Here is a 120,814-nt window from a genome sequence, read left to right as displayed (position 1 = left end):
TGTACTGTATATTCTGCTTTGTTTTGTCCACAAAATTTATGTCCATGATAATCAAGATTACTTTTGGACAGAAAGAAAATCCTGGTTACAAATATATATTATACACTGTTGTGCAATTATTTGAATTTCACCATTACCAACTATTATTAGTGCACTTCAACACCCCTAAACAACATATAAAACCAAAACAAGCTATTATTGGTTTGCTATATAGACAGTCATTTCTCATTTTCTACTCAAGTGAGAGGTTCTTGTTCAGAATAAGTGGACCAGACCTTATGCAGGGAGTCAAAAACAGCTATATGATGGCAGTCAACTGACCACTCAGACACTGGCTGGGGGAAAATATGCAAGGAATGGTTAAAAAAAATAAATAAATAAAAAACACCACACACACAGCATATTTTGAACATTGTGCATGAAGCCGGCCTCTCTGTGCGCTGCATTTCTGTGTTTCTCAGGAGACTATAATAACAGGCTTCAGCAGAAGACGACATACCAATCTCCTGAGAAGATGCCAAGAGCATTGCAGATCTCTGACATTAATAACATTATCCCTCCACTGGCAGTCATACTTCTTTTTAGCGGGTTTTGAATGCTTTTACAGTAGTTAAGCACAACGTTCGTCATATAAATAAAAGGGTTACCTCAAAAAAAAGACAAAGGCATCAACTTCAGGTGAACCACAATTGCAAGCCGAAAGACAAGATGATTGTCTGAGTGACGGACTGAAAGGTTGGAGATAAAGTGAGGGAAGGACCGATTACAGGAAAAGCGAAAAAGGGGGAAAAGAGATCTCGCCCTTGCATGCTCAGCTTCAGCGGCAGCTCGGATCGATAGTAATCCAGAGAGCAGGAGCTGTTTATTTTGGAAAGTCTGAGGGGCCTGAAAGGGTGGCTGCTTTCTCACACAGCCATTAATCAGATGGAGGGGAGGAACCAGTGTGTCAATGCCCACATGCCTGTCCACATACCACACAACAGACACACATCACTGACTTAACTGTAGTCGTAGCTCACACACCCGCTGGCCAGCCCAGCTCCTCCTCTCCACCGCGTGCTGTCGAGCGCCTGTGCACTCAGCTTAAACCATCTGAAAACACACAGGACACAGAAGTAATCAGGTTATCTAGCAGAGAGTGACCGGTCCTTATGGGAAACTGACACTGGGTACTTTGATATTTTTCTAAAGTGTATCTCTAGGATTATAAGTGCTGTATAGAGAGAAATCTATAGTACAATTACTCATATAATAGCTCAATCAGCACGGTTGTGTCAGGAAAAAGGCAAAGGAGACAGTTGGTGCAAACCAACAAAAAAGGCAGAAGGACAATGGGAGACACAACATAGAATAACTGTGACTGGACAACAAAAGACTGAACAGGGGAGACTAAGGCATAACAAAAGCTTTACACAGCCAGGGTGACATATACATTTGTCCTTTAAAATCTCTCAGATTATTACAGAGGTTTGCATTATTAGTTGATCCTTAACACACACATTGGAGAAGTACTATGTCATATAGCCACACATAGCAATGCAATGAACTGCGGGTTTGATTTAAAGACCCATGAAATGGTTTCATGAACTGTGGGACATATCAAGGTCTTAAAAAAACCCAAGAGCCTTAAAGGGATAGTTCAGACAGAAATGCCAATTCTGTAATCTTTACTCACCCTCATGTCATTCTGAAGCCATTAGGTTTTCGATAAAACACAAGAACAAACCTCATTATTTCTTGCAGAACTCAAACATGCTTCCGTGACAGGCAAGAACAAACCTCACTGGTTCTCAAACATCAAGCAAGCACTTTTGAGCTTCCGTTTGCCATATTTGCTGTGCTCTATGCATGTGCACTGATCAATGTTTATAAAAGAATAAAAGCCTAAATTAATGCTGGCTTCCCCCTCAATAACTATTGATATTATTGATACTGAATCGAAATTCTGAATCTTGAATCACAAAATGAACTGTGGTTACTTATTTTTGATATACTATGTAATCGACAAGCAGTGTATCATAATTACAGCAGAAATACCAAAGGAAATATCTTTCATATGTTGGACAAAGTCAAAAAGATTGAAAACCACTACCATTAAATCCTCTGGTAGTTCCTGAACCTCAGTTTGAAAATGTATGATCTGAGAAACAGATTATGAAAGAAAATGCACCAGCGCTGCACTGTCCTGGAAATTTGTGCACAGCTTTCTGTTTGTAAAGCTCTGGTGTAAAAATAGCTGAGAAACCTAATGAACATTTACTACTCATTGTAATTGAGTCAAGCCGAGGCATCTTAGTGGAACCATTCCTAACCTCAACCAGAAACATTAACTACCTCTAAAATCTTAGGGTAAAAACAAAAATGCAGTTCAAGTCCGTAATCCCAGTCCTAACCCTACACTAATTGCAAAAGCTTGTTAGTAGGAATGTTGTTCCAGGACCATGCATGCTGAATTGCTACGGCATTTTCAGGAGCTATAACACTCTTCCAGTTTCATCAATCGCAGTATCTTCGAAAGCAAGTGAGAATATTCAAAGAGAAGTGTCCTGGATAGCACATGCACCCTGTGTTATTTATTACTTACAGGGCTGAGTCACTGGTTTGCATGGACCCAAGCTCCCGGGGCAAGAATGTCCATTTTAAAAACTCAGACCTTCAAACCGGATCACACACAGAATATGACTTTATTCATCGTGGCATACAGACACGCTCGGCTCGTGCCAAGATTTCCATCCGATTCATGAAGCACTGAGGTGCACTCTCTCTGTATTCAGATCCCCTCACAATCTTCTATTATTAATCATAGACATTAGATTGTTTTCCAGAAACGCTTTCTAATGCACATACAACAGGAGAATGGAGGCATGGGGTTTTGCCTTGCAGGAAGAGATGCACAAAAGCTCTTTTGTCTTTCAGGAGACCATAGGAAATGATGACCCACTTAATAGAACAGTTTGGAACGCTCCTGTATTGTGCATTAAAAAAGGCCTCCCAATGCCGAGAGACAAACAATAAACAAAATCAATGAGGTATGACTTCCATCTGCTGAGATGGGCATTGCAGGAGGAGTAATGAACAAAACAATCTGGTCACCGACATGTAATCGAGGAGCTTGATGTCATCTGCTGTTTGTTTGTTTGTTTGTTTGTTTCCTCCATTTTATTTGCCAAACTCTCAGCTGGTGTTAATTGCAAACAAATTACTATCAAAAGTTGGAAGAACATTAACTGGGAACAATATGCTAGGTTTTTCTAACTTTAATTAAGGTAAACTTATTATTTACGAACCGAGTGTATGCACAAATTTGTGTGAAATCTGTGCATGATTGTTAGTGTTATTTTAGTATAATTGAGATTCTGCGTATTCGAAATTTGTTTTTAGGGGTTCAAGCGTGTAGCACTGAAACCGTGTTGTAATTGTTAAGGTTTTCAAAGATCACCATTCTGACACAAAAGTTTTCAGGCAGACCAAACCGTAAGGCATAGCGACTTGAAACATTGAGGCATGGTAGTACGCACCCCCATCGACAACGTCACCAATGCTCATCCCAATCGGCCTGACGTGAGTGCCACAGTATTCAAAAGTACAAAAACACTCATAACTCCTAAACCATTTGTTGCCTTACATCATGAGAATCCTTGGGTCAAGATGAACAAAACGCAAGTGATGGATTCGATTGTTGAAATTTTCAGCTCTTTTAGACTTAAAAGAAAAACATACTTTTACAAACTAGTCCTAGGTTTTTCACCTGATCAGAACCAAACCAGTGCAGAAAAATGCACAGATATCACAGAGTTTGGCCACTGTGTGGTGCTATAATAGGACAAAAAAGTAAAAATTGGCTATAACGACGCGTACAATAGTCCAGTTCACATGCAGTGTCTGTGACCAAGGCTGTCTATGAGAACGTTCATGTATCTTGAAAAACAAGTCCCCTATTGGCCAGTGAAGTTTGAGCACCTATTAGACAGGGTTAACGAAGGCTGATCGGAACGAAACTTGGTTCTTTACTTTTTATTCATCAAATAATCCTGAGAAAAGTATCATGTGTTCCAAAAAAATATTAAGTAGCACAACTGTTTCCAACACTGATAATAACTGAGTATCAAATCAGCATATTAGAATGATTTCTGAAGGATCATGTGACACTAAAGACTGAAGTAATAGTTCAGCTTTGCATGACAGGAATAAATTAAAATTTAAAGTATTTAAAAATAGAAACTGGCTATTTTAAATTGTAATAATGTTTTGAAATAATACTGTTTTTTTCTGTATTTTTGATCAAATAAATGCAGCCTTGATGATCATAAGAGACTTCTTTAAAAAAAAAAAAAAAAAAAAATCTTAATTATTACTTATATATTATGTTTAAATATATAATATATTTTATATTTCAATTTTTTGCATTGGCTGATATGGCATCCATCCTGAAACTATACTGACACCTAGTGGTGTGGATGTAGCACCATGCAAAATAAAATATATATTTTTAGCTACTAATCCCATTGTAGAAATTTGCAATTAGCAGACAAGTATTACATATGTAAACCACATACAATAATGTCCGATAACAGGTTAATCACAAACATAAAATTTGATTTGGATGGTCATGCGATCTCAATATGGAGACCCCATTGAGCTTCATGTAAAATAAATTATTTTTTATTTTTGAGTCTTCATCTTTTTGTAAGTATTCTTTTGTTAACAGTAAAGCGAGTAATATTTAATGAACATTAATTGTGCATGCTCACATGCATATTAATTAGACTATTCAAACAGAATGGTTCACACAGACATTAAACAAACATGCACAGTTTTCTGAAACAAGACAGACCAAATATTGTAGTTCTCACTGATCCCAATTGGTTTGTTTATTCTCATATATATTTCAGTCATGATAAGAAAAAGTACTGCTCTTATCGTCATTGTCACATAACCATAAACTCCTCATTAAATGTTATGCTTTTACTGTATAGATAAAAGATGCTTCCCTCTGCCTCTTCTTCATCTCCCTGTGTGGGAATGACATCATCCTCTGGCAGAAGCATCGCTGCTGTTTACGCCACTAATTAAATATCGTTCAGCTCTATGAGATCCTTCATCAGAACAGTTTCAACAAGAGCCGTAATTAAATGCAGTTTATTACAGCTGTTCCTGCTCTAAATTATACTAGGACTTTAAGATATGTGTGTGTGTGTGTGTGTGTGTGTGTGTGTGTGTGTGTGTGTGTGTGTGTATTATATCTATCTATCTATCTATCTATCTATCTATCTATCTATCTATCTATCTATCTATCTATCTATCTATCTATCTATCTATCTATCTATCTATCTATCTATCTATCTATCTATCTATATTATTGTGTGTAATATATATATATATATAAATGCACACACACACACACTCACATAAACAGATATTTATTTGATCAAAAATACAGCGAAACAGTAATAACGTGAAATATTATTACAATTTAAAATAATTCATGCTTTAAAACATGTAATTAATTCCTGCCATTACTCCAGTCTTCAGTGTCACATGTTTTAATGAAACATACATTAAAATGTTGTAATGCCTAAATTCTCTTGAAATTTTTATTTTTTTATTTTTTTATTTAGTCAATACTGTAGAATTTTAATACTGGGCATTTATCTGTTAAAGGCAATAATTAATTATAATAATTATCAGCTTATCTGTATTAGCCAGAATTTTAGTAATCACTGCATCTGTAAAATAAACACACATTTTTTAAAAACTGTCCTTAGCAGTGTAGTTATTGTTAACTAAATCTTAAACTATTAAAATAACAGAAATGCTTAAAATAATAGAAAATGCTATAAAAAATAAAATACAAATATTCACTGAAAAACATAAAAAGTTATACAAAAACTTTAATTATAAATTGGCAACTAAAATAAGTTTATGTTGAATTATTAAAATGAATAAAACTAAAACTAAAATAAATAAAAAGCTAAATAGAAATATAAAAAATGGGGGGGGGAGGATCACAAATAAATACTTTGCTAAATTACTAAAAGAAACTTTAAAATGAAAATATAAACAAAAATCTAAATATGTATAAAACATTGTTAAATAAAAAAAAATCTTAAACATTTCTTATTATCAATGTAAAAAAAAAAAATTTTTTAATTATTATTATTTTTTTTTTTGTGTGTGGATTTCTGGATGAATAGAAAGTTCAAGTAAAATTATTCTGACCCCATACATTTAAACTGTATGGAGAAAGTTCAGTGATTATTTACTCACCCTCACGTTGTTTCTTCTGAAGATGACAATGGCATGTTTTAACAGTTTTTTCCATATAATGAAAGACAAACGACCCCATTTGACTTTCATTATATGGACCAAAACAACACTAGATCTCATTCACTTTCAATGTTAATACAAAACAAAACAAAAAAAAGTCAACATCAACAAAAGTCATGTGACTATTTCCTCTTGGCCCACATACTTCCTGTAAGTACAGTACACACTAACTTTCAGGAAAACAGTTTGAAGGAAATCAATAGCAGCACAGAAATAACCCACATCAACTAGAAGTATTTGTCTGGGGTTTGAATTCGATGGCTCTACTGTATATTGATGCATTCTACTGTAACTTCATCACCTGCTGACTGCACGTATTGCACAAGTGCTCCGAGAGTCTAATGTCCGGCTAAGGTATTACTCATGTCTAACCTAACTTGTATTACAACATGTCACATCACTCATGCAACTAAACCCTGAAGACAGACCAAGTCTAGAGAGACCAAGTCTAGCAGGCTGCAATACGGTCAGCTCAGCTTTAATGGATGTGTCTGACAGCTTCTCATTCAACCCGAGCAGTTCTCTACACGATGATTTATCCATGTAGCCTGAGTTGAATGACACTTTTGTTAATTTGTTGATTTGAATTTCGACTCAGACAGCCAAATGTGCCAATTTAACAGTGGTTACTGTGTTATTTTCACATCACTGATTCTGCTTTAGAGTTTAAGGTCTCTCCAGTTTGTGAACATTTTGATTGTCGTTCAGACCAAGTGATGATGTGAAAGTGATTTCAGCACTTCTGCACACACATAAGTGTTACTGAAGGTAAGAATGAGCATTTGAATAAATGCTATAACTATAAAATATTACAAATATATAAGGAAAATGAAGTGGGTTTACACAGTAACCACAACAAATGTAAATGCTGTGGTTATGTACATACTGCATAAACTAAATCACTTGGCAAAAATAGTGTATTAGAAAATTAGAGAAGCTCGTAAGGTTTTATATAAAAAAAAAAATGAAGTCTGATAAATTTATGAGCATAATGGACTAATGTACTTATTTGATAATTACATATTTGAGCACATTCTGATATGTCAGATACCACACGAGACTGAATAACATTTCAGTCTCATTACACAGAAGATATTAAAGCTTTTATGACTAATAAATAAAGGAAGCACAATAACAGTACCACATTGGTTATCAGCTGATATTGTAGATTTTTTTATTTACCAATAATCAGTCTATATATATATATATATATATATACCATATATATATATTATATTTATATAATAATATATATATATATTATATATATATATATATATATATATATATAGATGGATAGATAGATAGATAGATAGATAGATAGATAGATAGATAGATAGATAGATAGACAGATAGATAGATACTTTATATTTAATTGTGCTGCTCATTTACCATATTTTTTACATTTAGAATACCTTAGCTGTCATCTAATGCTCACAGTTATTCTTTAAAAACACTGTTTAATATTAAATTTTTAGCAAATATCAGGACGAATATCCATTTTTTTTCATTTTGTACATTATGATGTTAAACGTTTTTTTTTTTTTTTTTTTAGACAAAATATTATAGAACTCTAATATTGTTAATGGCTATTAATGGCCTTAATTAATTAAATATAATAATTATCAGCTTATCTGCATCAGCCGCAATTTTAATAAGCACTGCATTTGTAAAATAAACACAATTTAAAAAACAACAACAACAACAAAACAGTTCTTCACAGTTGTTATTGTTAACTAAGTCTAAAACTATTAAAATAAATGAAATGCTAAAATAACTGAAATTGCTTAAAAAAAATTAATACAAAAATCCATAGAAAAATGTAAAAAGTTAAAAGAAAACTATATTTATAATAATTATAAACCTTTTTTTGGCAACTGAAATAATTTAAAATAAAAAAATAAATAAAGCTAAATGGAAATATTAAAACAAAATCACAAAAATACAAAAAACTTAATTTAATACAAATAAAAATTTAAATTCAATTATACAAAAAATAATTCAAATTATTAATAAAGACTACAGTATTATATACATACATAAAAAATTAATAAAACAACACTGGTCCATATCCTGACTATTCAAACACAACATGGATTTTAGTTTGATGGTTTATTGATGAAAAAAAATAAAATAAAATAAAAATAAATAAATAATAAAATATCAGTGCCTGAAAGGGTTAAAGCAGAACACCATTCAAGATTTTTCTGTACTACGTGAATGATGTGCCATCAGCACAGCATGCCAACACAAACCCCAGTCCTACACACCTTAAAGAGACACCCGCAAAGGGGCCTTTAACACGAACGTCATCTTTATATTCATGCAAACAAATTATATTTCATGCTAAAGCCTTTGCTTTCATGGGTAACGGCACACTGCACTGTCACCATATGGGGAGAAGCGAGCCAAAAGCTCAATCCCAGATCACCCATGCACTGCTCCAGCCCAGCCACAGCAGCGGGATATAATTAGATTGGAAATTACAGAAAGTTACAGGGAGCTAAATCCCCCGTGGATTGCGTGGCTATAAATGTCTTGCAAAAGCCAGTGGATGTATCACCATAGCAACAACCCTCTTCTGCATTCTATTTTGAGGAAAGGAGGAGAATGGTGAAGTGGAGGGGGAAAAACGCAAACATAGCTATTTCAGCATTGAAAATTATACATTATTCAAATGCCCCCCCGAAAAAAAAAGAAATAATAAAAAAGAAATTCACAGAAGAACCCCTGCGAAATTCATTTGCACAGTTAGACTTGGCTTCACAAGGACAACATAAGGTCAAAACAATGGGGTAGATGGTCTCATTTCATATATGATTCATACACCATATATTGGTAAGAGATTGCACACACAAAGAAACATTCATGTCAATATTAAAGCAATCACCAACAGAATCATTTTGAGCAGGGGTCAATGTAAAAACAGATAACGGATACCAGTCATGTCTGAAATGAATGTAAAGAGGCGGGACAAAAAATTGGATATGGTCAAAAGATCCGATATGTGGATTAAGACTTGTAGTGTAAACGCAGCCTGGATTTTTTTTTTAAAAAGTCTTCCAGCTGAAAAACTCCTAACTGTTTAGTTTTCAGCTGAAAACTGAAAACTTTTTATGTGTTTTGGCCATTCATTTACACAACAATGATGTGAAAAAGCAAACTTTTAAAAATGGGTTTTCCATACATAAGGTCTATAAAATGTATCAAATAATTTTTCATTTTGTCGTGCATTGTTGTCATGTAAACATAGCCTGAAAAATAAGCAACAGCAGTAGTCATGCTAACCTCAGATCCTCAGATTATCACAAAGAGGATCCACCGCCTTAACAGTCACCTAAAAACAACAAAAAGGACCATGTGCATGACTGAGATCATCAGATAACCCTGCCAAGATCAAACTGAGCAAAGGACAGTCACAGAGCACACGGTCTGGTCATCTGAGGACCTGCACATGCTGACTGAGAGAGCGATCTGTCCCTGACTCACACTGGATTGGATAGCGACAGAACATTTGTTACACATTTAATGCTCCTTTTGTAATATTCCAATAAAACGCAGGGTGCTGAAGCTCCCATAATCCTAATAGCATTAAAATGGTCAATTTACTATAACTGATGCAAAAATTCATTACAGGATATTTGAAAGGAGACAGATCTGGAGCAGGCTTAGCTAAAAAACTCCAACAGAAAGAAGAGGTAAGCATTACTAACTCAAAATTTATATCCAAATTGTATATAATATGCATGTATTATGTTGTAAATGCTACATTTAGGAGTGATTATATTTTAATTTTATGAATATAAATGATACAATTATGTACAATTATTATTGCACATATTACTCTCCATATAAACTCACTGCACTGATATGGTGTACTGGATGGTTGCCAGATGCATCGAAATGTGTGCTGATAATGTACAAATAACGCACATATTAGAAACATTTTAGAAAATAGAAAAAAATATATAATACATATAAAATTTGAATGATTTTTTTTCAAAGGTAGTTTAATAAAATATATTGAATATATATGAAAATTATTTAATATGAATCAATATCACTTTTATCAGAGTAATGTTCATGTATAAATGGTAATAGATTTTATAACATGTGCATGTATATAATTTAAAAAGAATTTTTTTTCTCTGTTCTTGATAATGCCACAGATAAATAAAAATAATATATTTTTAATACATTTTTAAAAAAGTTTGGAATAAATGATTTAAATGAAAAAAAAAAAAGCTGAGCTCATGTTCTCTCTCCTTCAAATTTCCTGTCTCTTCACATAAATGCATTGTGTGCCTTTTTGTACAAATAACGATTCATTTCAGGACATCAGTCACAAGACTCCATTAAAGTAGAATGAAAGTCTTTCCATAAATCTGACAAACAGAAAAGAGCAGAGGTTCCAGTAAATGCTGGAAATGAATCATGCAGGGAAATGAATCTGCACAAAACGAGAAAGAGAGGAAGGAGATGTCAGATAGAATACAGAGGAAGAGCTTTGACTGGTTGGTTAATTAGCTCTTTTCAGCTCTTTTCTATCTACTGCAGCGTCCCGTGAGGCTTATCACTGTCCTTCTTAATGCTCTACAGAAGAGCCCAAGTAAGCTCTCCATTCACTCAGTGCCATGGAGACAGGGCAGTTCACTTGCGGTTGTAATTCCATAATTATGGCAATTAAACTGCTGGAGTACATGGGAGACACAGTCGGCCTCAGTTTGCTACAAATTATCATCTCTCAGAAAGCAGACGATTGGGGTTCAATTGGTTCAGTGAAAACAGTAATTGGTGAAATGGGCCATTGAGAGGCACCGCTGTGGGTACTGCTCTGTGGAGGAGAGAGAATGGAAGGGGCAGTCGCTCACTCGCGGTACAGAGCTGGCCTGAGTTGATGCCATAACAGTACAGTGAATGGGAAGGTGATTGGAGGCTTTTCTCCTTCATTCCCGAGAGAGCTGACAAAAAAATGTATCAGTCAGATGGGCCTATGGTGATGACATCATCACTCACTTGGGACGTTGATGGATCGGCCACCATAACCAACTCCTCAAGGTCTCTGGGAGAAACTATGCCGCTTTAAATGGATAGATGGATGTCCAGGGCTGCATTGTTATGGACAGCGATGGGTGCTCTGGATGTCTAAATGCATGGAGACACAGAGCATGAAGGACATAGATGGTCAGAATCCTTATTTTCTTTAATATAAAACACTTTTTTAAATAAGTAAACCCACATTAAAGGTGCTGTGAGGGATTTATGCGGCCACACATAAAAAAGAAATAACAACTGCTATCAGAAAGTCAGCCAATCAGAAATGACCTCTGCCTATTAATCATTCCACACATTTAGGCTCGCTCACATTTGAATGGTGGACATGTCTTTGAAGGGCGGGATTTTGTAGAAGGCGGTATGTGGTTCGGGGAGTTAAGGCAAAACATAAACAGATAACTGTAAGAATAAATGGAGCAATTTTGAAATAAATCTGCAACTGTCACAATTGTGAGAAATGTAGTTACTATTATAAGAAACAAAGTAACAATTTTGAAAACGCCATAATTACAAGAAGTAGTCTCAATTATAAGAAATAAATTAGCAATTGTGAGACAAAGTGGCAATTTCGAGAAATGTTATAATTGTAGAATAAATAATTCAGAAGTAGAAATTGTGTGATAATGCTCAATTTTGAAAAAAGTTGAAAATGAGAAATAGAAAACCACAAATACAAGGAAAAAAAAACCTAAACACTAGGAAATAGTTGCAAATGTCAAGAAATAAAGTCATAATTATGAGATGGAATTAGGAAATAGGAAATATATTTTAGGTTAAATTGTGAGAAATAAAGTAACAATTTTGAGAAATTAAATCAAAATTGCAAGAAATATTCACAATTATAAGAAATAAATCTGCAATTGTTAGAAATGAAGTTGCAATTAAGAAAAAAATTATATCTCAGTTGAGAGATCAGAATGTTGCAAAAAAATTAATTGACAAATGTAAAGTTTTAATCACAAGAAAAAATGCAACTTTAAGAAATAGTTACAACTGTGAGTAAAACATCACAGTTACAGGAGGTTGCAATGGGGAAATATAAAGTCACAGGAAAAAGTAAGCAACAGTTTTGAAATATAATTACAAGAAACACACAATTATAAGAAATAAATTAGCAATTGTTAGAAAGAAAGTTGCAAATACAATGTCACAAAAGAGAGATCTGAAATTGCAATTGTTTTTGCTATTTGCAATTGCAAATTAAATATAAGATAAATATAAACTCATAATCACGGGGGAAATAATGTTGCAATAATGGTAAATGAAGCAGGTTTCATATGAAAAACTTCTATTGAAATGAATGGTAAGGCTAATGGAGAGCTCTCTCCAGTTAGCAAAATGGTATATTTGCAAAAAAAAAAAAGAAATTACTTAAGCAGCGTAGTTACTGTATGTACGCTTATGTCTCTGCAATTCAATTAGCTTTAAAGTTATACTGGTTTAACAATACAGATCTCAAAGCTTCCTTGTAAATGATATTAAGACTGGCTGACAGAGGCCGGCGTGTAGACTGTCTTCTGCTGGTGTTCATGTGGACATCATTCAAGAAGTTTGAAGTCTGCGCAGAGATTGTTCATTCACCAACAAAATCGCTTTTGTAAGATCCACTGGCAAAGTTAACACTCCGTGCGGCTGTAGATGAAAGTGTTCATGTGTGTATACAAGCGTGTGATGAACACATACCTTGCACCCATCTGCCCTGTCAAAAGCATCACACTTGGCTGCCATGGCAACTGGAGAAGGTCACAAGTGAGACAAGAGTTTGATATTCATCTAGCCATTAGAGCCGTCAGTCATGTGAGCCTTCTGCTTCAGTTATCTGATGGATTGTTAACACAGTCTGCATGAGTAATAGTACAAGAATAATACAAACAGACATTTTTGATTTAGATTCTGTTCAGTTAATGCATTAAAGGAACTCAAAAATGAAAATTCTTTACTCACTAAATGTTTTTTTATACACAAAGCAAACTGTGAAATTTGAGTAATCACCTTTACAGGATTCCCTATAGACTTGCTTTCCGCTCACTGATCTCTCTCTATAGAGACTATAGATATATTATATTATATTGTCTATAACATAGATCAGTGTTTCCACCATGTTTAAAATCATCACAACTTGAATCTAGAATTCCGAGTTTCCCACGTGTACAACTTCAACTTCAATATGATGTGACACATTTTGATGGTATTTGAATTTATGCAGCGTGAATGAGATTTTAAAGCTGAGGCAGTGAAGTAGATGTGTAATTAATGACGAAATTAATATTTGGTGCTTGGAATATGGTGTATGAATTGTTTGGACTACTTTCATGATCATTTTAACTCTAAGTAAAGCCTGACATATGAAATAATACTGAGAAATATTTTTTTTTTGTGGTTGGTTTGATTGTTTTTTTGAAAATGAACTGTTTATTGAAACTTTATACAGAATTTCTTTTTTCTTTTTTCTTTTTTTTATGTATGCATATGTATTTTTTGGTTAAGTATCGTATTTGATACATCAGGCTTTTATGGACCATATAGTTGGCTATATCTAATAATGTCTTAGAAAGATGAGAGAATGACTAGTTTTAAAATCAAAGCTCTCTATTTAACATTTTAACATGATTTTACATGAAAAAAAAAATGATGTTAATGCAAGTGTTCATCTTAAATATTATTAACAATATAAAAGTTGCTCTTAGATTTTCTTTATAAATTCAGTAAAGATTTCACAGCAAAAGACACGACCTGAAGGAAGACGTTTTCACAATTATACTGAAAGGTATTTTACTTGTTAAAAAAGCGTATCAATCAGATGACAGAAGGCATGTAGTGGAAAGTGTACAACAGGTTTTGCATATCAAATATGACACAGTATAGGCTTCATACAGTTTAGATGCTTTCTGTCAGTTTTGACAGCTTCTGGTCACCATTCACTTTCACAGTTCTGAAAAGAGCAGCATCAACATTCTGCTGCACTTCTCCTTTTGTGATCTATAGAAAAGAAGGAAGTTTGAAAGTCCATCCATCTGGCTCCATTCTGGGTATGTAACACCCACTTTTCCACAATCTTATATCAAATGCAAATTAAAATAATTTGAATGAAAATTAAGAGATGTTTTTTTTCCTCCATTAAAGGTCCATTCCACCAAAACTATGAAGTTCATAAAGAAACACAACTCTATAGCTGATTGTAAAACAAATCAGTATCCATAAAAGAAGATCCAAATATTTCTTCTTTTGTGTTGAAGATGAACAAAAGTTTTAACTTACTGGTTTGGAGCAGCATGAGGGTGCGCAACTGATGAGTGAATTTTCATTTTTGGGTGAACTCTCCCTTTAAGAGGAAACTATGTTTCCCATCGCCCCAGGCTTACAGATGGAGACTTTGCTCCTGAGATTCCCTCATTAAGTTATTAACTGGGTCGGGCTGTATTCCTTTCTCAAGGTATAATGCCAGAAGTAACAAAGCAGCACGGAAGTGATCAAAGTGGATCTTAAAATCGAAGAGACAAGATATTTTTGATTCATGATCATAACGTTAAACCGTCAGAAAACGATCCTGTGTCTCGACCTGTTCAGTGAACACTGGGGTCACGCTGGACTTGAGTGATTGAGCTTTGAACTAAAACAGACGCAGCACACATGGAAAATGCACATCATTAGCACTGGAGGGCATGTAATTGCTGCGTTCATCAAAAGCTTGTGATCTTACGCATCCAGCATTCTCTTCCACGTCACTGAACTGCTGAGATCCGGAGGCAAATTAGCCGAAGTTATTGATTTCTCTCAGACCAATTAACCCAGACTCCCCAGAACTGCCACAGATCCGCACGGATGGAGAGGATTCATTCACCGCCATCTCTCTTTGGTTATTCACACACAGTCTCCAACATGGTATTGATTCGACGCTAATCAAGAACTTCTATAGCTTTCAGGAGAACGACACCAGAGCAATGAATTCTTCATAAAGAGACATTGATTTTATGACAAAGCAATCTTATTTTTCCTCCTGCTTTGAAAGCATTAGCGGTATTAACGTTATCCTCCAAAGGAACCCAAGTAATTAGCTTGAGAGTCTGTGAGAACCTTCTCTCTTGACTCTAACCTGCCCAAACAAAGAGATGCTGTTCAAAAGTGTTTGTTTTTATAATGAATTCAATTCACCAAGAATGCATTCAATTGATTCAAAGTGAAAGTAAGTAAATGCTGTTCTTTTGGATTTAGATATTTTATCAGATTGAGCTTATTTATCAGATAATCCTGAAAAAAAAAATGATCATAATGATAAAAATAAGGAATTTTTCTTGAGCAGAAAATCATGTGACACTAAAGAGGAGTAAAGGAGTAATGATGCTGAAAACTCAGCTTTGACATTGAATGAAAAAATTACATTTTAAAATATATTAAAACTGTTACTTTAAACTGTAATAATATTTCAAAATATGATTGATTTTAGCGTTTTTTTTTTTTGGACCGAATAATGCCTTACTGAGCATAAGAGACTTCTTTCAAAAACATAAAAAAAATCTTGCCGACCACAAACTTTTCAGTGGTACTATAAAATATGAAAACATCATAGCTCTTCTAATGACCACGTGAAGACAGTTTAAACATATCTCAGTCTCTTTACTAAAATAACTCAAAATGTCAAGCTCAACCACACATACTGTAATTACAGATGGAAACAACTTCTCAGATGTATCTTTTTTATTTATACTGAGTAATTTCATGTTTTTTTTCTTCTAATTTGCTTTTCAGATGTGTTTCAGTGGGCTTCCCTCAGGCAAGATAAAGCTTAATAACATTTAAGATAAATGATAAAATTACTGCCTAAAGAGTGGCTAAACTTGGCATGATGTTCATTTTTCTTGTGTGTGGGTTAAGCAACTAATGATAAATGAATCAATATATAACATGACACTATTTTTGTTATATATTTTCAAAGTATATAAATATTTCACTGTTATTTACAAAAATCAACCAGCTTACAGAAGCCATGTGTGAAAAGCCAGCTCATGGTCCAACATTAGCAACAACAACAAAATGAAATTACTCAGTGTGTTCAGTTTCTTATTGTTTTGACAAACTTTTGGCCTAGATGTAGGGTGGGATTTAAATGTATCCATTGGGAACTGATTGGATTGTGAAACACAAGCTTTCCATAGTAGCAAAGAGCCAGTGTTGATAAAGTCAACCAAATTGTTTAAAGGGATAGTTAGAAACCCAAAAATGTTATGATTTACTCATCCTCATTTCGCCATTTTTTTATGTTTTCTATTTATTTTTACAAACTGAAGGACACATTTAAATAATGATTTCGTTTTGTTTTTATAATCTTAATTTCGTTATTTTTTTATGTTTTGTATTTATTTAGATTTTTAAAAAAATATTTTTTAAAGAAGTCTCTTAGGCTTACTATTTAATTGATGGAAAATAGTAAAAACTATTTAAAGAAATTTAAAACAAGTATTTTCTATTTGAACATATCTTAAAATGTATGTATTTAAAAAATATTTTTATTATCAACATTGAAAACAGTTGTGCTGTTTAATTAATTAATACATTTTTTTTTGGGGGGGGGGGGGGGGGCAGAAGGTTTCAAAAGAACAGCATTTATTTGAAAACAGAAATATTTTGTAACATTACAAATGTCTTTACTGTCACTTTTGATCAATTTAATGCTTCCTTGATAAATAAAACTAATAATTTCTTACTTAACCCAAACTTTTCAATGTCTTCAACATTGTCTTCAACATTGATAATAACAAGAAATGTTTCTTGAGCACTAAATTAGTATATTAGAATGATTTCTGATTTTTTTTTTTAAGGACACATTTAAATAAATAAAAGCAGCCTTTATTGAGCAAAAGAGACTTATTTAAAAAAAAAAAAAACTAAAAAATCTTAAATTAAAAATTTGGAATTAAATATTATTCTAAGCTTTTGACTGGTAACGTACATCAGGATCAAAATGATCTGGATGATTCTCTGAAGGGCAAAGCAATATGCCACTAGATCACTGTAAAGTATGATCTAATTTTTTGTTGCTGTTTTAATATCTGGCCTGTCATTTGTCTTCATGAAGGATGTCCTCTGTCTTTTGAAGTATTCATTAAAGTTCTTATCTGTCAACTGAGATATACTGAATTACCACATGTCTATAGTTTTATTGATTCTTGTGTTTTTAAGAGTGAAAGTAACCAGTTCATGATCAGAAATGAAATACAGGATATATTTGATGCAACAGTTACTTGATAGAAAGAAATCAATAAGTGTGATTGATGTATAGCAGAAAACATTCTCCTGCAGCGGTTCTTCAACTCTTTACCTACTATTTATTTTTTATTTTTTAAAAAGTCAATAGTCGCTACAAATTATCAACAAATTACAATAAAGATGATCAGTTATCTACAAAAGACTTGCCACATCTGCACTTGTCCTCAAATATTAGACATAATTTTATTAAATAGATATTATTAATTAATGTATTATAAATATTACCTTGCCCCTCTTTTTCAGCTCTAGTAAAACAGCAAAATGATCTGTTAGTCTGACCAATGGCAGACAGGCAATGAATTCCAGAAACCTGTTTGAAAACAATAATTATTTTTAAAATAATGCTAGAAGTCACACATTAGTTTTGACCTTTTTTGGCATTTGGTAGTTTATTTAAACAAAGTAGTATTTATTTAAGAAGTACAGGTAATTTCACACACACACACACACACACACACACACACACACACACACACACACACACACACACACACACACACATATATATAATATTTATTTTTAAATATTACATTTTAATATATAAATTATAATTATTTTATATACATTACCGGTCAAAAGTTTAAAATAATTTATTTCATTTTAATTAATTTATTTGATTATAATTACAGTAAATTATTTAAATAATAATTTAAAAACTATTTTCAATCTGAATATTTTCTCAAATGTTATTTATTCCTGTAATGCAGAGCTGAGTCATTATTCCAGTCTTCAGTGTCACATGATCCTTCAGAAAGTTCTGTTAGCGGTCATTACATGAAAATCATTTTTATCTTATAGGTATCAGTTTTTTTTTTTTTTTTTTTTTTTAAATATCAGTTTCCTTGAACAAGATCTCATCTCTGCTATAATTGGTCAAATATTACATCTAAAATCTAAAAGTCCAGTCTAAGAAAAGAGTAATACAGAAGTTAAAGCAGCACGGTTTCATCTGTTATAAACCAGGTGAACTCGTTCTCAATAATCGATGACTCTGTCTCTGCCCTCAGGGTTAATCCATCACTCTCAGGGAGGTTAATGAAAGATGGCACATCATGGGAGATGGCCGTCATCATGTGGATGGCTGATCAGGGTAGCAAGGACACTGCAGGCTGGGATATTTTTGAAGGCAGGCCACATCCTCGCTGACTCATCATTTTCCCAGTGAATCCTAAGACATAGGGACCTTTTATGCTGTGAGGCCATCTGCTTGGCCATGTAGCCGAAAAAAAGAGTGGGTGCAGACACCCACCAGAGTGACCTTACGGAGCAACATGGCCAGATGGATCTCAAGGGAGGCACACCGACACCGGTGCACCTAAGATTAGTCGGCATCAGATTGCCGTGGATGTTCATATGACAGTTTGTGTGGTAATATTTGCAGAGGCATGTCATTGCCTGCTCTCAGATTTGACCTTCGTGTCTTTCACTCCTAAGATCAAAACAAATCACTTTCTTTAGTTTCAGCTGTGATGCCACCAGCTTTTGTCCCATTGATGGTTAAACAACTTGTTTTTAACCTCTTGATCTCCTCAGGGCTCAGAACATCTCTCTCCGTATATTTTATAAGCTGGTTATTATGGTTAAAAATTATTTTAAAACATATTTAAGAATATTTGCACACATAGACCTTGGGTGTTCAAGAGCATTTGTTTTTCCACATAAGATTTTAAATGACCAGGGTTCAGCATGAATAAATGAATGAATAAAATTACTATAAATAAATAAATAAATAACACATATATACTGTAAAAACAAGAAATCTGTCCTTATTTTTATCTGTTTTAACACTGGAAAGATATGCAGAATGCATGCAGGATTTCATAAATAAGCATAGTCATAAACAGACAAACAAAGTAGCATACATTAGCATACATAAAGTACACACTGCCAAACAAGTATAAAGACATTCAAAAACAAAAGGCCATGTTATCATTATACTTAAACACATCAGATGAGGCACTGCAAGCATTTTCATCAGGGTCCTCAAGTAAACTGCTGTATCAGATGGTAACAACATGGTAAAAGATCAAAAGTGTCCAAAATTGAAAACATGATGCCATTTTTGTGTTCTGTTTTTGTTTCGATGCTCTTTTGGTTGTTAACTGCAGTACAGAGTAGTTCACAAGCGTGCAAGTGTCGAGTTTAAGATACTTTCTTTATCGCTGGCAAACGATAAAACTTATGTTGATTCAGTTGAAGCACATATTCAGTTCAGCACTCGTTTTGTTCCCTGCGTTCTTGAAGCATAGTAAATGTTTCTAATGATTCAGAATCGTGAACTGATCGTCGACTCAGACAAGTGATTCATTCACAAATGTAAACTGTCCACAGAAAATAGTCTACATTGATTACTGAAATACTGTGAGGAGAGACTGATTATCAGGTTGATACTCTCCTTTATTTGTAAGAATTTTAAATCACTTTGGCATAGTAAATAAATCCCCATCCTTCCTACACTTTTCTAATGCCCTCATAAGTGATTCAATTGCTGCAGTGTACTTGAAAGACACAAAAACACCACTTGAAATTCGCGTAATGGCCTCTGAAGAGGTTAAGATGGATCTGTTGAAATACTCTACAACAGATGGATCCATTATCCTCCAGATTCTGGAGCTCAGGATCTTTCTTACTGCTCTATCACTTATCTTCTGCTTAAAGATGTTTGTTCACCAGCTGTTTTAAATTTTTAAAGGCATTATCTGAATTTCAGCCAAACACATTAAATGTTGGAGTCATGCATTATGATTCATGTATACAATCGGCAATGCAGTAAAAAAAATTTTGTTACTGGCACCTGAATCATTCATAATTAGACTTTAAAGTGGGAGCATGTACCACAGTATTTAAGTTTACAGATTTGCTTTTCTGTTCCTCTTTTTCAATAGTCAGTGGAAATCATTGACTGAGTAGCTTCTCACCAACAGTTCTTGTTTTATTAGCATATTTCTTTCAGGGCCTGTCAGCATCCAGGCCCCTTGCTGTCTGTTTGTGTCTCTCTTGGCCAGGCAGCTTATGGTGTCTCCATCTACAAGCGGTTGATTAATCATGGTGGTTTAGCATTTCAATATCTCCTGCTGAGAAAGCAGAAAAGTTGTGAGGAAAAGAGGAGACGACAGTGTTTCCATGCTGGATTGCTTAGCATGCTTCATTGCAGCTCTGCAGAGGCATGTCAGATTTCAAACAGGTTTGGAAAAGTCAGATTTCCAGACTTCAGTTCCCTCCTCTGTACCAATGCATCCATATAAAAGTTTCAGTATAAAAGTCATCTCCATCGTTATATGATCTGTTCCTGTGAGCAAGCAAGACATTGACAAGATTGGAACTTGATGAGATTTAAAGTTTTAATTTAAGAGAATATTTACATTAACAAGAAGTAAGAGTTTACAACTAGATTTGCATTTCCTTGAGGAAAGGAAGGATATTTCATGACACTCATTATGTTTCTCTGTTGCTGTGTATGAGAATCAAATAACACAGCATCATTTTCACACTGTCAGCATATGTTAAAAAGATACACTACCAGCCAAATGTTTGGAATAATTAAGATTTTTCTCTTATGCTGACAGATGCTGCATTTACAGTAATTGATAAAACATTACAACAGTAATATTATGAAATATTATTACAGTTTAAATAAAACTATCTTCTATTTTAATATATTTTAAAATGAAATTTATTCCTGATGTACAGTTGAATTTCCAGCAATTAGTCCAGTCTTCAGTGTCACATGATCCTTCAGAAATCATTCAGAAAAACTTAAATCATAGATTCAGAAATCATAAAACTCTTAATTATTCCAAACTATTGATGGTAGTGTACTGTATATAATAATAATAATAAAATAACAATAATATGCAATTATTATAATGACATTTGAACTTTCTAGAGTGTAAGTGAGTGGTAGACTTTCAGAGTTTAATATAATCAATTTAAAGTTTATTAAAACCAAATTAAGCGATGTATAGTTTCATTCTTGAACTTTAACGGCTGGTATTTAGTCCAACATCACTCTGCTTGTCTGTGCACGCTCCAGAAAGGGTTACATGTTATGCCAGTAGATGGGTGAGTCAATGAATCATTTACTAAGCTGATTTGTTCAAACACACTGATTCATTCGGGAGCGAAACTCCACTTTCTGTAGCGCAGTGACTGGCTATCGAGTCTGTATGGAAGCCCGTTTCCGCTACCAAATAAAAAAATAAAACAAGGGAATTGCGACTTTTTATCTCACAATTCTGTCTTTTTTCTCAGAATTGTGAGTTCATATCTCAATTGCGAGTTATAAAGTCAGAATTGCACGATATAAACTCTCAACTGCGAGTTATAAAGTCAGAATTGTGAGATAAAAAGTCGCAATTACCTTGTTTTATTTTTTTTTTCAGTGGTGGAAACGGACTTCCATAAGTCAGCTGTAGCTCAAATTGTATTTTTTTTTTTTATGGAGCAAAAACACAAAGAAACTAGCTGCTGATATTTTCAGTAACAGACTTCTACAAAATACATTTTGAGTAGATCATGAACATTAAGCAGCTCGAGAAGAAAACGATGAAGTAGTTTTGAGGAATAATCTATACAGTGCTGTGCTTAAATATGTGACTGGTCAAGATTCTTTGCAATAATTATAAAAAAAACAAATGTAATGTAAAGGTCTTAAGAGTCTGTACTTTCTAAGACAGGGGGACTTTGTCTGACTCATTTGGAAATACAGCCCATCAGGCATCACCCTCTTTTTGTTAGACTCATATCCATTAACATAGTGTGTCCAATTTCTCCAAATATTAATACAGCAGAAGATTTTTTTCCATAATGGAATTTTACATTCACACTGAATTTTCAGCTTAGGCTAAACAAACAGCAGAAGCCTCGCAGCAGCATAAGATACTTCACTGAAAGATACACCACCAGAGACCCAAACAGGATTTTCCACATGGGACCTAAGAGAGATTATTTTATCATCTAGCTTATTCAGCACTCTCCAAATCGTTGTTAACCCTTAACTGTGTGGAGGCAATCAATATGATATAGACCCATATATATATCAAATATGTATCTGACTGATGACTTATATGATTCATATGTGTATAAAGCCCATGTGCAGGTTTAAAGCTAGCGTGATGTGCAATATATTGGTATTAGGTATTGGCCACTATACATAAATATGTGTATAACTCTCATCTTTAATTCCTCATGTTCAAGGTCAGATCTTTATTAATTGTGCAAGACTAAACATGCTTTTTGCTAAAGAGAAGCCACATAGAACATGCAAAATACAATTTAAGAAAGAAGATGATATAGCTAGAATTCTTTGCATTGTTATTTGTGAATAAGAGTCAGGTTCATACAAAAAAATGACACGGTTTCAGGATCTCAGTAAAGCAGTGTCTTTCAGGCTGTCAACAGCAAAGCTGAACAAGACAGCTAAGTGACCCAAAAGGCTGGAGGGAAGCACTCAAATAAAACCCAGCCAAGTTTGTGCAGTAATTTGAGGAGCTGAATGCCAGGATGGCAGTTCAGGAACGGGTAGAGCTGACAGATATATAAAGTTAGCCAGCTTTTTGGACTGAGCAATCAAAGAGGCACAAAAGTAAAGCTCAGAAGTAAAAAAAAGAAAGGACCTTAGGGATGAAGTAAGCAGAGGCATGTTGCAAAAACTCAGAACTTAAAGCTGAGCAATGAGCCTTTGAAAAGTGGAGGACAAAGATCAATAAAGAAAGAAATCACAAAGTCAGAGACACACTGAATAAATCCAAAAAGGAAGTTAATGGATGAAAAGAAATGGTAGGTTGACAAACTATAAAAGAGCATGTTAGACCTTAAGAAAATATATTGGGACTTTTCAAGGAGAGCAAGTCTGAAGGTCTACACCTGCATGATAAAGAACTTGGAAGTTTTAGAGGAAAAAAGATTGTCAGAAACACAGCTTTGATAAAATACTGCCAGTTTAGTGCCCCCACACCTGTTCTGAGAAAACCTTGTACTGCTTCAGTCGTTGCTTTGGTGTCTTGCTCCATCTTCTGGTTCAAATGGTGCATTTGAGCCTTCCAAATGGTGACTATGAATTGAACCACAAAGTCTAGAGAACACTTGAGCCGTTAATTTGTTGTCTTTTATTTGAACCACAAAGTCTGTGTCCATGCTTGTGTAACAAATATATTAGGATATGATAAAATACATTCTAAAATTAATTATAAATCTTGTATTTCAAGAGAAAAGAATCACAGATGTTGGTGGAACATTGCATTAAAGTAAAAATGAGACTCACTACACCATAGAATAATGACATAGGCCTAATCATCAGTCAACACATCAGTCATCGCTTAAAAAAGTAGTTTTGCCTCACAGTTGTACAGAAACTACATTGTTTTCCCCCCAAACGAAACGGTTTGAAATGGATTTAGATTTTTACAAAATTGATGGTGCAAAATTTTAGCATTACAGGCCCTACACACCCTGCTGGAGAACAAACAGTTTTTTCATTATATATATATATATGTATATATATCACACACACACACACATACACACACATATACAACACCCATATATGATAAATGAATAAAACAAAATTATAATTTGTAACAGGCAAATATGTAACAAATAAAATATCTGATTCTATACGTATTCTTTTTAATTATCTATTTGTCTATAACTAACATAACTATGTGGTTGTGTCATGTGGTACAACGCCTGCCAGATGCCCATGTGATTCATTTTAACGAATAGGTTCGTTTCAGTGAGTGAACCAGTTAAAAATGATTCACCAGTTAATTTGAGTCATCATGTTCATCACGGTAACAAATATGTTAAAAAAAACCATCCATAGTGACTGCAGTAGTATAGTATTTATTGTAAACCAGTGTGATGTTGATGTTTGATTATGTATGATGTAGATTGATGTTTAATGTTAACTGATGAATGAAGAATCAGAAATGAGGTTTGTGGTTTATGGATTTTGGAGTTTATGGGGATGTCAAGGGTAACATGTTAAAGTCAATAACTGTATATAAGCTCAATCATTTTAATACATTCACAACATAAAACATTGCTTTTTTATTCTGCTTTTAAAAAAGCAGTCGGAGATCTCCACTTTCAGTTATTATGAATTAGCATTTTATGAAAGCATTAAAACACCAAGTAAATATTTTGGTAACATAATAATTGCATACAGATTAAACACAGAACATACGTACGTATACATTGTGATTAAAAAAAAAACGCTCACTTATCACAGCACAGTGATTCAAAAACGCTTCGCGAATCAGTTCGACTGAATCAAAGGATCCGGTTCATATACATGATTCGCGAATCAGACAACACTAGCTGACACTTCCTGTAGCACCGCCTCAAACAAAACAAGCAACTATCCACACAACCTGGAGAGAAGGTCCCCGTGAAGACAGACTACTTCAGCGGACATATAAAATACATTTATATTATTTACCCGTCTATAATCGAGAGATTGTGTGTTTTAATACAAGGAACAGAGGCTGTGAGCTGGTGTTTACAGCTATGATGGCGTCCAGCTACAGCGCGAAAGAGGAAGACGGTCATCACTCGGGATCCGCGGGGCTCGGCGGAACCGCCATCCGGACTAGAAAGCCCGACAACACCGCCTTCAAACAGCAGCGGCTACCGGCCTGGCAGCCCATCCTGACCGCGGGGACCGTGCTGCCCGCCTTCTTCATCATCGGCCTCATCTTCATCCCGATAGGAATCGGCCTCTTCGTGACGTCCAATAACATCAAGGAGTTCGAGGTTTGAGTCTGTTGCGCTGTGTGTGCTTAGTGTCATTTTACTAACAAATACAGAGTGAACACACGTCTACTGTATAACCAGTTTTCAGACCAGTTTCAGTTTTCAGACCAGTTCCCTTCTTCCATTCATTGCAAAAACACTTAAACGAGCTGTTCAACCAAGTCTCTGCCTTGCTCACACAGAACAACCTCCTTGACCAACCAGTCTGGCTTCAGAAGTGGACATTCGACTGAGACTGCCTTGCTCTCAGTTGTTGAAGCCCTAAGACTGGCAAGAGCGGAATCCAAATCTTCAACACTTATCTTGCTTGATCTGTCCGTTGCTTTTGACACGGTTAACCACCAGATCCTCCTGTCAGCCCTACTGACAAAGGGCATCTCAGAAACCGCACTCCAGTGGTTTGAGTCTTACCACTCAGATAGGTCCTTCAAAGTATCTTGGAGAGGTGAGGTGTCCAAGTCGCAACATCTAACTACTGGGGTGCCTCAGGGCTCTGTTCTTGGACCACTTCTCTTCTCTGTCTACATGGCATCATTAGGTTCTGTCATTCAGAAACATGGCTTTTCATACCATTGCTATGCTGATGGATGACACTCAACTCTACCTCTCTTTCCATCCTGATGATCCGACGGTAGCTTCTCGCATCTCAGCTTGTCTAACAGACATTTCTTGCTGGATGAAGGACCATCACCTTCAACTAAACCTTGCCAAGACAGAACTGCTTGTGGTTCCAGCAAACCCATTGTTTCATCACAATTTCACCATCCAGTTAGGAACATCAACCATAACTCCTTCAAAAACAGCCAGAAACCTTGGAGTTATGATTGATGATCATCTGACTTTCTCAGACCACATTGCTAAAACCGTCTGGTCCTGTAGATTTGCTTTATTCAACATCAAGAAGATCAGGCCCTTTCTTTCGGAACATGCTGCACAATTCCTTGTTCAAGCTCTTGTTCTGTCCGGCTGGACTATTGCAACGCTGTCTTGGCAGGTCTTCCAGCCAGTTCTATTAAACCTTTACAATTAATCCAGAACGCAGCAGCAAGGTTATTTTTAATGAGCCGAAAAGAATACACGTCACACCTCTGTTTATCAATTTGCACTGGCTACCAATAGCTGCTCGCATAAAATTCAAGGCATTGATGTTTGCATACAAAACCACCACTGGCTCTGCACCCCTTTACCTAAATTCATTACTTCAGACTTATGTGTCCTCTAGAAGCTTGTGTTCTGCAAGTGAACGTCGCTTGATTGTGCCATCCCAAAGAAGCACAAGTCACTTTTACAGACTTTTAAATTAAATGTTCAATCCTGGTGGAATGACCTGCCCAACTCCTGAGCCTTATCTTCAAGAATTGGCTTAAAACACATCTCTTCCATCTTTATTTGACCCTCTAACTTTAGCACTCACTATTCTAATTCTATAAAAAAAAAAATAAAAAAAAATCTAACTAGCTTTCTAATCTTTTTGTATTCTTTCTGTTTTCTTTTCATTTTATACAATACAATTAGCAAAAAAAGACCTCTAACACTAGCTTGCTCTGTTCTTTTTCTATTCTATCTGTTTTATTTTTTATTTATTATATTATTTAAAAGCCCTTGCTACGTGTACTGCGTTTAAGCTAACTGAGACTTGTTAAAGCACTTGCATACCATTGCTCTTTTGTTGATTTTGATTGCTTCCATTGTCCTCATTTGTAAGTCGCTTTAGATAAAAGCGTCTGCTAAATGACTAAATGTAAATGTACTGTTCGCTCGGACTTTCCTTGCATGTTAACCTGGGTTTAAGTGTTATGTAACCGCGTTAAGCATATATGTGTGTTTGTCTGGTTTACAGATTGATTATACCGGGACTGACATGTCCAGCCCATGTTTTAACTGCTCTCAAAGCTTCAGCTGGAACAGCACGACTCCATGCAGATGTGTCCTGTTCTTCTCTCTAGACCAGCCTTTCGAAGTGAGTGTTTATGATCCGACCAGTGTGTTGCATTCCTGTTAAAGGATAGTTTAGCCCAATTAAATATTCTGTCATTTACTCTCACTCATGATGCTCCAAACTCACGTGGCTTAAAGGGACAGTTCACCCAAAAATGTAAATTAGATGTTTATCTGCTTCAGAGGGCTCTACATGATCCCAGCCAAGGAATAAGGGTCTTATCTAGCCAAACCATTGGTCAATACTTTTTTTTTTTTACTTTTTACCACAACTGCTTGACTTCACACATGATGTAATCATGTTGGAAAGGTCACATGCGGTCAGCTCTTCATCTGTGTACTCCGGTTCAAAATTGTTGGGTAGGGTGAAAAACTCCATCTCATTTTCTCCTCCAACTTCACTGACTTCTTGACCTTACCATCATGATTACGTAGTGCGTGAAATCGAGCTAGTGCAAGACTACTTCTTTGTTTTTAGAAAGGATATTTGATCATAACATTGCCAGCTCATGACTCTAACTTTATGTCTTCAGAGTAATGTCTTCATGTACTATGGCCTCTCAAATTTCTACCAAAACCATCGGCGGTATGTGAAGTCCAGAGATGACAGCCAGCTCAATGGAGACGAGCGCTCACTAAAGGTACTGCACCTCTATCTATCCGTCTGGTCTGTCTGTCTTTCTGTCTATTGTTCCTTCTGTTACTTTATGTAGCGTTCCATTGTTCTATCATTCAGTCTGTCGTTCTATACATTGTTTATTTGTTGGTCCTGTCGTTCATCTCTCTGTCTGTCTATTGTTTATCTATCATTCACGCTGCTCATATGGCTTTAAAACATTAATAAATAAACTATCATTCACGCTTTTGTTCTGTACATTGGTCATTAATTTGTTCCTTCAATAGTTCTATCTGTCTGTCTGTCAGCCTATCTATCCATCAGTTGTTCGATTATTCGCTCTGTCATTCTAACCATCTATCTATCTATCTATCTATCTATCTATCTATCTATCTAGACGGAGTATCTTTCAATCTATCAGTAAGACAGACTGAGTATCTATATGTATTTATTGACAGCTGTAGTGTTAATGGCGAAGCAAATAGAAACTAAATAGTTCAGCTGATTTTGAGCTCAGCTGTCTGACTTGTTTGACAGCATAGTATGCTCCCCGAGCGTGAACACACGTCAACACAACATCAACAACTGCTGCATGACAGCAGGGTTTGGCATCATGGACATCTCGACACGTATTATAATGGAGCCCTGTCAATCAGCGACAGTCATTGTCACGTCTAATGAACTTTAAACTGAGTGACATTGCAATAGCTGTCACCATTTTTTTTTTTGTCATGTTACAACAGGTCTGCTGCTTCCTGAGTGCAAGAAATACTTAATGCTTGATTTGAATAAATTTGCATGTTATTGAATTCAGTTCAAAGAGTATTGTTATATTTCAGGAGCCAAGCAAAGAATGTGAGCCATACCGCACTAATGAAAACAAGCCTATAGCCCCGTGCGGAGCCATTGCTAACAGCATGTTTAATGGTAAGACCTGGATCTGAATGCTTACCATCATAAGACTGTTTCCTCAGGAGTGTTAATATTGCTCGTCTCTTTCACTCTTTGCTTCAGATACATTGGATTTGTTTTACATTGATCCCAATGGAACAAAAACCCAAATTCCATTTATCAAAAAAGGGATTGCATGGTGGACGGACAAACATGTGAAGTTCAGGAACCCTAGTAGCAGTAACCCGAATCTTACTGCTGTTTTTATAGGTAAAATATTTAATACCTGTATGTAATTCTATATAGAGGATTATATGTACTCTTAATGCATTAGCATATGTTTTTTCCCGTATCTCTTACTAAAACACTCCTCTTCTTCCAGACACAGCGAAGCCGGTCAACTGGCGCAAGCCTGTTTATGAGCTAGACACTGACCCAGAAAACAACGGCTTCATAAATGAGGATTTCATAGTGTGGATGCGCACGGCTGCGCTGCCCACCTTCAGAAAGCTGTACCGCATCATTCAGAAGAAGAACAACATGACACCCACGCTTCCCAGAGGCAACTACAGCCTGGAAGTCACCTACAGTATCCTTGCATTGCACACCTTTAAAACATAAAGCTCTGCAGAGAGTGATGGTTAACAGTGTGCTTTTTGAATGTTCGGAAATTATACACAGACACCATTTCATTCTAAAAATATATGAAATATATAAAAAAAATAAAGGATTTTCACTAGTGGTGTTTGACTTAAGTATACGCTACTGTTCAAATGTTCAGGGTCAGAACGATTTTTCTTTAGACAGAAATTAATATTATAGCAAAGGTGCATAAAATCGATCAAAAGTGAAAGTAAAGGCAATTTTAATGTTACAAAAGATTTCTCTGTTATTAAATGTTTTTTTTTTTTTTTTTTTCTTTTGAACTTTCTATTCATCAATGTATAATAAAGTATATGTCTATAGTTTTTTCTAAAATATTATGAGCAGCACAACTGTTTCAACATTGATAATAAAAAGAAATTTTTTTTTTTAAACACCAGATCGGTTTTTGTAAAAATTAGCTTCACAAAATACTTTAAAATAAAAGTTATTTTACATCGCAATATGTAAAATGCACCTTTTGCATTTACATTTAAATTACATTTTAAAAAATCTTACTGACCACTTAACTTTTTAAAAGTGATGCATATTTGCTCTGACTTAGCTAAAAATTTTTATTTTTTTTTTTATGGATTTTTTTATGTGTTGAATAATAGTTGTGCTGAAAAAATGTCAAAATCTAGTTAAAATGGTCAAGCCATGTTGACCATAGAAGTTTTTTCTTTCTTCTTTTTATATTAAATCAACTACTAAAGGAAGAAATTTTTAACTGCACAGGAACTCTATGAACAATGATCAGTTATACTGTTATTTTTTTTTTCTTTTTTTATATTAAATCAACTACTAAAGGAAGAAATACTGATATTAATTTACTTTTATATGTACCAATATAACAATACAAAGTAGTAAATGTCTGTATTTTCTTTATTAAACCTTTTTAACTGCACAGGAACTCCATGAACAATGATCAGTTATACTGTTATTTTATGCATTTGAACTTATTTATTACAACAGTGATAGAAAGAAAGAAAACTGATTAACAGAAATAGATGATTTTATTATTATTATTATTATTAAATCAGCATCAAAATCATTATAAAATGTATAGTGCAGTTCTAAAACTCAATTTACAAAAAATCCATTAAATAATATTTTTTTAGCAAAGTGCACACACTGGATGATTGGATATGTTATATATTTCTGAATTGATATTATTTCCTTAACCACTTGCCTCTCAGACTACCCCGTGCGCAGCTTCGAGGGCCGCAAGCGAATGATCCTCAGCACCATCTCCTGGATGGGAGGGAAAAACCCATTCCTGGGCATCGCCTACATTACTGTGGGCTCCATCTGCTTCTTCCTCGGCGTGGTGCTCCTCTTCATTCATCACAAATACGGAAACCGCAACAACAGCTCTGATATTCCCAATTAAGTTAATAGAGTGCATGCGTTCTGTCAGGCACAGTGTTTGTGTCTGTGCGCTTGAGTAGCATGCTTCGATGGGAGTTTTAAAGGTGCAAGAGCATTTGACGACTTGATGTTCTGTTTATTTATTTATTCCACTACAAATTTTTATTTTAGAATTTAATTTTTTTTCTGATGGTGGTTGATGGTTCATTTCAAGCATGTTTTGGCCGTTGATATGCATGTATGTCTGAGGCTGAGGTTAGTGTGATATTTCAGCATCCAGGATAAAGACCAAGTTCTATAAAGTACAGTGAATGAATGTATATTTGTATTTCATAGAAATTGTTTTACTTTTGGCCAAAAGTAATGTTTAAGCAGGGCAACATAATATGACTACGTTTAACAGTTTAATGTACAAAGAATAATTTCACTTTTCCTCGAGGTTCATAAAGGTAAATACTGTGGCTCTGTTTACTTCCAAACTTCATTGTAATGCTAGATTACAGTAGGGATCAATAACAATTACCACTAAACTGTAAGGATTATAAAGATGGAGATGCTTGTGCTCTTTAAAGAAGCTTTGCTGTGTGTCATGGCTTGCAAGGACCAAACGTTTCGTTCTGTGTCTATTTAACTGAAACTGTCTCGGGCTCATTTTGGCTGTTATGTCTTTTTTTAAGTGTTTAAGCATGTCTGCCTCTAACAAATATGCACTTTAGAATGTGACAAGCCATATGTTTTTTGGCCAGTTTTTAGGAGTGTGTTTTGTTGTTGGGTGAATAAAATGTCTAATTGCTGAACTTACTGAGATCATTCTCATTATTGTGTTGAAGTAACCCTAACTGTTTTATATGAGAAATGTTTTCTCTTCTTTTGTGATCATTGAGACTCAGTAGGTGAATGCATAGCAGAAGGTACAACACTGCTTAGAAATGATGATAAGCAGCACTAAAAGAGTTATTTCTAAGTCTTCAAACTAAAGAAAAAAAAAATGTAAACCCAAACTGGATCAGTAAAAAGGACCAGCAATTGAGGCATCTGTAAAGCTGGCTCCTTCATTACACCGTAAGCAACATCTGTTCTCTCCTGCTGTTGGTATGTTGGACTGCATGAAAGAGCAGCTGTTGAACAGGCCCAGAGGAAAAGTGCTGGACTGATTACCTGCTTCCTAACCGAAGTGCCTCTTTCACTCACTCTCACATCGTCAGACCACCTCTGACCTCAACATCAGGACAGATTGAGATGTGTGCTGGTGTGAGATAATGATGTGCACTGCAGCTCATGTGACTCAAACACTGTGTTCCTGTTTCTCTGTTGTCCTGTCAATTAGTGACAGACTTTTTATTTGGCAAGTTCAGTTTATGATCTTGGGTGTCAGAGAGAGTGAGACTCAGTAAGTGTGCATACGTCTCTGTCTGTCAGCTCTTTCATCTGCTGATGTTAATATATCAACCAACATTGTATGTTTTATATACATACATATATACAGTGGATATAGAAAATAGTCAAGTTCAAGTCAAGTTGAGCTTTATTGTCATTCTGCTACATGTGGGGACATACAGCAATCAAGTAAAACAGTATAAACCTAAACACAACTAACCTACTGAGAGAGTTTGACTGTGAATATACTATATATAAATAATTACATAAACTAGATAATACAAAGTGTACAAATGCTTCACATAAATACTTTACATGTGCAAAGGGAAAGTCAAGCAGCTGGCTGGGGATCAGTGCAAGATGATTTATAGTGCATGAGTATCTCAACATACATGGGTCAAAGACGAAAAAGTGTTTAAGCATAAAAAAAGTGTAATACTGCTTTAAACTGTTGTTTCCCCCCCCCCCCCCCAAAAAAAATGCAAAAAGTTTTCTGTTTTATTTAATTGCAATTTTGTTTTTGTTTTTCTGAGCAAAAAAATAAATATCATACATTTTCTCCTGATTTACAGAAGACACCCAGTAAAAATGTCATTCAGTATAACAATCTTGTCAGGCATATTTACAACAAAAATCAATTTATGACATATTAAAAGACTAATTACTTTCACCCCAAATACTAATGAGTTGTAATTTTACATTTTTAACATTTGCCACTATCCTAGGTTTTGCCCATTTGTCAGTAAGATTTTTTTACTAATTTAAAACATAATAAAATTAAGTATGCTCCATTATTCTTTTAGATATTTTAATATGTACATGTCAGAATAAGCATGTTGTTTGAATTTTTTGATATTTTTTGTTAAACTGTTTTATAATTTTAATTACATTTATTGTTTACATTTAATGTGCTTTATATGGATTTTGTATCAATTTTTTTTATTTTTTTTTGGACATCTTAACATCTTTGACCCACATATGTTATTGGGTCTTTTGTGGGATTTTGTACACAACAGTGCGTGAAAAGTGACTAGTGCACATATAGAGGAAAGTGTGTTACTACAGGTGGTTTGCACAGGCCCACTCACCTGTGTGTAGCACACTTCAAATTGCACACACGAAAAAGACAGTTTTTTCCTGTGATGTGGTAAAGTTGGGTAGTGTTTGGGAGGGGGGAGCTAAGATGGTAATCAACCCCTTTAAAATAATCACATTTTGTTGCATTGCAGCCTGAAATGAAGACAGACACAGTTTTTGTTTTATTCAGCTGTATTTACTCAGTGCAACTTATAACATCCAAGTGAAAGATATAAAAAGTGAAGTGAAGTGAAGTGATGTGTCGCCAAGTATGGTGACCCATACTCGGAATTTGTGCTTTGCATTTAACCCATCCAAGTGCACACACAGAGTAGTGAACACACACACCATGAACCCGGAGCTGTGGGCAGCCATATTGCTGCGGCGCCCAGGGAGCAGTTGGGGGATGAATACTGGGAATTTGGCAGCCGTTGTGGTATTGAGGGTAGCGCTGTACAACTTACACCGGCCCCGAGACTCAAACCCCCAAACTTCAAGTTACAAGTTACCAACTCTCTAACCATTAGGCCACGATTGCCCTCATGTATAACACCCACATATAACATGTCATAAAAAAATCAAGTAAATAAATAAGTAAATAAAATAAAAACAGAATCACGGAATTGGAAAAAGGATTACGCCCTCATAAAAATGACTTGTAAACTCAATCAGGTGTAGCTACTCACCTTCACAATGGTACACAAAGCCATTTGACTTTCAGCTGTGATCAGCTGTGGTCATTTTCATTAACTGAGCATGAAAAGAGCTTTCCTGGAGCATTTCAGTCCTTGGTAGTGCAACTGAAACAAACAATCAATTGTGTGTGGCAAGGCACTGTCAAAAGATCTCTGGGATAAAGCTGTGGACAGGCACAAGTGTAGAGTGTAGAAGTGCAGTGTAGTCCATTATTAAGAAGTGGAAGGTATTTGGTACATCACAGACCTTACCTGGATCAGGACGTTGCTCCAAACTGGATGAAAGTGTCAGGAGGAAACTGCTCATAGAGGTGACTAAGAGGCCTACAGCAGCTCTGAAGCAGCTGCAGGAATTTATGACAAAGAGTGGTCATTGTGTGCATGTGACAACAAAATCATAAATTCTCCACAGATATGACTTGTTTTGGAGGGTTACAAGAAAAAAAATGCTCCTCAAGAAAGGCCACATGGTGTTATCTATGTGTTTTTTGTATGGGGACTCTTAAAGAAAGATGGCAGATGAGACTAAAACTGAATTATTTGGCATTACCCTTACCAAAAAGTATTATACTTCAAGTTCATTTTATTAAGTATACTCAAGTAAAGTTCAAGTATATTTTTAAGTATATTTTATGTAGCAAGTATACAAATATCTGTGTTCTAGTAGTATACTTGTAAGTGTACTGTTTCAATACTTCTTGGGACTAAATTGGCCCACTTTCTAGTATATAAAAGTATACTTTTAAGTATACTTTAAGTATAACAGTAGCAAACTTTGAGTACCCAGCTAGTTAACCTTTATGTTTGTAGTTTGTACTGCAATTATATTAAAGTGAACTTATAGGTTTACTGACAGTTTAATAATTAAGTACTTTGTACACTTTGAAGTATAGTCTCAGTTAACTACTAGTTTAGTAGTTTTATTCTGCAAGCATACTCATAAGTTTTCTTTATGTGAACTTTACATCATACTTTAAGTATACTACTATGTCCCTATTTAGGTTTTAATTTGTATATATTCTGTTATATGAATATCTGAACATACAAAACATCCAAAGAAAGAACAGGGTATCTTAAACAAAAACATTTTATTCTAGCTTCATGCATTCTTTTTTTAAAACACTTTAATGTGGGTAAGTTTAATAAAAAATAAAGAAATAACATTTTGAACAAAGAGTTGAAAAAAGACAAAATTGGATTCAGAATGATAATCAAAACTTAGATGGAGCCAATCAACACCCCAAAGCTTGACTGTAATTATTACCTCTTCATCGGTCGACATTTTATTCCATAGCATTACAGTTTTGATGTTGTTTCATCTCAGATGACCGTGTTACATGTGTTAGCATCTGTTGTTTCTTTTTCGTCTTCACTTGTGTTTTCTTGGAAATAATATCTGTTGTTTCTTTTTCTTCTTCACTTGTGTTTTCTTGGAAATTCTGTACAGAAGATGGGTACTAGAACCCTCTATAGTATAGCAATGAAAACACGGATTCTAGGAGCACAAGTATAGCTCAAATATATTTAGACTTTTTGTAAGTATGTCAAGTATACTTAAATGCCATTTTAAGTATATTTCTGAGGAGTACATAAAAAGTAAACTAAAAGCATACTTCCTATTTTTTTAGTTTAAAAGAAGTATACTAATAGCACACTTGTATAAAATTCTTTTTCGTATGGGTAACACCAAACAATATGTCTGGAGGAAATCCAACACAGCTCACCAACCATATAACAGCATTCCTCCAGTAAAGCATGGAGGAGGTAATGTCCTGTTCTGGGGTGTTTCTCTGCAGCAGGGACTGGAGCACTTGTCAGGATAGAAGGAAAGATGGATGGGAAAAATACTGTAAAATTCTTGAGAAAAATCAGCTGCCTTCTGCCAGAAAGTTGTCAATGGGAAGAAGGTTTACCTTCCAACATGACAATGACTCAAAGCACACAGCAAAACTGAGCACACAGTGGCTGAAGGAGAAAAAACGTGAATGTCCTTGTATGACCTCGTCAGAACCCTGACTTAAACTCCACTAAAAATCTGTGCAATGACTTGAAGCCCATCAAATTTAAATGAACTTGAGCAGTTCTGCAAAGAAGAGTGGGCAAAGTTAGTAGAAATATATCCCAACAGACTAAAGGCTGTAAATAAAGCAAAAGGTGGTTCAACAAAATGTAATGTATGTGCTTTACCATACCTGAAATTTCATAGATAATCAAAAAAAAAAAATAAATGCAGGGAGTGATAATAATACTCAAAATACTCCCGTCTCACTTGTAAGGCACAGCACAGTTCCTTGTTTAAACTTTATGATTTTACTGGAAAGGTAGACTGCATATTTATTTTATAATTAATTTTTTCACACACACACACACACACACACACACACACACACACACACACACACACACACACACACACACACACACACACACACACAAATACATTACCGGTCAAATTCTTAGAATAATTAAGATTTTAAATGTTTTTGAAAGAGGTCTCATATTCACCAAGGCTACATTTATGAGCAAAAATATTGCTAAAACTATTATTATATATATTATATTATATTATATTATATTATATTATATTATATTATATTATATTATATTATATTATGGTCTCATATTCACCAAGGCTATTATATTGTAATAAAATATTATTTATATAATAAATTTATAATATAATATAATATATTATATAATAATAATGCTAATAAATATTTAAATATAATTTATTACTGTGATGGCGGACCTGAAACTCTACATTAATCAATTTCCAGTTTTTCTGCAGCCCTGAGGAGGTCTTGCACAGGTGTCTATATTTATCCCTCTGTATCTGTTACAGAGCTGCTGTCTAACTTGTTTATGACCTCTTTCCAATCCGACATTCTTTGTATGAAATATTGTACATTATCGTGATCTATTCACACTGTTGTTTCCCATTTTAAACAGTTGTTCTGAATTGCACTGAAATATGCCTTAAGGAGGTTTATTTTGTAATTCATGATAAGTACATTCTCTGTTGTGTTGCTAGTGTGACATGGGATGGTAACAGAGTGGTGGGTGGCCCTGTCTGAATGATTCCTGAAGGAAAAGGGAAACACGGCTCACCTGACTGGGACACCACTGCTGCTTCCGTACCTGTCACTTAATGACATTTAATTGCAGAAGGGTTTTGTTAGCTGTTTCTCCAAACCCATCCATGTGACAGTGTAATCAGTGTTGCCCAGAGCAACGCTGACAGGTTGCCAGGGTAATCCCATGTTACACCGAGGGATGTGTGTGTGTGTGTGTGTGTGTGTGTGTGTGTGTGTGTGTGTGTGTGTGTGTGTGTGTTTGTGTGTGTGTGTGTGTGTTTGTGTGTGTGTGTGTGTGTGTATGTGTGTGTGTGTCTAAACATACAGTGGGGCGCTAAGACAACACTGAATATCCGGGATCCAATAGCTAAATGAAACTATTTAATCTAGTTCACCAAAACATGTCTCATGTCTTTCTTTCTTCTGTGGAATACAAAAGAAGATATTTTGAGGAATGTCTCAGTGTTGTTTGTTTTATTTTGGAAATTCAAAAGGGTTTCATTTAAGTTTTTTTTTTTATTTTTTTATTTTTATTAATTTTTTTTTAGGGGTTTTTTTTTTTTTTTTTGTTTTTTGTGAGGATATTGTGTTTTTTTCAAAATGTGAATATATGTGGTGTCCAATGTTATTTGGACCTCACTGACTTTTAAATTAACAAAACAAAAACAACAAAGCAAAATATTTTAAGAAATGGCTTCATGTTTTGTTTTGTTTTGTCAATATAATGAAAGTCAGTGGGGTTTTATTTTGAGAAATGTTCCAGTGTTTTATTTTGTATTTTGTTAGAAGATGCTTTGAGAATTTTATTTTGTTTGTTAGAAGATATCTTGAGAAATATTTCAGTGTTTCAATGTTTTGTTTGGTTTTTGTTTTGTCTTTTAATTTGTTAGAAAATATTTCAGTTTTTTGTTTTGTTTAGTAAATTCAACAGGGTTTTATTTAGAATTTTTTTTTTTTAATTAGGAGTTTTGTTTATATGTTTTGTATTTTGTAAGAAGGTATGTTTCAGTGTCTTGTTCACAAAATGAATGTCATTGGGGTCCAAAATTAATCACTGATTTTAAGAGGTCAGATGATAAAATGGGGGGGAGATCCCATGTTTGATCAAAGCAAATCTGCAACAACTGCAGTTAAAAAAATAAAATAAAAAATAAATAAAAAACACTTTGAAGACCTTAGCAACCACATAAGCCCTAACAACCACCAACTGCACCCATATAAGAATTAGTTAGGTGCATTGCATAATATTTTTATAATTTAATTCTTATAAAAGAAACTGTGTGAGTCCTAATATATTTTATCCTGACAACCCCTAAAAAATCCCTTAAATCTCTTAAAAAGACTCATGTTCTTCTATCACCAAATCAATTGTTCCCCCAAACACTCCTGGTTGTCATGTCCGTGTTTTACTAATGAAGAGGAAACAGATTGTGACTGGTGTGAGTCGTCTGCACTCGCAATGAGAGAGGCATCAGAATTCAGCTCCAGTGGGGCCTGATTTTTGCATATATACAGGCCATCTGATACACCCTGTCTGCTGCTGTCTCTCCTGTGAGCACGTCCTCATTTCATCTGGATGTGATGCTACAGGTTTTCTCATACTCAATCTCAGTAAACAGTGCCTCAGTTTTCTTTTTTGCTCCAACAGAATATGAGTATCTGTTTAGCTGCTGCAGTACTTCTCTAATTTAGAACTTCCTGCCAGTATAATATTTTGAATCACATTTTGATATAAGAATACACATTTTTCCCTCTTGCAATTTCCCCAAGATTAAACAAGCACTTAGCATTAATTTCGATTCAAATGGCATTCTGAGGTGACCTTTTAGCTTTTGAGATGTGTGTCTGCATTGCTGTTTGTGTCATGAGTCTTTAATGGCAGAGTGTCACGCTGAAAGACAGACCGCAGCAAGTAAAACTCAACAGCGACTAATGACCCTGTTTGGCTTGCAGAAGCCAAACAGGTCTATAATCACAGCGCCCTGACATTTGATCTATCTTCAGAGTGAAGATGGAAGGTCAGCCTTCTACTGTAATTGCAAAGATTTCTCTTGCCTGTAAGAACGTTTCATATAGAAGCTTTGCTAAATATAAATGCGCTGCTGATGGTCAGTAAACAACCTGGGCATTAAAAATATCAGTTCTGTGTTCATGAGTTTGTAAACGTTTAATGACTAGCAATATATTTAATACACTGACAATATAGCATTTTAGAATGATTTCCGTATACATACATACACCTATATATATATATATATATATATATATATATATATATATATATATATATATATATATATATATATATATATACATATATATATGATTAATAAATCAGCATATCATATTTTTTACAGTCCTACAGCTCACTTCATTCATCCATATATTCCTCATTAATGAACTGTTTACAAAAAACACCACTTTTGGTTGTTTAAGAAACTGTGATATTTATTTCAAAATGCATGACCTAAAAATCAAAGTCTGTTTCTCTGGGTTAAAAGCTAAATAAGGCACCATACTTTTATGGAAAACTGGGGTGGAGTGGGGGTGGAGAGGATCAGGCAACAAGGTCAACAATTTCAGCCTCGACCCACATGCATGTCAATTACTTTTGAATGTCCAGAATTATAGGCTGCCCACTGCTCTGGGTGTGTGCTCACGGTGTGTGTGTGTGTGTGAGCATGTTTGTTCACTACTCACTGCTGTGTGTGTGCCCTTGGATGGGTTAAATGCAGAGCACAAATTCCAAGTATGGGACACAATACTTGTCCACACGTCACGTCATGTCCTTTCCTTTTTTTAATAAAAGCCTCGCTGGGTTTGAAGCCATGCATGTGGATTTAACATCCTGTTATTGGACCTAAAAATTTTGCCAGATATATATTCAGTGATATAGAGTTTCAGAGACTCTGTCTGTGATTGGTTGGCATATAGAAAGGATATGAAGGGGCTTTGAGAGCTTTGAAGAAATGCGGTAACTATAAAATGCTTGCAAAGCCATGGCAACACAATCTCGTCCCTGCAGACCCCTCAGTTTCTCATTCTTCAACTGAAACAGACATTTGTGACATGTTGAACAGGACAATTTACAGTGCCGGTTTCTGAATGTCTTTTTCAGGGGTTTCATGGTGTGGGTGCAAATACATATTTAATCTAATCTTAATTGAATCTAGCATTTTGCAAAATACTGCATAGTTTGATTGGACGCACAACCTCACATCAATAGCAAAACACATGGAACAGAAAGGAGTGTCTGAGATAAAGAGAAGGACAATTCATTAAAATATATTGAGTTATATGTGATAAATTAACTTGTTATTCATGTTAGTTTCATATGTTTTTTTTCTAAAAACATTACCATTTTAATACCGTTATGCCATTGTTAAAAGTGTTAAATTAAGAACGCTAAACAAGCCATGTATTGAAACTATCTATTAAAAAGTATGTTTTCTTTACACTTTGAATGTGAGAGTACACATCTTAATCATCATTTTCAAAACACATTATTTTAGATATACATTTATTTAATGTTTTAGAGGGTAAAAAATTATTTTGACACATATCATGAATTATTATTTCATCTATAATTATATTTTTTTGGCTGAACCGAGCTTGCATGTTAGTTGCACCAGATGCCTTTGTTGGTCACACCACATGACTTTTGGCAGACAAAAATCTTTCAAATACTGTTTTAATAATAATAAATGATTATGCACAATTTTTAAGTACGGTTTAATAATTCTGTAATTTTAATGGGAAGAAAATGCTTTTTCTTCATTGTAACGACAGGAAGTTGTACCACCATGACATTTATTTTACTTCAAAATTGACCTCAAATCAAAAATATATTTTAATTCATGAATTAATAACGTTCATCACAGAAGATATGTATTTAAATTGCTGCATGACTTGCATTTTAATCTATCCAGAACGAATGAACAAAAAAACAATCAATAAATGTCCTTTTGTAATTTACCCGCATGTACTAATATTGTATGACTTTATTTCTTCTGTGGAACATCAAATAAAAACATTTTGATAAATGTCTCAGTAGTATTTGTTTTGCTTGTTTTAGTTTTGTATTTTGTTAGATATTTTGAGAAATGTTTCAGTGTTTTGTTTTTCAATTTGACTATTTTAGGAAATTGTAATAAAAGATTAGACCATCTTTTAATTCTCATTGTGATAACAGGACAGTATCATGAATTAAAAACATGTTCATAATAGAAGTGGTGTATTCAAGTCATTAATTGTGTGATTTGCATTTTTAATGTGTTTTTGAATTAATCAATGTATCCGGACAAAAAACAAAAACAATAACAACTATTAAAACATTAGCAAAATTCAGTTCATCATTCCAGTGAGGCTGTTTTCTCTGTGGCCTGTGCATTTTACCTTCATTTTGATCCAAAGTCAGTTGACTTCCTCTCTGAATGGCCCAGAGGAGCGGCTAAACTTCAAAGCTTTGAAGGGAACGGACTGATGTTCCTCTCTCAGCCGATAAAAGGTGCTTCATTTTGTTCTGAAGAGCCAAATTGGCTATAGATTTTGAACTGTGTGCATGTATAAACCTATTTAATCATTTCCACCTTCATTCAAAAACTGTTTGCTATTTACAGTAACAAATACTGAGAAGATCCTGGTGTGGGACTAATGATTAGAAAGCAATTTGTGTGAATAATTCAAATTTCAACAGAAGAGAAGTGACATTTTCAGGATCATCATCAACTGTTTGCAAATCTAAACAGTTTTTAGTCCAGTGTCTCTCTGCTGGATCACTGTTGGTGTTTTCAGCCCCTCCTCTTCTACACAGTGGGTTTGATGTCTGTGCTACCAAAACCAGCCATCGGCCTCCTGGGAGTTTGGAGGTCTTCCTGACATCAGATGGAATTGTTCAGTGCTGCTGCCCAAAGGACAGAGCAGTGCAACCTTCAAATGTTACTCATAAACAAAAACAGACTTCTGAACTTGGAATTTCGAGTAAGAACGGGACGTGTGTGAAATCATACAGTAGTCCCAAAAAACATTTCCTGCTGTGTTTCTAAAGAGCGCTGCACTGCAACTCTATTGAAGCCAAAATTACAGTTCCTTTCCTTTTCCCCAAAAGCATGTACACTAGAAAAAGAAAACTGAAAGAAAACATTTTAGGATTATACATCAAGCATTACTCTCTAAAGCTAGATTTTCACATTTTATGAAGAAAAACTGAGTGGAAAATGTAAATTGCATACGAAAGTCAATGAGAGTTTTTGGAGGTTGTCTCTGATGCCATAACAGGGTTATTATTAACAAAAAATTAAGGCAAAAAAAACCTTTGTTACTTCAAATAAAATAACTGTTAAATAGAATATAATATATATATATATATATATATATATATATAGATAAATAGAATAATATATATATATATATATATATATATATATATATATGTGTGTATATCAGCTAGTTGGCAAGTCAACATTTCCCATTTTCATTTAGTTTAAGTACTAAAATAACTAAAACAATTAAAATAAAACTAATAAATAAAATCAATATATGTATTAAAAACTAATAAAAAGACTAAATAGACTAATAAAATCACTAAAATTATAACTAAAATTAAAGTAATTAAAGATATTAACAAAAATAATAATAGTATATCAATTATACAAAAATAACATTGTGCCATAGCAGTCCAGTTGTGCTTCATGTTCTGTATCAAATTATGTTGTAGAAAGGAAAATATAAATAATGTACAATAAATTAAAATAACATCAAAGTAAGCAAACGGTGAACAATGAGTTGAGTTCAAATAGTTCAAGTATAAGCTTGCCTCAGCAAAGTCCACTGATAACATCTAAACTTGAACTTTTCTTCAAAAAGTGATGGAATACCTTTGATATCCGTGAATATGAATGTTTCCACGGGTTCTTGCTGTGCTTTGTTTCAAAGCACCACCATAGCAGTCATTTGTGGATGAATGTAGTTTATGCTGTTTTGCAGTTCTTGTTTCCATGGACACCAGATTTTTTCCCACATCTTGGGACACCAGATAGTTTGGTAGGTATTGTGAAGAATATAGCAGTTGGAGGGTAAAACAAACATTAAACAATAATGATGGTCACATGCCATACATTAGAGAGTATGATATTAAAATACCATGGTGTTACTATTTGACACAATCACTGTACGATGACAACATAAGAGATGGTTGTCAAGCTGAACTCATTATGGATCAGTATAGTGCGAGGGAATCAACTACCCAAGGTCCTGAAAACTTTCTAAGGACAAGCGTGTTTTTAAGCTCTAAAAATAACGTAATGCATCAGACTTCACAGCTCTGTTCAATGTCTAAACTAATCAATCGGACAGTTTCGGAGTGAATCTATAAATACACGGTGTCTGTCTGTCTTAAATGCATAATGGATTTTTCACCTCCCTGTCCAAACTGTGACATTTACAGAAGTTGCCTCTGGACGTCCCAGAGTAAATGCTGAAAATTTCCCAACCAGATCCAAAAGGTCATACACTATTGATCGCAATGATGTATTCACATCGCACAATCTAATCTAATAATGCAAACATGCTTAAAGGGATTCTCCACCCCAAAATGAAAATTTTGTCATTATTCACCTACCACCATGTCGTTCCAAACCCATAAAAGCTTTGTTCAGCTTCGGAACACAATTTAAGATATTTTGGATGAAAACAGGGAGGCTTGTGACTGTCCCATTGACTGCCAAGTAACTTATACTGTCAAGGTCCAGAAAAGTATGAAAAGCATCGTCAGAATACTCCATCTGCCATCAGTGATTCAACCGCAACGTTATGAAGCAACAAGAATACTTTTTCTACACGAAGAAAACAAAAATAATGACTTTATTCAACAATTCGTCTCCTCTGTGACTCTCCAAATCACCGTAGCGCCATTATGGAGAATATGAGCTGAATGAAGGCAGTGTATGCTCTTCTGTGTCAGCCGGGCCACACAGATGCGCTGTTCTCATTTAAATCAAAGCATAAATACACATAGAAAACATCTTGTGTCGCGGCAAACACAGAATAGCTTACACAGTTTGTGTTCAGTGGATATTCTCCAAAATGGCGCTGATTTGGAGACACAGAGGAGACGAATCGTTGAATAAAGTCGTTATTTTTGTTTTCTTCGTGTACAAAAAGTATTCTCGTCGCTTTATAACATTACGATTGAATCACTGATGTCAGATGGAGTATTCTGACGATGCTTTTCATACTTTTCTGGACCTTGACAGTGTAAGTTACTTGGCAGTCTATGGGACAGTCTCAAGCCTCTAGGTTTTCATCCAAAATATCTTAAATTGTGTTCTGAAGACGAACTAAGCTTTTACGGGTTTGGAACGACATGGGGGTAAGTGATTAATGACAAAATTTTCATTTTGGGATGGAGTATCCTTTCAATGTTACACAACAGAACTTTTGTGCTGGTGTCAATGAGGTGACATTCATTATTTTGCCTGTATTTAAGTTATTCACGGCAATTCGTACATATTTTACGAGGTGGCTAATTCGTACGATTTCGTACGACCACACTATTTTTTACGAGGTGGCTAATAGCCAAATCGTACGTATTTTACGAGTTGCACATTCGAAATGAATTTGTACGAATGACCTACACCTAATCCCGCCCCTAAACTTAACCGTCACTGGGGTCTAGCCAAATCGTATGAATTCGTACGAATTAGCCACCTCGTAAAATATGTAGCTACGAATTGCCGTGAGATAGCGTTGGTTATTCAAAAATATCTCTTCATTGTCAATTTCTGAATTAAAGTCATATTGAAACTTGTGAAGGTAACCAAAAACTATGAAGTGGCAAGAACAGATGAAATTTAGTTCACAAGAACTAGCTTGTGACACAAAGTATACTTCGGTTTTTACGCGTACACGAGGGTCCGCGTGCATTGTGCACACGCAAATTTCGTACGCGCGTACTGGCGCACTATCAGATTTTTGTAACCACATGCGCATTGACTTGGTCTTGCACTAATCAGTTGTTCCACAAAGATGGTAACACTGCCCTGGGCCGTTGTTTCACAGAAGAAGACGAAACTAAAGAGACAGAACAATAACAACTAGCCGGAGACTGCAACAACAGACGCCCGCATCGATAAGCGCTTGCGTGAGGGGGTTATGAGAGATCCGCAGCTTTTAAGAGATTTTAAAAAAGCTTTTTAGTTTAAAATGATACAAAGACATCTTTAATCAGTCATAACGTCTGGAGAAAAATAAATCAGACGCTGGACAGATGAAGCTTTCTGGAGTGCGTGCGTTTGCGCACACTGTTAATCTCCGACGCATTTAACATTACACATCCAACATCCAACACACACACAAATTAACTTTGTTGATTTGTTAGCCTACTTATAAATTATATAGTCTATCTAGTCAAATGGAGTAGCCCTAAAACCGTGATATTGAAATCTACCTTGAAAAATATACTGGAAAATAATGATCAAGACATTTTGTTTTAATTAATGGTCACACCACTTGTTGGTTACACCATTCTTTTAAACTAGATTTCTCCTTTTGTCATCTCGGACATCCTCAGCCGTCACTGAGCCGCGTGTGTGCTGCTGCTGTAGGACCTGATGTGATCTGATCTGACGCACTGAGCACAATCTGGAGAGGTTGAGGTCACACACACAGTCCACCCCTGCGCTCGAGACCAAACGCATCATGATCCGCCACAAACGGGACATTTCGAGCAGAATACCGCTTCAGAGGTTAAGTTCCCTGACATATCCGGACGCAGAGCTCTGAAGAGAAAAATGCATGATTCATGATGAACTGGGATGTGGTGGTTCATCTGCTCCTATAATATTCCTATAAAACAATGGCTTGCCGGACTGGATGCTGCTGCAGCATCGGAACTCTAAATGAAGATAACGCCAGATTTCTCATGCTGGCTTTGTTGATCATCATCTACCTGTTATGTGGCGCAGCGGTGTTCTCGGCGCTCGAGCATCCAAAGGAGAAGCTCGCCAAGGAGAGATGGGCTCAGAGGATCGAGCAGTTCACCCACAAGTACAACCTGAGTCAAGACGACCTGAAGAACTTCCTGAGGAACTACGAGGAGGCCAGTGTGGCGGGGATCCGCGTGGACGCCACCAGACCGAGATGGGATTTCGCGGGAGCTTTTTATTTCGTCGGAACTGTGGTTTCAACTATCGGTGAGACAAAAATATATCAGACTGCAACATTTCACAAGCTGTTTTAACCATTTATAGTGATTCAGACAGAGGAAGTACAGTAACGTGCAACAGGTGCTTGTATATCGCATTCAGACAATAAAACGTTTTGTTTCAGTGGCACTAATGTGAGCTACTGATATTAATAATATAGTCTACATTCTAGATTTGAATTAACTCGACTAGATTTTAATTTTAAACAGCTATTAATTTTTGGGGAACGCGGCTACATTTAGGCTACCCATTTGTTTGTCCAAACTATATTTTGTATTATATAATCTTAAATACATAAAAATTTCATTATGCATTATCTAAATAACTTGCCCATAACTTAAAACCCTGTCATCGACAAGATATTTTGTCATCAGATATTTGTAAAATGAATATCATAATAAGCCTCCTTTTCTTTATTTTCTCTGCTATAAGTTAAATATCACACAGAGTGTAAGTTTTATAGTGGTTTCTAATAATTTCTAATGATTTATTATATTTTTCTTAATTCTCAGCCACGAGGTAATGAGATTCAGCAGATCCTAAACCACTAAAATAAAATAAAAAGAATAAACTTTATGTGATGTGCAAATTGATGTTATTTTGTAAAGATTTTCTGTCAGACTGTTTTGACAGCTCAGTAGATGGAGCTGAAAATCAGTTTAAATCCATTATAGTCTTTTTCATTTATTCATTGAAGTGAGTTGTTTGCTTGTCAACATTTATAATAGGCTATATATTGATGAATTATTGTTGTTGTTGTTGTTGTGTTTTTTGTTGGGGGAAAAAAATTTTGTGGATGTGGATGTGGATTTTAATATTTTTCTTTTTTGTGAAGTGAAACCCTTTCAGAATTTATCTTTATAAACCAAGTTTATTAATTCTCAGCATGTATCAGATTTGTGTTTGCAAAAGGGTTAATGAAAATATAAATTGCATCAGATCTTATTTCCATGCAATCTATCTTCTGGCAGTTTGTGCGTAAAAATGAGATGCTTTCACAAACACGCAGAGCATGGGGAGAGTTTATTTTAGCCTCATTAATAATTACTCTGTTACCCTCTCCTCCAATACTTTAGAGATTTTAGAATACAGACAATTCATACCATATGAACAGTAGACCATTATCAATGATGCAGTTATATAATGGTGCGAGTATGTTGTCTTTGATTGTTCAATTTAATTCATGCACCTAATTTCAGGTTATTAATACAACGAGAAGCATACTAGGAAAGGATCTTTCTAAATGTGCCAGTGGATGGTAGACATGCTTCTCATAAAAAAAAGAGAGACCTGCATGTGTAAATGGTAAAATTATTAATGCAAGAAAAAAACTATAGAGCGGTAAGGCTGCCGTCACCAATGGCAACCTGTTTCTAGTGGTTTGTGAGGAAAAGAAAGTGGAGTTTTCTGAATGGTGGAGGTGATTGGAGGCTGGGGTTCACGTGGGATTTGGAGCACATGCTTCTCATTAAAGGACAATTACAGCTCAGTTTCTAATTAGTCCCATTCCTGCTTCCTGCAGCATGACACGCCACAGCAGCTGCATGTGTTAATCCACCGTAGTTCTGCAATAAACTGAAGGTCTGTAGTGGTTGATGTTTATTATGAGTATGCCCAACACGTCATCTACATCAAACATGAGCTTCTCAGTATGGTTGAACATCTTTAGGGTATATAAACTAACTTAATAATACACTGGCAAAATACACTGTAGTTTTCTTTTTTCCCCTCAAATCCCACTGGCCAGATCTGATTATTTCTGTTTAGACTGCAGTCACTTTTTCTAGCACATCCTCATTGGATGTCATGGTAACAACGCAAACTTATTTAGCTTAAACATGCGTGAAATTTTAGCAATGGATATTTCGCACTGATTATGTTTTAATGAGAGCATTTCCCAAATCTGAACACATTTGTCACAGTCCAAAGCAAAAAAACAACAACAACAAAAAACAACAACTAAGGAATATGGAACGTTTTAATGTTGATGTAACAACACTAAAAAACAAACATGGAATCCAGTCTAAGTGTTCAGACTGAGAAGCATTAACAAAAATATGATTTTAAAAGAGTTTCAAACCATGTACGGTTGGTTTAGATCAAGCTTGTGGATTTCTTTTTTTATATACTGTTCAGACTACAAAAAAGTAAACAGATTTGAGTCAAATATAGGCAAAAAATCTGAAAGAAGGTACGATGCTCAAACCAGGACTAAACATCACCAACACTAAATATATTAAATTACAAAATATAAAATTATATAAAAATAAAATTATTTAAAATATTATTTAAAAAGTACAACAAAAATATAAAATTAAAAAAATAAATAAACACTAGATAAACACAAGATATTATACAATTATAAAATTATATAATTATATGAATATATACACATTATAAAATATATATATATATATATATACATACATACATACACACATATATATATATATATATATATATATATATATATATATATATATATATATATATATATGTGTGTGTTGAATGACATTAAGAATTTTTTCCAACAACCTGTATTGAATATTTTGCTTGCTGTACTTTATAATAAGTAGTATTGAAGCATTATAAAGTCTAAGATGCTCATTTAATTTCTGTATGTGCCACAGGTTTTGGGATGACGACACCTGTCACTATTGCTGGGAAGATATTCTTAATCTTTTATGGGCTTATTGGTTGTGCTGCCACCATTTTATTTTTTAACCTCTTCCTGGAACGTGTCATCACGGTGATTGCATTTGTTTTGAAGTTCTGCCACGAGCGCAGAGAACGCAGCAAAGACGGCCCACCTCAAAACTGCCGGCGTCCTTCCACCGGCAACAGAAGGCGGCGCACGAACAGCTTGGCCGGCTGGAAACCTTCAGTGTACTGCGTCATGCTCATTTTAGGAGTCGCAGCCATCGTGGTTTCCTGCTGCGCGTCTGCTATGTATTCGGCGGCCGAGGGTTGGGACTACCTGGACGCCCTCTATTTCTGTTTCGTGGCTTTCAGCACCATTGGTTTTGGGGATATGGTGAGCAACCAGCGTGAGATGTACAAAGCTCAAGTGGCCTACAGGGTGGGCAACTTCCTTTTTATCCTAACAGGGGTGTGTTGCATCTACTCACTGTTCAACGTCATTTCCATCGTGATCAAGCAAGTTCTCAACTGGCTTCTGCGGAGGCTGGAGACTCCCTGCCGCTGCCCGGGCCGAGGGAACCGCCATCCACGGAGGAATGTGGTCGTTCCAGGCCACATGAGAACCAGACGGGACAACTCCATCGAGACTGACGCAGTCAATGACAGCGAGGCTGATGGACGGCGAATGTCTGGAGAGATGATCTCCATGAAGGACTTTCTGGCCGCTAATAAAGTTAATCTGGCCATCATGCAGAAGCAGCTGTCAGAGATGGCCAATGGACATCCTCGCCAGTTAGGGAGCAGCTCACGTCACAACGAGTTCTCCGGAGGGGTTGGAGCGCTGGGAATCATGAACAACCGACTGGCAGAGACAAGTGTAGATAGATAAATCCAGCATTTAGACATGTGAAATAACCAGACGAACTCCACAGTAAAGCATGACGACTTTTTTTCCAAACAAAGACAGGCAAATACCATAACTCTCATCCTTTGGGTCTCATTCACTAACAGTTGTGTATAAACATTCTTCTGTACATGCGCAGACAAGGTTAGCTTGGAAAATGTATGGTGGATTGACAACAGGTGTGTACAGGATTATTATAGTTAACAGGAAAAAAAGATAAAATATCTAAAAAAGAATCACTTATTTTAATGCAGCTAGTTTCCAAATCAACATTTCTCATTTTCATTTAGTTTTATTCGAAATATTAACTTAAACTTAAGTTGAAATAAAATTAATAAAAACTATACAGACCTTTCAAAAAAAAAACAATAACTAATAAAAATGACAATAGCACACAACGCAATTACTAAAACATTTACTAAAATTAAAAAAATAAAATAGTAAGGGACTAATTAAAAAACTATACATATCCTTGTGCTATTAAATATTTATATATCTAAGACATACATTATAGACAAGATATTTAAATATGTAAGAATATGTTCACTATACTGTTTAATTTTTTATTTTTTTAGAATGATTTCTGAAGGATCGTGTGACACTGAAGACAGGAGTAATGATGCTGAAAATTCAGCTTTGCACCACAGGAATAAATTAGACTTGAAAATATATTAAAATAGACAACTGTTATTTTAAACTGTAATGTATATTTCACTTTATGTTTGATACATTCCCAGTGGTTTCTGAGGCCACTAGGAGTCTTAAATCCTTAAGTGTAAACATTTTGATAAATCATGATTTCTGAGCAAGAATGTTCGCACAGTTAGTGAACGAGACCCGTTTTTAATGTATTGCTGCTGATTTTGCTTCAGTGTTGTGTTTATCATCTTTCACACTAATCTCTCTAATTGAGCCTTTGTTAACTTGTAGTGCATTAATCTGCAAACAAACAGATGTAATTTATTACTAGGCCTTAGTTCTCTTGCATATTTCAGCTCTGTCACAGTATGCTAATAGGTTCATTATGCCTAACTTATGGGGAAGAGCGACATTTATGCATTAGTTCACACTGCATTAGTTATACTGAGAATCTTTAATGGAACTTTTCTACGAACTTCATAGACAGAAATCTGCATGAATAATGTCTTAATTCATTAATGCAACGAAATCATGAACTTTGTGTCTTCCTCATCAAACTACTGGATAAGTCATATCAAAATTGTACTCGCTTCGCAGATAGATGTACTGTGAAAGGACATATAGATAGGCTAATGAACACCATTATAGAACAGTTTGTGACAAAATAAAGAAATAAACCTTGAATTGAATTATGGTCTTTCTTATTGTCTGTGAGTCTGTATGTGGCTCGTCCAACATGAAATACTTATAGAGCTAATGGTTTTTTTCCACTTAGTGGCAGCACTCAGACATAAAGATGGAATCGAGAGTCTTCAGATCAAATTACCAGAGCTACAATATGTCATGATGTTAGGGGGTTGCTATGGAAACACTAACTCTGTGCAAGAGGGATACCTCGTATCCACCAGCCTCAGATGGTAAAACACTGATAGCAGTGAATATGAGCTCCATGGGTGAGATGTTTGAGTCTGTGAGTGGTCAAGTGAAGACCCCCTGTGAACCTGCCAAACACATCGAAGGGGAAATCAGAGAAACAGTGTGAAATGGAAAAAGATGGTTGTGAAAATAGCCCATGCAGGACCTACATTCAGTAAATAGCTGCGATCCTACAAACAAACATACATGACATATGAGCTGTTGAAGTTCATATACCTATGAACCTAAAACAGTTCGGTAAAGTTGGTTTTATATTCGCACATAACTTTCTAATTACTTGTTCAATAAAATTGATTTTTGCTAATTATATTCAGCGACATTATTGTCAGCCTACTACATTTTTCACAATTGATAAAAATGGCTGATTGTGTATTGTTATATAGTATAAGTATGTTTTAATGGCATGCTTACTTCCAATGTAGTGTGTAAAACAAGATATGGACCGTCTAAAAAGTTTAGTTTTTTTTTCATTGTGTGCAAACAGACAACTACATTTTAGCCAACTACAGATGTACCAGCAAATATCACTCACTTTATATCTTCTAATGCTATAGATTTTCCTTTAGCAACAATAAACATTGCATTATAATCATTGTTTGAAAAGATGTTTAGGAAATGAAAAAAAATTAATGTAGCCTACATGAACTGTAATTTGGTAAGTGGAACATCACATGTAATCTCCTGCACTTCATTTTACAACTGTTTTTATTTATTTATTTGCCTCAAAATGAACAAGAACTGTGTTGGTGTGTTGGTTTTAACAATGACATATGATTAATTTCAATAGATTTTGAAAGCATGGGCCGACTGCTCCAAATCAAGTAGGAACATCTTCTACAGAACATACTACAGCCCATGTCTTGCTGAGGTATTCAACCACCTCTGTTTTTCTGGTTTTAAGTGTGATAATGCCTTAACACAGTGTAACAGTGTTCTCCAGATGTTGAATGAAAAAAGAAAAGGCTAAACTTTTATGTTTCCCTGTTCTATTACTTTCAATGTTACTGTTAATATTAAACTTTCACAATATTACAATTCAAGTGCATCGGATGATGTTAACAGTCCTGCAGAACTACCACTGTCCATGGTACTGAATCCATCAGATTACTGACAAGAATTCAAAAAGCATGACAGCAAACAGAATGTTTATTTTGGGTGAACAGTTCAAATATTAGTGGCAAAACTTTTTTCAAGATGGTTACTTAATCATTTGCACCTCACATATATATTCAATTTATACCATCACTGTGTTTTATGGTTTTCTTCAATGGTACACCATCCAGTTCAATAACTTTCAGAAGGAGGGTCACACCGCTCCAAAACAAGTTGCTAAATATTTATTTGACCCTAAAGAACATACTACTCTTTAGTCTTTAATGTGCAATTATTTGCTCTATATGTTCAATTTCTACCATTACTGTTTTCTGTTGTTTTTTATTGAGACACCTTCCAGTTCAATATCTTTTGAAGAAAGACACTGACTTAACCATTACACGTTGTAAAATATTCATTTTACATTAAATAACACATTACAAGTTTTCAGTGTATTATTTGCTTTATATGGTCAATTACTTCTCCCAATCTGTTGCATTGGTTTCTTTATTGTCACATTACACGGTTCAGTATGTCTAATTAAAGAGACTAATTATTCTGGGACAAACTGTAAAACTCTTTAATGTATGAGTTTTTTATTTTCCCTGCAAATTTCCAATGCTATGTTTAGGTAAAGAGTAATATTTTTCTTTAATATACACACTGTTCCCCCCCTCCCATTAAACACGAAAAGGACACTCTGCATTGCTCAGTTTAAATCTTTTCTTTTTTTTTTATTTTGTCTATTTGCAGTTGGATGTACTTTGACAATTGCAAGAAAAAATACATCAACCAATTTGTAAAGTGTCAGGACCATTATGACGCCATCATTTGTACAGATTTTATTTAATTTTTTCCAAAAAAATGAGCCCAATAAAGTGAAAAAGTAGGTTATTATCAGTAAAGAGAAAGGAAGACAGAGGAGCAATTGTCTCACATTAGTACAAACACATTTGCTCACATTTAAACAAAGCATACAGTTCAAAAATGTGCTACAATGATTTGGTGGCCCAAATCAATCAGGTGAGTTTCCACATTATCATGGCCTGTGTAAAACAGTAAAAAAAGAGTTTCCACATTATCATGGCCTGTGTAAAACAGTAAAAAAAATTAAAATAAATAAATAATAATAATAATAACAATAATAAATAAATAAAAATCAGGCCTGTTTTAAAATAAAATCCCTTTTGTATGATACATAAATGGTCATGATACTGTATGATACGTCTCAACTTTAAATTAGTCAGAATGAGTCTCTACCAAAAGCTCTTGATGTATTTATCCCAATATACATCCTGTTTAATGTCATGTTCTATCCTGTTTGATGTAAAGTCTCTTTAATAATATGATGAGTTCAGTCGAATGGACAGTTCTTCAAGAATGAAAACATCAGTCAATGCAAATAGATTATGACATTACAGGATGTAAAAGATAATATCCAGTTTGTTTATTCAACACCTGGAGAGCACTGTTATTGGATTGTTCCCAAGTCTTTATTACACTTTTGTGTTTCATTAGTGTTTAGTGTGTTACATAAATACACTGCTATGTTACTTGTGCATGTATTGCATTAAAAAAAACAACTCTTGGCAAAAATCACAACTTAGCTGATGCAGCTGTATATAGCTCATTGGAGATCCATGTAAAAACAGACAGATTCTGAAATAGCTGCTATCCCTTGAATTTACTAGAGTTCAAATGCTTGAACCTAATTAAATTTAATTATGCTAATTTTATGAAGAACTATCTTTACTGCTGATGCTGTCTGTCTGCATGGTGCTGCTTTTACAAAGTTTCTCTAAATGGTCTAATAAAGTACTATTTAGGAACTTTTATTTTTTATTTTTTACGGTGGCCCAGTATGTGCACACCACAAAGAAATCGCCACAACACAACGCTAATAGGACGTTGTGTTGTGTGTTGTGTTGTGTTGTGTTGTGTTATGTTGTGGCATGAAAGCTGAATGTCCATGCATGGCCAGCAGGCCTTAGAATGAAAGTAAAAGGGGGGTTTGGGTGAAAAGGTGAATCTTTTGGACCAATGAAAATGCCCTCTCCTGGGTGCTGGGATCACCTATTTTGGCCAAGCATGATGTCTGGTAGTTGTCTTAGCCACCTTATCTGGTAGCACTGGACTTTTTTTGTGCTAGTCCATTGGCATCCAATCAAATTGTAGCAAACCGTCCTCCACTATGGCAGTTAGAGAGGGCTCATTTCATAAACTGGACCTCCTGAAAAGTCTCCTTTTCCGCTGGTGCACTACACACATATGTTCACATTTCAGCAAAGCATGCAGATTTGCATCTAGAAACTTGCCTCCATGACACGTTGACCAAAAATGCCAATCAGCTAAATCATGACATTATCAAGGCTTGCTTAAAAGCTGTGAACATGTTAGTCTTTCCATTAACGAAAAGGATCTGATGTCAGATCTTTGTGCTGTGGTAGGTAGGCTATACTGAGTTTGTTTCAGGCCAGCTATAAAAAGCAATGCACTTAGCATCTTCTCAAATTAGAAAATCTATAAAACTAATTTTTCAATAACATAAAAATTCAGAACCATGGACAGTGACAATTCTACAAGACTTACAAATATTAATCAGTGAACATGGATTATGATATTGAGTGAGTTAAATTTAAGATGAATACAGAAAACAACATAAACATAAAACAGAATAAACTATCTTTGTTAATTCAACACCTAGACAACAGTGTTATACCTCATTATAATAATCACAGCTCTGTATCACACAAAACTGTGTCAATGGAGAAACCCACACAAAATGTCAGTATAGGTATAGAACATATAAAGCAATACCACGTACAATAAAGGTTTGCAACATGATCTTTGAGACTAAATAAAGATTTTACCATCTTCCTTGGATGACTTGATGTTTTTTTCAGACCTATTGAACCGTGGAAGGTGTCCATGATGAAAACCATTGTAACACATAGTTTTAATTGAACATATAAAGCAAATAATTGTCCTCTGAAGAGTTGTAGTATGTTCTTCAGGTTAAAATAAACATAATCCACCGTGCTCTGTAACAGTCCACAGAGCCTTTTAAAAGCCACTGAACTGAATCATTTATTAACGCAGTACCAAAAACGTCATCTTCTATACATAACGTCACAAAATTATGACAAATACACATCGACAGGGTCAGACACTGTGATCCACTACAGCTAATATGTGCCCTATAGCTTACAGTGTTAATACTGTTTACAAAACATTTTGCCAGTGATAAATTACAGAGCTCTTCCTACCGTGAATAAACAAACGCGTTTCGGTATTTCACATCCTTTGTCCTATTAGCCTACCCGTAGTTACGTTTATTGTCAGGGACCAGCGGCGGTGAAAATGGTGAGTGAGCCAGCAGTTTATTTACCGGCTCGTTGTTTAATTTGTTTCCGTGTCTGTATTTTAATTCTGCAATTTGCAAATATAGTATGTGAAAGCTGTGTAAACGGGCGCGTGAAGGGTGTCTCTTAACTCTCTGTTTAACAGGTTGTCTGTGTTTAATACATCGATGTACGTCAGGATTAACAACAGCATTCATGTCTTCTGAAGAGATATTCGTCTTAAAAGCGTTAAAATCACTCTGCTAGCCCCAATAACAACCTAAAACGTCTCAAACCATTAATACAACTCACAGTTACTCAGTATTTGATGATTTATGGCGTATTTTTGCTTGTTTTATTCCTGCAATCTGGGCGGAAACGAGCAGTCCATCTCAGTGTAGTGTATTAGATGTCTTTCTTCTGTTACATTTAAAGTGATGGAAGTCACGTTTAAAAGTGTATGAATTTCATTGCATAGACGAAAAATATTAAACCAACTGACATCCTTATTATCGCAAGCGGATTATTGCAGAATTATATATATATATATGTATTAGATGTCTTTCTTCTGTTACATTTAAAGTGATGGAAGTCATTTAATTATGTGATGCAAAGCTGATATCGATCAGCCATTACTCCAGTATAAAGTGTTTATTGATCATTGTATATTTAAGTTGTGCTGCCAAATATTTTTTTGGAAACTATGACACTTTTTTTCAGGATTCTTTGATGAATAAAAATTTAAAAAGAACAGCATTTATTCAAAAATAAATATTTTCTTACTGTATAAATCTTTGCTATCACTTCTTAACAATTTAACACCTCCTTGCTGAATAAACGTTTTAATTTCTTTAAAAAAAAAAAGAATAAAAATTGACTGACCCCAAACTTTTGAACTGTAGTGTATATTGTTAGAAAAGATTTCTATTTTTAATAAATGCTCATCTTTTTAACTTTTTATTCATCAAAGAATCCTGAAAAAATGTCTCAGGTTCCAAAAAAACAACATTTTCCAGCACTGATGATAAATCAGCATATTAGAATGATTAGAAGGATCATGCGACACTTTATACTGGAGTAATGATGCTGAAAATTCAGCTTTGCATCACAGGAATAAATTAGATTTTAAAGTATATTTAAAACAAAACAACAATGTTTTAAACTTGCATTTTATAATGTTTTTACTGCATTTTTGCAAATAAATGCAGCCTTGATGAGCATAAGAAACAGTGTGTACAGGAATATACCTCTGTATTGTTCTAAATTTTATTATATTTTGAATGACTTTTGCTTGGGTTGACAAATGGGTGAAACTTAGTGTTTGGAAGGACAGTGGCAAAGATTGGTAAAGATTTAAAATTACAATACATTTTTGGGGCTGCACTGTGATCCTTAAATATGTCTTTTATGTCATCTAATGATTCTTGTTATAAATATGCCTGACTTGATTTGTGTGTGTGTATGAACTATTGTTACACTGAATGACTTTTTTTTTTTCTGTAGATCATGGTAAAAATTTGTGGTAGTCATTTTTTTTTTGCTCATATATATATACATATATATATTATATTACATACATACATATACATATACATATATACATATATATACACATACATATACATATACATATATATATATATATATATATATATATATATATATATATATATATATATATATATATATATACAGGACACATTCTAATTGTATGAAAAACAAATTTAAAGCTGTAGTTAAATACTAGACTATAACAGACTATATATCAGTGTGTATGAATATTAGACATGAATCTTTTTCAACACAGGGCCAGAGTCAAAGCGGAGGACACGGACCAGGAGGTGGAAAGAAAGATGATAAGGTGACCAAACATGACTCTGACGTTTTATAACAGCATCAGCCAGAGGTCTGTCCTCATTAAATGATTTACTCTATCATCATAACAGGACAAGAAGAAGAAATATGAGCCACCCATTCCAACCAGAGTGGGCAAGAGGAAGAGGAAGTCCAAGGGTCCTGATGCTGCTAGCAAGCTGCCTTTAGGTACAGGATGTGACTCTTGCTGTTAAACTCCACTGTCTTACATCAGATTTTCAGTTAGTGTCAGATTCTCTCTCTGTATAGTCACACCTCACACGCAGTGCAGGCTGAAGCTCCTGAAGCAGGAGAGAATTAAAGATTACCTGCTGATGGAAGAGGAGTTCATCAGAAACCAGGAGCAGATGAAACCTCTAGAGGAGAAACAGGAGGTGGCCCATCCATCCATCCATCCATCCATCTTCTCTCTCGCTCTCCTTTTTTTGTTCATTTTGTCTGTGCTGATAGTTATGTTTTTGCACTTCTTAGGAGGAGAGGTCAAAGGTCGATGACCTGAGGGGGACTCCTATGTCTGTGGGGACCCTGGAGGAGATCATTGATGACAATCATGCCATCGTCTCCACGTCTGTGGGCTCAGAGCACTATGTCAGCATTCTGTCATTCGTCGACAAAGATCTGCTGGAGCCAGGCTGTTCTGTCTTACTCAATCACAAGGTACAATACCCACCAGGATTTAATAGAAATAGGATGCATTTTTCAAACTTAAAGGGATAGGCCACTCAAAAATACAAATTAAGATATTTTGAAAGTCCAGGTAACCAAAACTTAAAAGATCCAAAAAGGTTATAAAGGCTATAAATGATATAGGTTATAAATGAAGTCCAGTCATCATATAAAGCAATTGTGTCTCTTCAGAAGGATTGGATTAAACCACTTGATTCATATGGATGCCTTTTTGGGTCTTTTAAGTGTTAGTTACCTGGTCTTTCAATGGAGGGACAGAAACCTCTCAGGTTTCATTAAAAATATCTTATAAAATCGTAAAAACATATCTAATTCATGTTTTGAAGATTAACCAAAGTCTTTTGGATTTGCAACGACATGAGGGTGAGTAAATATCTTGCTGTCTGCAACCATCTGTATTTGAATGCTGCTCTCCTGTAGATAATTCAGGATACTGAATGTTGGTAGATTTGCCTGTTAAATGATTGAATAACTTGTTGTTTAGGTCCATGCTGTCATAGGGGTTTTGATGGACGACACAGACCCTCTCGTTACCGTCATGAAGGTGGAGAAGGCTCCACAAGAGACGTATGCTGACATCGGTGGACTGGACAGTCAGATACAAGAAATTAAGGCAAACTAAAAACAAATCTTTATTGTTTCGCCTGGCGAAAATTATTGAAGCTGTTTATTTAATTTTGTAATTAAAAAAAAAAAAAAAAAAAAAAACGTTCTTGATATTTGAGTGGCTTAATACATGAAATATACAGCTGCCTTTATATTTTAAGAAGGGTGTCCCTCAGAAGGGGCGCATACGCTGGTCCATGCAACAAATATATAAAAAAAAAAAAAACTTCTGCTCTAGGAGAATGAATCTAGTATAATAGTTGCAATTTTTACAGGTGCTTTGTGATGTTTAATCAGGGAAAAATGAATCTATGCTGCTTAACTAATGTTTTGACCTGTAGGAGTCTGTGGAGCTGCCGCTGACCCATCCAGAGTATTATGAGGAAATGGGGATCAAGCCTCCCAAAGGGGTCATACTCTACGGCCCCCCTGGAACAGGTGAGTCCAACACCCCCTGTTTGTTTAATTCTTCTGATAATAACATAATCAAATAAGGGAATGTAGTGATATCACAAGTCTTGATCTATCATATATATCATATTTTCCTGGATGTTAGGTAAAACCCTCCTTGCCAAGGCAGTGGCCAATCAGACGTCTGCAACATTTTTGCGGGTTGTTGGTTCAGAGCTGATTCAGAAGTATCTCGGCGATGGCCCTAAACTCGTACGTGAGCTCTTCAGGGTGGCAGAGGAGCATGCTCCTTCTATCGTCTTCATCGATGAGATTGATGCCATTGGAACTAAGAGGTAGAGCAGTGTTATGCAATATTTTCAAAAAAGGAATAGTTCACCCAAAAATGAAAATGTATACACCCTTAGGCCATCCAAGAAGTAGATGAGTTTATTTCTTCATCAGAATGGGTGCCGTCAGAATGAGAGTACAAACAGCTGTTAAAACATCACACTCCAGTCCATCAGTTAATATCTTGTGAAGTGAAAAGCTGTGTGTTTGTAAGAAACAAATCCATCATTAAGACTAAAGAACCATTGCTTCCAGCTAAAATACAAGGCTTCTGTACATAATATTGTTTTCACCAGTGGAAGAGTCATCTCGTCTGAATCATGAGAGAAATATGCACAGATCAAGCACTGTTTACAAGCAAAAACAGTTCAAAACATTTCTAAACAAATATGTTGGTGGATTTTGATGTGAAAGGGCAACAGGGGATGGACTGGAGGAACGGATTCTTCATTCATATTTTGGCCAGAAGCGAAAGTTTAGAGTCGTGTGGATTACTGTGATGTTTTTATCAGCTGTTTGGACTCATTTTGACGGCACCCATCCACTGCAGAGCATCCATTGGTGAGCAAGTGATGCAATGCTACATTTCTCCAAAATCTGTTCTGATGAACAAACAAACTCATCTACATCTTAGATGGCCTGAGGGTGAGTAAATTTGAAGCAGAGTTTTATTTTTAGGTGAATTATTCCTTTAATAAAGATAGCATGTCATATACCCTGATTACCTCTTTGCAGATACGACTCAAACTCAGGAGGTGAACGTGAAATTCAGAGAACCATGTTGGAGCTTCTCAACCAGCTGGATGGCTTTGATTCACGTGGAGATGTGAAGGTCGTTATGGCCACCAACAGAATAGAGACCCTTGACCCTGCTCTCATTAGACCAGGTAAGATACTCCTGCACAACTCATGCTATGATGGTCAGAGCTTAGGTGCACTTTAGATGAACCCTCAAGGCATTTTTCTCTCTATCACCCTCAGGTCGCATCGACCGTAAGATTGAGTTCCCATTACCAGATGAGAAAACCAAGAGAAGGATCTTCCAGATCCACACCAGCAGAATGACTGTGGCTGAGGACGTGAGCTTGGACGACCTCATCCTGGCTAAAGATGACCTTTCAGGAGCTGATATTAAGGTATGTTAAGGGGTTTGGGTCATTTTAAAGTGTTGCAGAAAATCTTTGCTGCCCTCTTGTGTTCATTTTGTTTAAATGTTTCTCTATTATTTTCAGAATGCAGGAGAATTGTTATATATATATATATATATATATATATATATAAACACAGTACCATGAAAATGTTTTTGCCCCTTCCTGTTTTTTATATTTTTTGCATATTTGTAACACTAAAAAAAATTCAGATCATCTGTTATTTTTACATATTTTTTTAATGCAAGTAAATACAAAATGCAGTTTTTAAATTATGATTTCATTTATTAAGGAAAAAAAAGCTGTCCAAACCTACCTGGCCCTGCGTGAAAAATTAATTGCCCCCTCCTGTTAAATCATGAAATAACTGTGTTTAACCACGTTATTTTAGAAAGCGGAGTTAAATTTTACTAGCCACATCAAGGCCTGATCACTGCCAGACCTGTTGAATCAAGAAATCACTTAAACAGAAGCTGTCTGATAAAGTGAAGCATGCTTAAAGAGCAAAACATCATGCCGCGATCTAAAGAAATTCAAGAACAGATGAGAAACAAAATAGTTGACATGTATCGGTCTGGAAGGGGTTATAAAGCCATTTCTAAGGCTTTGGGACTCCAGTGAACCACAGTCAGAGAGCCATTATCCACAAATAGAGAAAACTTGGAACAGTGGTGAACCTTCCCAGGAGCAGACATAGTAACATAATTACTCCAAGAGCCCAACGACGACTCATCCAGGAGGTCATAGAAGAACCCAGAACAACATCGAAAGAACTGCAGGCCTCACTTGCCTCAATTAAGGTCATGATTCAACAAGAAAGAGACTGGGCAAAAACTGCATCCATGGGAGAGTTCCAAGGCAAAAGCCATTGCTGACCAAAAAGAACACAAAGGCTCGTCTCACATTTGCCAAAAAACATCTTAATTATCCCCAAGACTTTTGGGCAAATATTCTGTGGACCGATGCAACAAAAGTTAAACTTTTTGGAAGGTGTATCCCGTTACGTCTGGCGTAAAAGCAACACAGCATTTCATAAAAAGAACATCATACCAACAGTTAAACATGGTGGAGGTAGTGTGATGGTCTGGGGCTGCTTTGCAGCTTTAGGACCTGCACGACTTGCTTTTGGAACCATGAATTCTGCCATCAGTTTATGCCCTCAGTTTATGACATGTCCAGCCATCAGTTTATGACCTCAGGCTCTAGCGCACTTGGGTTCTGCAGCAGGACAATGATCCCAAACACAGAAAAAACAAAATTAAGGTTTGGAGTGGTCAAGTCAAAGTCCGGACTTAAATCCGATTGAGATGCTGTGGCATGACCTTAAACGGTCCATTCATGTGGCTGAATTAAAACAATTCTGCAAAGAAGAGTGAGCCAAAATTCCTCCACAGCGATATGAAAGACTCATTGCCATTTATTGCAAATGCTTGATTGCAGTTGTTGCTGCAAAGGGTGGCACAACCAGTTATTAGAATTGGGGGCAATTACTTTTTCACGTAGTGCCAGGCAGGTTTGGACAGCTTTTTTCCCTTAATAAATTAAATAATTATTTCAAAACTGCATTTTGTATTTACTCTGGTTATCTTTGTGTAATATTAAAATTAGTTTGATGATCTGAATCATTCAAGTGTGACAAATATGCAAAAAAATAAAAAAAACAGGAAGGTGGCAAAAACTTTTTCACACCACTGTGTATATACATATACACACACACACACACACACAGTATTTCTCATGTATATCTTGTATATCTCATCTCTTGACTTCCTGTCTCTTCAGGCCATCTGTACAGAAGCAGGTCTCATGGCCCTCAGAGAACGCAGGATGAAGGTCACCAATGAGGACTTCAAGAAGTCTAAAGAAAATGTTTTGTATAAGAAGCAGGAGGGCACCCCTGAAGGCCTCTATCTCTAATCTAATCTATCTCCACTTTTCATGAGAGCGCAGCACTCGTCTCTTGAGTGCACATTTGGCTAAAATTTTCGGATGCTTTTGTCTGCCAATTTGTTTTATTTTTGTTATTGTGATCAGAAAATAAATACTAGAACTGTATCAGGGAGATTTGATTGGATTGTTTCTTTTTTTATAGCTCTCAGTAAGTGCTTTATTTTGCATTCATTTGATCGAAAAACCAGTAAAAACAGTAATATTGTGAAATGTTATTGCAATTTAAAAGAACTGTTTCTGTATTTTAATATATTTGATGTCATTTATTCCTGTGATTCAAAGCTGAATTTTCAGCATCATTACTCCAGTCTTCAGTGTCACATGATCCTTCAGAAATCATTCTAAAATGCTGATTATTTTAGTATATTTTAAAATGTTTTTTGCTCAATAATTTTTAATAGTTGTTTTTTTGTTTTTTGTCAATATTTTTTAATTGTGTTATTTTTTTTGGTTTTGATGATAGTTTTTTTCCGTGATATTTTTTTTTGAATGAAAAGTTAATTTTTTCAGCATTTATTTGAAAAGGAAATTTGTTCTAACATTATAAACTTTTGATCAATTTGTTCAATAAAAATGTTTTTAAATATTAATCTTACTTAACCCGAACTTTTGAATGGTAGTGTATTCAGTTTCCAAAATCAGGATGATTTCTGAAGGATCACTGAAGACTGGAGTAATTGTATCATATTTTACAATATTGCCGTTTGTGTATTTTTCATCAAATGAATGCAGCCTTGGTGAGCAGGAGAGACTTCTTTCAAAAACATTTAAAAAAATATTCTAAACTTCTGACAGTAGTGTATATGTTCATATATAGAATCTGTATGAATTTCAGATATTTTTCTTTCCAGAAATAAGGTCAATCTGTTGCTTTTAATGAAATAGTTTTTAAAAAAAAATAAAAAAAGTTTTTTTTTTGTTTCTGTTTTTTTTATTTAAATTTAGGTGAATTTGTTTATTTTATTGTTTTTCTGAATTTAATTATTTGAATATTTTTTTCAGTAAAAGGTAGTGTCTTCAGAGAAAGCATGTCCTCAGAGAGAGAAATGATTAATTTCCCTTTCATAGAGCTTCTGCTAATTACTAAACTAGAGGAGCAGCGTCTTCTCTCCTGCTCGACTCTGCAGAGATTGGCATAATTAATGCAGCGTTTTTAGATCGTTCTCATCTCAATCTCTGCTCTCGGTTCCCCTTAATTATTTACAACACCCTCATCACATCCCAGAATGGGTGTGCTGCAGCTCTGGTTTGCCCAGGTTTGCATACATTATTATTAAATATTATTGTAGATTATTACATTATTAGAGGTTCTACTGTTTATAAAATCCACCAAGAAGAATGTTTTCCTCCTTTAAGTCCTATTTTGAAGGCTTCATTCTTCATTGACCTCTGCAGAGCAGCATGAAGAGGGTGATGAAAATGCTTCCTTGATGTAAAGGAGCAACTAATGAAAGTCAGCAGTCAGCAGAAAGCGGTCAGCCTGCGGCCCTTCACAGGATCCGTGCTGCACTCTCCTTAAATCAGTCAGAGCATGCACATCAATGCAGATTCAGCAGTCAGAGACTAGCTCACGTAGACCTGGATGTCACTGATGCTAAGCTTCTTCATGACAGGCCTCATGTAAGACACATTATACAGTGTGAGCCCTGTTCATCTGTGATCTTTCACACTCAAGGACACTAGGTGTCATGTTTGACCATTTTAGTAGGACATTGGCAGAAGAGCTACACAAGGCCATGGCAGGTAAGAAACAGGTCCCGGGTCTTGGGGACAATTTTAATCAAATAACATTTTAACTAATACAATTTAATTACTGTAAACTAATATTTGCTTAATAAATTAAACAACAATGGGTGGGATGTGGTGATGAAGTTACTGTCAAGCACATAGAACATAATTACTTTTATAAGAGATAAAATATAAATAAAAACAATAAATACATGAATAGAGAGAGAAAGTCTAATAATTTATTTCATTTTATTTAAGAAGTGTTTCTATATAAGAGATCATGTATATTATATAAAATTAAAATTATTTGTGTTAAATTATATACATATGTATGTGTGTGTATAATTTAACATGAAATAATTCTTAAATTAAAACATTCAAATTTATATGTATATTTTATACACATAAAACAAAATATAATTAAATTATTCTGTTTTGTGTGTGTGTGTGTGCATATACGTACACATACACACACATGCATACATACATACATACATGTATATAGATACATATAAAGCAGAATAATGTAAATGTTGTAAAAGTAAATTGCTGATGTTGACCTCCAGGTGATTTGCTCATGGGTTGTACAGTAGCCAATAGAAAGTGCTGAACATTCTGTGTGGGTCAAACCTGATGCACTTCCTCTTTTCTTTATAGAAATAGAAGCCTACTGCAATGTGGTACAATACAAGTAAATGTAGCCAAATACTGTTATAGTATAATTCAATAACTTAATCTATTTTTTTTTTTTTTTTTAAGTTTTACTTTGACCACCGTAATGGGATTTTTTATTATATGCCGTTGCCTGGTGCATTGCAGGTCCAGGGCGGCCAATAATGCCCCCCTTAACATTGTGTATAATATTGCAGGTCCGCGTCAACCAATCAGATGCTCCGTAACAAACCGACGCCGCGAATTCTCAAGCGGAGGGAAATCCACGCGTATCCTTCCGCCTGGAGAAACTAGTGCCACACGTCACTGAGTTCATGAAGAGCCCGTTCTTCATATAAGCATTAAGAGCTGTGTTTATTTAATAATTATCTAATAACGCCATCGACTAACTTGCACTGGGTTTAATAAAAGATGCTCAAAACCACAGAATCCTATTCTAATATACACAAACATTGCAGAAAATAGTTTTTGGTGCCACAGTTTTTGTATGTTATTAATTATCTAATAATTACCACAGACCTCCTCTGGATAATTAGTTAATCTCTGACAATGAACTGAGCAAAATGAGCAATTAGTCAGTAAAAAAAATCTTCAGCAGTTATTCTCCAAACGACATGCTAATATTGTGTAAAGATGCACTGTTTGGCACAGACTTGTATAAATCCATCATCTTAATGCTGAAATGTTTCAGAGAGCCGTGCACACTGTGTACTGCATCTGCGTGCTGGTGGTGGGCGCTTCGGTCTGCCTGCGCTCTAACGCCGCGTGTGATTGGCGGAGAGGGCCGCTCGCGCGCACCGAGTCAGGAAGTGAGTGGCGGATGAATACATGCGCGCTCCTCGCCGCGTCCACAGCCAGAGCCGCAGCAGCGCACGCTCCCGAAGAGACCTGCGTTTAGTCTAGTCTGGACATTATCACCTTTTACTCCCTACAAACATGGTACGTAATCTTTTGTTTCATATAACGTTACTATTAACGCGTCACTCGTTCAGACAGTCACCCAAACAGTCCGTTCGCATCAAATTAGCCTCGCCCAACGTTACTTAGAAATAGGCTTTTAATATAAGCGTTAGTAGATGTAACTTCTCGAGATGAGTTACTGCCGCGAAAAAAACATATTTTAAACAATATTTAGTTACCTGTAATTCAGGTGTAACGTTAGTTGAGTGATGCAGCGTTCAGAGTGAAGCCTGAATCTACTGAAACTGCGCAATTCTTACATCCTTTATCTCACATACGGGTTACACTCTTCAGATGATGTGCAACACGTCCCATATGTTATTGTTTTTGCGTTATAGCTTACAATATAATTGATTTAGATCAACATGACGGCACGTTGAAAGCTGTACTTGTGATGTTTTAATTAGACAGACTGGTTATGTCAGTGTTTGGGGCGTAGAGGGTCAGAAATGTTGGCATGGAAAGGATGTTTATGCTAATATTTGTGAAATATGATGGATGGGACATGATGAAGATGGATGTGGTTGTGTCTGAGATGAGGATGTGGAGGATGTTGCATCATCTCCCTCCCTTTAAACCCCCTCTAAAGACTGAATTACACCAGCAGGGCCAGTGCTTCCCATCTAAAACCACTTTACACACATTTAAAGGCCTCACTAATGACAGGCAGCTGTGTTTTAACCAAACTACATTGTTGCATGGGCTAAAAGGGTGTAGGCTTATGGTAATGGGTGCCCAGTTTCCTGTATTTTGTCTGTAGTCTCTAGCTTATATGCAAATAAAAGGTGTGTCGTTGTGAAATGTCTGTCATCTGTCTTTCTGTTTGAGTCTGTTGAATTTGAGGAGTTGTTCAGCTTTTGTGTGTATGGCTTAATGTTTCTGGACTGGCAGTAGATATGAGTTTGGTTTATTGTAGGTGGTTTGGTCTCTATATTGGGTAGATCTGGTAGGAGACAGCTGTCCTGGGTGAATCTGTGATATAATGTTCCCTGAAACTCATGCTTTATGTGTTGGGACTCTTGAGGGTTATTCTGTGTGTACTGACCTACATTGATTTGCCTGAGCGTTTTTAATAAGCTATTGAACAGTGCTTCAGACAAACACATCTCACCGCAGATGGGTGACAGAGGTGTCACTGCACAGTAAGTACAGCTGACGGGATTCGCTCTCGTGGTTTCTGTAGCCTGTGGAGTGGTAGAGGTGCGTAATAGAAAATAGAGGAGGAAGAGTTCAAATTTCAGACAGCTTGGTTTTGTGGTCACATGTTCTGTAAAAACTCATTATGTCACTATTAGAGGTGCAGTAATTAGAAAATTTGAGGCTGAAACAGTTAAATTATTTTTTTTACAGCTGTGAGACCAATACAATTTCCAATATTCATTATACGAAGAGCTAACGTCGCCCCATTCATTTATGAAAAATACAGAAAATTTTGATCTAAATGATGAGAAATTAAATATGGGACTAAATTAAGTGTGTACGTAACATAGTACACAAGTTATATGTTTATAAATATATGTATGAAAATTACAGAAAACAATTTTGACAAACGGAAAAAGTTATGAAAGATGAAATCTAATCGTCATTAAATTGTGTTTGTGTATAATGTTTAAATTTCATATTGAAATAAATGTATACATTTATAAATATGTAGGAAAATTACAGACAACAATTTTGACAAACTGAAAAAGTTATGAAAAATTAAATATAATCGTCATTAAATTGTGTTTATGTGTATAATGTTTCAATTTAACATTGAAATGTATACAATTATAAATATGTATGAAAATTACAGGCAACAATTTTGACAAACTGAAAATTCTCAAAAGTGTATAAAAATGAAATTTTATTTTCACTAAATTGTGTGGGTATATAATATTTAAATGTAATATTGAAATAAAAATTGTATAAAGTTATAAATATGTATAGGTATTGAAAATGACAATTTTGACAAACTGAGTTAAGGAAAAAATGTAGTTGTTACAAAATTGTGTGGGTATATTTAAATTTAATATTGAAACGAACATTGTATAAAATTATAAATATGTATAGGTATGAAAATTACAGAAGACAGAAATTCCGACATAGACAATTATGAAAAATGAAATCTAATATTTACTAAATTGTGGGCATTGTTGACTTGACTGCACAGACATTATTGAAAGAGAGCTGGACGATGATGTCACTGAATCAAACAATGAACTGACTTTAACTGATTTTCTATTGTTCTCTTCATCATCAGCACACGTTTTTTTTGTTAACACTGTAAAGCTGCTTTGACGCAATCTGTATTGTATAAAGCGCTATATCAATAAAGCTGACTTTATAATATTTAAATTAAATGTTGAAATAAACATTGTATACAATTAAAAATATATATATGTATATGTACGAAAATGGCAGACAACAATTTTGACAATTAATGAATAATATATGAAAGTAGTTTTGTTTTGAAAGGGTAACCAACAGTTCTGTTAATCATACAGCTATGGTAGAATTGATAAAATTGGCAAATATTTGCAGAATATCGGCCTGGTCGATATATCAGTATAACAAACAGTTCAGAAGTCTTAGTCAAAGATCATCATGACAGCTACACTGCCAACTACTAGAAAGTGCTATCAGTTCTACTCCTAACTGCCTATTAACTCTGATTACGATTAACAGGTTTAGGAGAAGCAGCATGTTGTTGAACGTTTCGGGAATTGTCGGGTTTCAGAGCACCTGCTTGAATATGTGCATTTGTGATGTCTTTATCGACCTACAGCCGCTACTTTCCATTTATTGCCCATTATAAAAGCGAAACGTTTCAGACAGCGAGACAGACAGTCTTCTGCGGCTCACGCTGGATGGCAGGGAGTCCCAGAGCAGCTGCGTCTGCTCCTCTGCTGCAGCGCCCCATCCCCCAGGATGAGCTTTGGAAGGGGGGTGATGGGGGATTGCCTGGGTACTGGGCACATGGGCATGAGGAATGAAATGAGCCGTACAGCTGGCAGCAGGAAGACCCACTTATCTAACAAACCAGCTCTATTTTTCTTTTTCATTGTATCTGCAAGTGACTGAACTATTGGATCCAGTGTGTGCATTACAAAAGCTCTTAAATCAGTGATCTCAGCTGCATGTTATGTCATATCACGTGAGCAATGTGGTTGCTTAATGCATAAAGGAAGTAGAATAATTGGTATGATGATTGAAGGGATGGGTGTGTATTCCTCTGTCTTTGGCCCATTAGCCCCACTCCTCCCCTTCATAATGTTGGTTATCTGTGTTCCTAGCAGCTCTCATTCACTTTATCAAGCTCTTGAGACTCATACAACAAGCTTTCTCTCCTCGCTGTCTGGGTTGTTTGTCATTGTCCTGTAATCTGATGCCACTGTATGAACTAAAGCGTTTTGTTTGGATGTCACATGAAATCCAAGCACAAAATGAGTTTACTCCTACACTTAAAAATAAAGGTGCTGTATTGGCATCGATGGTTCCATGAAGAACCTTTAACATCCATAGAACCTTTGAGATGCACAACACGTTTTTAAAATGCTCTTCGCACTAAGAATTTTTCTTTTTCTTTTAAGAACAGTTCATTGAAAGGTTTTTTGGGAACCAAAAAAGGTTCTTCTATGGCATCGCTGCCAAAACCCTTTCTGTTGGAATCTTGATTTGTAAGCGTGTAGACCCTTTCAGATTCACGGAAGGTTCTTTATAGTGGAAAAAGATTCTTAAGATTAATAATGTTTTTCACACACAGAAAAAAAGGTTATTTTAAGAACCGTTCACTGAAATGGTGACAGCTTTCCTTGGGGAACTGAAAACCTTTTGGAACTTTTTGTGGTGATGCCATTGAAGAACCATTTTGGGTTCGCCATTGAACCTTTCAGTGACCAGTTCCTAAAAGGAACCATTTTTTTTCTTAGTGTGAAGGCTGTTACCTTTTCTACTTTTGTCCAATGGAAAGGTTCGATAGATGTTAAAATTTCTCAATGAAACCATCAATGCCAATAAAGAACCTTTATTTTTAAGATTATGCTTCATGCTACAAGTGTCACATTATCCGTTCAGTTTTTGTATAATGGCAAACGATCAGACTCTTTAAGATGAATTACATTATTTTTTTTAATAATAAAACAAAAGTTTTTTTGTCTGTCTACTTAGTAAAATGGTAATCAGCATAGGGTTGTGCCAATAGATGATAGTATCGAGCCCTCACTAACTGAGTTTAATGCCACAGTTATGTTAGAATGCATCTCATTAGTTTCTGTTGGGGTTGCTTCGGGCTCGTCATGGGGCGCACAGTCCAGAGCGCTGTATGACTGATGCATCCATTCAATTAAACTTTACTGCAAATATATGAACTTACCTGTTTTAAATACTTTATATTTAAAGTGTTCGTTTATGTCCAATATTTAGTGTTAAACTGTTGGTCTTTAAATGAAATCTACTATTGATTTTCACCGTTGACTGATTTTGCAGAACATTTAGACTGATAACTTCCATGCGCAAGTGTGGCAAATTTGTCACAGGACGCGCGATATGACAGTTGTGTCCGACTATATATGAACTAGCTGTTTTAAAAATAGTATTTTTATATTTAATGTTAGTTTATCAGTATGTCTGAAAGTATATTTTTTCGATTATTGGATTCCATAGGCTCACTCTTGCGCACCTGCGCGGTTTAAAACACCAAATAGTTATGCTTTGACAAGTACAGCGAGTCTCTCTCTTGCTTCACCCATGCACGATAATATCGTGTATTGTCGATCTCACAGGCTGACGATATGACGATTTGAAAAATGACCATATCGCCCAACACTGAATCAGCATTTATTTTCTCTTTGATTTCTAGGCTGATCAGTTAACAGAGGAGCAGATCGCCGGTAAGAGTTCATGCACCTAATCAGATCACTTTATTTTTGTATTTTTAAGCACTCCCTAAATACAGCTAAAACCCTTTTCTGATCTCAGAGTTCAAGGAGGCTTTCTCCTTATTCGATAAGGATGGTGATGGCACCATCACGACCAAAGAGCTGGGCACAGTCATGCGGTCGCTGGGTCAGAACCCCACAGAGGCGGAGCTGCAGGACATGATCAATGAGGTGGACGCTGATGGTGAGTGGCTTTGAAAGTAACAATGAATCACAGTTGAATGAAATTGGTCACTTTTTTTCTTTCGAAACTTCAAGGACGCTTCCCACAAACTCAAACAATGGGTTGAACCAGTGTTGTGTCAGATTGCTCAGACAAATGGAGAATATTTGTTCAGGACATCAACCTATGAATGGCTTACTTATAATTAGGTCAGTGACACAATGCTCTGTTTTAAAATTAAACTCCTAATTGATTTAAAGATAAATGCAATTTATAAAGCAGCATCATATTATTTAGTTATTACACCTTATTTAGTTTGGCAAGATCTTTCGTTATTATTATAAAAGAAATATATCAACAAAACTGATAGTTAATGCAAGTTATAATATATAACATGCTCACCAAATGGAAGTCATGTGGTGCAACCAGCCTGCACAGACATGCAGGAAAAACATACAAAAAGGACATCTGCAGACCATCATGACTAAAATATCAGATAATTTGACCTATTTATAACAAGTCAAGGTTAGTTTAGGTTGAAAAATGTCATGTGGTGCGACTCCACAAAACGTTTTTATGTATGACTTTATGGTATGTGAGAATTTTCACATTGAGACTAAACATGATAATTTATTTATTTTTTTGAAAATCGAGTAGCAAGTATTGTGAAAAATGTCACCCTTCACCTTTAATTGAAAGGCACTGTTAAAAATATGCGTTTTTCAGGTTTTTTTTCACTCGCCTGTCATTGGATTAAGTACAGCCTGTCTGTGAGACCATTTAATCTCATCCACTCGTCGCTGTGACTTGACAGCATCTGACAGTGTGACGATCCACTCGCTCACCACTCTCTAAGCTAAAAGTGACACCAGAAAACTCTCCAGTCATCCTCCTGTCACAGACGTCTCAGACAGGCAGACAGACAGCCGCGCTACGGCCGAGATGATATGGGAGGATCGGGAGGCCACAACACTCCTGAAGCCTGTCAGATTGCGAGCCGTTCTGTCGGTCTTCTTCGATCAGCGAATCGATAGGCCTGTGGGATGCAGGCTGCCTCCCTCCTGCCGTGACGTGATCTAGGTCAGACTGCAATAATGCGAGTAGTGGAAATGAAAAGTAATTGCATAATCCACTCTTTGCGTTCGTCATTTAGTTCCCACGCACTTATCGAACTCAGTTGCCAGGAAACCGGGGAAGAACTTATTTCGAGAATCGACACTGGAAGTGACCTGGAAATGGCTGATTTCAGCACAATTGTGCATTGCTGAGTGGTCCTTCTAGTAATGAATTGTGCTTCCCTTAGGTACTTGTGAAAGACTGTGCTAATATGACTCAACATCCTGTAGCAACAAAAGGTCTTACATTTTTATCTGCAATGCTAAGAATGTGGCCTGTTGTTCATTGAATAGGAGTTACTCTCAGGTTGTCTTGCTATATTACGCCACACACCATTAAATCACCATCTGCTCCAAGCCACAGGACCGTAGCCTTCAAATCAGAGTCAAAGCTCAATGTCCCTTTTAGGCTGGCTAATCCTAGACCAGTGGCTCCACACATCCAGTCGGTAATCCAGCCTGGTCTTTATTACTGCACGCTTGACCTATTTCAGACCTCAGTGAACGTTAAATGTGGTTTAGTTCTTTTATGGTCAGCTGCGGCTCATCGTTGCCAGCTGTAGGGATCTAGCCGTGTCTCTTATGTCACAGTCACCCTCTCAGCTTTTATTATTTACCGCAGTCCCTCGAGGACTATCATCCCCGCTAATCCAGAGTGAGTCACATGGTTTTTGATCTCTCTTAGCGAATGCCCACCTCATCCCTTTGATGGCTCATCGGTAAACTGTGAGTGACCACAGCGTTTACGTTAGGAGAGCTTCCCTGGCGAATGACCCTGGTGGAGGTGTCATCGCCCAAAACACAAAGAAAATCACCAAAAAAAAATACAGTTTTAGTAGACTTTGGGCCAGATATACTAACGCGATGTAAAGGTGCCTTGTTGCATCTGCAACTGTAGGAGTTTCCCTTTCAGACTCACAGTTAAAGGGAGGAGAGTATTTTAAGGGTTAGTTCACCCCAAAATGAAAATTCTGTCATTAATTACTCACCCTCATGTCATTCCAAACCCGTAGACCTTCAGAACACAAATTAAGATATTTTTGATTAAATCGGAGAGCTATCTGACCCTCCATAGACAGCAACGCAACTGAAATGTTCGCAGGTCCAGAAACGTGGTGAATACATCGGTAAAACAGTCTATGTGACATCAGTGGCTCAACTTAAAAAAAAACGAAAATAACAATTAACTCAACCATTCTTCTCCTCCGAGTTACGTCTTCTGCCATTTTGGAGAGTACCCAAGAACGTATTGGACGTAATCAGCGTTGTTTATGTTCGGGGGGAAAGCATGCACATGAACATAATTTGCGTAATAAGTGTTGTTTACGCTAAGGGGAAAGCGTGCGTATGCATTGCAATACTTTCTCAAATGGCGGAAGACATAACTCGAGGGGGAAGAATGGTTGAGTAAATTGTTATTTTTGTTTTCTTTGCGTAAAAAAAAAAAAGTATTCTCTTAGCATCGCAAAACTGTAGTTGAGCAACTGAAGTCACATGGACTGTTTTACCGATGTATTTACTACATTTCTGGACCTGGGAACATTTCAGTTGCATTGCTGTCTATGGAGGGTGAAATAGCTCTCCGATTTCATCAAAAATAACTTAATTTGTGTTTCGAAGATGAACGAAGGTCTGGTTTGGAATGACATGAGGGTGAGTAATTAATGACATAAAATTCATTTTGGGGTGAACTAACCCTTAAAATGTATAATGCAAGGTGACTAGGGTTTTTACTAAGGTTTGAATTAGTCAGTTTACTGGCATTTGTGCCATTATTTAACACCCCAAAAAAGCATATCTTTTGCACTTGAGACAGCTGTGATAGTTGCTGATTGGTGCTGCTTTTGGTAGATTGCATTATTTATTGGGGAAATGATCTAACTGCATCCGTGTTTATTAATTTGTGCATTGTCAGTAGATCATCCACAGAGCTTTCCACTCCCATCGGTGCCTTTATGCAATTGCAGTCTCACGCTAATTTGCCCTATTTTGTGAAGCTGATTTTTTAAAATTTAAATATGAATGCCTTTTCTGCCTTGGAGTTGAAAATAAAAAGGTGAGGTAAAGTTTAAAATTTGATATAAAGTCTAAATTAAAGTTTATTAGGTAAAAAAAAAAAAAACATTATGACCATTCAGCGACCACTGTGAGAAATTAAGTCACAATACTGAAAAATAGTCATGTTTATAAAAAACAAATTCACAAGTTGGCTATTTCTTGCTATTTTAAGCTGTAAAGTCACAACTGTGTGATGTGAAGTCGTGGTTAACTGTTTTGTTTTGTTAATCTGAGGTGGAAATGATTTCTGTATCAGAGTATCGGAGGTGAGCATTTCCTGTCCATTCTTCTGTTTTCAGTAAAATCTCACTTCTCCTTTTCATAGGAAATGGAACCATAGATTTCCCAGAGTTCTTGACAATGATGGCCAGGAAAATGAAGGACACAGACAGCGAGGAAGAGATTCGCGAGGCTTTTCGGGTATTTGACAAGGTATGTTTGAGCTGTTGCTATTTCACTTGGCTGTTTATGACTCAAACTTCAGAGTCACAGCAGTGAGGCCAAGATTTTCCCGCCCTTTTTGTGGCTGACATTCAAGTGTTTTCTCTTCAGGATGGTAATGGCTACATCAGTGCTGCAGAGTTGCGTCACGTCATGACAAACCTCGGCGAGAAGCTGACAGATGAAGAGGTGGATGAAATGATCAGAGAAGCAGACATTGATGGTGATGGTCAGGTGAATTATGAAGGTAAGCTGCTTACTGTACCTCTCAATGCCCACTGTATTTCCCCCATTTTTTTAGTCCATTCATCTGGTAACTCAACTATAATGCACCTACAAATATATCACATAAGGAAGATGTAGTAAGTGTTTACTAAGGATGGGAATTATGCGAAAATATATTTAAACAAAAACAATAGGATGAAGCAATTTTCCTAAAAACAGTCAAAAAGACTCATGATTTATCAGTTTGAATCAGTCTTAATGATTCATTCACTCAGTGAATTGGTCACTTCAGAGTCTTAGAATCCTTTAGAATCTCATCTGTGTCTTTTACTTTTATCTGCATCAAAAATGGCTCACATTTCCCAGAATGCACCTTATTTGTAAAGAGCACATGTGAAAGGCCTCTTTTTGTTTTGCTGAAAACTGAGCTTCTTGATTAGACGCATATGAAAACTATTCGGAAATGGGATGCTAATTACCGTGTGAATTCTGCCTTCACCTCTTGATTAAAAAATTAATAACCCATTGAACAATTTAGCAGCTGGCTGCACGGTGTGGCATTCGGCCCAAAGCAACTGCCTAATCTCATTTTCTCTCTATCTCTCCTCTCAGAATTTGTACAGATGATGACCGCAAAGTGAAGCCGACTCCTCCTGCCGTGCCCTCATAGAAGAGAAAAAAATCAGTCAAATGTTTTACTTACCTCTTGGATTTTTTTTTTTATTTATTCATAATGTTTCTGTTTAAAATTAATTGAATGTTAAAATAAAGTATCGTTCTGTCCACACAGAAAATAATGGAAAAAAGTCAAATATCTGCATGAAATGGTTAGTGATCCTGTCCCCAAAGATCGGTCTAGCATCAGTTATTCGAGAAAAAGAATGAAAGAAAACCAGCATTTGGTGAACTCCTTAAGTTCCATCTGCTCTTGATCATGTTTGGGCTGGCCATCCTCCTTCTGTTCTCTCGTTTTTTTTTTTCTGTTCTTCATGCATGCAGCTTGAGCCCGGAGCTCATTCTCCAGCCAGTCAGAGCGTTCTGAGTCCACTGAAGTGTTGTATTGTGGGGTTTTGTAATTTAAGAGGAACCACAAGTAGAGAGAAAGCTTGTGAATTCAAGTTTCCTGTGGAATGGGGCTTTTAATGTATTGTGGGGGGGGGTTCAAAAACCAAAAAAAGTAGGAAATGTTTGGCATGATTTTGTTCTTTGTTTTTTTTTGGCGATTTGTTTATTTTTGTTTCATGACTTTCTTTTCCTGGACGGCCATCTCGCACCAGGATGGAGGTGAGGATGGGATGGAGGGATGTTGTGGGTGTTTGGAGGAGTGTGGCTGAGCCTTCACTTTTCTGTCCTCTGTTTCGGTGAATTCTCCCCTGCGCCGCTTCTGCTGCGGGAGTTTGCACTCCACTCTTCAGTTTGCATTCATTCCAAGTTGTACATGCTACTGTTTTAATATTTTCTTCAAATAAAGTGACCATGTACTTTACAACTATCACTTCTGCTCTGTTATTCCTCATCAAACCATTGTGTGTCCGTTAAGTGAGGTAAAAGCAGGGTTTTCTTCTGTGCTCTCGGTTTACTTTAATTCACCGTCTCATCCATCCAGTGGATCTCAGATCAGTGACAGCTCTAGACCACCTAGTCAAACATTTAATAACCCAATCAGCTAGCTTCTCTAGAAGTTTTCTCATTTTCTCAGGTGTCGTTGTACACCTCAGTTTTCTTCAGTAGTGTTTATGGGTTTTAAGTGCATAAAGCAAAACTCCAGTCTTTCACGTGTAGCAGAAAGAGGAGAGCAGGATTTACCGCCCTCCCCCTCCACCGACCAGCAACACTGAGACCAAACACTATCAGATTACACAAAACAATCCAGAAACCAGCTCCTGCGTGTTCAGGCCACAACCTTTTTGCTTAAGTGCTTTTGTATAATAGCGTTGTATTTCAAAATCCAGAGCCTTAAAAAATCTCAAGCTAGTTTTTCTGTGATATTTTATTGCAAACTTAAGAAAACTCGATTTGGAAACAAGACTTTTAAAATAATTACATTTGATTGACTTTATTGGGGGTGGATTTCTGCAGAAAATAAAAACAACTAAAAACTATTGTTTTGTTTTGTAATTTTCTATATTTGTTTTCTATATATATATATTACAGTTTTTTTTTTTTTAAATCATTTGAATTTTTGACCAAATATGACTATAAAATAAAGTAATAATTTTTATTGTTAATATTTATATCTAATATTAATATGTAATTATTACTATTAATATACAAATATTAACAATTAAAAGTCTGAAAAAATAATATGATATATGGATTTGAGAGTGAAGCTTGGCACTGTGTTCATTTATGTGAAGCTCATGATGAAGTGTTTCAGCGTCTCAATCAGTCCAAATTAAACGTGTTGCCAGTCTTTACTCTAAATCTTGATGAGTATTAATTAAACATGTTGGCTTTGTTTTTTGTTATTATTTCATTTATTATTTTGAGATATTGTGCAGTACTAACGTAGAGTATAAAAAAAATCTGTGTAACACTTTTTAAATGGGTAACGTAAAAATGACTGGCTTCTTTTAGTCTGTTTGTGTTTGCTTTGAGGACATCCAAATCAGCAGTTTTAAAATGTTGGCCACAGAGAGGAAATAAGTGGTTCATTGCAAAATATGAGGATGTCAAGAAATATGAAAAACACAAGTTTGTTGGTGAGCATTTTTTTTTTGTCTCATTACGCACCACTCATTACGCAAGTGTGTCACAGAGCGCATCAATGTTTCCTGTAGCACTTTTTCCATTTGCTGAAAGGTCTTTTAGTGAAACATTCTGTGGATTGAAGTGGATATCACTGCATAACGCGAACTTCTTCATATATACACGCAATAAGAAATACTATAATGTCCATTAAAAATAAAGCCAAGTCATTTTTAGTCATGTTTAGCTTTTTCTTATTTTTCTTCTTAAATGCCAAGTTCTGTCATGAAACTCTAGATGGTGCAGGCTGATGGATCCTTATACTGCAAACTGATGATAGTCGCAGTGCTAAACTACTTGGCACAAGCTGATTGGTTGTTGCATACACAACCAATGAGCTTGCTGCTTTAAATTGAAATGGCTGGTTAGCATTCACTAGAGCATTTCACAGTGTGCTTTCAGAGTTCCTCTGTAACCCTCCACCTTCCCCAGCTCCACCTGTATAGATCTGCTATGGGTTATTATTAGAGTTGAGCCGGATACTCGGCTGAAACGAGTCTCCGGTACGGATAAAGCACTTTTGCCGAGTACAAGTATTATACGAATAATACGAGTCAATATCTGTGCTCGGATTAAATAAAGATTCTCATTGGGTTGCTGACCGTGTCTGCGTTCTGTGATAGGCTAGTCACAGTGCCCCTCCCCTACACACATACAGATTTATTGTGTTGCTGTGTCACGCTCTGCTCACTCACACACAGAACACTGAGAAGAGAACAGTGCTCTCTCTCTCTCTGTCTCTCCCTCAGTCACTCAGTTTCGCGGGTCTTTTCCGTTAACGTTTAGGTGTTCTTCAGCTTCAGGTTTGTTTTTTACTTTGGTGTGTAGTACTTACTTATTAACCAATAGAGTTTTGGTAAATGTGGGGTTTGTTTAGACGTGGCGCTTGGTAGAATGCGACTCGCGTTGCGTGTCTGCCTGTCGGAGATTTTTTTTTCTTTTTTAAACGTCAGCTGGCTCTAACCAGTTTTTTGACTTCACGCACTGAGTGACACTTATTTCTTGCTGTATTTCATAAAAAATAAATAAAGGTAGTTGTGGTATATAAAACTATTTTACGAATTAATTAGCTACACACACACACACACACACACACACACACATACCTGGTGTGGAAATAAAAAAAATCACACTGATTATAAAAAAATTACAAGTTAAAAAAAGAAAGTTATGTTGAGATGAAAACTCTTGTTCATTACATTTAACTTCATAATTGCAACCGCATGTGTTGTATTCATTGTTGCAAAACTTGTTCTCTATATAGTTTGTTTGTTATCGTGATCAAAACCATTGATCTGAAGCTCAATGCTGATGCTGTCATGTAAATAGTTTTCTAATCAGCAATAAATATAACAATTTCTGATCAACCCTTATCAATTGCATGCTTAAAATAACATACCGGTTAAAGCCCCGCCCGTTTTAAGTCAACCAGACCCACTTCCGGGTTAAATCCCGCCCACTTTTGGGTTAGGCCCCGCCCAGTCCGAGTACAGATACAGATACAGATAATTCATATGGTTAACAGATACAGATACAGATAATGCTGTACTCGCTCATCCCTAGTTATTATATATGCTATTTGTGCAGCAGCAATATGTCTGAAATATTCACAGCACCGTATCGGCATATGTATTGGCTGTAGCAATTCAGCAGCATAGCAGATCTATTCTGCCAAGACTAAATACATTAACACTGTCATATCCATTACCATGCTAAAATCTTCAGAGAGTTGTCATGATAGAACTATTTTCACAGATGCAGTGGCCTGTTTTTGGTTACAGATGGCAGTTTTGTCACTCGTAATGACTGTAATTGCAGCAAATATTGAGGTCACCTCAATAAATTCTGTAGTATTTGGCTCGTCATGTGATCTCAATATCTCATCTCGACTGAGTTGGCAACACTTATTTGTGCAATTTGTCTGCAACATCCCTTGATGAAAGATCACAGTAACCTTTAACAGCTGTTCCTGTGGTAATGACTTCCTCCTCCTCTCTGACATCAGATCAGTGTTTCTGAAGGCAAAACGGCCAGTTTCTTCTGAATGAAGACATCCATCTATATGAGAAAATATGCAAAGATCAAGATATATATATATATATATATATATATATATATATATATATATAAGATATATATATATATATATATATATATAAGAATGTTGGTAATTATGGTTTTGGGCCCCATTGACTTTCATATAGACAAAAATTTGTATCAAAGTCAATGGGACTTGAAAAACAACATTGTTCAAAATATATTTTTTGTGGGCTACAGAAGAAAAAAAAGTCAGAGGTTTGGAAAGATGCATGTCAAGTAAAAGATAATCTTCATTTTTGGGTGAACTATCCATTTTAAAAGTATGAATTTAATTCCAATAGATGTCAAAACATTAAACTAAAGGCCCTTTCACACCAAGAATCATAACTATAAAAATAACCGTAACTGTTTTAGGTTTAGGTTCTGCTATTCTTTTAAATTTAGAATGATTTTTTAAACTATGTATACTTATCATTATAGTTATCATTTGTGTGAATGGGCCATAAGAGTTGTCTTTGAACAAACAATCGTCTTTTTTTATGCATCACTAAATCTTGTATGTTGTTGAATCTGTAACACTGCTGACAGCAGAATGTGTGTGTGAGTGTGAGACCATGTCTGTGTGTGTATTTGCATACAGTATTGCAGAGTGCAACACAGTAAACCCACCGTGAAAAATTGTGCACAAAAGCCCTAAAACACATAATGCATAAAAACCCTTTCAGACAGATTTTGTAATAAATTGCTTCATAAAGCGTTTCTTCATGCATCAGCCTTGCAAGGCACAGAGGAGGGGTTTCTCCAGCACAACCACAGGATGAACATGCATGGAGTAAGTGTAAAAAAAGTATATTATACTATGTACACACTATATATACACATACTAGACATACACACACACACACAGGCACATATATATATATATATATATATATATATATATATATATATATATATATATATATATATATACTCACCTAAAGGATCATTAGGAACACCTGTTCAATTTCTCATTAATGCAAATATCTAATCAACCAATCACATGGCAGTTGCTTCAATGCATTTAGGGGTGTGGTCCTGGTCAAGACAATCTCCTGAACTCCAAACTGAATGTCAGAATGGGAAATAAAGGTGATTTAAGCAATTTTGAGCGTGGCATGGTTGTTGGTGACAAACGGGCCGGTCTGAGTATTTCACAATCTGCTCAGTTACTGGGATTTTCACGCACAACCATTTCTAGGGTTTACAAAGAATGGTGTGAAAAGGGAAAAACATCCAGTATGCGGCAGTCCTGTGGGCCGAAAATGCCTTGTTGATGCTAGAGGTCAGAGGAGAATGGGCCGACTGATTAAAGCTGATAGAAGAGCAACTTTGACTGAAATAACCACTCGTTACAACCGAGGTATGCAGCAAAGCATTTGTGAAGCCACAACACGCACAACCTTGAAGCGGATGGGCTACAAAATCGTTAGAACCGAGGTGTTAAGAATAGTATTTGTTAAGAAAAGGAATGAAGAGGCTTGAGTTTGATGGGGCTCACCAAAATTGGACAGTTGAAGACTGGAAAAATGTTGCCTGGTCTGATGAGTCTCGATTTCTGTTGAGACATTCAGATGGTAGAGTCAGAATTTGGCATAAACAGAATGAGAAAATGGATCCATCATGCCTTGTTACCACTGTGCAGGCTGGTGGTGGTGGTGTAATGGTGTGGGGGATGTTTTCTTGGCACACTTTAGGTCCCTTAGTGCCAATTGGGGCATCGTTTAAATGCCACAGCCTACCTGAGCATTGTTTCTGACCATGTCCATCCCTTTATGACCACCATGTACCCATCCTCTGATGGCTACTTCCAGCAGGATAATGAACCATGTCACAAAGCTCAAATCATTTCAAATTGTTTCTTGAACATGACAATGAGTTCACTGTACTAAAATGGCCCCCACAGTCACCAGATCTCAACCCAATAGAGCATCTTTGGGATGTGGTGGAACGAGAGCTTCGTGCCCTGGATGTGCATCCCACAAATCTCCATCAACTGCAAGATGCTTATCCTATCAATATGGGCCAACATTTCTAAAGAATGCTTTCAGCACTTGTTGAATCAATGCCATGTAGAATTAAGGCAGTTCTGAAGGTGAAAGGGGGTCAAACACAGTATTAGTATGGTGTTCCTAATAATCCTTTAGGTGAGTGTATATAAACAATTACAAACATTTTTTTGACTTCATTTCATTTCAATACATGTGTTCAGCATGTACACTTTTATTTACCTACAATAAGCACACTTGTTTATTTCAAAATTCACCTGACTCAGAAATCTGAGGAGGACACTTTGAATGTGTCTGATAATTGTGAGCGTGAGTTTTGCATGTGTCTGAGAGTGAAGATGACCGACCTACATTCATCAAACAGGACCGGAGCAACAAACAGACCTTTAAATTACAGAAGCTGAGAAAAAACATCCCTCAAGCACTTTAGATTGGATATTCTCTTAATAATTCATTCATTTATCACAGTGTTAAAAGAAAAACATTAAATGAACTGGTGCATCCCAGCTTTTCTGTGCTGCATGAATCCTCTGCAGCGCTTCACTGTATGTGTGTGTGTAGCTCTCTGTTGAGCAGAGGAGAACATCTCGTTATATTCTTTATGACATAGAGCCTAAGTTCAGGATCGGGGGGGGGGGGGGGGGGGGGGGGGGTAGGGGGTTAGACTGTCAGTTTAACAAAGAGGGGAGAAAATCAAAGACGAAAGCACTGCAGGCAGGAGGAGGTGTGATGGTTTGCAGAGGGATCCCAGGCTTTTCCACATCAGGAGGAAGCCCTCAGGGCTGTTTCTTGCTTTTATTCCTTCTTCCTTTCACTGTACCCCTGCCGCTCTCCCTTTTTCTCAAACAGAAAATGTACACTGCTGAGCAATCTAATCAAATATTCACTAAACCATCTTTAAAGGGATCATGTGACATATTAAAGAGATACACCCCAACCCCCCTTCTTTGTTTCATGATTCATATACAGCGTTTATTTGAAATATTTGAAAATTTATTTGAAATAATTTGATCATTGTAATGCATGCCTGCTGAATAAAATGATAAATATCTATAATAAAAATATGTCTGCCACAAACTTTTGAATGTTTTTTTTTATTGTTCATAATGAATGTCAGTGGGGTCCAATGTTGTTTAGAGACTAACATTAGTAACACTAGTATTTTCTAAGACGAACATAGTATTTTCTTGTGAAACGAACGTCAGCAATCTTCTTTTCACAGTGTACTTCTCAGTTATGAGTGACCCAATGTGAGGTTGTGGATGTAAGATGGCTATCACTGCTCGCAGAGGAAGTCTGAGTGAGATTACAGTTGTGTCTACTGCTGACAGAAGACCAGAAGTCAACCGACAGAAAGAGACATTGCTGACACTGGCCGGAGAGCTCCAGCGAGGCTTCGAGTGCTTCTCCTGCTGCAGTGACCGCTGTGGAGGTGAGAGTCAGGGATTGAGCAGCGTCAGCAGATCCGGAGCTCATAAACCTGTGGCACGCTAGAGAGAAAGTGCTGAGCTGGGATCCTCCTGCCAGGGATTTCCTCGCTCTGATGTATGTCCCCACCGCCCCTGTCCCGCATTCTAATCTTGGATTTATGCCACCTGAGCAGTGAATGCTGGGAAAGAGCGACTGCAGAATGAGCCTTTGGTCATTAGTGGGAGGGATCGGCCAGAGCGGCAAAGAGCAGCAATGCTTTGCAGTGGCAATAACATGCTAATGATAAGCAGCATGTGACACGTGAGTGAGATGGAGCAGCGAAGAATTGCTGTTTATGACGGCCGGATGCAATTTCCACTTTTCGGTTATAAACCAGAGGGAATGAAATCCAACCCGAGGTGAACGAAGTATGTCAATTTATGTCCACGTACTGCAGTCTAATCAAACTGCGTGGACTGTGTGAGTCTTTCCAAGAAGTGTTTTATAGTCTTCAGAAGCACCTGGCCCATTTTCCTGCCAGTTTGGTTTGTATTGATGGCGTCTGCAGATCTGTGGAGCACTGAGGCATACAGAGCTGATGCTGCCTTTTGATGGAGCGATGGCCTGACAGATTTTCTGCAGTGCGAAAGGGAGGAGAAGATGCTCTTGTGTCTTAATGACTAAAGAGGCTATTTAGACAATGAGTAAATAGTGCAGCAAGTTCCTGATGTTGACCAGAGAGAGATGAAGTTAGCTGAGAGATGATCCTACGATCCTACTTTCTTAAGCATTAGAGGCATTAATTCAACTAGATCTCAGAGAAAAAACGTGACAATTATACAAGGTGCTGATTTAATACGAATTAGTACAATGTGAATCATTTGAAAACATATAATTTTAAGAAAAAGTAAGCATGAAGTTCTTTAGGGTTAGTTACTTTTATTTTAAGGTTTAGGCTACTTTTAGGGTTAGGGTTGGATTTTTAATTATTATTATTTTTTTTTTAATACAAATTGTACAAATTCATATGAAGACATTAATTAGACACCAATTCACCAAAGCATGAAATAGTTACAATAATACAGTTGTTAAGAGTTTGTGTTGCATAAATCCCAATGTTGCTGTAGGAACTATTAGATATGTTAACTATTATAGAATTAACATGCAAAAGTCTGTTACCCACATTTTGAGCACAATTACAGAACTTTTACCTTCAAATTTCAACACAATTACCAAAATTTGAACCCTTTCTGCAGCATGACTGAAAGTATACATCCTCCATTAAACCTTGATACACAAGTTTTGAATTATAGAATGAACTTAGCATGAAAAGTAGCTCATTTTGATGAGTCTTACTTTAAAGCACATTTAAATGATTGTTTTAATAATGTTTTCTCATAAGTACACTTATTTTGATGTGTTGACTAACATACTAGAGCACATGTAAAGTACGCAATTATAATTTTAATTGGGTTATTTCGATATTACATTTAGTTAATATACTACATAAGTTAATATATTTTCAATTACAACTTCATTATTACAAATGTGTAATACATAATACATAACATAAAAATTTTAATAGAAATGAAATTAAAGTATATTTTAGTTCACCATAAATTCACTTCAATACATTCAGCAGTACACCTTAACCATATTTCAAAGACAATAAAAGTATGATAAAGTTACACATAAAGATGTACTTAAGTCCTTCTTAACTGGGTCAAAATGCTTTTTAGTCAATTATATCCTACATTTTGGTTGCAGAAATGGCAAGCTCAAAAAAAAAAAAAGCGTTTGTATTATTCATCTGCCCTCCTGACGCTAACAAACAAATTTTCTGAAGGTTAAGCGCCTCCTTTCACTGACCATTTGACGAGCAAAACAGAAAAAAAACAATTTGTACCCTATTCATGGAAAGTGCCGTTTACATTATATTCCATTGTGGAAACAACGAGGACACACAAGCTTTGAAAGGCAAATTCTTCTGCATGGCTGAGGCAAATGTAATGACTTAATGACTTAATTTCCACACAAAACACTAGAAACAGAAACTATATATTGGAAACTATGTAGTGGATTATATTGCAAAATACCTTCTTCTTAAGTGTGCAGAAACTGGCATGTTATTAAAGATGTATCTATTATATGTGTTCATTTTGCTTATTTATATCAACAAACCCTATCATCAAATGGGGTTACAGTGTTTCCACATGCAAATTCTGATCTGTTTGATTAAATAAAACTAAACTCCAGCAGAATCTGATTTCATTATCATTTAACTTCAATTTTAACCAAACTATCAACTATGCCTCAGTTAAACAAATAAGCAAATCCAATAATTTCACATTCTGAGAATTTTTCTCTCTATTACACCTGAAAGACAACCGTTCATATTCTCTAAAACCACAAACACAGTGCAATTTAGAGCCAAAGTGTTGCCACTAAATCTCTTCTGCATCCTGAAAACTTGCAAAGTGGAAACAAACTTTTACTATTTGACTTTCAGACAAAGTGGCATGGAAATGTAAAGCATCCCTTTCTGTTCCAGACCTTTGTTTGTGCTCAGCCTCTCATTTCAGTACAGCTTTGAATCCCCTCTGTTATCGAAAGCGCCTGAACACACTCTCTGACTTATAAATAAAAGAAGCCACTGTAGCGGGAACTCGACGTAACTCAGAGGGACAAGCAACTGAAGGAAAACCCGAGCTAGCAGACTGTAACATACACCACAGTCTAAAATTTCTGCTATAGTGCGCTAGTCAGATTTCCTTCAGCCATTCGTCTTCCAGAATTTACGAGCTACAAATAGATAAGTGACACTGTTGCGTGCTAGCCTGCTATTGGGGCTAATAACTGAATGGCCTAATCAACTAATGAGTCACTGGATCCCAAAAGATAAGAGTTTATAGGTTGCCGGTTGATGCAATCTGCTCAATAATGCAGGATTCGGACCTTTAAGCTACAGACGTGTACATTTAAAGAGCTATATTTACAGTAAGTGTACACTTTATCTCACCTGAGACCACTGAGATGGAAACGAGTGACTCATCTGCTGCTCTTTGACTCTCCATGTTACATTCACATTCACTGAATCTGTTCAGCTGTGCCAATGTGCCATTTCTGACCAGTGGCAGAGCTTGTGTGTGCAAGTGAGAAAGTCTCTGTGTTACTTTAGGTATGCCAGAAAATGGATAAAGAGTTTGTGGAATGGGCAAGTTAACAATATTTATTTTATGTTTACTTATTGTTTTTTTAAATTGTTTTTTTATTAATTAATAACATATTTGTACTAGTGCTGTCAAACGATTCATCACGATTAATCGCGTCCACAATAAAAGTTTTTGTTTACATAATAATACGTATATGTGTGCTATTATTATGTATATATAAATACAAACACATGTGTGTATATATTTAAGAAAAATATGTGTTATATATGAAATATATTTATATATAATATAAAATATAAGAATATATAAACGTATATACATTATGAAATATATTTATATATAATATAATGTTTTGGTATTTGTGATCGTATATACATGTGTACACAGTATGCACACATACTTTTATTTTGGATGCGATTAATCGCTACTTTGAAGATGTATACAAGTTTGAAGTGTACACAACCTAATCAAGGTTTTTTTTTCAACAAGGTTTTTAAAAAATATCGATTAATCGCGATTAATCGTTTGACATCGCTAATTTTTACACTTATACTTTGAAGATGTAAAGGTTTTTGAAAATTTTTTTTATTCATTGTATATCTTTTTAATGTATTACCTGATGTGACCAAAAATGAATGTCATTTCATTGGTACTATGACTTGCAGTAAAAATGCTGCAGTAAAAACCTGTTTATTGGTTAACTGTAAATTCCCTTCCATTATATGGTAAAAAACTGTAATAAATCTAACTTCAATTATACAGTAAAATACTGTTAAATGTAGTTTTTAGAAGTGAAAAAGAAAGAGTAATCTTATAATTTACAGGAAGCTGTAATTTGACATTCACATAATTCCCTTTTTGACACTTCACAAGTTATCAGAATATGTAGCTACATTAGACTTTTTGTTAGATTAATGTTTATTGTATTATTTTAGTGTTGTGTGTTATAATGATGGTGTTTTGTATTTGTGTCTATGTATGAGCATATTCTAGCACTTTTTTCAATTTACCTCAACTATAAACAAAAATAGTTGTAGTTAACTTTATTCATCATGTGTCTTTATCTTTACCTCTTGTGTTTTTAAGTTGTCAGCATATTATAAAGTAATTTTTTATATTAACATTATTCCAGTTGATGAAATACATGCTATTTTTTTATAAATTGAAATCGTCAATCTGTCAAATTTAATGATTTTTATTTTTTTTTACAGTAAAGTTCTGACAACCACAGCTTGTTTTTCACTGTTTTTTTTTTATTTTTTTTTATTTTAAAGTTTTCGTTTAGTTTTATTTGAACTAAGAAGACTGTTTGCGACTGCATTTCTGAACATCACATTTCTGAACACATGTAATTTGATAAATACTCTAAGGCTAAAGATCTGTGCTGTAGACTGATGGGGGAAATTCTGAGTCCATAAATAGCATTTCCAAACTGTAATGCATGCATTAAGTTCCTGGAACACAGGCATCTTTCTCTATTCACCGTAAGGCTTTTCACAACAATATGCATCTTCCTGTAAGCCTAACATATTTTAAAAATAGAATCCATAAGCATCACAGCATTCACACCAGTTTCACTCTCTCTAAGCATTTCCCATTCAAAAAAGGGATGTGGAGATATTCCTCTATTCAGCTGAAGATTGAGTAAACACAAAGCTCTGATCCAGCCTGTCTTTGAGCGAGTCCAGACTACGGCCTTCCTTCTGCCCCGCAGGCCATCCAACACACAAACAATCAGGTGAAGGAGAGAGCGAGGGATGGTGTTTCTTTATTTCTCAGTTCTTTTCTGTCAGGATTACGTAAGAGTCTGAGGCACATGCAGGGATGCGCGGATGCCGCCGGAGGCTACAGTGGGCTGTATGGGATGGGGGTGGGTGCTGGAACAGCTAATGTACAGTATAAAAAGTTAAAGCCCCAGTTTTTCTATAGAAATAAACATCTGTAGATTTTTATGTGCATTTTATGAGCATTCTATGAAACAAAGCTTATTCTGACCACTAAACACAAGATTAAACATGCACTGTACAGTGCATGTTATGTAAATTTCACAACAATTTTATCTCACAATTCTGACTTTTTTTTTAGTTTTTTTTTTTTTTTTTTTGCAATTGCAGATTAACGTGTTTCAATTCTTTCCTTTTATTATTATTATTATTATTATTATTTTTTTTTTTTTTACAATTCTTAGTTTATCCCGCAATTTAAAAAAAAAAAAAAAAGTGCATTTCTTGTTAATGTTAACATTATTGCATGCAATAATGTGCAATTTGAAGTTTAGAACTTGTAATTGTTATAGATAAAAAGTTGCAATTATATAAGTACAGACTTTTCCTTGCTCGTAACTTCTGGAGAGAAATATCGCAGACACTGAACAAAGATGAAACGTTCTAGTGCGCATGTGTCAAGCAGCCGAGTTCACGTATGCAAATGGAGTACTATATACTATATACTATGTACTATATACTAAGGCCCTGCCCCAAATGGCACACTTCATGTGCACTTGCGTGCTTGCGGGCTTACAATGGCCTCCACATGCACGTGTCCATTACACGAGACTGTAGGGTGACCCATTCGTCATTTTAGCTTCTCCATGTAAAGGAATAGGACATGAGCCAAATAAAAAAAAATCTAATTACACTTCAAATACTATTTTGCCAAAGATGCTTTTCATCATTTAGGTAGTTCATATCATGATGATGTATGTTCAAGTGCTCATTTTTTCTAGTGAGCTTGTTTTAGTTAGTTATTTGATGCAATAAAAATGGGGTGAGGCATCATGATTATGAGTGTGCGATTGGGTCTGCAGGAGTTTAGGCGGGACTTTGATACCACGACTCTAGGTCATGATCGGCAGCCATTTCTGGGACATTTTGGATCCATTTTTCAAGTGGAAGGAAATAGAAATGTGTTGAACATCTGTTTTTTTACAGTCTATGGTTTTGCTGTATACGTATATCGTAAGTGTTTGCATCAAAACTGAAGTGCACTTCAGTAATTGTTTTTTTGTGTTTACCTCCCTGGCTTGCTCTCTGTGTCAAAAGGTTTTTCAGCAGTATCTTCATCAGCAGACTGGGGGCCTGTCCAAGCGCCGTGGGGTGTACATGTGTTCCCTCTGGCAGTTTACAGTTTCAACATTTTCATCATGTTTTGTATTGTTCAGGGGCCATGACTTGGTTCATCCGGCCTGCTTGTTTGACCCAGAGTTGAACTAGAGATTAAATGTTAATTAAATCTATTTTGGTATCCCATGCAGCACTGTTGAACAATTCAAGCCTTTTTTTGACCAGAGGCAGTTTATGAATATTCAATCTTGTGAAGTGCTGGTAAGGGCAAAAGCAGGGTTGTCTAAAATCAACCCAGTTTGATTCATGCATAGCCTTGTGGCAACTCCCCACATTCATTGTTCTTAATATAAGGTAATTCTTATTACCATTTCCTAACCTTGGGTGTTAAAATTAATTGTCATATTTGACTATTTGATTTTCTTTCAGGAGCAATGGGAATTCATGTTGTGTTGCCTGTATGCTTTTTTGACTCCCAAAGTGACAGTAGCTGACTTGCATTTACAGTAAATTTACAGTATATTTTCATTTTTGGGTGAACTTTTCCTTTGAGATGGCAGAATGTTTTAAATGACTGGATATATATATATATTTAATTTATTTTTATTTATAAGTTAATGTAATTAATTCTGCCTATAATATTTAACATTTTAAGACAGTTCTATATTTATTTATATATGCATATAAACTATTTTTATTTTTTCTATTTTATTATTGTGTAATTCTGTCTATACTATTTGATATATTTAACACATGTATAGCCATATTTAATTTCTGCAGAATGAATATATAAGATGTAGTCTTCACATTTTTAAAGTGGAAGTGACTGAAGTGCAGATTGTAATCATGAGTTTAAGTCTATTTACACCCATCAGGAATTTCTCATAAAAGATTCTCATTTAGTGTACATTTCCCTTCTGGATTGCTTGCTTTGCATTTGCCTTTGAAGACGTGACGTGTTCAACTGAGACAGGAACAGACACAAATAATCTCACTGAGACTCTCAGTATTAACAATTAGATTGAATGAACAAACATGCACCCACATTCACTGGACAATAATGCTTGAAAATTAGCAATTAACCAATGATGCAAAAAAATCAGCAAAATATCCTGAATCCTACCAAAAAGGAAACTGAACATGAACACAGTTGCTAACAGTCAAACCCCCTGAGGTCACATTAGTGCCATCATGCATCTCTATTCTCTCCTGGAACACAAACAAAATACTGAGCTTACAAGACAGAAGCCTGATAAGAGAATCTTTTCCTGGAGCATCTGAACAGAAGTTTGTTTAGAATAAACAGGAATGTAAGCAATGTGAATAACGTTACATAATTTCCTCTTGAAGAAACTTTCCTGATAACACCAAAGAGAGATGTCCTTTAGTGCTAATCTATGGCATTTGAGGAGCTCCACAAACGGTTGGCCATGTCCGTTGATGATTTCAATATGATTTCCATATCAATTTCTCTGTACGGTGTTACAGCGACACTACCTCCACATGCCTGGCCTGCTTTGAGTCTGGAGGATATCAGGTACTAGGACAGGTGTTGCTTTACATACCTCGGTCAACTCGCTGAGAAAACACCTGCCTCATTTGTGTGGATCGAAGCTCGACTCAGGACACAAACCTTAAATGTCTGCCAAAATTTAAGCCATTTGGTTTTGGAACATTACCTATTAGGATTTTACTGGATATAGCCCATATCAGGCAATGCTCGACAATACTGATACATTTATTTCAAATGCTGTTCATTTCTATATTTTTTTAGAACTTTTTTTTTGTGATACTTACAATGTTTAAAGGTAAAGTGAGTAGTTTTCTCAACGTTAAAATAGTTGCTCCCAACTTAATGTGCAGAGACTGAACCAAAAAAAGTGTAAGACTTTGGCTATATATCGCTATTAGAATGCCAGTGGTGTGAGTTTGGGGGCGTGGCTACCGCTTTCTCGACCAATGAAAGATGGGGGAGTATTTGGGAAACCTGTGTGAAACAATCATTACGCTAGTGGAGCAGAAAGCGCACACTTCAGCTTTAATGATTTTTGTTGTGTTTGCAGGAAGTCGGTTCTGCTCGTGGCTATGTATACTTTGCAGCTGTAGTGTTTTTAATCTTTTTAAAAAAAAATTCTCATCATATCTTTAGGCTATTGCATCAGTCCAGGGCAACAGCAGAGTACAAAGGCTTGGTCTCAAACACAAAGGCAGGTTTCAGCCTCCTCCTCTTAAAGGTGTTCTTTGTCTTTTGCTCGAGCTCATTAGCTCTGGCCCTTGTGAAGGAGTGTCAGGTTCTTCTGACTTATAAACAATTCATTATGAGTACCACCATTAGTCACCTGCTGGCTGAAGACTATGAGCTGGCTGTGAAAACTCCTAAATATCAGTTGAGAAATATTACAAAGACTGAAGACTACAATGTTCAGAGATAGCAAATGAGAAAAAAATGTAATAAATCAAAATACAAAAATTCTACAAGGCTTGGTGATGAGATTACTTACAGAGAGGCTGCCACAAAAGTGATGAAAGACCCTGGAAAACAAACCCAGCAGCTTTGGTGCAGCAGTACAGCAGACATGCAGTGACCAACAAGATAAGTTTCTACTGCCTCTACATGGTCATAGAAAGGCACTGCATTAAAATAATTAAATAAGAAGTCTAGTCTTACAATATTAGGACTTGTCTAAAACGACTAATAATGATTAATCTCATGATTTTAATATATAGGCTTCGTGAGTTTTATTACATGTTTTTAATGAATATTCTTAAAACATTAATAAAATTCTGTGCATAAATGTACCAGAGAAGTAGAGATAATTTAATCATTTAACGTAAGAATTCAGATTGCAGAACGATTCTGCACGTCAAGATGTCCATTTGTGTTTTGTTCTGTTAATAAAGGAATAGTACACTTTTTCTTTTTTGTATGGTTCCCAGTGTTCCTCAAAATATATTTGTGTTCTACAAACACTTTTCATTTTTACAGCTATCCATTTAGATGCATGAATGACATTCTTAACAGAATAAGCCTTTTTTTTACTCATTGCGTTTTTTTTTGAGCAATTAAAATTTAGTGATTAAGATACTATCACAGGTTTTATTAATAATTTGAATTCATTTTCATTATTTTTTTCATTTTGTTTTGTCATAATTTTAGATTTAAAAAAATATATGCCTATATACTGTATATACTTTGTATACATTTTCTTTCAGTTTTAATTATTTTAGAACGTCATTAACATAAATGAATATTAGAAATGTTTCCTTGCCGACTGGCTGAAATAAAATGTTTAAGTTTTGTGTATTTTATTTTAGTGAGTATTTAGTTATGGTTTTAGTTTTAATTTTTACTAATAACCCTGATATTAATGTTGAATTATATCCCATACAAATAAAAACAAACATTTCTGATATCGTGTTGGCAAAGGAAATTTAGGAAACATTACGATTTCTTTTTTTTTAATATTTTCATATTGTAAGCACAGGATAAATACAGAAACAAAATGCCATGCAAAACCACATTTATAACAGAATATGACTACCACTGTGCAATATAATTGAATTCTGTGAATTCTCAGTCCAGTCAGAGCTTCTTCTGAATCTCACAGCAATATTCCTTATCTGCTACGAATATTGTTTTATAGGTAACATAATACTCAGATATGATTGACTCCTTACTAATTTGAGGAGATTTATATTAACGCTGTGAATCAGATGCGCTGGAACGCTGAGGCTCTGTGACGTCTGGAAGACATGGTTCTTCTGACAGGATTGGTGCTGTGTTTTGTTTCGTGTTATTTTATGCATTTTTATTTAATAATTTTTAAATCAGTAAATAATTTTTGTATCAGTAAATAAAATAAGTCAAATCATGCAACTTGACACAATTACAAAAAATTGATGTGATAATATGATAAACAGACAAAATACAGCATACATCATTCAGTATAACTGTTAAGACTTTTACATTCGTAAATCTCACATTTAGGTGCTTGAAAAATAAAATATTTACCAGAAATAGTTTTTTATATAGCCAGTCATGAGTCACACATTTAACCAGAATATGCTACATTTAGTTGGTTTAACGGAAAATAAGTACATGACTTGCAGGTTAATCCGAAACTAAAACATTCTCTATACATCTTACAGTCTTTAAGAGTGAATTCACAAGTTATTGTCTATTATTTTTAGAACAAGTAGAAAAATAACACTTTGCAGACCATTCTGTAGTTTAAAACATTATGCATCTCACAGACACAGAACAGGACACATGGCACTAAATCATTTCAGAACACTGAGACATGCTCCAGAACTCAACAAATAAAAATACTGACTCTATATTTCATAAAATGCATGGGAACTGTCATGTGTTCAGTATCAGCAATACCAATAAGTTGGGCTTCACTGCTCTTCTGCTTTGAACAAGGCTTTACTGGCTCATCTTTGTCATCAAGGCACACACACACACACACACACACACACACACACACACACACACACACACACACACACACACACACACACACACACACACACACACACACACACACACACACTTTCACGGTTTCCTTGGCAACCAGGTGTTTGTATAGCAGCTTGAACTTAGGATGTGCAAACATGTGGTACATGCATGTAAGACCCGAGTCCATCCAGCATGAACGAGTCGACATGGCGACAAACGGAGAACGGCACGGAACCAGTGAAGGTTTGGTTTGACACTGGAAATGGAGACTGGAGGAAGATGAAGAGGACCTTTATGAGTGTTTTATAGTGTATTTGCCTTTCTGGAGCTGAGAGATGTAAAGCTTTGATTTGCTGCCATCCAGACGTTTGTACCAAACCTCATCATGGTTAATAGTAGTTATTGTGGCACTGGAGGAAAGAAAAAAGCAAAGCATTACACATGAAAGACTTATTAAAGTTCAAGTGTGATGGTATGGATCTAAATAAAAGAACTTTTCCACGACATTCTAATTTATTGAGATGCACCTATTTTATTGATATGTATTGTTTTTTTTTTTTATGTGGGGCAGGTGTTTTGTTTGTTGATTTTATTTTTATTATGTTATGTTTTGTTTCCTTGATGAATTTTTGTTTTATTTTATTTGTTAATTTTATTTATTGAGGCAATTTTGAAGATAAATTACCCTTGGGGGCAGAAAAGTTGATGAATCACCCATATGCGTAAACACACACACACACACACACACACACACACACACACACACACACACACACATGAACTGGTGGGGTACTCGTCCTTCCTGTTGATGCATATGGCCTGCCCCCGGCTGTACCATTTGTTGTCATAGAACAGCCGTCCATCTTCTGATCGGGCAACATGATGGTGCCTTTCTGGTTTCAACGGAGCTGATACACACACAGTTCAGAGACCTGACATGCTTTTCCACAAATCACTTCAAACAGTCTTTACAGTTTATACAAGCTGATACACAGATGGTGAACACTTTTACACACAAACAAATATAATGCTCAAAATCCTTCTTACCATCTACTTTTACTCTATGAGGACCCATTGAAGCCATAGCCTACGGTAAATGAGGCAGTTTATTAATAACAGAGAACTAATAGCTCCTTCAAAAACTGGAATAAATAAATATAAACAGATACCTGCAAAAATATATATATATGGATTTTTCAGGACACATCAGGATGACCTTCAACATGACGCGAGTCCATTTTTTTGCTTATAACGATAATGTCTAATTTGTAGACATTTATAATTATTATTACTAATAATATGCATATTATATATATATAAATATATATATATATATATATATATATATATATATATAAATATGTATATAAATATATATTTCGATTTGTGAAATGTGTTAGAATAATATGTAAGAATTGAGATAAGAATGATATTAGAAATATAAATAAACAAAGAGATGAAGTGAAATAACCTTTCTTATGGCAGTCCAGTCTTCGAGTATATCCAGGTCTTGCAACATGTAAACAATGTATGGTCGTGGGACGGCTCAGGAAACGAGTGATATAGCAATAAGGCAGCTGCCATAAACAAACAGAAAAACACTCCCAAATGACTTTAGACTACATAAAGGATATCTGACACAACGACAGGTTTCTTCTTCTTTCCAGGACTGAGGGGATCCTTCTTTTTATTCTTCCTAGACTGCAGACCGTCATTCCACAGTTCTGGTGCAAGAGCACATCAATCAGTTATAAGTGAACGAAAGAATTAAATCTACAGATTATAGAGTACGAGCTGCCATCTGTATTTTACCTGAAGTTATATCTATACTGTGTCTGTCCTCTTCCAGTCGTCTGATCTTCTCTTCCAGTTCACTCTGAACCGTGTCAAAAAGCAGGAGCTTCTCACTCTGTCATGAATATGGTATATTAACATGTAATCTCAGAAATCAATTGAACACATTGAAGAAGCAGGGAAGAAGACGAAGAAGCGTGAGAGGAATTTTGTGCTGGGTCCTGTGAATTTTACCTCCCAATGTTGGCTGGCTGCTTGCATCTCACAGTCATATTTGTTTCTGACAGATTCCAAGCAGAGCTCACGATAGATCCCTGGAATAATATATATGAGCAAAAATGACTAAAGCATCACAATACCATCAGCAAACAGATGATTGTAGGAAGAGGAAGTTATCAAATGTAAAATGTGTGCTGGGGCTAAAACAAAGCTCTGCATTGTAGGTCATTAACACCAGGATTTATTTGTCTTTATAGCAAGGATATTGAACACAATATCTGCTAGTTTTGGTCTAATTTACAGACATTTATTATTATTAGGCTTATTCTGTTATATTTTTCTTTAATTTGTGAAAAATGTAAATTGTTATGTGCAATTTGAATACATTTATTAATATTATTATTATTACTAGGTTAATTATTTTTTATTTTAAATTTGTGACAAATGGAAATATATTATTTTAAACATTATAAACAAAAGGTTTATAATTATATATATATATATATATTTTTTTTTTATAGATTATTATTAAATATAATAATAGCGCTATAGTATACAATTATTATAATATATAATTATTAGATTAAATAAATACTGTCCTTTTGATCTCCTGAAAAATCTATTTAGGCTTCCACAAAAAAAAAAAAAAAAAAAAAAAAAAAAAAAAAAAAAAACTGTTTTCAACACTGACAATAAGAAAAGTTTCTTGAGCAAATCATTATATTACAATGATTTCTGAAGAAAAACTCAGCTTTACATCACAGGAATACATTTAATTTTAAAATACATTAAAAAAACTATTTGGAATTGTAATAATATTTTACAATATTACTGTATTTTTTTTTAATCAAATAAATGCAGTTAGATTTTTTTGATAAATTTAGTGTAGTTTTGATGAGCGTATGATATTTTTAAAAGAACGAAGTTTGATACTACAGTACATGTTATATGCAAGGCTTTGAATGCAATTCTCTTGACCTGAAATAAGTTGAAGACCTCTGCTTTACAGTATAACACATCAAACTTAAACACGATGGTTGTAATTCCTGTGAACGACACAGCAGTGTGTTTGTCTGCAGCTGACCTGCGACTTTGGTTCGGATCTGCATGTTCTCCTGCAGGGTGGCCAGGGGTTCGAGGTACTCCGCAGCACTGCCAGCTATCACCTCTTGCAATTTAAGATTCACCTGGCTCAGTCTCTCCTTATACAGCCTAAAGAGAGAAATCATTCGTCTGGCGTCTTCACATGACCTGTTTCAGGTGTACATCACATCACTTACTGATCCTTCAGGTCTGTGAACTGCTTCTCGAGATTTGTCATCTCATCTAAACACTCCATTCGCCTTCTCTCACAGTCTTCATCATCCATGTCTGCAAGAACATCACCATCATCATCATTATTATAGTCTAGCCTCCCACACTCATAGTAAGGCTGATTTTCTCGTGTCTCTGTCTGTAGCGTTACCTGAAGTGTCTCCATCCTCAGAGGCGCTCGAGCTCACGGAGTCCTCTTCGTCGGAGCTGCTGGCCTCTTGTTCGGGATAGTCCACGTCCATTTCTTCGTGGTTATTCTCTTTTCTGTCCCGCGGGTGAACTGGCATCCTATATTATTAGTATTTAATACAGTAAACAACCCACTGAGACGAAGACGACACCACCGGCCGGCGAAGAAAGTCACGTTTCAAACATGGATTCGTGGATGACCAATCATCAGGCTCTTAGACACGTGATTTTATAAAACCTGCAATTTCATTGGTCAGATTCTCTCTCGCATTTGCGGTGGATGATGGGATTTGTAGTTCTTCATCGGAATGATTCTTTTTGCGTACCAAATTGCCATAGCATCAGTACACGCACACACATATTAATAATTGTATAGAGATTTGGGAGACAGCTTGTTTGTTTGTTTGTTTTTTTCATGCAACAATGCATAAGGCTGAAACTAGGCTATTTAAAACACATATTGCACTCTTTAAAAAAACTACTCATTTACTAACTGCTTGTTTTCTATAAAAAAACACTAGCTGTTCTAATCTTTTTGTATTCTATCAATTTGTTTTCTTAATTTTTAGTATACAATTAACAAAAGCAAACAAGCCCTCTAAAAATAGCTTGCTCTTTCCTTTTTCTATTCTGTTTTCTTTTTATTTATATAATAATAATAATAATAATAATAATAATAATAATAATAATAATAATAATAATAAAAACCTTGCTATGTGTAGGTAAGCTAACTGAGACTTGTAATAGCACTTGCATATTATTGCTCTCTTGTAGATTTTGATTGCTTCCATTGTCCTCATTTGTAAGTCACTTTGGATGAAAGTGTCTGCTAAATGACTAAATGTAAATGTCATTTAAGGTGACCACACATCCTCTTTATCATCTTTATATCCTGGCAAGGATTTATAAATGGCCTAAAATGTCAGGGTTTGGATTTGTTTTCCTATTGTTTTAGTACTTGCTGAAACCCCAGTGCTCGAAAAACCTACATTAAACACTTCACTTACAGATAGCTACAGACCTGTCTCTCTCCTTCCATTCATATTGAAAACCCTCGAAAGAGTTGTTTTCAACCAGATATCATTGTTTCTCTCACCAAACAACAAACTGGATGCTAACCAGTCAGGTTTCAGGAGTGGCCATTCAACTGAGACTGTGCTACTGTCAGTCACGGAAGCCCTGCAGATTGCAAAAGCTGATTCCAAATCTTCAGTTCTTATTCTGCTGGATCTATTTGCTGCTTTTGATACTGTGAATAATCAGATCCTCCTGTCTGCCCTCTCATCACTGGGCATCACAGGGATTCCACTTCACTGGTTTGAATCCTATCTCACTGGTAGGTCTTTCAGGGTGGCTTGGGGAGGGGAGGTACCAAAGCACATCAACTGGTCACTGGGGTTCCTCAGGGATCAGCTCTTGGACCTCTCCTCTTCTCCACATACACAACATCACTGGGTCCCATCATACAGGCACATGGCTTCTCCTAACATTGCTATGCTGATGACACACAGCTCTATCTCTCATTTCAACCAGATGATCCAGCGGTAGCTGCACGGATCTCAAGTTGCCTTGCGGACATCTCAGAATGGATGAAAGAATATCACCTACAGCTCAACCTGACAAAGACTGAGCTTCTTGTCTTCCCTGACACTCCAACTCGACAGTATGGTTTCTCCATCCAGCTAGGTTCTTCTACAATTGCCCCACCAACTTCAGTCAGAAATCTTGGTGTAACCTTTGATGACCAGCTGACCTTCAAAGACCACGTTGCAAAGACTGCTCAATCTTGCAGGTTTGCATTGCACAACATCAGAGAGATCAGGCCCTTTCTAACGGAGCATGCTGCACAACTTATTGTCCAGGCCCTTGTCATTTCTAGGCTGGACTACTGCAATGCTCTTCTGGATGGACTTCCATCAAGCACAATCAAACCTCTACAAATGATTCAGAATGCAGCAGAATGACTGGTCTACAACAGGCCCAAAAGAGCATGTTACACCTCTCTTTATCTCCTTGCACTGGCTACCAGTTGCGGCTCGCATCAAGTTCAAGACATTGATTCTTACATATAAAACAGCCACAGGCGAATCTACATCCCCTCCAGAAGTCTGAGATCCGCTAGTAAGCAACGTCTCATGGTACCATCACAGAGAGGCTCAAAATCACTTTCCAGAACATTCTCGTTCACCATTCCTGGCTGGTGGAATGATCTTCCCACCCCTATCCGGAATGCGGAATCCCTGTCAATTTTCAAGCGAGAGCTGAAAACTCATCTCTTTCGAAGCTTTTTCTCTTTATTTATTCCTTCTCTTTCTACCGTGTACTTATTTGAACAATGTCTAAGACTATGTATTACAAGCACTTCCTGTGTCTGTTTGCCTCTTAAAGAAGAATCGCTTTATGTATTCCCAATTTGTAAGTGGCTTTGGATAAAAGCGTTTCCAAAATGACTAAATGTAAATGTAATGACTGAAAAGGAGTTTGACCAATAGCGTGCAGCATTGTGCAAAATAGACCAATTGTGGCGCGCGAGAAGGCGGGATCTATGGAGGCAATGCAAAGCAATGCAAATATGCGTACATATAATGTCTGAAGACTGTAGAGTGCAAGTCAATGGGAAAACAAAGCCAAAAACCGGACTTTTAGTCAAGCACAGTAAGGTGTGAATGCGGCTAAATAGAGAATTCCGTTTTCAGCGTCCCCTAGATGAAGAAACGTTTATCTCACATAAAACACGACTGTCAACCAATAGAGGGCGCTGTCTGCTAACATGTTAAATTCACAATGCCTTCATTCACATTTCGTACATTGAGATAAATGTGTAGTGCACTGCAAAGTCCTCACAATAGCTTTTTTAAAGTTTCAGTAAAATCCAAAATCATTTACTCATTCTTTTCTATTACTTGTTTTCATCATGTAGCTCAAATATGAGTTGGCCTTGTCCCAGAATATTAATTTTGAAAGTTCAAGATGATAAAGATGTAGATTTGAAGAGGCGTCACTACTTGTCATAAGGCTATTTTGCCTCCTCCACTAACAAGCCACAATCCCACCTGCATGTGCTGAAACATGCTGACCAGAATCAAGTCAGTTGCAAACAAGTTTTATTAGTCAAATTAGTACATTTCGCTACTGTTCTTAAAAGTGCATCTTTTAAACGTTCTGGGATAGATGAATTTTTGCATCATTTAAAAATGATTCACTCACATCTCGGAAGACTGACGTGGACATCCAACAATGACTCCTCAAAGTGCTTCATCTACAGCTCAGAAATTAAAGTTAGAAAGAAACTTAAAGTCAGTAACACACAAAAATACGCTATTGGAAATGTATGTTTAATTTTTTAATACTTGATTTTTTTAATACCTGTAAAGATTATGATCCAACGCCTTTTTTACTCCAAGTCCCATCACTGTCCAACTCAATTATTCATATTCGCTGAGAAATTTCTTCTGGTATTTCTGTTGAAACTGAAAATACTGCTTGTTTGACTTTTATATATTTATTTATTTTTAATTAACTGCAATATAACTTCCATCATAGTTTTTGTGTTTTTCCAGGTGGCTGCTGCTCAACATGTAACTGAGCAGATTTCCTCATCTGTCAAGAGTGAGAGCGAGTGGAAGTGAGCACAAATGTTAGACATCAAGCATCCTGTGATATACCTCTGTGTGTTGAACTTGGCTGGTGAACTGATTTTAACATTATGCATCTTCTGCAGCTCAGAGGAGACTGTCGCCAGCAGCAGCATTAGTGTGCTTTCATTATGCTGCAGTTGCTGCAAACCCCAGAGAAACAGAGAAACCCATCAAAATGACCCTGACCCCTGTGAATTAGATCACCAAGAAGACACAGCTGGAGAGGGTGGACATTGAGCCTGACATATCTGCAGTGTTTATGAAGTTTACTTGGATATATATTTAGAAATTATGTTAGGAGCCACAGTTGTACATTTTTTACCTTGACAACTACAGATGTTTTGTACAAACCCGATTCCAAAAAAGTTGGGACACTGTACAAATTGTGAATAAAAACAGAATGCAATGATGTGGAAGTTTCAAGTTTCAATATTTTATTCAGAATACAACATAGATGACATATCAAATGTTTAAACTGAGAAAATGCATAATTTTAAGGAGAAAATAAGTTGATTTTAAATTTCATGGCATCAACACATCTCAAAAGTTGGGACAAGGCCATGTTTACCACTGTGTGGCATTCCCTCTTCTTTTTATCACAGTCTGCAAACGTCTGGGGACTGAGGAGACAAGTTGCTTAAGTTTAGGAATAGGAATGTTGTCCCATTCTTGTCTAAAACAGGCTTCTGGTTGCTCAAATGTCTTAGGTCTTCTTTGTTGCATCTTCCTCTTTATGATGCGCCAAATGTTTTCAATGGGTGAAAGATCTGGACTGCAGGCTGGCCATTTCAGTACCCGGATCCTTCTTCTACGCAGCCATGATGTTGTAATTGATGCAGTATTTGGTCTGGCATTGTCATGTTGGAAAATGCAAGGTCTTCCCTGAAAGAGACGATGTATGGTTGGGAGCATATGTTGTTCTAGAACTTGTATATACCTTTCAGCATCGAGGGTGCCTTTCCAGGTGTGTAAGCTGCCCATGCCACACGCACTCATGCAACCCCATACCATCAGAGATGCAGGCTTCTGAACTGAGCGCTGATAACAACTTGGGTTGTCCTTGTCCTCTTTAGTCCGGATGACATGGCGTCCCAGTTTTCCAAAAAGAAAAGAACTTCAAATTTTGATTTGCCTGACCACAGAACAGTTTTCCACTTTGCCACAGTCCATTTTAAATGAGCCTTGGCTTCTTTTTTGGCCTATAGAGTTTTAGCCAGCAACGGCGAATAGCACAGTGGATTGTGTTCACCGACAATGTTTTCTGGAAGTATTCCTGAGCTCATGTTGTGATTTCCATTACAGTAGCATTCCTGTATGTGATGCAGTGCCATCTAAGGGCCCGAAGATCACGGGCATCCAGTATGGTTTTCCAGCCTTGACCCTTGTTCCAGATTCTCTGAATCTTTGGATGATATTATGAACTGTAGATGATGATAACTTCAAACTCTTTGCAATTTTTCTCTGAGAAACTCCTTTCTGATATTGCTCCACTATTTTTCGACGCGGCATTGGGGGAATTGGTGATCCTCTGCCCGTCTTGACTTCTGAGAGACACCGCCACTCTGAGAGGCTCTTTTTATACCCAATCATGTTGCCAATTGAGCTTATAAGTTGCAAATTGGTCCTCCAGCTGTTCCTTATATGTTCATTTAACTTTTCCGGCCTCTTATTGCTACCTGTCCCAACTTTTTTGGAATGTGTAGCTCTCATGAAATCCAAAATGAGCCAATATTTGGCATGACATTTCAAAATGTCTCACTTTCAACATTTGATATGTTATCTATATTCTATTGTGAATAAAATATAAGTTTATGAGATTTGTAAATTATTCCATTCCTATTTTACTCACAATCTGTATAGTGTCCCAACTTTTTTGGAATCGGGTTTGTATAACAGCTGAGTGAAACGCACATTAAATAACTTTTACATTATTGATGTCATGCATGAGGACAGGTTCTAGAGTGTTTAACCCTTCTCCGTCAATATTAAAAAGTTACACAGTGGACAAAACTGTCCATGTCAAAAAACTATCGTAAAAATTTGAAGCTTGGGAGCACAGACTTAAGTTTGGTCTCATTTTAAAGAAGATCCATGGCAGATTATTGTTGAAGTAAAAAATATTTTATGAAACATGTTGAACTCTAAACCTGCTAGAAAATCAAAGACATAAATATAAACAAGTTGTGTTCCAAATTTGAGGTTGATATCTCAAAAAATTAGCTTTCAGTAAGATTTTCCCCATTAGATGCCAGCAAAACTCTGCTGGAGCACACAGTGATTGGATTTATGATTTGCAGTACAGTAGAGTTTTTCTCTCTCAAATATTACAAGCACACATGCACACACACATTTTTTTTAGGACACATAAAAACCACACTCTGACATCCATACCAATACACCCACACAATTTTAGCCGCATTAATTTTCCAATTGGCTCTATAATATGCAGAAGCAGAAACCAGTAATAAAGCGAGCATTTGCATTATAGACTAAATCTGAAAAAAAAAGCACCATCTGGTCAAAAACAGAAAAAAAAAAAAAAAAAAATCAATTTTGAAGCCTTGCCACCAGATTGAAAGCCTATTAAAATTGCATAATTTTACAGTTAAATGGCACTTAGATTAAAAATAGCAGTTTTAATGGGTTTCAATGGGGACATTTTTGTCCTTAAGGTCCCGAGAGGAACTATTTTGTGTACAATGCAAAATAGATTTATTTAAGGATGTGGGTGTGATGTTATAAATTTAATAAAAAAATACACATGTGTTAAAGTTTTTGAAGTTGTAAATTTCACATGAAAATTTATATATATATAATCAGCTCCTAACAATGAGCTGCATGTTTGTGCCATATGTAAATCTCCTATATATATTATATATACTGAATAATATATAAAAATATCCAAAAAAAAAACACTGAAAAGGGCAAAAATGTTACATAAAAAACTGAAAAGGGCAAAAAAGTGAAGTGAAATAATGAATAAATGAAATAAAATAAAAAACTCTTTTTTTTTTCAGATTTAGTTGCCAAAGCAACATTTCTCATTTAAATTTAGTTTAACTTGATGTTCTTATATAACTAAAACTAAACTTAAATAATAATGAATTAAAACTAAGAATTAAAACTATAGTAAAAAACTAGCAATGACAAAAATGACAAAATTACTAAAACTTTAATTGAAATAAAAAAATGAGAATGGAAAATATAAAAATAAAAAATGAATAAATAATAATAAAAACTATAATGGTTTCTTAGTGATACTAATATATCACTGGGTGGGACTCATCACCAGCACTTTTTTTTCCATACAACCCCTGAAAACATGCCAACCAACAGCCAGTGAGGTCATCTCAAACGATATGTGTCAGTATGTTCGGTGCAATCCGCTGTTTAGTTATTATAAGATATTACTATAACAGATGATAATATAACATAGGTTTAAAAATCCCTTATGAAGCAAAAATATGTGGGAATATGCTGGAAAATGTAATGTAATATATTAAATAATATATTTCTATATATGGGGAACTAGTGATAATATTTCTCAACATACTGTAATATATTCATGGACCATATACCCCTTAAGACAGAAACCTCACTTTTACATGTAATAGCCTTTATATTGAAACACTCAATCTATTTCTTTTTCATAATTTAGTGTTTACAAGTTAATATAAAGCCGAACACATATTTATAAACTTGATCTCACTTCATTGTTTACATAGCTACTGTTAGTTACTGTTTAATTTATGAAAATATATGTGATGGTATAAGAAAAAAGTGTTTACTGAAAACAAACATTAAAATATCAGAATTTTTGGACAATTAGATGTCTTGTTAAAGGCATTGCAATGTGGAGGGTGCACAATTATATTTGACATTCATAACTTAATCGATTGAGCATTTTATGTATAATATATAACTACAAACAAATGGATAAATATCAAAATAGATATTTTCTTTCTAACTGTGTACATATATTGTACATACATGTGAATATCTATAGTACATATGTTCAAATACACACAGTAGAATATTTTATCGCATGAACATCTTTATATTATGCAGTGTATTACTGCAGCAATTCCTTGTGTATTATTTAGTATATTGTACTATATTAAAACAACATATTATTCAGTATATATTCAATATAAATGAAATAATTTAATATATCGATCATACAATATATAAGGGAAAATAATATCTTTGCTTAAGGGATTGTAGTATAATAATGTCAGAAATGTCTATAAAAGGTTAGTGTGCATGTATAAACTGAAACAAAACTTTGACTGTATATTATGACATTATAATCATGCAAAAATTACAGCATTTGTAATATATTCTAATTCATTAAGTTTTATTTCTTTTCTTACAGACAAAAAACAATTATTAAAACATGATGTACACACAGACACACAATTCAATTATATAAAAATTGTATCATCTATGTATATTGTATTGATTTTATGTAATCTGTAGTGTAACTATAGGATCTATAAAATCTACAGATATTACCACAGAGACCCTGTGAATGGAAAGTCTTTGTGACCTTTGCTGCACACTACATCACTTACAGCATTTACTGCATAATCTTTTCCTTCATTACAACAATTTACAAATAGGAAGACCTTTGTATTGTAGTATGCGGATCATAAGATCTGCTCTTGCTGACTCATGTGTAGACGTATGGCAAGTGTGGAAAAGGCCACTAGGTTTTGTTGTGTCACGAAGAGAATACTCTAAAAACAGCGTGCAGATCAGATCAACGTCACAGATGTGAATTTAGGCCATTTTGCATCACCACATCGTATTTACAGGAAACTGCTGTCCACATTGTCTTGAGCTGCTAACTGCTTAAGATAAATTTCATATAAAAAGATGATGATATGATATGATGTGTAAGGCAAAGAAAAAGAATATACAGTGGGTCCGAATGTCCACATTGAAAACCTAAAAATAAACATGACGTTTTAGGATTTCAAAATATTTTGACTAAGAAAAGTTAAATTAAAAGTAAAAAATTTTCAATGCTATACTTTTCACTCAATGTGCATAATATTAATAATAATAATAATAATATTATTATTTCCAAACAAACAAAACCTTTCTCTTCCCCATGTGGTTGACGTACAAATAATAATAATAATAATAATAATAATAATAATAATAATAATAATAATAATAATTTTAATTAAATTGCATTTTTACTCATTAAGAATAATTATTATTATTATTATTATTATTATTTATTTATTTTCTTTTTCAAACAAACAAAACCTCCTTCCCCATGCATTTGATGTAAAATTTAATAAAAGACTGAATTTTATTTTTATTTTGAGTTCAACTTTTCACTCAGTGTGCATAATATAATAATAATTATTATTATAAAAACAAAACTTCTCTCTTTCCTAGTTTGCATAAAAATTTAATAAAAAATAATGATTTTTTTATTTTTTTTATTTTATTATTTCTTAAACATTATTTATGTATTTATTCATTAATTCGTTCTTTTCAAACAACAAAACTCCTTACCTTTACATGAAGGAATAATAATAAAAATGAATCTATTCAAATAATGCCAAGCCAAGCCCTTCCACAACTTAACACGCTAGATTCCATATAAATTTCAACATGTTACATAATTAATTACTAATGGTAACAATGCATTATAACACAAAGCTGTTTAAACTGGTTGGTTGTTAGGAGGAGACTTGAAGCGTGGGTGGATCTCGCACATCAGGTTCTAGAGCGAGTGGTTTTTAAGGGTTTTCCTGGAATGCGTATTCACAGGATTCTCTCTCTTTGTTTATTCGTGGACTTGTGCAATTTGCAGAGTCTTAGAGACACCTCCGGCATGAACAGAAGCTGGATTATGACTCAGTGTTCAAGCAAAGAACAGGTCTACCCCAATTTAACACAGCCCACGCGCTGATCTTTAAAGTGTTGTCAAACTAAGAATAGTGGGTCAAACTGTCATCCCACACCTGGACCTCCCAAAACTCCCTCCATTCAGAACAGAACTAAATCCTCTGCATATGCATGAAAACATAGACTGAGGCTGAAAAATAATTGCACACATACCACACATTCAGTTAAGTAACACCAATATGGACTGTAGCCAAATTTTCCTATTGGAACAGTATGTGCATTCAAGTTCAAACTTGTATGTTTAACATTTCAGGGAATGTTCTTTTAGTACATTCTGTGAATCTCCATTAGCTGATATCCAGCTTAGGAAACAATGGTTGGAATTCGTAAGCATCGTTTCAATTGCTTCATAACAAAGCAAGCAGAGCGCTACAGACACCCATCTTGACGTATGTCACGGTATCGCCATAGTGACATAAGTGCTGTTGGTAGAAACGGTTGCTATGTTATGGCTCCTCCTTTATGTGAACAGAGCTACAGTGGTTTCCAGTGCAAACGTCAGGTGAAGAAAGGTACAGTAGACAGTATCACACTAATTCTTTATTTACTTGGAGTTTCCGGGTTTTTTTTACTTGGACAGTCCATCTGTCTTGCTCTGTTTGAAGAGGTGGAAACGAAACCAGACAGATACTGCAGTTCATGCCTTTGTTCTCTACTGAAAAGAATACAAATGCATATTTTCTGTCATGCAAATAAGTGTACATTAGTTTCACTGTAACACGATTTTTTTTTTTCACGAAGTTGTATATAAAACAAAGATTATTTGAAACTACTTTCTATTTCAAAATGTCATGTTTAACTCAAAGCGCTATTTGAAGGTTTTTTTGTAATTATTTGTGAAATTTACTAGCAATTTCGGAGGTAAAATTGTTAAAATTCCAGTCTTCAGTGTTTGACTGGTTTCATTTTGTTTTAATGCTATCATGGAAAATACTAAAAAGATGGTGAAGTATGATGGTTGCCACTAGAAAATGTATAGGGGGAGCCCCAGAAAAAAAGTGCAGGGGAATATGGTGGACCCCACAAATCTGCATCATGTGGAACATTGAGGGGCCTTCCATGTGGGATGTTTCACTTCAGTTACTTAAACTGACTCAGCCCTCTTCACATTCATATATTAATTCTGAAAAAGGTTCAGAATTTTGTAGAACACCTTTTGCACTGTAAAAAAAAAAAAAAATCACCTTTGCATCATAAGGAATTAAAGACTGGCCCCAAAAGTATTTAAACATTCACATCATCACTTATAATGTCTGAATATAAACAAGTGGCTTTTGCAAGCAAACAAATTATGTTTTTAAATAATACATTTTTTATGTACTAGGATATTTCCTTTTCCAAAGTTTTTGTAATGACATGCAACCATTGATCTTTATTCTAATTTTCCCTTTCATTTAAAAAAAAAAGGAAATCAAACAGTGATTCTCAGATACAGAATGTGTGTCAAGGTGATTTTTAGTAGATGTCTGAAGTTCCCTGTAAGTCCCCACATGTGTCCTAAAGCAGGATAACCACATTAACCACATCTTCAACTAACATTTACCAACCTGAAAGTTTCCATATATATATATATATATATATATATATATATATATATATATATAGGTGTATTTTTTAAAGAAAAAAAGTAATGCAATGCAAGTTTCCCAGCAAAAAAAAAAATAAAAAATAAATAAAAAAAAAAAATATATATATATATATATATAATATATATATATATATATATATATATATATATATATATATATATATTGCATAATGCAAAGACATTCGCTTTTTGGGGTCACTGTACCTCAGTATAAAAACGAACAAACAAGCAAAAAATAATGTTGATATCAAGAGCTATTTCTAGCTGCATATATATTTCCTGCAGCATTATCAATAGTCCCCTCTCATGACTCTCATTCATGATCTCTTGTCATTCATTTTCCCGTGAGTTTGGCCTACTGCGTATCACCAGGTAGATTCTAATGTGTAATAGGAAAATTCAGATTTTCATTCTTACTTCGCAGAGTCATCTTGAGGGAAATTCTCTAAATAAAAGCCCGCTACGAGTTCCCCTTTTTAAGTGTAGTCAAGATAGTTGCTAATGGAAATCCCCAGATGTGAATTATGGAACCGAGGCGTAGCTATAAAAGCTCGTGCGCCGCCCTCTCTGCACACTTCACACACAGCGAGCGTCGCGATGGATGTACACAGAGCTGGCATGATCAACTTTCGGGATTGTGATATGGATGAAATGGATATGAAAACCAGGAAAATGCAACCCTGCGAGGATCGCGTCGACAGCGGCGTGGATTCTCTAAAGGATGAAGAGTATAGGAAAATTGTGGAGGAAATGGAGACTTTGTCTTTGCCTGGTCCGAGTGTCAGTAAGGGGATGTGTGAACCTTGGACAGAAGTTGTAACTGAGGACGGAGACACGTAAGTGTAACTTGTTTTTTTTTTTTTTTTTTTTTTGTAAGGATAATGGTTTGCACGTTTCCAAGCAAAAAATAAAAAATAAAAAAATAAAAAAAAAATTGTGGCAGAAGTGGTGCAGATATTGACCCATTTAATGCAACTTGCAACAGCTGTGGCTAAAATCTGTTTCAGAGTTGTGGTGGTCTAAAAATAGTTGTTGATAACATTCATTTAAATAATGCATTACTATTCCCTTCGCTCGATAAAAACGATACAAGTAAAATATTTTTTATTTATTTATTTTATTGGGACCAACTTTGCATATTTGCCTCTACAGTTATAATTGTAAAAAAATAAAAAATAAAACATACCTTAACTAACTTTTTAGGGAAGTTATGCAAATAGTTATATTTGCGGAATATCGCTGAAGTGCGGAAGTAAACAAATCTCGTTTTGGAGCAGCGCCCAAAGTGGGAGGAGCTTGAGAAACAAAGTGCGCAGGCAGGAAAGTCCCTGGCGCGCGGCCAAGCGCAGATAATGTATCAGCCACACTGGTTGGAAATAACCTTCAAAACTCCATTCTTGCGAAACGGCCGCCTGCTTGTACTGTGTGTGTCTGCTAAACCACATCCTCTGAGCGTGTTCTTAAAATATTTTCTAAAAAAAACCCTCCCACTTTATTTTCCAGGTATCTTCACCTTGCCATCATTCAAGAGGCGGAAGATTATGCCATCCAGATTATCAGACAGTGTCAGAACGACCCCTTCTTGAACAGACAGAACAACCAAAGAGAGGTAATTGAACTTTCACAAAGAGCTACTCGCCTCAAAAACACAATTCACACCTCAAAATAAAACCTTATTTTCCAAACCTGACTAACATCCAAATCCATCCGCAGACTGCACTGCACCTCGCCGTCATCACAGATCAGCCACACATGGTGGACAGACTGCTAAAGGCCGGCTGTGACCCCCGGCTGGTCGATCAAAGTGGAAACACGGCCCTCCACATCGCCTGCAAAAGAGGGTCACTAGCTTGCTTCTCAGTACTGACTCAGATTCAGACCCAGCATCTGCACTCCATTCTCAGCTTCCCAAACTACAGCGGTACGTCATAGTTTTGAGTAATAAAGCAGTTTTTGAAGCAATGCCCTTCTTTTTAGCAAAACACAAAAAACAAGTGTCTCCATATAAAAGTCGTGATTTTGAGTACAAAAGAGTGCCGCTTTTAAAGTACCATCCTCGTTTTTTATTACAGGACACACGTGTCTCCATATAGCAGCAATTAACAACTACCTCTCAATGGTGGAGAGTCTGGTCCAGCTCGGGGCAGATGTAAACGCAAAGGTACGGTATAAGTTTAAAACCCTCTGCAGCTTCATAAATGACTCTTATATATGCGTTTTAAGAGAACTAATGTGTGATTTCTTGTGTTCAGGAGCAGTGTAGCGGCCGTACGTCACTCCATTTGGCTGTGGACCTGCAGAACCTGGATCTGGTGCACACACTCATCGCTCTGGGAGCTGATGTTAACAGTCTAACCTATGGAGGATACACACCGTACCACCTGACCTTCGGCCGACAGAACAGCGAGATCCAGAGGCAGCTTTACACCCGGACGGCCCAAGAGCTCAGGGCGATGCCAGAGAGCGAATCAGAGGAGAGCGATGAGGAGTGCTTTTCTGATGAAGATTGTGTAAGTTTCCTAATAAACTTGAGGAATATAATATATAACAATAAAAAAAATATATATGCACACAACTATATTATTTATATTAACATTTCTTTTAAATTTTTTAACAGATGTATGATGACATCCAGTTCTGTGGGAGATAGTCTGGCCCTCAGGACAACAATCCCCATAATGCACAACAGCGAAGGCTGTAGGTACTGTCTCAAGGTCTGGGACGGGGTGTGCCATATCCCAGGATGTCAATCCCTTGACGGGACTCCGCAAAAGTGGAGAAGAAGAGCTGAACCCTTCCTGGGGGCATGATAGCGGTGGTGCTGTTAACCATGGAAAGAGCCCCAGAGATAGCTGGACCAAAACCTTTACTAATATTTTTGAAGCCAAAGAGTTGGGAAAATTTGTATATTTTGTGAATATATAGAGATATATTTTTATATTTGTAAATATGTGAAATGAAACACTTGTCAATAATGTGTATAGTCTATATATTACACTATGAAAATATTTTTACATTAAAAACAAAAGAAATGACATTAATTCTGAGTCTGGGTGTTTCTTGTATTGAATGTGCTGGACTGATTTCAGAAGGCTTGGAAATTTTCTGAGTTGTGAAACTTGTGAAAGAACATGTAAACCCCTGTAGTGGTGGGAATACCAGCCCATAGGGTTTGTTCAGAAAAAAAGCCCTCTGTGTGTACAGTAACCGTATCATTTCCTTTCTGGAAAACATGAGTCACGTAGATGCGTCACTATAGTTTGAATAAAATTCCTTGGGTCTGCTAAAGTGGAGTGATGAATATCTGACTCACGCTCAGTATGAAGTTCCCCACAAGAAAGAGAAATGAACACCCGACCACTAAAAGTGTGAGGTTTATAAGCATTACATTTTCATTGCTAGGATTTCATTATGTGTGTGACCATCCATAAAACTCATGATGGATCAGTGCAATTTTTAGATTGTTCAGATCGCCGCCTAATTCAAAGTCATAGCGTTTTTAAAACGGCATTAGTCATGTTTCTGGAGACGGATGAGCCAGGAATCACGCATTTTAGGGAAATTCCATAGCTTTGTTCTCCTGACAGTGAATAGCATACTGTTAAAACCATTGGAAAGATTTGAGTATATGACATGCATCATAATCATCTTCATCACTGTCACATGGCGAGAGGTGAATTCCAACTTCATTTCAAATATGTGAATATACAGTTGCTTCTCAATAAATTAAAATGTTGTGGAAAAGTTCATTTATTTCAGTCATTCAACTCAAATTGTGAAACTCATGTATTAAAAAATTTCATTGCACACAGACTGACGTAGTTTAAGTCTTTGGTTCTTTTAATTGTGATGATTTTGGCTCACATTTAACAAAATCCACAAATTCACTATCTCAACAAATTAGAATATGGTGACATGCCAATCAGCTAATCAACTCAAAACATCTGCAAATGTTTCCTGAGCCTTCAAAATGGTCTCTCAGTTTGGTTCACTAGACTACACAATCCTGGGGAAGACTGCTGATCTGACAGTTGTCCAGAAGACAATCATTGACACCCTTCACGAGGAGGGTAAGCCACAAACATTTATTGCCAAAGAAGCTGGCTGTTCACAGAGTGCTGTATCCAAGCATGTAAACAGAAAGTTGAGTGGAAGGAAAAAGTGTGGATGAAAAAGATGCACAACCAACCGAGAGAACCGCAGCCTTATGAGGATTGTTAAGCAAAATCGATTCAAGAATTTGAGTGAACTTCACAAGGAATGGACTGAGGCTGGGGTCAAGGCATCAAGAGCCACCACACACAGACGTGTCAAGAAATTTGGCTACAGTTGTCATATTCCTCTTGTTAAGCCACTCCTGAACCACAGACAACATCAGAGGCTTCTTACCTGGGCTAAGGAGAAGAAGAACTGGACTGTTGCCCAGTGGTCCAAAGTCCTCTTTTTCAGATGAGAGCAAGTTTTGTATTTCATTTAGGAACCAAGGTCCTAGAGTCTGGAGGAAGGGTGGAAAAGCTCATAGCCCAAGTTGCTTGAAGTCCAGTGTTAAGTTTCCACAGTCTGTGATGATTTGGGGTGCAATGTCATCTGCTGGTGTTGGTCAATAGTGTTTTTTGAAAACCAAAGTCACTGCACCCATTTACCAAGACATTTTGGAGCACTTCATGCTTCCTGCTGCTGATTAGCTTTTTGAAGATGCTGATTTAATTTTCCAGCAGGATTTGGCACCTGCCCACACTGCCAAAAGCAACAAAAGTTGGTTAAATTACTATGGTGTTGGTGTGCTTGACTGGCCAGCAAACTCACCAGACCTGAACCCCAGAGAGAATCTATGGGGTATTGTCAAGAGGAAAATGAGAAACGAGACCAAAAAATGCAGATGAGCTGAAGGCCACTGTCAAAGAAACATGGGCTTCCATACCACCTCAGCAGTGCCACAAACTGATCACCTCCATGCCACGCCGAATTGAGGCAGTAATTAAAGCAAAAGGAGCCCCTACCAAGTATTGAGTATATGTACAGTAAATGAACATACTTTCCAGAAGGACAATAGTTCACTAAAAATGTTTATTTTTATTTTTTTTATTGGTCTTATGAAGTATTCTAATTTGTTGAGATAATGAATTGGTGGGTTTTTGTTAAATGTGAGCCAAAATCATCACAATTAAAAGAACCAAAGACTTAAACTACTTCAGTCTGTGTGCATTGAATTTATTTAATACACGAGTTTCACAATTTGAGTTGAATTACTGAAATAAATGAACTTTTCCACAACATTCTAATTTATTGAGAAGCACCTGTATATATAGCTCAAAAAGGCTGCATTTATTTGATAAAAAAAATACAGGAAACAGTAATATTGTGAAATCTTATTTTCTTTTTGAATATATTTTAAAATATAATTTATTCCTGTGATGTAAAGCTGTATTTTCAGCATCATTACTCCAGTCTTCAGTGTCACATGATTCTTCAGAAATCATTCTAATATGTCGATTTGCTGCTCAAGAAACATTTTATTATTATTAATGTTGAGAACAGTTGTGCTGCTTAAAAATTTCATGGAAACTGAATCCTTTTTTTCAGGGTCCTGAATTCGGAAAAGAACATTTAAAATATATATCTTTCCTAAAATTATAAACATGTTATGCATCCTTGCTGAAGGTATTAATTCCTTAGTCTGATTATTTTCTGATCTTCTTATCAAACATGTATCCGTGGATCAGATTTACTAGGAGAATTCCACAGAAATGATTCATATTTGTTCATATTTTCAGTCACACCACAAAATTGTGTAGTATCTCATTAAGGAAAAACACTTTGTAAACTACAGAATGAGGGCGAGTCAGCTCATCAGTGTGATTAAACTCAAAAGCACGTGTTTGACGTTCCTTGCGTGATAATCTCTAGTCTACCCTAATCGACTCTTTTGTTACAATTAAATTGATCAAAGTCCACAAACAATGGCACGGAATGAAAAACATGTTTGTGAAAGATTTCCCTGTTGTGAAATCAACTCGGGAAAACACAGGATGTAGCGAAAACAAAAGATGTGCATGATAGGGACTCCCCCAGTAAAAGATTCACTCCTGAAATGTCCTGCTATATGAGAAGAAAAATAGAAAGGAAGAGAGCAGGAATATTTTTCTCAAAATGTATTTAATGGAACAGGGAATTTACATGAGAACAAAAGCTCTGAACAGGATCCTACGTATCTCAAAACTGTGAGCAGCACCTTGGAGATCTCAGTCCCTCTCAGCCAGACACACCAAATGAGTGTCCAACTCTGACTCTGACAGAATCCTGGAACAGAGCAAATGACCAAAACCGTGAAAAATATAATTTGTAAAGCATGCTTTGATTGTAATACGCATCTGGCATGTGTGACACGTCAAAAGTGACATAAATGAGGCATGTTGCATCATTTGACAAATATCAATACTGAAGGCATCGACTGTCTTTCTAGAAGTGATTTTTCTGTAGAACAGAGTGCAGATCTCTCCGTGTAGATGGTGAACACGGTTCTTCCACCCACCTGAATTTCGGATCCTCTGCTGTGATGACGCCTACCTCCAACTCAGACGGCTTGAAATCGATTGACAGCACAGTTGATAAACAAGTGATCGCCGTCTGTGGATGGAAATGCTTTATTAGTCCAAATCTACTTATTAAATTAAATGAAACAGACAGATAATTAAATGGATTTAAAATAGATTTTTGGCTTCAGGATGTATAAAAAATAACTAGCAAACATCCTAAAATCAAAAATCCCTTTTAAAGTAGTACGTTGTTAATATAACCTTTCCTTGTTTTAAAGATTTCAAAATATATAGATTAGCAATACTGTTTACAAAGAAATTGTGTAATAAATCAGGAAGCATATATAACCAAACCTTACTGTAATATCTTTAACTACATTAGTGAGCAAAGCAAGTTTAGAGGAAGCTGATATTTCCACTCCAAAGAAACGTGACCAGACACAGATCTACTGAACACCTTGGGGCCAGTTGCTGAAATGTACAAAAACTGCTCAGAAAAGTAAAGTTAGTTCTGAGAAAACTTTTAGCATTATCAGCTGAATCATACCACTTGGTTTGTCATTTTGTCAACTGACGCAATGACATTGATACAGTTTAAGTGTGTCTGAAAAAAAATTGGGTGCCACAAATACACATATACATAAACATCTGTTTTAATTCACTGGGTTTTTTATTATATCAGTGATAAATAGGACACATTATAGAAGCAAATGTGCTGGAACCTGAAGTTTACATGACAAAAATAAAACCATTCCCTTCAGAATCTTGTTAACATTAAAAGATTAGTTCACTTTCTGATCATTTATCAACAGGTTGAAGGTCCTAATTGCAGTTTCAGTGCAGCTTCAAAGGGCTCTACATGATCCCAGCTGAGGAATAAGGCTCTTATCCAGCCAAACCATGGGTCATTTTCTTAAAAAAATTAAAAATGTATATACTTTTTATGACCACAAAATGCTCTTCTTGCAGTAGCTCGACCTCACGCATTACATAGTCAGGTTGGAAAGGTCACGTGTGACGTTGGCAGAAGTACCGACCCAGCGTTTACAAAGCAAACGTGCAAAGAAAGTAAAACGTTCTTTGCAAAACAACAATGTCGGACAATTTTTAAGTCGAGGAAAAAATGAGATGGAGTTTTTCCAACCCTACCTTTTTGAACCGGAGTACACAGAGGAAGAGCTAACCACGTGTGACCTTTCCAACATGATTATGTCATGCGTGAAGTCACGGACACGCATCGTGGAGTTAGTGCAAGATGAGCATTTGTGGTTAAAAAGTATAAACATATTTATTTTTTTAAGAAAATGACCGATCGTTTCACTAGATAAGACCCTTATTCCTCGGCTTGGATCGTGTAGAGCCTTTTGAAGCTGCACTGAAACTCGTTGATCCCCACTGAAGTCTATTATATATGAAGAAAAATCCTAGAATGTTTTCCTTAAAAACCTACATTTCTTTGCATCTGAAGACAGAAAGACATGTACATCTTGGATGACATGAGGGTGAGTAAATGATCAGGAAATTTTTATTCTGGAAGTGAACTAATCATTTAAATTATGAGCTGATGTTAGCAGCTGGAATCAATTTTGATGAAGCTGTTATCAAAAGTTTTCTTGAATTCTGAATTTTTAAAAGCGATCGCACCTCAACTGTCTGCTCAAAGGTCCAATCGAATTTCTTCTTCACTTTTTTCTCCAGGAAGCTTGTAGCCTCTGTCTGCTTGACACCTGCAGCCGTGGCCTTGAACCCACAGTAATAACCTGCTGGGTCACACTTATACACCTGTGGCCCGAGCTCCTCATCTACACCAATTACAATCATGCCTGGAAAAGATACAAGACCACAAACGCTATACATTTTATTTATTTGTATTTTTTTTTTTTGCAAAGCATGCAACATTTATTGCCATGGCTTTTTGAATTTAAGACTTTCCGCTCTGATTTAAGGCCTTTCTAAATTAGAAACGTTTTGGCACAAAAACCTTGAAAATCAGAGTGAAAAATTCACCAAAAAACATGACATGCCCCCTTTAAACTACTTCATGTGTGCGTATGTAATTTAGCAAGTGTTGACTTACAGCAGCCGAGCGGCCTCATCTCTGCATTCTGCGTATAAACCTGAGAGATGTCAGCGATCCTTTTACAAAGCATGTCTACTGGAATCTCATAACCATACTTGTACTTCCAGTTGGCCGCCTCATACCGAGCTCGCTGCACTTGAGACCTGCTGTCAGCTGAATGCAAAACACAAGCCATGAATGAGCGCATCAGATCCAGCAGACACGTGAACATGACTGTGTGGATGAGATCTGTACCTGTCATTCCTGACATCACGCAGCCGATGTTCTCTGTGATTCTGAACAAGTGTGTGACAGTGGAAGAATCCAGCAGCTTGTCCTGGAAAACACAGATTGTTTTGATATCACCAGCCCCACTGGAACTGAACTTACCAGTAACATTAATAAAAGTCACCTTTTCCACCATTAGTTCTGCGTGTTTACACCACAGAGAAGACATCCCAGCTTGGAAATTCAAATGAATGTTAGAATGCATTGCTTTACTTGTGGGCAAACGGTCAAATTGCATCATCGTTTATTTCTCAAGTCAGTGAAATGCGGCTGATTCTGAAAGATGTTTCTCAGACGCCCCGGCCAAATTTCAGTGGAAAAAAGGGTACATGACAGCAGACTTACTGGGACTTTTTTCTGTGTGACGACTACTGCACAGTCTTTCCCCCGAACAGCAACTGATGTCAGACCACCCTGGTTTATGGCCTTGAATGCATATTCTGTAAAAACGTAAAGACATTATTTAGAAGGTTAAAAGTTACTTGCAAAGCTTGGCACATTTCTCTAACAGCTTCAACTCTCAATACAAAAAAGAAAGAAAGAAAGAAAAATGGTTTGGAGATCCAAAAAAAAAAAAAAAAAATAATAATAATAATAATTATAAATGTTATATAAAAATAAATAAATAAAAACTGCCTCTTAGAAAGAAATTTAATATTTTACCAATATGCTTTAACAATGTACTAACTACAGTAACCACAGGAGTTTCGGGTTTTGTGTATTTTACAGTTTTTTATTATTATTATTATTTATGCACCTGATAGTACCGTGCTATTTCAAATATATGTTGTTGTTGCCAAGTTGTTTACATAATTGTTCAATAGAATTGTGACAAACTGACCAAAACTGCGGTATTTTGGCGGAAACCGCGGTTGCCATGGTAAAGTTTGGTAAAGAAAACACAAACCGCCTCACCTTCATCTGTATCAATACACACCACTGCTGCATTTGACCAATTACCATCTGCTAATGCTAACGGTCTCGCGACTAGACTAAACAGGGCTTTATATAAAAGAGAAACCCCACACATACAGGTAGGAGAGGTTTTCTGTGACAGGATAATAACGCTGTGAGTTGACACTAGCAGCTGTGTAAGAGACTGAGTGTGAGCTGCTCTGGAGGAGACATGACTCTGCACTAACAGCTCTCATTCAAGTCTCTTAAAGCCGTGCGTACTCACCTACTTGATAAAGTCTTCCCTCCGGAGAAAAGATGGTGATGTGACGGTCAAACCCCGCGCTAGAACCCCGGGACATGTTTCTAAGAAATTTATTAACTGTACAATTGCTGAAGTATTGCAGGCTACACAGAATAGCAACATGCAGAACGAGTGACCCGGATGCAGTGGATAGTTGTTCCGGGTCAGTATCGGACTCGATACTGTCATTTTTTTGATAATTAAACAGTTTTGCATTTAAAGAAATGTTATATAATGTGTATTTACTTTCTCTGTTTACAAGACTCGCTTTTGTCTCGCTCATTTTATTTTTTATTGTTTTTAACCGTACTGGCTAATAGTCTGTAATATTAGTGAAATAAAAGGCCACATAAGTGAACTTAAAGAGAGCAGGTATACTCTTAACACACTTAAACAGACTTATAAACAGTGCATTTTGTGAAAATGTCAAATTAAATAGTTTTACTGTAAAGTACATTGTTTTAATTATCATGCAATAATGTGTTGAACAAAAGTAGGCTACCTGATTATAATTTAACTATAGTATGTAATTATATATTTTATTTGAAGTTGATATATTTTAAATGTCCTAAATTGCAACTTAATCATTACAAATTGACATTACAATATGTGTAGCCTATTACATTTTTTGTTTACCATAAATGCTTGTCAGTGGCCACATTTGGGAGTACAATTTAACCATATTTTAAAGACAATATAAATAGCCTAATTATTAAAAATTACATCTAAATAAAAAGTCATTTTTAAGCTGGTCAAAAAAGCACTCAAATAATTGCGTTTTGTATAAATTTCTACTATAATATAGTTTCAGTTTATCGCAGTTAACATGAAGTGTTTCCCCTGTGCTCTAAAGGCTTTATAAGTTTTGAAACATTTAACCTCCAAAAACCATAACCCTCTTTAATGTTTTATTAACTGATTTAAAACTGGTTTAAAAACTGATTTCCATATATAATTTGTGGTGGTTTTTCAGAATTAGCCAACATTTTACAAGGAAACCTTTGGAGCCTTAATAATCTAATCAAAGATAATACTATCTCAAAGTAAATGAAAACAAACTTTTATCTCTTAAATACATGTTTATGAATTTGAGCGAGATGTTCTGGACTCAAACCAGTTACATGTTTGGCTGCCCAGTCTTGGTGTTTCAGAAGGTGCTGACCACACGGCTGTGAATGTTGTCTATCTTATCTATAAGAATGTTCTGTTTCGGAGAAAATGGTTCAAACTGATCTAAATCTCAACTCACTTCCTTTAGGTTTTGGTTTGATTAGGCAAAAAGAAAAAAATTAGATGCTAAATATTTTTTGCTATAAAAATATGCTATATTATTTATTTCAGCACGATAATAGTGTGGCATTTTCCTCATAGACAAAAGCAGAAAAGAAAAGTACCAAAAGTATCTGAAGTGCATAAATTGGTGAGAAACAGGGCCGTTTCTAAAACACCTACCACACCGAAATCCCCTTGTGACCCAATTCAGCTTCGGAGAGTTCAATGTGGGAGTATATCAGAGCTGTTTCCTGCTCTCTCACAGCCTTTCCACAGGTACCAGCGCAGATCGAGTTTTGCGATGGTGTGAATCTGGAAGTGTGTAAATACCAGAACACTCATAATGGTCACTGTCCAAAATAAAGCCACTATAAATGGAAAATGATGACTATAAATAGAATGGGTGGGAAAATAAATCAATAAAAAATCAATGATATATTTAACAATCAGCCTGAAATCACCAAAAGTAAAGTCCCTGTCACCACTTCCCATTTTATTAATCTGTAATGAAAAGTGTGAATGAAGTCTGTTATACACACAATACATTTGTACACACAACATTGACAACAAGCTAAGCATAATAGATTTAAAAATGATGTTAGTTCACACAAAAAGGAAAATTTGCTGAAATCTTACTCATCCTCAGGTCATCCAAGATGAGTTTGTTCATCAGAACAGATTTGGAGAAATTTAGCATTACATCACTTGCTCACCAATGGATCC

The 120,814-nt window shown here is 35.7% G+C and overlaps 7 protein-coding genes and 1 long non-coding RNA gene across 10 annotated transcripts; 6 read left to right on the top strand and 2 right to left on the bottom strand.

The window, feature by feature from the left end:
* The first annotated feature begins 9,731 nt into the window (after window positions 1-9,731).
* On the top strand, window positions 9,732-21,133 carry LOC109047262. Of its 2 annotated transcripts, XR_006162725.1 has the most exons (4): window positions 9,739-10,025; window positions 14,313-14,411; window positions 14,506-15,565; window positions 18,654-21,133. It is a non-coding gene; the product is annotated as an uncharacterized LOC109047262 (long non-coding RNA). The 2 variants fall into 2 exon arrangements; XR_006162724.1 differs by lacking the exon at window positions 18,654-21,133 and having other exon boundaries at window positions 9,732-10,025; window positions 14,506-15,743.
* Window positions 21,134-24,937: 3,804 nt separating this feature from the next.
* Window positions 24,938-31,656, top strand: LOC109047260 (cell cycle control protein 50A-like). Its single transcript, XM_042777494.1, has 7 exons — window positions 24,938-25,401; window positions 27,242-27,361; window positions 27,873-27,980; window positions 28,795-28,882; window positions 28,970-29,116; window positions 29,229-29,435; window positions 30,688-31,656. The coding sequence occupies exons 1-7, from the start codon at window positions 25,156-25,158 to the stop codon at window positions 30,879-30,881; spliced, it is 1,110 nt and encodes a 369-aa protein (XP_042633428.1). The 5' UTR covers window positions 24,938-25,155; the 3' UTR covers window positions 30,882-31,656.
* A 13,439-nt stretch (window positions 31,657-45,095) lies between these two features.
* Window positions 45,096-51,375, top strand: LOC109072239 (potassium channel subfamily K member 13-like). Its single transcript, XM_042777493.1, has 2 exons — window positions 45,096-46,273; window positions 48,916-51,375. Exons 1-2 carry the CDS (start codon window positions 45,937-45,939, stop codon window positions 49,812-49,814), a joined length of 1,236 nt encoding a protein of 411 aa, XP_042633427.1. The 5' UTR covers window positions 45,096-45,936; the 3' UTR covers window positions 49,815-51,375.
* A 4,368-nt stretch (window positions 51,376-55,743) lies between these two features.
* On the top strand, window positions 55,744-62,949 carry LOC109072233 (26S proteasome regulatory subunit 4). Its single transcript, XM_042777491.1, has 11 exons — window positions 55,744-55,859; window positions 57,645-57,698; window positions 57,784-57,880; window positions 57,962-58,086; window positions 58,184-58,369; window positions 58,884-59,012; window positions 59,347-59,443; window positions 59,562-59,751; window positions 60,482-60,633; window positions 60,728-60,882; window positions 62,677-62,949. The coding sequence occupies exons 1-11, from the start codon at window positions 55,857-55,859 to the stop codon at window positions 62,809-62,811; spliced, it is 1,323 nt and encodes a 440-aa protein (XP_042633425.1). The 5' UTR covers window positions 55,744-55,856; the 3' UTR covers window positions 62,812-62,949.
* A 3,023-nt stretch (window positions 62,950-65,972) lies between these two features.
* On the top strand, window positions 65,973-76,617 carry LOC109052563 (calmodulin-1). The gene is made up of 6 exons (XM_019069984.2): window positions 65,973-66,183; window positions 71,045-71,075; window positions 71,164-71,307; window positions 74,785-74,891; window positions 75,012-75,147; window positions 75,738-76,617. The coding sequence occupies exons 1-6, from the start codon at window positions 66,181-66,183 to the stop codon at window positions 75,764-75,766; spliced, it is 450 nt and encodes a 149-aa protein (XP_018925529.1). The 5' UTR covers window positions 65,973-66,180; the 3' UTR covers window positions 75,767-76,617.
* A 17,467-nt stretch (window positions 76,618-94,084) lies between these two features.
* On the bottom strand, window positions 94,085-97,794 carry LOC109052561 (breast cancer metastasis-suppressor 1-like protein-A). The gene is made up of 10 exons (XM_019069982.2): window positions 97,547-97,794; window positions 97,362-97,452; window positions 97,166-97,293; window positions 96,097-96,176; window positions 95,881-95,977; window positions 95,703-95,792; window positions 95,540-95,604; window positions 95,116-95,155; window positions 94,850-94,976; window positions 94,085-94,478 (listed from the first exon to the last, which is right to left on the bottom strand). Exons 1-10 carry the CDS (start codon window positions 97,680-97,682, stop codon window positions 94,361-94,363), a joined length of 972 nt encoding a protein of 323 aa, XP_018925527.2. The 5' UTR covers window positions 97,683-97,794; the 3' UTR covers window positions 94,085-94,360.
* Window positions 97,795-109,302: 11,508 nt separating this feature from the next.
* LOC109052560 (NF-kappa-B inhibitor alpha-like) lies at window positions 109,303-111,779 on the top strand. Its single transcript, XM_019069980.2, has 6 exons — window positions 109,303-109,574; window positions 110,242-110,347; window positions 110,452-110,659; window positions 110,811-110,899; window positions 110,991-111,248; window positions 111,356-111,779. Exons 1-6 carry the CDS (start codon window positions 109,336-109,338, stop codon window positions 111,386-111,388), a joined length of 933 nt encoding a protein of 310 aa, XP_018925525.1. The 5' UTR covers window positions 109,303-109,335; the 3' UTR covers window positions 111,389-111,779.
* A 3,096-nt stretch (window positions 111,780-114,875) lies between these two features.
* Window positions 114,876-118,945, bottom strand: LOC109097841 (proteasome subunit alpha type-6). 2 transcript variants are annotated; one of them, XM_042777490.1, is made up of 7 exons: window positions 118,802-118,945; window positions 117,967-118,061; window positions 117,589-117,670; window positions 117,352-117,507; window positions 116,919-117,097; window positions 115,271-115,365; window positions 114,876-115,038 (listed from the first exon to the last, which is right to left on the bottom strand). In XM_042777490.1, the coding sequence occupies exons 1-7, from the start codon at window positions 118,875-118,877 to the stop codon at window positions 114,981-114,983; spliced, it is 741 nt and encodes a 246-aa protein (XP_042633424.1). In that variant the 5' UTR covers window positions 118,878-118,945; the 3' UTR covers window positions 114,876-114,980. The 2 variants fall into 2 exon arrangements, with proteins under 2 accessions (XP_042633424.1, XP_042633423.1); XM_042777489.1 differs by lacking the exon at window positions 118,802-118,945 and adding an exon at window positions 118,537-118,697.
* Window positions 118,946-120,814: the final 1,869 nt, after the last annotated feature.

Source organism: Cyprinus carpio, chromosome A20 (assembly GCF_018340385.1).
Source record: "Cyprinus carpio isolate SPL01 chromosome A20, ASM1834038v1, whole genome shotgun sequence".
Classification (NCBI taxonomy): Eukaryota; Metazoa; Chordata; class Actinopteri; order Cypriniformes; family Cyprinidae; genus Cyprinus; species Cyprinus carpio.
Note: the sequence above shows the minus strand (reverse complement) of the source record. Positions and strands in the feature narration are given on the sequence as shown.

Coding starts and splice junctions, on each gene's coding strand:
- LOC109052560 (XM_019069980.2), top strand. CDS start 109,336: ATGGATGTACACAGAGCTGGCATGATCAACTTTCGGGATTGTGATATG. Junction 110,348..110,451: donor GACAGAACAACCAAAGAGAG/GTAATTGAACTT, acceptor ATCCATCCGCAG/ACTGCACTGCACCTCGCCGT. Junction 111,249..111,355: donor GCTTTTCTGATGAAGATTGT/GTAAGTTTCCTA, acceptor ATTTTTTAACAG/ATGTATGATGACATCCAGTT.
- LOC109097841 (XM_042777489.1), bottom strand. CDS start 118,651: ATGTGTGGGGTTTCTCTTTTATATAAAGCCCTGTTTAGTCTAGTCGCG. Junction 117,508..117,588: donor CGTGATGTCAGGAATGACAG/GTACAGATCTCA, acceptor TTTTGCATTCAG/CTGACAGCAGGTCTCAAGTG. Junction 117,098..117,351: donor GATGAGGCCGCTCGGCTGCT/GTAAGTCAACAC, acceptor TATCTTTTCCAG/GCATGATTGTAATTGGTGTA.
- LOC109052561 (XM_019069982.2), bottom strand. CDS start 97,682: ATGCCAGTTCACCCGCGGGACAGAAAAGAGAATAACCACGAAGAAATG. Junction 95,978..96,096: donor CAGCCAGCCAACATTGGGAG/GTAAAATTCACA, acceptor TATTCATGACAG/AGTGAGAAGCTCCTGCTTTT. Junction 95,793..95,880: donor CAGTATAGATATAACTTCAG/GTAAAATACAGA, acceptor CTCTTGCACCAG/AACTGTGGAATGACGGTCTG.
- LOC109072239 (XM_042777493.1), top strand. CDS start 45,937: ATGGCTTGCCGGACTGGATGCTGCTGCAGCATCGGAACTCTAAATGAA. Junction 46,274..48,915: donor AACTGTGGTTTCAACTATCG/GTGAGACAAAAA, acceptor TATGTGCCACAG/GTTTTGGGATGACGACACCT.
- LOC109052563 (XM_019069984.2), top strand. Junction 71,308..74,784: donor CAATGAGGTGGACGCTGATG/GTGAGTGGCTTT, acceptor TCCTTTTCATAG/GAAATGGAACCATAGATTTC. Junction 75,148..75,737: donor TGGTCAGGTGAATTATGAAG/GTAAGCTGCTTA, acceptor CTCTCCTCTCAG/AATTTGTACAGATGATGACC.
- LOC109072233 (XM_042777491.1), top strand. Junction 59,444..59,561: donor CTACGGCCCCCCTGGAACAG/GTGAGTCCAACA, acceptor CCTGGATGTTAG/GTAAAACCCTCCTTGCCAAG. Junction 59,752..60,481: donor GATGCCATTGGAACTAAGAG/GTAGAGCAGTGT, acceptor ACCTCTTTGCAG/ATACGACTCAAACTCAGGAG.
- LOC109047260 (XM_042777494.1), top strand. CDS start 25,156: ATGATGGCGTCCAGCTACAGCGCGAAAGAGGAAGACGGTCATCACTCG. Junction 25,402..27,241: donor ATAACATCAAGGAGTTCGAG/GTTTGAGTCTGT, acceptor TCTGGTTTACAG/ATTGATTATACCGGGACTGA. Junction 27,981..28,794: donor GAGACGAGCGCTCACTAAAG/GTACTGCACCTC, acceptor GTTATATTTCAG/GAGCCAAGCAAAGAATGTGA.